Source organism: Amia ocellicauda, chromosome 3 (genome assembly GCF_036373705.1).
Source record: "Amia ocellicauda isolate fAmiCal2 chromosome 3, fAmiCal2.hap1, whole genome shotgun sequence".
NCBI lineage: Eukaryota > Metazoa > Chordata > Actinopteri > Amiiformes > Amiidae > Amia > Amia ocellicauda.
Window position 1 is genome coordinate 1,459,240 of NC_089852.1, and position 110,860 is coordinate 1,570,099.

At 50.7% G+C, this 110,860-nt stretch overlaps 1 protein-coding gene and 1 long non-coding RNA gene across 2 annotated transcripts in view; one reads left to right on the forward strand and one right to left on the reverse strand.

The window, feature by feature from the left end:
* The first annotated feature begins 27,557 nt into the window (after positions 1-27,557).
* LOC136747252 (uncharacterized) lies at positions 27,558-76,994 on the forward strand. Its single transcript, XR_010816453.1, has 3 exons — positions 27,558-27,637; positions 31,886-31,998; positions 76,623-76,994. It is a non-coding gene; the product is annotated as an uncharacterized LOC136747252 (long non-coding RNA).
* Positions 76,995-106,853: 29,859 nt separating this feature from the next.
* gata2b (GATA binding protein 2b) overlaps positions 106,854-110,860 on the reverse strand; it is a gene marked incomplete in the record, with an annotated part of 9,207 nt that continues 5,200 nt past the window's right edge. The window contains 2 exon segments of the mRNA XM_066697633.1: positions 106,854-108,516; positions 109,406-109,531. Coding sequence (XP_066553730.1) covers positions 108,229-108,516; positions 109,406-109,531 — 414 coding nt within the window.

Below are 110,860 nucleotides of genomic sequence, written 5' to 3' on the forward strand. Positions count from 1 at the left end.
ACACACAGCCCTGCTCTCACTGTCAACACACACGACACACAACACACACAGCCCTGCTCTCACTGTCACAACACACACGACACACAACACACACAGCCCTGCTCTCAATGTCACAACACACAACACACAGCCCTGCTCTCACTGTCACAGCACACACAACACACAACACACACAGCCCTGCTCTCACTGTCACAGCACACACAACACACAACACACACAGCCCTGCTCTCTGTCACAGCACACACAACACACAACACACACAGCCTGCTCTCACTGTCACAACACACAACACACACAGCCCTGCTCTCACTGTCACAGCACACACAACACACACAGCCCTGCTCTCACTGTCACAGCACACACAACACACACAGCCCTGCTCTCACTGTCACAGCACACAACACACAACACACACAGCCTGCTCTCACTGTCACAGCACACAACACACAACACACACAGCCCTGCTCTCACTGTCACAACACACAACACACACAGCCCTGCTCTCACTGTCACAACACACACAACACACAACACACACAGCCCTGCTCTCACTGTCACAACACACACGACACACAACACACACAGCCCTGCTCTCACTGTCACAACACACACAACACACACAACACACACAGCCCTGCTCTCACTGTCACGACACACAACACACACAGCCCTGCTCTCACTGTCACAACACACACAACACACACAGCCCTGCTCTCACTGTCACGACACACAACACACACAGCCCTGCTCTCACTGTCACAGCACACAACACACAACACACACAGCCCTGCTCTCACTGTCACAGCACACACAACACACAACACACACAGCCCTGCTCTCACTGTCAACACACACGACACACAACACACACAGCCCTGCTCTCACTGTCACAGCACACAACACACAACACACACAGCCAGCTCTCACTGTCACAGCACACACAACACACAACACACAACACACAGCCCTGCTCTCACTGTCACAACACACAACACACACAGCCCTGCTCTCACTGTCACAACACACACAACACACTACACACACAGCCCTGCTCTCACTGTCACAGCACACACAGCCCTGCTCTCACTGTCACAACACACAACACACACAGCCCTGCTCTCACTGTCACAACACACAACACACACAGCCCTGCTCTCACTGTCACAGCACACACAACACACAACACACTACACACACAGCCCTGCTCTCACTGTCACAACACACACGACACACAACACACACAGCCCTGCTCTCACTGTCACAACACACACGACACACAACACACACAGCCCTGCTCTCACTGTCACAGCACACACAACACACACAGCCCTGCTCTCACTGTCACAGCACACAACACACAACACACAGCCCTGCTCTCACTGACACAGCACACACAACACACAACACACACAGCCCTGCTCTCACTGTCACAACACACAACACACAGCTCTGCTCTCACTGTCACAGCACACACAACACACAACACACACAGCCCTGCTCTCACTGTCACAACACACAACACACAGCCCTGCTTTCACTGTCACAACACACACAACACACAGCCCTGCTCTCACTGTCACAACACACACGACACACAACACACACAGCCCTGCTCTCACTGTCACAACACACAACACACAACACACACAGCCCTGCTCTCACTGTCACAACACACAACACACACAGCCCTGCTCTCACTGTCACAGCACACAACACACAACACACACAGCCCTGCTCTCACTGTCACAACACACAACACACACAGCCCTGCTCTCACTGTCACAGCACACACAACACACAACACACAGCCCTGCTCTCACTGTCACAACACACACAACACACAAAATACACAGCCCTGCTCTCACTGTCACAACACACACAACACACACAGCCCTGCTCTCACTGTCACAACACACACGACACACAACACACACAGCCCTGCTCTCACTGTCACAACACACACAGCCCTGCTCTCACTGTCACAACACACAACACACACAGCCCTGCTCTCACTGTCACAACACACAACACACACAGCCCTGCTCTCACTGTCACAGCACACAACACACAACACACACAGCCTGCTCTCACTGTCACAGCACACAACACACAACACACACAGCCCTGCTCTCACTGTCACAACACACAACACACACAGCCCTGCTCTCACTGTCACAACACACACAACACACAACACACACAGCCCTGCTCTCACTGTCACAACACACACGACACACAACACACACAGCCCTGCTCTCACTGTCACAACACACACAGCCCTGCTCTCACTGTCACAACACACAACACACACAGCCCTGCTCTCACTGTCACAACACACACGACACACAACACACACAGCCCTGCTCTCACTGTCACAACACACACAACACACACAACACACACAGCCCTGCTCTCACTGTCACGACACACAACACACACAGCCCTGCTCTCACTGTCACAACACACACAACACACACAACACACACAGCCCTGCTCTCACTGTCACGACACACAACACACACAGCCCTGCTCTCACTGTCACAGCACACAACACACAACACACACAGCCCTGCTCTCACTGTCACAGCACACACAACACACAACACACACAGCCCTGCTCTCACTGTCAACACACACGACACACAACACACACAGCCCTGCTCTCACTGTCACAGCACACAACACACAACACACACAGCCAGCTCTCACTGTCACAGCACACACAACACACAACACACAACACACAGCCCTGCTCTCACTGTCACAACACACAACACACACAGCCCTGCTCTCACTGTCACAACACACACAACACACTACACACACAGCCCTGCTCTCACTGTCACAGCACACACAGCCCTGCTCTCACTGTCACAACACACAACACACACAGCCCTGCTCTCACTGTCACAACACACAACACACACAGCCCTGCTCTCACTGTCACAGCACACACAACACACAACACACTACACACACAGCCCTGCTCTCACTGTCACAACACACACGACACACAACACACACAGCCCTGCTCTCACTGTCACAACACACACGACACACACAGCCCTGCTCTCACTGTCACAGCACACAACACACAACACACACAGCCCTGCTCTCACTGTCAACACACACGACACACAACACACACAGCCCTGCTCTCACTGTCACAGCACACAACACACAACACACACAGCCAGCTCTCACTGTCACAGCACACACAACACACAACACACAGCCCTGCTCTCACTGTCACAACACACACGACACACACAGCCCTGCTCTCACTGTCACAGCACACAACACACAACACACACAGCCCTGCTCTCACTGTCAACACACACAACACACAACACACACAGCCCTGCTCTCACTGTCACAGCACACACAACACACACAGCCCTGCTCTCACTGTCACAGCACACAACACACAACACACACAGCCCTGCTCTCACTGTCACAGCACACACAACACACAACACACACAGCCCTGCTCTCACTGTCAACACACACGACACACAACACACACAGCCCTGCTCTCACTGTCACAGCACACAACACACAACACACACAGCCAGCTCTCACTGTCACAGCACACACAACACACAACACACAACACACAGCCCTGCTCTCACTGTCACAACACACAACACACACAGCCCTGCTCTCACTGTCACAACACACACAACACACTACACACACAGCCCTGCTCTCACTGTCACAGCACACACAGCCCTGCTCTCACTGTCACAACACACAACACACACAGCCCTGCTCTCACTGTCACAACACACAACACACACAGCCCTGCTCTCACTGTCACAGCACACACAACACACAACACACTACACACACAGCCCTGCTCTCACTGTCACAGCACACACAACACACAACACACTACACACACAGCCCTGCTCTCACTGTCACAACACACACGACACACACAGCCCTGCTCTCACTGTCACAGCACACACAACACACACAGCCCTGCTCTCACTGTCACAACACACACAACACACAACACACACAGCCCTGCTCTCACTGTCACAGCACACAACACACACAGCCCTGCTCTCACTGTCACAGCACACAACACACAACACACAGCCCTGCTCTCACTGACACAGCACACACAACACACAACACACACAGCCCTGCTCTCACTGTCACAACACACAACACACAGCTCTGCTCTCACTGTCACAGCACACACAACACACAACACACACAGCCCTGCTCTCACTGTCACAACACACAACACACAGCCCTGCTTTCACTGTCACAACACACACAACACACAGCCCTGCTCTCACTGTCACAACACACACGACACACAACACACACGACACACAACACACACAGCCCTGCTCTCACTGTCACAACACACAACACACACAGCCCTGCTCTCACTGTCACAGCACACACAACACACACAGCCCTGCTCTCACTGTCACAGCACACACAACACACAACACACACAGCCCTGCTCTCACTGTCACAACACACACGACACACAACACACACAGCCCTGCTCTCACTGTCACAGCACACAACACACAACACACACAGCCCTGCTCTCACTGTCACAACACACAACACACAGCTCTGCTCTCACTGTCACAGCACACACAACACACAACACACACAGCCCTGCTCTCACTGTCACAACACACAACACACAGCCCTGCTTTCACTGTCACAACACACACAACACACAGCCCTGCTCTCACTGTCACAACACACACGACACACAACACACACAGCCCTGCTCTCACTGTCACAACACACAACACACAACACACACAGCCCTGCTCTCACTGTCACAACACACAACACACACAGCCCTGCTCTCACTGTCACAGCACACAACACACAACACACACAGCCCTGCTCTCACTGTCACAACACACAACACACACAGCCCTGCTCTCACTGTCACAGCACACACAACACACAACACACACAGCCCTGCTCTCACTGTCACAGCACACAACACACAACACACACAGCCCTGCTCTCACTGTCACAACACACAACACACAGCCCTGCTTTCACTGTCACAACACACACAACACACAGCCCTGCTCTCACTGTCACAACACACACAACACACACAGCCCTGCTCTCACTGTCACAACACACAACACACAACACACACAGCCCTGCTCTCACTGTCACAACACACAACACACACAGCCCTGCTCTCACTGTCACAGCACACAACACACAACACACACAGCCCTGCTCTCACTGTCACAACACACAACACACACAGCCCTGCTCTCACTGTCACAGCACACACAACACACAACACACAGCCCTGCTCTCACTGTCACAACACACACAACACACAAAATACACAGCCCTGCTCTCACTGTCACAACACACACAACACACACAGCCCTGCTCTCACTGTCACAACACACAACACACACAGCCCTGCTCTCACTGTCACAACACACAACACACACAGCCCTGCTCTCACTGTCACAACACACACGACACACAACACACACAGCCCTGCTCTCACTGTCACAACACACACAACACACACAACACACACAGCCCTGCTCTCACTGTCACGACACACAACACACACAGCCCTGCTCTCACTGTCACAACACACACAACACACACAACACACACAGCCCTGCTCTCACTGTCACGACACACAACACACACAGCCCTGCTCTCACTGTCACAGCACACAACACACAACACACACAGCCCTGCTCTCACTGTCACAGCACACACAACACACAACACACACAGCCCTGCTCTCACTGTCAACACACACGACACACAACACACACAGCCCTGCTCTCACTGTCACAGCACACACAACACACAACACACAACACACAGCCCTGCTCTCACTGTCACAACACACAACACACACAGCCCTGCTCTCACTGTCACAACACACACAACACACTACACACACAGCCCTGCTCTCACTGTCACAGCACACACAGCCCTGCTCTCACTGTCACAACACACAACACACACAGCCCTGCTCTCACTGTCACAACACACAACACACACAGCCCTGCTCTCACTGTCACAGCACACACAACACACAACACACTACACACACAGCCCTGCTCTCACTGTCACAACACACACGACACACAACACACACAGCCCTGCTCTCACTGTCACAACACACACGACACACAACACACACAGCCCTGCTCTCACTGTCACAGCACACACAACACACACAGCCCTGCTCTCACTGTCACAGCACACAACACACAACACACAGCCCTGCTCTCACTGACACAGCACACACAACACACAACACACACAGCCCTGCTCTCACTGTCACAACACACAACACACAGCTCTGCTCTCACTGTCACAGCACACACAACACACAACACACACAGCCCTGCTCTCACTGTCACAACACACAACACACAGCCCTGCTTTCACTGTCACAACACACACAACACACAGCCCTGCTCTCACTGTCACAACACACACGACACACAACACACACGACACACAACACACACAGCCCTGCTCTCACTGTCACAACACACAACACACACAGCCCTGCTCTCACTGTCACAGCACACACAACACACACAGCCCTGCTCTCACTGTCACAGCACACACAACACACAACACACACAGCCCTGCTCTCACTGTCACAACACACACGACACACAACACACACAGCCCTGCTCTCACTGTCACAGCACACAACACACAACACACACAGCCCTGCTCTCACTGTCACAACACACAACACACAGCTCTGCTCTCACTGTCACAGCACACACAACACACAACACACACAGCCCTGCTCTCACTGTCACAACACACAACACACAGCCCTGCTTTCACTGTCACAACACACACAACACACAGCCCTGCTCTCACTGTCACAACACACACGACACACAACACACACAGCCCTGCTCTCACTGTCACAACACACAACACACAACACACACAGCCCTGCTCTCACTGTCACAACACACAACACACACAGCCCTGCTCTCACTGTCACAGCACACAACACACAACACACACAGCCCTGCTCTCACTGTCACAACACACAACACACACAGCCCTGCTCTCACTGTCACAGCACACACAACACACAACACACACAGCCCTGCTCTCACTGTCACAGCACACAACACACAACACACACAGCCCTGCTCTCACTGTCACAACACACAACACACAGCCCTGCTTTCACTGTCACAACACACACAACACACAGCCCTGCTCTCACTGTCACAACACACACGACACACAACACACAGCCCTGCTCTCACTGTCACAACACACACAACACACAAAATACACAGCCCTGCTCTCACTGTCACAACACACACAACACACAACACACACAGCCCTGCTCTCACTGTCACAACACACACGACACACAACACACACAGCCCTGCTCTCACTGTCACAACACACACAGCCCTGCTCTCACTGTCACAACACACAACACACACAGCCCTGCTCTCACTGTCACAGCACACACAACACACAACACACACAGCCCTGCTCTAACTGTCACAACACACAACACACAGCCCTGCTTTCACTGTCACAACACACACAACACACAGCCCTGCTCTCACTGTCACAACACACACGACACACAACACACACAGCCCTGCTCTCACTGTCACAACACACAACACACAACACACACAGCCCTGCTCTCACTGTCACAACACACAACACACACAGCCCTGCTCTCACTGTCACAGCACACAACACACAACACACACAGCCCTGCTCTCACTGTCACAACACACAACACACACAGCCCTGCTCTCACTGTCACAGCACACACAACACACAACACACAGCCCTGCTCTCACTGTCACAACACACACAACACACAAAATACACAGCCCTGCTCTCACTGTCACAACACACACAACACACAACACACACGACACACAACACACACAGCCCTGCTCTCACTATCACAACACACAACACACACAGCCCTGCTCTCACTGTCACAGCACACACAACACACACAGCCCTGCTCTCACTGTCACAGCACACACAACACACAACACACACAGCCCTGCTCTCACTGTCACAACACACACGACACACAACACACACAGCCCTGCTCTCACTGTCACTACACACACGACACACAACACACACAGCCCTGCTCTCACTGTCACGACACACAACACACACAGCCCTGCTCTCACTGTCACAACACACACGACACACAACACACACAGCCCTGCTCTCACTGTCACAACACACAACACACACAGCCCTGCTCTCACTGTCACAGCACACAACACACAACACACACAGCCCTGCTCTCACTGTCACAACACACAACACACAGCTCTGCTCTCACTGTCACAGCACACACAACACACAACACACACAGCCCTGCTCTCACTGTCACAACACACAACACACAGCCCTGCTTTCACTGTCACAACACACACACACACACAGCCCTGCTCTCACTGTCACAACACACACGACACACAACACACACAGCCCTGCTCTCACTGTCACAACACACAACACACAACACACACAGCCCTGCTCTCACTGTCACAACACACAACACACACAGCCCTGCTCTCACTGTCACAGCACACAACACACAACACACACAGCCCTGCTCTCACTGTCACAACACACAACACACACAGCCCTGCTCTCACTGTCACAGCACACACAACACACAACACACAGCCCTGCTCTCACTGTCACAACACACACAACACACAAAATACACAGCCCTGCTCTCACTGTCACAACACACACAACACACAACACACACAGCCCTGCTCTCACTGTCACAACACACACGACACACAACACACACAGCCCTGCTCTCACTGTCACAACACACACAGCCCTGCTCTCACTGTCACAACACACAACACACACAGCCCTGCTCTCACTGTCACAACACACAACACACACAGCCCTGCTCTCACTGTCACAGCACACAACACACAACACACACAGCCTGCTCTCACTGTCACAGCACACAACACACAACACACACAGCCCTGCTCTCACTGTCACAACACACAACACACACAGCCCTGCTCTCACTGTCACAACACACACAACACACAACACACACAGCCCTGCTCTCACTGTCACAACACACACGACACACAACACACACAGCCCTGCTCTCACTGTCACAACACACACAGCCCTGCTCTCACTGTCACAACACACAACACACACAGCCCTGCTCTCACTGTCACAACACACACGACACACAACACACACAGCCCTGCTCTCACTGTCACAACACACACGACACACAACACACACAGCCCTGCTCTCACTGTCACGACACACAACACACACAGCCCTGCTCTCACTGTCACAACACACACAACACACACAACACACACAGCCCTGCTCTCACTGTCACGACACACAACACACACAGCCCTGCTCTCACTGTCACAGCACACAACACACAACACACACAGCCCTGCTCTCACTGTCACAGCACACACAACACACAACACACACAGCCCTGCTCTCACTGTCAACACACACGACACACAACACACACAGCCCTGCTCTCACTGTCACAGCACACAACACACAACACACACAGCCAGCTCTCACTGTCACAGCACACACAACACACAACACACAACACACAGCCCTTGCCTCACTGTCACAACACACAACACACACAGCCCTGCTCTCACTGTCACAACACACACAACACACTACACACACAGCCCTGCTCTCACTGTCACAGCACACACAGCCCTGCTCTCACTGTCACAACACACAACACACACAGCCCTGCTCTCACTGTCACAGCACACACAACACACAACACACTACACACACAGCCCTGCTCTCACTGTCACAACACACACGACACACAACACACACAGCCCTGCTCTCACTGTCACAACACACACGACACACAACACACACAGCCCTGCTCTCACTGTCACAACACACACAGCCCTGCTCTCACTGTCACAACACACAACACACACAGCCCTGCTCTCACTGTCACAGCACACAACACACAACACACAGCCCTGCTCTCACTGACACAGCACACACAACACACAACACACACAGCCCTGCTCTCACTGTCACAACACACAACACACAGCTCTGCTCTCACTGTCACAGCACACACAACACACAACACACACAGCCCTGCTCTCACTGTCACAACACACAACACACAGCCCTGCTTTCACTGTCACAACACACACAACACACAGCCCTGCTCTCACTGTCACAACACACACGACACACAACACACACAGCCCTGCTCTCACTGTCACAACACACAACACACAACACACACAGCCCTGCTCTCACTGTCACAACACACAACACACACAGCCCTGCTCTCACTGTCACAGCACACAACACACAACACACACAGCCCTGCTCTCACTGTCACAACACACAACACACACAGCCCTGCTCTCACTGTCACAACACACAACACACAACACACACAGCCCTGCTCTCACTGTCACAACACACAACACACACAGCCCTGCTCTCACTGTCACAACACACAACACACACAGCCCTGCTCTCACTGTCACAGCACACAACACACAACACACACAGCCCTGCTCTCACTGTCACAGCACACACAACACACAACACACAGCCCTGCTCTCACTGTCACAACACACACAACACACAAAATACACAGCCCTGCTCTCACTGTCACAACACACACAACACACAACACACACAGCCCTGCTCTCACTGTCACAACACACACGACACACAACACACACAGCCCTGCTCTCACTGTCACAACACACACAGCCCTGCTCTCACTGTCACAACACACAACACACACAGCCCTGCTCTCACTGTCACAACACACAACACACACAGCCCTGCTCTCACTGTCACAGCACACACAACACACAACACACACAGCCCTGCTCTCACTGTCACAACACACAACACACAGCCCTGCTTTCACTGTCACAACACACACAACACACAGCCCTGCTCTCACTGTCACAACACACACGACACACAACACACACAGCCCTGCTCTCACTGTCACAACACACAACACACAACACACACAGCCCTGCTCTCACTGTCACAACACACAACACACACAGCCCTGCTCTCACTGTCACAGCACACAACACACAACACACACAACCCTGCTCTCACTGTCACAACACACAACACACACAGCCCTGCTCTCACTGTCACAGCACACACAACACACAACACACAGCCCTGCTCTCACTGTCACAACACACACAACACACAAAATACACAGCCCTGCTCTCACTGTCACAACACACACAACACACAACACACACGACACACAACACACACAGCCCTGCTCTCACTGTCACAACACACAACACACACAGCCCTGCTCTCACTGTCACAGCACACACAACACACACAGCCCTGCTCTCACTGTCACAGCACACACAACACACAACACACACAGCCCTGCTCTCACTGTCACAACACACACGACACACAACACACACAGCCCTGCTCTCACTGTCACTACACACACGACACACAACACACACAGCCCTGCTCTCACTGTCACGACACACAACACACACAGCCCTGCTCTCACTGTCACAACACACACGACACACAACACACACAGCCCTGCTCTCACTGTCACAACACACAACACACACAGCCCTGCTCTCACTGTCACAGCACACAACACACAACACACACAGCCCTGCTCTCACTGTCACGACACACAACACACACAGCCCTGCTCTCACTGTCACAACACACACGACACACAACACACACAGCCCTGCTCTCACTGTCACAACACACAACACACACAGCCCTGCTCTCACTGTCACAGCACACAACACACAACACACACAGCCCTGCTCTCACTGTCACAACACACACGACACACAACACACACAGCCCTGCTCTCACTGTCACAACACACACGACACACAACACACACAGCCCTGCTCTCACTGTCACAACACACAACACACACAGCCCTGCTCTCACTGTCACAGCACACACAACACACAACACACACAGCCCTGCTCTCACTGTCACAACACACAACACACACAGCCCTGCTCTCACTGTCACAGCACACACAACACACAACACACACAGCCCTGCTCTCACTGTCACAGCACACACAACACACAACACACACAGCCCTGCTCTCACTGTCAACACACACGACACACAACACACACAGCCAGCTCTCACTGTCACAGCACACACAACACACAACACACAACACACAGCCCTGCTCTCACTGTCACAACACACACAGCCCTGCTCTCACTGTCACAACACACACAACACACAACACACACAGCCCTGCTCTCACTGTCACAGCACACACAGCCCTGCTCTCACTGTCACAACACACAACACACACAGCCCTGCTCTCACTGTCACAGCACACACAACACACAACACACTACACACACAGCCCTGCTCTCACTGTCACAACACACACGACACACAACACACACAGCCCTGCTCTCACTGTCACAACACACACGACACACAACACACACAGCCCTGCTCTCACTGTCACGACACACAACACACACAGCCCTGCTCTCACTGTCACAACACACAACACACACAGCCCTGCTCTCACTGTCACAACACACAACACACACAGCCCTGCTCTCACTGTCACAGCACACACAACACACAACACACTACACACACAGCCCTGCTCTCACTGTCACAACACACACGACACACAACACACACAGCCCTGCTCTCACTGTCACAACACACACGACACACAACACACACAGCCCTGCTCTCACTGTCACAGCACACACAACACACACAGCCCTGCTCTCACTGTCACAGCACACAACACACAACACACAGCCCTGCTCTCACTGACACAGCACACACAACACACAACACACACAGCCCTGCTCTCACTGTCACAACACACAACACACAGCTCTGCTCTCACTGTCACAGCACACACAACACACAACACACACAGCCCTGCTCTCACTGTCACAACACACAACACACAGCCCTGCTCTCACTGTCACAACACACACAACACACAGCCCTGCTCTCACTGTCACAACACACACGACACACAACACACACAGCCCTGCTCTCACTGTCACAACACACAACACACAACACACACAGCCCTGCTCTCACTGTCACAACACACACAGCCCTGCTCTCACTGTCACAACACACAACACACAACACACAGCCCTGCTCTCACTGTCACAACACACACAACACACAAAATACACAGCCCTGCTCTCACTGTCACAACACACACAACACACAACACACACAGCCCTGCTCTCACTGTCACAACACACACGACACACAACACACACAGCCCTGCTCTCACTGTCACAACACACACAGCCCTGCTCTCACTGTCACAGCACACACAACACACACAGCCCTGCTCTCACTGTCACAACACACAACACACACAGCCCTGCTCTCACTGTCACAGCACACACAACACACACAGCCCTGCTCTCACTGTCACAGCACACACAACACACAACACACACAGCCCTGCTCTCACTGTCACAACACACACGACACACAACACACACAGCCCTGCTCTCACTGTCACTACACACACGACACACAACACACACAGCCCTGCTCTCACTGTCACGACACACAACACACACAGCCCTGCTCTCACTGTCACAACACACGACACACAACACACACAGCCCTGCTCTCACTGTCACAACACACACAACACACACAGCCCTGCTCTCACTGTCACAACACACACAACACACACAGCCCTGCTCTCACTGTCACAGCACACACAATACACATAGCCCTGCTCTCACTGTCACAGCACACACAACACACAACACACACAGCCCTGCTCTCACTGTCACAACACACAACACACACAGCCCTGCTCTCACTGTCACAGCACACACAACACACATAGCCCTGCTCTCACTGTCACAACACACACAACACACACAGCCCTGCTCTCACTGTCACAGCACACAACACACAACACACACAGCCCTGCTCTCACTGTCACACCACACACGACACACAACACACACAGCCCTGCTCTCACTGTCACAGCACACACAACACACACAGCCCTGCTCTCACTGTCACAGCACACAACACACAACACACACAGCCCTGCTCTCACTGTCACAACACACACAACACACAACACACACAGCCCTGCTCTCACTGTCACAGCACACACAACACACAACACACACAGCCCTGCTCTCACTGTCACAACACACACAACACACACAGCCCTGCTCTCACTGTCACAGCACACACTACACACAACACACACAGCCCTGCTCTCACTGTCACAACACACAACACACACAGCCCTGCTCTCACTGTCACAGCACACACAACACACACAGCCCTGCTCTCACTGTCACAACACACACGACACACAACACACACAGCCCTGCTCTCACTGTCACAGCACACACAACACACACAGCCCTGCTCTCACTGTCACAGCACACAACACACAACACACACAGCCAGCTCTCACTGTCACAGCACACACAACACACACAGCCCTGCTCTCACTGTCACAACACACACAACACACAACACACACAGCCCTGCTCTCACTGTCACAGCACACACAACACACACAGCCCTGCTCTCACTGTCACAACACACAACACACACAGCCCTGCTCTCACTGTCACAACACACACAGCCCTGCTCTCACTGTCACAACACACAACACACAACACACAACACACAGCTCTGCTCTCACTGTCACAGCACACACAACACACAACACACACAGCCCTGCTCTCACTGTCACAACACACACAACACACACAGCCCTGCTCTCACTGTCACAACACACAACACACAACACACAGCCCTGCTCTCACTGTCACAGCACACACAACACACAACACACAGCCCTGCTCTCACTGTCATAACACACACAACACACAAAATACACAGCCCTGCTCTCACTGTCACAACACACACAACACACAACACACACAGCCCTGCTCTCACTGTCACAGCACACACAACACACAACACACACAGCCCTGCTCTCACTGTCACAACACACACGACACACAACACACACAGCCCTGCTCTCACTGTCACAACACACACGACACACAACACACACAGCCCTGCTCTCACTGTCACAACACACACAGCCCTGCTCTCACTGTCACAACACACAACACACACAGCCCTGCTCTCACTGTCACAGCACACACAACACACAACACACACAGCCCTGCTCTCACTGTCACAACACACACGACACACAACACACACAGCCCTGCTCTCACTGTCACTACACACACGACACACAACACACACAGCCCTGCTCTCACTGTCACGACACACAACACACACAGCCCTGCTCTCACTGTCACAACACACACGACACACACAGCCCTGCTCTCACTTTAACAACACACAACACACACAGCCCTGCTCTCACTGTCACAGCACACAACACACAACACACACAGCCCTGCTCTCACTGTCACAGCACACACAACACACACAGCCCTGCTCTCACTGTCACAGCACACAACACACAACACACAACACACACAGCCCTGCTCTCACTGTCACAGCACACAACACACAACACACACAGCCCTGCTCTCACTGTCACAACACACACAGCCCTGCTCTCACTGTCACAACACACACAGCCCTGCTCTCACTGTCACAGCACACACAACACACAACACACACAGCCCTGCTCTCACTGTCACAACACACACAACACACAAAATACACAGCCCTGCTCTCACTGTCACAACACACACAACACACAACACACACAGCCCTGCTCTCACTTGTACAGCACACACAACACACACAGCCCTGCTCTCACTGTCACAGCACACACAACACACACAGCCCTGCTCTCACTGTCACAACACACACGACACACAACACACACAGCCCTGCTCTCACTTGTACAGCACACACAACACACACAGCCCTGCTCTCACTGTCACAGCACACACAACACACACAGCCCTGCTCTCACTGTCACAGCACACACAACACACACAGCCCTGCTCTCACTGTCACAACACACACGACACACAGCACACACAGCCCTGCTCTCACTGTCACAACACACACAGCCCTGCTCTCACTGTCACAACACACAACACACAACACACACAGCCCTGCTCTCACTGTCACAACACACAACACACAACACACACAGCCCTGCTCTCACTGTCACAACACACACGACACACAACACACACAGCCCTGCTCTCACTGTCACTACGCACACGACACACAACACACACAGCCCTGCTCTCACTGTCACGACACACAACACACACAGCCCTGCTCTCACTGTCACAGCACACAACACACAACACACACAGCCCTGCTCTCACTGTCACAGCACACACAACACACACAGCCCTGCTCTCACTGTCACAGCACACAACACACAACACACAACACACACAGCCCTGCTCTCACTGTCACAGCACACAACACACAACACACACAGCCCTGCTCTCACTGTCACAACACACACAGCCCTGCTCTCACTGTCACAACACACAACACACACAGCCCTGCTCTCACTGTCACAGCACACACAACACACAACACACACAGCCCTGCTCTCACTGTCACAACACACACGACACACAACACACACAGCCCTGCTCTCACTGTCACAGCACACACAACACACAACACACACAACACACAACACACACAGCCCTGCTCTCACTGTCACAACACACACGACACACAACACACACAGCCCTGCTCTCACTGTCACAACACACACGACACACAACACACACAGCCCTGCTCTCACTGTCACAGCACACACAACACACACAGCCCTGCTCTCACTGTCACAACACACACGACACACAACACACACAGCCCTGCTCTCACTGTCACAACACACAACACACACAGCCCTGCTCTCATTGTCACAGCACACACAACACACAACACACACAGCCCTGCTCTCACTGTCAACACACACGACACACGACACACACAGCCCTGCTCTCACTGTCACAACACACACGACACACAACACACACAGCCCTGCTCTCACTGTCACAGCACACAACACACAACACACACAGCCTGCTCTCACTGTCACAGCACACAACACACAACACACACAGCCCTGCTCTCACTGTCACAGCACACACAACACACAACACACACAACACACTACACACACAGCCCTGCTCTCACTGTCACAACACACAACACACACAGCCCTGCTCTCACTGTCACAACACACACGACACACAACACACACAGCCCTGCTCTCACTGTCACAACACACACGACACACAACACACACAGCCCTGCTCTCACTGTCACAGCACACACAACACACACAGCCCTGCTCTCACTGTCACAGCACACACAACACACACAGCCCTGCTCTCACTGTCACAGCACACACAACACACAACACACAGCCCTGCTCTCACTGACACAGCACACACAACACACACAGCTCTGCTCTCACTGTCACAGCACACACAACACACAACACACACAGCCCTGCTCTCACTGTCACAACACACAACACACAGCCCTGCTCTCACTGTCACAACACACACAACACACAACACACACAGCCCTGCTCTCACTGTCACAGCACACACAACACACACAGCCCTGCTCTCACTGTCACAGCACACAACACACAACACACAACACACACAGCCCTGCTCTCACTGTCACAGCACACAACACACAACACACACAGCCCTGCTCTCACTGTCACAACACACACAGCCCTGCTCTCACTGTCACAACACACAACACACACAGCCCTGCTCTCACTGTCACAGCACACACAACACACAACACACACAACACACAACACACACAGCCCTGCTCTCACTGTCACAACACACACGACACACAACACACACAGCCCTGCTCTCACTGTCACAACACACACGACACACAACACACACAGCCCTGCTCTCACTGTCACAGCACACACAACACACACAGCCCTGCTCTCACTGTCACAACACACACGACACACAACACACACAGCCCTGCTCTCACTGTCACAACACACAACACACACAGCCCTGCTCTCATTGTCACAGCACACACAACACACAACACACACAGCCCTGCTCTCACTGTCAACACACACGACACACGACACACACAGCCCTGCTCTCACTGTCACAACACACACGACACACAACACACACAGCCCTGCTCTCACTGTCACAGCACACAACACACAACACACACAGCCTGCTCTCACTGTCACAGCACACAACACACAACACACACAGCCCTGCTCTCACTGTCACAGCACACACAACACACAACACACACAACACACTACACACACAGCCCTGCTCTCACTGTCACAACACACAACACACACAGCCCTGCTCTCACTGTCACAACACACACGACACACAACACACACAGCCCTGCTCTCACTGTCACAACACACACGACACACAACACACACAGCCCTGCTCTCACTGTCACAGCACACACAACACACACAGCCCTGCTCTCACTGTCACAGCACACACAACACACACAGCCCTGCTCTCACTGTCACAGCACACACAACACACAACACACAGCCCTGCTCTCACTGACACAGCACACACAACACACACAGCTCTGCTCTCACTGTCACAGCACACACAACACACAACACACACAGCCCTGCTCTCACTGTCACAACACACAACACACAGCCCTGCTCTCACTGTCACAACACACACAACACACAACACACACAGCCCTGCTCTCACTGTCACAACACACACAACACACAACACACAGCCCTGCTCTCACTGTCACAACACACACGACACACAACACACACAGCCCTGCTCTCACTGTCACAGCACACACAACACACAGCCCTGCTCTCACTGTCACAACACACAACACACAACACACACAGCCCTGCTCTCACTGTCACAACACACACAGCCCTGCTCTCACTGTCACAACACACACAGCCCTGCTCTCACTGTCACAACACACAACACACACAGCCCTGCTCTCACTGTCACAACACACAACACACACAGCCCTGCTCTCACTGTCACAGCACACACGACACACAACACACACAGCCCTGCTCTCACTGTCACGACACACAACACACACAGCCCTGCTCTCACTGTCACAACACACACGACACACAACACACACAGCCCTGCTCTCACTGTCACAGCACACAACACACAACACACACAGCCTGCTCTCACTGTCACGACACACAACACACAACACACACAGCCCTGCTCTCACTGTCACAACACACAACACACACAGCCCTGCTCTCACTGTCACAGCACACACAACACACAACACACACAACACACTACACACACAGCCCTGCTCTCACTGTCACAACACACAACACACACAGCCCTGCTCTCACTGTCACAACACACACGACACACAACACACACAGCCCTGCTCTCACTGTCACAACACACACGACACACAACACACACAGCCCTGCTCTCACTGTCACAACACACACGACACACAACACACAGCCCTGCTCTCACTGTCACAACACACACGACACACAACACACACAGCCCTGCTCTCACTGTCACAGCACACACAACACACACAGCCCTGCTCTCACTGTCACAACACACACGACACACAACACACACAGCCCTGCTCTCACTGTCACAACACACACGACACACAACACACACAGCCCTGCTCTCACTGTCACAACACACAACACACACATCACTAAAACAGCACCGTGTGTCTAAGATGCTTCACACTCCTGTTCTTATCACCCTGACCACAACTGCTGTCACTGTTGCCGCCCCCCAGTGCAGGACAGTGCGGTCTCAGTTACAGGGCTTGGGGGGGGAGTTCATGAGAAGACACACAACTCAGCGACAGAGCAGAGGGAGACAGACAGGTCTGCGAGTACTGGGACAGCCCCCCCTTCCCTGTTTCGAGCCGCCTCTATCTGCCCCGCTCACATTTCACTAATGGCTGGTGTGTAGCGTGTGTGTGCCGGTGGGGGGGTCTGTCTGAGACGCGGGGGTCAGTGCCGTCTCCTCCTCTCCTGATGGTGATCTGTACCTGGGCAGCAGGTGTCTCTGTGCTGGTGTTACCTGTGTGCCAGGTGTGTGTCGACACTGCTGCCGTGATGTGCCTCACAAGCACCAGACCATGCAGAGGGTGTGTAGCGATCCTGTATGTAATAGGAGCGTGAGTGTGTATGTACATGTGTGTTTGTGAGGGTCTGTGAGTGTGTGTTTGCATGTTCAGAGGGGGGGTGCACATCAGCCCATTAGAGACCCGTATCAGGCCCCCGATCACAGGAAATCCGAGTGAGCCATTAGGCAGAGCCGCGGTGACACACAGGAGCGAGGAAGCGAGGGACGGAGAGAGGCAGGTGGCGGGGGACAGTGCTGGAATTGTTCACAGACTGACAGCCCTTTTAGCCTTATCTCCCACAGTTACTCTCATTTGGTTTCTTTCTCCAGTTTCCTCTCTCCCTCTTCTCCCTTCCATCTCTTTTCTGTCTCTCCTTTGCTTTCTGCAGCTTGCCCCCCCCTTTATTCAATTCTCTCTCTCTCATGACACCTGGAGTCTGTCCCTTTTTCATGGTCTTTTCTTACATCCATTTACCCCCCTGCTTTGTCTGTCTCTCTGATCTCCTCCTCTTTTTCTCATCCTTTTTCTGCTTCTGCCTCTTGTACCTACACCCACCCCCCCCACTCTAAAACAAAAGAAGATTTGATTTTATGTATGAGCTAATAATAATAATAATAATAATAATAATAATAATAATAATAATATTGCTAATAGCGTACACCCACAGTGCTCGGATCAGAGACGGGCTGGAGGAGAGAGGAGAGGAGCGAGGGATGATACAGAGTAGTTGTGCATCTGGGCCCAGATTTCTTGTTTTGTTTTTCGGCAGACTGTCTTGGGTGACGGGTTCGAGGCACTGCTTCTGCATCCGGCTGCTTTCGTCTGAGTGACGTCCAGGGCGACGCGTCGATACTATTTGAAAACACTTTCGTATACGATGAGAATATATATGTGTGTGTGTGTCTGTATATACTTTGTATATGATGTACATATATATATGAAAAAAGCTCCTAGAATTGAGTGACATGGGCCCTTTAGATTGTAGAGGCCTATTAATGAGATAAGGCTTATCTCCCCGTGTCGGTGGAATACGGACTTTGATGGGCGCCAACATTGCAGTTCATATAATTTTGATTGATAAGCTAAAATGAGAGTGGGAGAGGGGGTGGGGGAGAGAGAGACAGAGACAGTGAGAAGGGGAAAGAAGAGAAGGGAGGAAGAGGGGAGGGAGAGCAGTAAGGGGAGACTGAAAAAGTGCATTTGCAGACAAAAATTGAAAAAATCTGTAAATCCTCCCCATGTAATAAAATAACTTCAAGATTTAATCCATCCGCTCCACTGACTGCCCCCCAAATACACACAATCTCTGCACACCAGCGATATAATCCTGTGCCAGCAAACACTCGCACACACCCATGCACAAACACACATCTGCAGCACATAAATACACGCAAATACACACACAGACACACGTGGTACACGCACGCACACAGGTACACACATATATACATATGCAAAGACACACATTCTCCCTCTCGATCCTCTCCCTCTCCCACTCTCTGCCTCTCTGTCCTCATCTTCTCTCCCTCTCCCTCTCTCTCTCTCTCGCTCGCTCCCTCTCTCTGCCTGCACTCCAGTGTCGATATGGATCTGTGCCTCGGCCTGCCTTCGTTCCTGCCTCGAGTGCTGAGGTGTTCTCAGAGTGTTAATCCTGCGTGTCTTTGCTCCGAGCTCCGCCACGCCGTCCTTATAATTACATCTGTGTGCAATAGGAGGGGAGAGGGTCTGGGGGGTTGTGTGTGTCTGTGTCTGTGGGGTGGGGGGGCGATGGGGGCGACGGTGTAATCCCATCTTAGAGGGGAGAGTTAATTAAGAGATAGGCCAGGAGGAACAGAGGCTGGTGCCCCCCCAGACTGATGGTGTCTCTCGGACTGGGGCAGCATGGGAACGTAGTAAGCGGGCGGGATCTCCAGTCACCACAGGAAGCCCCTGGCATGCAGGCCTTTCATCTCTTTTTTCACCCTCGCTCTCCCCGTGTCAGGGCTGGGGGACCGGCTGACCCAGCGTTCGTAGTGCTGCCATATATTTCTACACACACCCTGACAGCCGACCCGCACCTCCGAGCAACAGCACTGTCGCCGAGCCAGGGAGAGATGGAGAGAGACGTTGTGAACGAGAGCAGAGCGGACAGAAAGAGGCAGAGCAGCGAGAAGAGCCAGAAGGAAGGACGGAGGAGGGAGGCTGATAATTGACAAGCCGACGGAATAATAATTATAGAATAATAAATAAATAAAATAAGAACAGAACAGAAAAGTGATTAAAAAGAGTAATTAGTGCCCAGGCTACAGATAACCGACCGAATTGTTAATTACAGTGATTTAAACTCCAGGGGATGGAGTTCGTCTACTAAGAGGCCGCATTCTCTCTCTCTCTCTCTTTCTCTCTTCCCCCCCTCTGTCTTTCACATCTCCTCATCTCCACACACCTTGCTGTGATCCCTCTCTGCCGGGGTGGGGGGGTCCACTCCACTCTGTGCTGCGTGTTGCTGTGGTCCCTGGTACCTGGAGCTTTATTACAGGACAGGTATGATAATGATTACAGCCGCAGCTGCCACCCCAACAACACTGCTCTCGCCTCGGATTGCTCTTTTTGGTGGCATACGATATTTTATTCACATGGTATGTTTTGCTCTTGTATGACACTTTTTTGTCGTTTGGGATATTTCTTGATCCCATTTGACACTTTGTGGCTGTCCCTAACCCCACCCTGTCTGTCTTTTCCTTATTGGGCTGATATTTGCATATTATAAAGGGGTTATGATGTAACAATTAGTGTGGCCCATGCCCCATTTCCACGGCATGACCAGGTCAGCTGCAGGAGCAATACTCTCGATCAGTGCGTTCTACCTCTCTCTCTCTCTCTCTCTCTCTCTCTCTCTCTCTCTCTCTCTATCTATCTCTCTCTATCTCTCTCTCTCTCTCTCTCTCTCTCTCTCTCTCTCTCTCTCTCTCTCTCTCTCTCTCTTGCACTCCCTCCTGCCTGTGAATGTAATTAACTGTGATGAAAGTGAGGATTTTTAATTAACGCAAGACAGGGCAAGACACTTTCTTCCTTTCTCTCTCTCTCTCTCTCTCTCTCTCTCTCTCTCTTTTATCATTTCCTCATTCTTATCATCTGTTCTATTAATGCAATATTATATACATATATTTAATACCAACACAGGCGATGGTTCAATACATAAATAAATTACATTGTTACACAGAATGGAGAGTGAAAGTGAACATGTGGCGATGATTTCTGTATAATAATAATAATAAAGACCAAGAAATAGGAGAAGAATGTGCGTGAGATACAGGAGAGAGAAAATAAGTGAAAGAAGCAGAGAGACACGGAGAGATAAATTGAGAGAGAAGTGGTAGAGGAGGTAAAAGTGACTGATAGAGAAAGAGAGCGAGAAAGAGAACGGGGGGTGCTGTTATCAGTAGTAGGTCTGCACTCTGTAGCGCAACAAAACACGGGGCTTAATAATGTTAATAACAATATTGCTGCTCTCTGCTGTGCTGTGCTGTAGTGTTGTGTTGTGTTGTGTTGTGTTGTGCTATAGTGTGTTGTGTTGTGCTGTGCTGTAGTGTTGTGTTGTGTTGTGCTATAGTGTGTTGTGTTGTGCTGTGCTGTAGTGTGTTGTGCTGTGTTGTGTTGTGCTGTAGTGTGTTGTGTTGTGCTGTGCTGTAGTGTGTTGTGTTGTGCTGTGCTGTAGTGTGTTGTGTTGTGTTGTGCTATAGTGTGTTGTGTTGTGTTGTGCTGTAGTGTGTTGTGTTGTGCTGTAGTGTGTTGTGTTGTGCTGTAGTGTGTTGTGCTGTGCTATAGTGTGTTGTGTTGTGTTGTGTTGTGCTGTAGTGTGTTGTGTTCTGTTGTGCTGTAGTGTGTTGTGTTGTGTTGTGCTGTGCTGTAGTGTGTTGTGTTGTGTTGTGTTGTGCTGTAGTGTGTTGTGTTGTGCTGTAGTGTGTTGTGTTGTGTTGTGTTGTGTTGTGTTGTGCTATACTGTGTTGTGCTGTAGTGTGTTGTGTTGTGTTGTGCTGTAGTGTATTCTGTTGTGTTGTGTTGTGTTGTGCTGTAGTGTGTTCTGTTGTGTTGTGTTGTGTTGTGCTGTAGTGTGTTCTGTTGTGTTGTGCTGTAGTGTGTTCTGTTGTGTTGTGTTGTGTTGTGCTGTAGTGTGTTCTGTTGTGTTGTGTTGTGCTGTAGTGTGTTGTGTTGTGCTGTAGTGTGTTGTGTTGTGCTATACTGTAGTGTGTTGTGCTGTGCTGTAGTGTGTTGTGTTGTGTTGTGCTGTGCTGTAGTGTGTTGTGTTGTGCTATACTGTGTTGTGCTGTAGTGTGTTGTGTTGTGTTGTGCTGTAGTGTGTTCTGTTGTGTTGTGTTGTGTTGTGTTGTGCTGTGTTGTGTTGTGCTGTAGTGTGTTGTGTTGTACTGTAGTGTGTTGTGTTGTGCTGTAGTGTGTTCTGTTGTGTTGTGTTGTGCTGTGCTGTGTTGTGTTGTGCTGTAGTGTGTTGTGTTGTGCTGTAGTGTGTTGTGTTGTGTTGTGCTGTAGTGTGCTGTGTTGTGTTGTGCTGTGCTGTGCTGTAGTGTGTTCTGTTGTGTTGTGTTGTGCTGTAGTGTGTTGTGTTGTGTTGTGTTGTGCTTGTTGTGCTGTAGTGTGTTGTGTTGTGTTGTGCTGTAGTGTGTTGTGCTGTGCTGTAGTGTGTTGGGTTGTGTTGTGCTGTAGTGTGTTGTGCTGTGCTGTAGTGTGTTGTGTTGTGTTGTGCTGTGCTGTAGTGTGTTGGGTTGTGTTGTGCTGTAGTGTGTTGTGTTGTGTTGTGCTGTGCTGTAGTGTGTTGTGTTGTGCTATACTGTGTTGTGCTGTAGTGTGTTGTGTTGTGTTGTGCTGTAGTGTGTTCTGTTGTGTTGTGTTGTGTTGTGCTGTAGTGTGTTCTGTTGTGTTGTGTTGTGTTGTGTTGTGCTGTAGTGTGTTGTGTTGTGCTGTGTTGTGCTGTAGTGTGTTGTGTTGTGTTGTGCTGTAGTGTGTTGTGCTGTGCTGTAGTGTGTTGTGTTGTGTTGTGCTGTGCTGTAGTGTGTTGTGTTGTGTTGTGCTGTAGTGTGTTCTGTTGTGTTGTGCTGTAGTGTGTTCTGTTGTGTTGTGTTGTGTTGTGTTGTAGTGTGTTCTGTTGTGTTGTGTTGTGCTGTAGTGTGTTGTGTTGTGCTGTAGTGTGTTGTGTTGTGCTATACTGTAGTGTGTTGTGCTGTGCTGTAGTGTGTTGTGTTGTGTTGTGCTGTGCTGTAGTGTGTTGTGTTGTGCTATACTGTGTTGTGCTGTAGTGTGTTGTGTTGTGTTGTGCTGTAGTGTGTTCTGTTGTGTTGTGTTGTGTTGTGTTGTGCTGTGTTGTGTTGTGCTGTAGTGTGTTGTGTTGTACTGTAGTGTGTTGTGTTGTGCTGTAGTGTGTTCTGTTGTGTTGTGTTGTGCTGTGCTGTGTTGTGTTGTGCTGTAGTGTGTTGTGTTGTGCTGTAGTGTGTTGTGTTGTGTTGTGCTGTAGTGTGCTGTGTTGTGTTGTGCTGTGCTGTGCTGTAGTGTGTTCTGTTGTGTTGTGTTGTGCTGTAGTGTGTTGTGTTGTGTTGTGTTGTGCTTGTTGTGCTGTAGTGTGTTGTGTTGTGTTGTGCTGTAGTGTGTTGTGCTGTGCTGTAGTGTGTTGGGTTGTGTTGTGCTGTAGTGTGTTGTGCTGTGCTGTAGTGTGTTGTGTTGTGTTGTGCTGTGCTGTAGTGTGTTGGGTTGTGTTGTGCTGTAGTGTGTTGTGTTGTGTTGTGCTGTGCTGTAGTGTGTTGTGTTGTGCTATACTGTGTTGTGCTGTAGTGTGTTGTGTTGTGTTGTGCTGTAGTGTGTTCTGTTGTGTTGTGTTGTGTTGTGCTGTAGTGTGTTCTGTTGTGTTGTGTTGTGTTGTGTTGTGCTGTAGTGTGTTGTGTTGTGCTGTGTTGTGCTGTAGTGTGTTGTGTTGTGTTGTGCTGTAGTGTGTTGTGCTGTGCTGTAGTGTGTTGTGTTGTGTTGTGCTGTGCTGTAGTGTGTTGTGTTGTGCTATACTGTGTTGTGCTGTAGTGTGTTGTGTTGTGTTGTGCTGTAGTGTGTTCTGTTGTGTTGTGCTGTAGTGTGTTCTGTTGTGTTGTGTTGTGTTGTGCTGTAGTGTGTTCTGTTGTGTTGTGTTGTGTTGTGTTGTGTTGTGCTGTAGTGTGTTGTGTTGTGCTGTGTTGTGCTGTAGTGTGTTGTGTTGTGTTGTGCTGTGTTGTGTTGTGTTGTGCTGTGCTGTAGTGTGTTGTGTTGTGCTGTGCTGTGCTGTGCTGTGCTGTGCTGTCCTCGGTCCCTCTGACTAAACACGTGTCTGGATATGGAAACGTCCGTCCGGAGCAGCAGCGTCCGTTGTGCGGGGAACCCAAGAGGCTGCGGCGCGGCTTCCATAGAACAGGAGATTCTTGCAAGGTCGATGGGGAGGACGCTCTGCTGGTTCTGCTCCCTCTCTGTCAAGCATTGCCTATGAAGAACTTTACAAAAAAATCTATTTTGAATTGTCTCAGGTTTCGTTCCTGAGGGGAGAGCAGAGCGGAAGGATAGGGAAGGGGGAGGAAAAATAGAGAGATGGGAGACAGGAGAGGAGGAGAGGAGATGTGAGAGAATGGGACAAGGGAGAAAGAGAGAAGAGCAGGACAGGGGAGAGAAGAGAGATGAAAGGGGGATCAGGGAGAGAAGAGGGGATAAGGAGAGGGTGGCAGCAGGGAAGTGTGAAGGAGAGGTGAAAGGGTGTGGGAGGTGGAGGTGGGGGGTCAGGGCAGTGTAAATCATGTGTACAGCGGGGGCTCTGGGTTCGGTGCTGGGGGGTGAGATGATCACTGCGATAGAGACTGGTCTGAGCGCCGTAAACAACCCCCTGACACCTCACCCATCACCGGGCGATGGGCCTGCTGCGCTCCTGATAAACACACCTTCTGGGGGGTGCTAGGTGTGTGTGTGGGGGGGGAGGCGGCGAGGCACAGCCTTGCATCATCGGGACACATCTACCCTGAGCTTTAGCACAGTGTTATTTATCACTGCTGCTCACAACTGCACTGCTGGTCTGTGCGAGAGTGTGAGGGAGTGAGTGTTTGGGTGTGAGAGTCTGGGTGTAAGAGTCCTGTGTATGTTCCTGAGTGAATGTGTGAAAGAGTGCACTAGAGTGAGTGTACTAAGAGTGTGTCAGTCATTGTGAGTTGTGTATGTGACAGTATGCACATGTCTATAATATGCGCCCCAATAAACAACGAAATAAGAACGGTGATCAAATGAACTGGAATAACTATATTGTGTTGCACTGCGCATGTGTATGACTTCAACACGTGTTGTGACATAAACGCACGAACGCACGTGACTCCGACCTTCCGCGTAACTGGCGCAGAGACTGCTGGGAGAGTGACGTCACGGCACGTACGACAGTTGCTCGCAGGTAAGATGTCGATAATACTTTTTAAATAAACATTGAGAACGGAATATATATATATATATATATATATATATATATATATATAACTTAAACACAAGTAAATCACATGAGTAAAACTACAGCCTGTTGCACTGTGTGACGGTGACGTTTTCACACACGATGTGTCAGATGTGTTGGCATCGTATCTCTCAGGCGCCATTTTAACACAAAGTTGCACAATAAATCCGTTAATGAAACCGTGTTGTTTTCTGTTGGGAAAAGTGTGCTGTGTGTTAATAATAATAATAATAATAATAATAATAATAATAATAATATTACAGCCCTATTCGTGTAATAACGGCTTTCCACACAGACACTGGCGCTAAGGTTTGTATTGAAGACGGAAGAATTACAATATCGTATTAATAGCCCTGGGGTAGAAAAAACATGTATTATTATTATTATTATTATTATTATTATTATTATTATTATTAGCTTCCTCCCGTCCAATAATCAATTAGCCTCTGAGGCAGGTACTAATTAAAGGGTATAATTATATTCTCCATTAATTGGGAACCGTCGCCGCATTGCATTTCTGTGAGTATTAAACACGTGTTACGAGTGACGTACACGCAAGCATGCCCGCATTACACTGACGCAATATTCATCTTGCATTACTACTATTATTATTGTTACATATTTTTACATACATATACAAACATATACATATATTTGTATAGTGCGCTTCGATGTGTAGTGATAAACACAACACAAATAAATCAAACATAAAAATACAATAAAATAATCCAACATAAAATAATCCATCAATACATAAATAGTAATCAGCTAATAAATCAACATAAATTGCAGTTCAAGCCTGTTTGCACTGCTTGAGAGAGAGATCACAGGTAATTAAACTTTTTTAAACTATGGTCTGATGTCATAGTTAATCGTAATAATAATTCTCACAACACAAAACCCAAAACAGACCTTTGCTAACAAATAAGCCGCAGAGGTTTTGAAAGAAAAACAACGAAAAAGTTGGAAAGGGAAAAAAAAAAGAGAAAAAGCAACCCCCCAAAAAAAGCGAATGACCCTTCAGGCGGCCCATTGTTCCCTCATCACTCAGTCGTTTGCATATCTCTCCTGGCTTATTATACAAAATAAGAGCACATTAATGCTAATGCTCCCGGCAGCCAATAAAGCCATATTGATATCCTGTTACTCTCACCCCCCCTCCGGCTCGGGCTTTGTTTAACCTGCCTGTCTTTTGGCATCTTCTAGCCCTGTCATCGTTTTCCTGCCCCCCCCCACACACACACACCAGCCCCCTGAACACTAACATACTTTTCTTCTAGGACTGCAGCAAAGAAAAAATGTACATATATATAATAAATAAATGTGTGCCTATAGAGGCGGGGTAATGGATGGGCAGAAGGAAACGCCACTCAGCCTGAGAGCTGTCTTGGCAGCGGCGGGGGAGAGAGGTCAAAGGTCAGGGATTGTGCCACCTTGAGAAAGTGTGACCTCCCTCCCACACGCTGACACACAAGCGCCCTCCCCCTCCCTGCTTTCTCCGCGCCTCTTTCTGGGCAGCGGAGTCCTTGACAGCTTGAGATAGGGGCTTTTTATGATGATTATTAGTTTCTTGTGTTTTATTTTTGAGTGTGCTGATGGCTGGGGTTGGGGGTAGGAGGAGAGGTGGAGGTAGAGGGGGAGGGGGCCGGGGCTGGGGGGTGGGATTGCACAGACTTGAGATACTGCATTCTCTGTGTGTCACCCGAGTATCTCCGCGTCTGTTACCTCTGCAGCTGCGAGGCAGAGATTTCGCCAGGTTTTGACAACCCGCTCCGCCGGGGTGTCACAGCGCTGGGAGACGCGGTATTTCTTCTTTTTCTCCTCTGCCGCTCTCTCTCCAGGAGAGCGCTCTGTCAGGCTCTCTCTATTCATCCTGTCGGCCTCCTGTCTTTTCTCTTTCTTTCTGTCTCCTCCCTGCTTTGCCTTGTAATCTTTTTCGCTTGTTCTATTAATTCTTTTTTTTTTTTCTTTCTGTCTTCCTCTCTGTCTTTGATGGCTGCGACAGCTCGATGGGCCGTTCTGAAAAGTTTGCTGCGGCTCCGTGGACGAGCGCGGTGGGAACTTGAGTCTCAACTTGTGTGGTCGAGCGGGAGCCCGCTGCCGCTGTGCTGCCTGGCTCGCAGATCTGGTGGCTGAATGGGGGGGGGGGGGTTCAGGTGTAATTTCAGAATTAGGGACTGGATATGCTTTGGTGTCACAGTGTCACGGTCCAGGGTGCGGTATAGGCCTCAGCACAGCAGTGTCACTAGCAAGGACCCGCTTCAGTTAAGATTAGTGCTGTGATGTCACTGTGAGCTCAGTGGGAGGCAAACGCAGGACACACTGTGGCCCCAGAGGGCCGGTGGGGGCCTCTACCACACGCAGACTGCGGGGCAGAACGTGGACGGGCCTTTTGCTGCAGATCGCTAACGGGATTTTTACAAAGATGATTCTCGTAAAACCTCGCCCAGTGACGGCGACCTCCCTCCCATGCGCACACACATGCAGACACACAAACACACACTCACTCACGCATACTCACCCTCTCCCCTCTGGCCTCTCCGCTCAAGTTAAAAATTAGTTACACGGTTATGATCCCAAAAAGTGTGTCTTTATGTGTGTGTGTGTGTGTGTATGAGAGAGAGTGTGCTGATTTTCTGCATTGCAGCAACTGAGCTTTGTGAGAGAAAAATTGACATTAGTGCCAGTGTCTTAAAAGCTGCCCCTGCCTGTTTGGCTCTAGGCGCGGTGCAGTTGCAGGCGCTGGCAGTGAGGAGCTGGGCTGTGTTGAGTCCAGTGTGTGTCAGCAAGAAAACCTGCCAGGTGATCGTAGCCTGGGGAGACCGTTGTCTGGGCAGGAAGGGGCAGTGTGTGTGTGTGTGTCTCTCTGTGTGTCTCTGTGTGTGAGTGTGTGTGTGTGTGAGCGTGTGTGCGTGTGTGTGAGTGCGTGAGTGTGTGTGTGTGTCTCTTGTGTCTCTGTATGTGTGTGAGTACGTGTGTGTGTGAGTGTGTGTCTGGGTGTGTCTCTGTGTGTCTCTATGTGTGTGTGTGTGTGTGTCTGTGCGTGTGTGTGGTATTAAAGAGTACCACCCAGGCACAAACTCAGCCCTCCCCCAGTCTCACCTCCCCCCCAAAATCCAAATCCAGGTCACATTTCTGTCCTGTTTGTTTGTGTATTATTTATTTATTTTTTATTTTACATTATTTTAATTACAATGGTAATCCCGTTTAGTTGTTTGTGTCTTTATTTATTTTGAAATCATGCTGTCTGACGTCTTGCCTCCACAATGGAGATCTGGACAATGCTGTCAAGATACGCCAAATTAATTCTGACAGCTACGGCACAGGCTAAAGGGATTACATTTTATTACACCGTGCACCCCTCTCTTCTTTTCTCTCTCTCGCTCTCGCTCGTCTCCTCTCTTCTCTTCTTTCCCTTCTCCTCGGGCGGTAGAAAACAGACTTACCTTACCGTCTGCTGTTCCTCTTCCTGTTCCATGACCCGTCTCTCTAGGGCTCAGGAGATAATTGTACACAAAACGCGATTAGTAACACGATACCTTTTATTGGCCGTGTAAAAAAATAAAATAAAAAGAGATGTTGCTAATTTGTCATAGACATGTTTCCCCCCTTGGGCGGCCTGCTGAATAAACTGCTTATACTGTTGACGCACACACGGCCCTGCACTGCCTGCCTCGGGGGGGCTCTGGGAAACAGGCACGACACACTGGAGCTCCCCCTGTACCTGAGAGAGAGAGGAACAGAATAAAAAATAAATCGGGGAGAATTATGCATCTTGCAGACAGAGAGGGGGAGGGAGCGGGGGGGAAGAAGAGAGAAACACGGAAAGGAAGGATGAAAGAGGGAGGGAAATAAACCCAGGCGAACTTACGCCACACAATGAGTCATTATTAATGTCACGCAAGACACATTATTAACAAGCTCTATTCTAGTGATACATGGCCTAGAAACAGTGGAAATATCGATCCTGGCAGAGCAGACACAGCTGTCTGTCCGTCTGTCCTCTGTCTCTCTGTCTGTCTGTCCTCTGTCTGTCCTCTGTGTCTCTGACTGTCTCTGTGTCTGTCCTCTGTGTCTCTGTCTGTCTGTCTTTGAGACCCAGTCAGTGTCATAATCCACGATTAACTTGGTATAATCTGTAAACCAGACAAGTAATGGCAGCTCTAATTATGATAATGATGTTGTGTTGCGCAGGTGACCTGGAGGTCAGTGTTGTACTGAGCCCCGGAGGGAGAGCGAGCGATGGACGGACAGATAGACACATGGGGCCTTTGGGACAGGTGGACAGACTGGGAGCAGGAGATCAGGTACTGATCCAGCGAGCCAGGCCTTTACTACTCTCTCTCTCTCTCTCTCTCTGAATATGTATGTGTGTATATATATGAATACAAACACACGCATGGTATACATAACAAGAGATACAAACAATTCCCAGTATATTTCGGTGTTAAAATGGATGAATCTGTCACAGTTGGCCTTGTTCAGTGTGACATCGGCCTCAAGGGCAGAGGGGTGTGTGTGAGGGAGTGGTGGGGGTGACAGAGGGCCGCTCCGTGGGGGTCCCTCTGGCCTGGCAGGGAGGGGGCCAGGGAGGAGACCACTCTCACTGAGCAATTAATATGTCGTCATTAAAACACTTAGCCTCGGTGCTGCCGATCGGCTCCCCGGCCGATGTTCAAAGGCAGCGGCTCTGCGGAGGGCAGCGTCGCTTAGTTGTGGTTTGGCTGCCGTGACTCTGGGGGGTGCACTGGAGACTGTTGTGGCGTTTGAGTGTAAAGATGATGGGGCGGGGGGTGCTTGTGGCTTTGCTGGGGCTGTGAGTGGGTCATGTGAAAAAAATAAATAACCGACCGGTCCCGGAAGCAGGGGCTGTGGCCGTCTGACCTCCTGACCTCTGTGGGGACGGTGTCGGGCTACGGGGCAGCAATTAGGGTCGGTCTCTTCAGAGATGCCACTAATTGGGTCGTTTACTAATGTCCTCTATTTCTTTAATTCTCAGTGAGGGGGAAAAGGAGGGGTGCGGGGACAATAAAAGTTTGTTTTCCTGTCAGGTTTAGTTCTTTCAGTTTTGTTCCCAGGCACTGGATATATATATATATGTGTGTGTGTGTGTGAGAAAGAGAGAGTGAGTCAGTCAGCCAGTTCCCATGGCCTTCAAAGTGTAGCTCTTTTAGGAGCAGTGCGTTTTGCTGCCTTCACCCCGTTATATTTATCTCGGAGATGGAGACGGGTGGTTCCTCGACAGCGAGGTACAAAAATACACAAATACATAATAATCACACAGAGGGACAACGAGATGTCGATGCAACACGTGAGACATCGCCGTGGGTTTCCTCGTCCTGTGCTGTGCCTCATGCTCGCGTTACATCTTAGATAAACAGTTGACGTTTGAATGCGAAAGCAACCGGGTTCATCCAGTTAAGTCGATTAGTGCAAATTTGCACAAGTAACCTAATTTTTAGAGAAAACAAATGCAGGAATGTTAATGCAGCACAATGGCGGCGGAGTTCCGGGCCGGGTTCGTCAAATGGAGTGTGACTAATGGGAACACTAATGGCCTCTTAGAGACGTCCCCCCCATCTCTCTCCCTCACCCTCTCTCTGTCTTACCCTCTCTCTCTCTCTCTCTCTCTCTCTCTCTCTCTCCCTCCCTTTTACTCTCTCTCTTTCTTCTTCGGGGTGTGGAGGCAGGGCTGTGCACTGAGATCTGAGCTCTTGTTGCGATGTGGTGGTGGTGTGTGTGTTCGGTGCACCACAGGGCCTGGCTCATGCCGTCACTGGTCAGGTCACTCCTCGCTGCTCTGTCCCCTCGCTCCTCTGTCCCATCGCTGCTCTGTCCCCTCGCTGCTCTATCCCCTCCTAATTTCAGCTTGTTTACTGACTAGTGTGGCCCCTGACACAGAGACTGTTGTGGTCCCAACTGGCCATCCCTTGCATTCAACTAGCAGGGCGATTTGACAATGACTGACTTTCAATGTGCGTCTCCGTCTGTGTGTGTGTGCGTGTGCGTGTGCGTGTATATATATACATGTATAAACAATAACTGTCAGATCTATTTAAAAGCCCCTACAGTCCTGACTTGGCCAGGCTTTTAAAAGGCGGCCTGATTGACAGTGGCTCAGGCAGCTGTGACACTTGGGTTTGATGTGCCGGTGTTTATGAATGTGCAACCCCTAAAAACTTTGCTCATGAAAACAGTGGCTCCGCTCCCATCAGATAGGAGCCCCTAGCTGGAGACACGCTCCCTCTGTGGCTGACATGGAGGGGGGAGAGAGAGAGAGAGAGAGAGAGAGAGAGAGAGAGAGAGAGAGAGAGAGACACACACACACACACACACAGTGTCCTGCAGCAGCACACAGTGCTCAAGTGCAGTGCATTATGGGACACTATAATCGGGGGGGGGGGCATGGGGCAGTAGGAGGTGGAGACGATGAGCTCTTGGTTCAGACACGGTCATGGTGGTTTCTGACGTTAAACCTATAACCTCAAACCCATCAACACACACAGGGGCTGCCCAGGGCCAGGCTGGGGCTCTTGAGTACGCTGATCCCGACCGGTGTCTCTGGGGCCGAGGCAGCGAGTGTTTCAGCAGATTAAATATATTCAGATATGGTTGATAAATGAATCTGGTCTCCATTAAACCCGTCACCTGGTGTCCGGAGGGCACTGTTTTTGACGAAGGACTCAGAGAAGCTGTGCATGTGTATGTGTGTGTCACAGTGGAAGTGTGTGTTGAGGCCGTGGAGCAGTGTCCCTCAGACCTGCCCTCTGACCCTCAGTGTCCCCCAACCCTGCTACTGCCAGTGTGTCCCAGCTCCCAGGGGCCTTGCTGGGACAAGAGGAGGAGATCTGTCCTGCGTTTATGCTCTCAGGCTATTGTGTTGTGTCTGTCTCCTGGCCTGTCTTCTCCCCCGTTGGCTCTCTTGCGTTGTTTCCTGCGCCGTAACGAAGATGTCTGTCTTCCCAGCAGCCCGGTCTTGCCTCCGACATCCTGCGCTGTTTAAACCGCTAACTCGCTGGCTGGGGGGGTGCGGAGCCTGCACTGATGCTGGCACATCTGATGTGTCTGAGAGTATATGTCTCTTCGATATGTGTTTTTATGATGTGGCTGTTAGAGTGTGTATATGTGCATGTGTTTGTGCGTGTACTTGTACATGATGGTGTGTGTGTGTGAATAAAGCTATATTGGTGTGTGTGTGTCTGTGCCTGAAAGATCCCTCTTCTCAGCGGCCCTTTCTGAGCACCTGTGTTAAACATCAGTCTCCTCTTTCGTTTTGCTGAACAGTGTCATATTAACACAGGCCTGGAAACCCATTAGAGCCGGGTCCCTCCGCACCGAGCCACATTCCTGCACTCTCTTGTGTCCCGCTGGGCCACGACCCACGGTTTGTCTTCTAAAAACAGTCACTTTGACGCATGGCGCTCTGGATCGTGGGACTCTGTAAGTAAATCAGTCAATAAGTTGCACAGGTCCGTCAATATTAAGTAAACCGGCACACAATTAAATGAATACATAAATCTGTTCTCTGTTTGCCCTCCTGCCTCTCATTGATTCCTCCGGCTTCACTCTGACTCAGGCCTGGATACGCAGTCAACGCACAGTCAACCGGCACAGAAATGCATCACTACAGGAACGCACAGCGCAACGTGCTGCTCCACACCGCGCTCGGGAACAGAGAATCTCTGTTTAATTAATCCGGTGGATAAGCAAACGGCTGCATTAATCAATAGAGCAAACGGACACCATGAAAGAGCTCTGTTTGTCAGCAGCAGAGAGAGGGAGAGGGAGGGAGTGATTGAGGGAGAGGGAGGACTCTCGGTACTCCCATCTCGACTGCCCAGACCACTCCTGAATTCACTGTATGTGTGAAGCCTGAGAGATTTGTTGCACAGGTGGTGTTTGGGGTGGATGGAGGGATGAAACGTAATGAATGCTGGAAGTTAGAGGATTAAGGCCCATATCTGAGTGTGTGGTGGCCGGGATTAGGGTCAGCCCTTCAGAGCGGGGCTCTGCTGTGACACTGATGTTGTGTAGAAGAGCTTCTGTTGGGGGGCAGGGGGGCACCTATGAGTGTGTGTGTGTGTGTGGATGGAGGGGGATGACTATTCTGCATGAGGTCACCCAAAATTGATTTTCCTTTATCTTGTCTGTCTTTCCCTGTTTACATTTTTCAAGATCACACATCTGTCCTCCAATGCGACAGGCCCTGACCTCCAACTGGAGGGAGGACACACACAGACAGACAGACACACACACACACACACACACACACACACACACACACACACACACTTGTGCACACACTTAAACACACTTGCGTTGCGTGCGCACACACTTGTACTTGTACAAAAATCCCCACTTGCATCCTTACCACTGAAGAATTATAAGAAGAAAGTTTTTCATTTTTTTGTTCCTCCTCCCATCCAACTTCTCTTTCAATTTGTTTTTGTACATTTATTTATTTATTCCCAATTAGCGCAATGCGTTGTGTTTTTGAAGATTGTCTGAGCCTCGGCGAGGCAGAGCTCCCAGATCAACTCCCTCTATCTTTCAACACCCCCCCTTCCGTTCCCCTTCTCCCGTTCTGCGTTGTGTCAAGAGAAAAGCGCCCGGTACGAAACTGATTTCCCAGCGCCTCAGACGTGTTCTCCCCTCCCCCTCTGTTCTTCCACTGTGCAGAGGGAAGGCGCTCGGTGCAAAACTGATTTCTCAGTGCCTCAGCCCCGCTGCCTGCCTTAAACCACAGTCCCGGCCCTTTGAAGTGCTGCATGGAAGATGGAGATTCCTTGCATGTTAAATTCTTGCTCGCCTGCAGCGTATCCATTACACAAGTTTAAAGAATGCCGAGGAGTTGGGAAGTCTCTCTTCACAACCCGTTTCTCTGTGTTTTGAACTCGGGCAGTCACGAGCCGTATAATCTCTAAATTGCCCCTCTTTCTTCTGGATGTTTCACTCGCAACTGCAGCGTTTGATGTACAATTATTTTGTTCATTACAAGTTAATTTTATTGTTATAGTTTGCAAATGTTTCCCGAGGTCATAATGTTAAAAGTTTAGGGAGGAAAAAAAAAAGGAAAAAAGATTTGAATTTCTTTTTCTTTTCTTTTTTTTTCTGGCACAGTTAAGATGTTTCATTACATTTTTTATTATTATAGCTTGTGTTTGCGCAATCATTTGTAAAGAGAGAGGAGCGAGAGAGATAGGTGTGGAGCTGTGGGGCCCCTGTGTGTGTGTGTGTGTGTTCAGATTTGCCCCCTGTGTGTGTGTGTGTTCAGACTGGGCCCCTGTGTGTGTGTGTGTGTGTGTCCAGGCTGGGCCCCTGTGTGTGTGTGTGTGTGTGTTCAGACTGGCTCCCTGTGTGTGTGTGTGTGTGTGTGTTCAGATTTGCCCCCTGTGTGTGTGTGTGTGTTCAGACTGGCCCCCTGTCTGTGTTTGTATGTGTGTGTGTCCAGACTGGGCCCCTGTGTGTGTGTGTGTTCAGACTGGCTCCCTGTGTGTGTTCAGATTTGCCCCCTGTGTGTGTGTGTGTGTTCAGACTGGCCCCCTGTCTGTTTGTGTGTGTGTGTGTCCAGACTGGGCCCCTGTGTGTGTGTGTGTGTGTGTCCAGGCTGGGCCCCTGTGTGTGTGTGTGTGTGTGTGTGTGTGTGTTCAGATTTGCCCCCTGTGTGTGTGTGTGTGTGTTCAGACTGGCCCCCTGTCTGTGTTTGTATGTGTGTGTGTCCAGACTGGGCCCCTGTGTGTGTGTGTGTTCAGACTGGCTCCCTGTGTGTGTTCAGATTTGCCCCCTGTGTGTGTGTGTGTGTTCAGACTGGCCCCCTGTCTGTGTTTGTGTGTGTGTGTGTCCAGACTGGGCCCCTGTGTGTGTGTGTGTGTCCAGGCTGGGCCCCTGTGTGTGTGTGTGTGTGTGTGTCCAGGCTGGGCCCCTGTGTGTGTGTGTGTTCAGACTGGGCCCCTGTGTGTGTGTGTGTGTGTGTGTCCAGGCTGGGCCCCTGTGTGTGTGTGTGTGTGTGTTCAGACTGGCTCCCTGTGTGTGTGTGTGTGTGTGTGTGTGTGTGTTCAGATTTGCCCCCTGTGTGTGTGTGTGTGTTCAGACTGGCCCCCTGTCTGTGTTTGTATGTGTGTGTGTCCAGACTGGGCCCCTGTGTGTGTGTGTGTTCAGACTGGCTCCCTGTGTGTGTTCAGTTTTGCCCCCTGTGTGTGTGTGTGTGTGTGTTCAGACTGGCCCCCTGTCTGTTTGTGTGTGTGTGTGTCCAGACTGGGCCCCTGTGTGTGTGTGTGTGTGTGTCCAGGCTGGGCCCCTGTGTGTGTGTGTGTGTGTGTGTGTTCAGACTGGCTCCCTGTGTGTGTGTGTGTGTTCAGACTGGCCCCCTGTCTGTGTTTGTATGTGTGTGTGTCCAGACTGGGCCCCTGTGTGTGTGTGTGTTCAGACTGGCTCCCTGTGTGTGTTCAGATTTGCCCCCTGTGTGTGTGTGTGTGTTCAGACTGGCCCCCTGTCTGTGTTTGTGTGTGTGTGTGTCCAGACTGGGCCCCTGTGTGTGTGTGTGTGTCCAGGCTGGGCCCATGTGTGTGTGTGTGTGTGTGTGTGTGTCCAGGCTGGGCCCCTGTGTGTGTGTGTGTGTGTGTGTGTGTCCAGGCTGGGCCCCTGTGTGTGTGTGTGTGTGTGTGTGTCCAGGCTGGGCCCCTGTGTGTGTGTGTGTGTGTGTGCAGACTGGCCCCCTGTGTGTGTGTTCAGACTGGGCCCCTCTGTGTGTGTGTGTACAGACTGTGTGTGTGTCTGTGTGTGTAACAATAAATCCTCACAGTCAGCCGGCCAGGTGTGGCTGCTTTGGTTTGAGTAAAATTAGTCTGTTTAAGGACGACAAGCCAGCAGTCTATGCTTGCTACACAACTACTGCAATGCTCAGCAGCGCAGTTACGCATTTCTAATACTGACACACTGACTGACTGACACACTGACTCACTCTGACAGTTGGACTGTGAGAGTGACTGGCTGCACAGCCTGCTTTAGTCATCTCCAGTGGGTTGTACTGTTGTCCTACAGTTACAGAGCGCAACACAATACATAACCGCCACACTGCTGCATTTTAATACCTTAACCTGCAATCTCAATCGAAAAATCACCATCTTCAACACCTTTTGGGGGGGCTGACTTATTATATTCGATTCATTATATTTTGATTTAGTTGAAAAAATGGATCTGAGAAAACAATGAATGAATACTGTGGAGTCTTGTGCCAAAAGAAACCACAGGGGAATTAAAATGCAGATAAATAAAATGTGTTAAATACAGGAAATAAAGAAATAAAGATAACTGATTCAATCCACAATGTTTGAGTGCCTGTCAGTTTGCATTAGTTTTTGTAGTTTTGAGACGATTCTGACTAAGAGGTTTCTCATACCTTAGGTTTACTCACTGTAGTGTGTTGATATATATATTTATTTATATATTTTATTGCGCTTACCTTTGTATTGCTGTGTGTGTGTAGTACATGGTAATGTTTGCAACACCATGTTAATCACATCGGATAAAGTCTGCTGGACTGTCTGTTATGCAGAGCAAGTCCCCGTCAACCAGGAACGGTGAAAGGGGATACGCAGCGTTACAGTTTCTCCGAGCAGCACGACCCTCCCCCCCAACAGCAACACAAACACAACAGCGCCGCATGTCATCCAACATGAAACCAAGGCCGTGACACTAAGTGAACGCCATGTTCCCACACGGAGATTCGCATGGAGCTCCTCTGCAGCCACGCTCGTGGGCGCCGGGAGCAAAGCCGCTCAAGGCCCGCTGTGTGTCCAGAGTGTGCCGTCCAGGCAGCGCCGGGTCGGGTTGCGCTAACAGCTGGCCGCTCACACACCCCAGCCATCGGCCTGGTTTGTTTCAGTGGTGTTCAGCTCCAAGAAGGTGTTTTGACAAATCTACCCCGATGATGTGAATATCAAAGGGTTCATGGGTTCAGGACAAAGACATTTATTTAGGCCTATTTATTTAATTACTGACTTATTTATTTATCTATCTGTGTGTGTATGTGGATGTGATTTGTGGGCGGCTGTCTTTTTCTCCCAATTAAAGGAAAGGAGAGAAAAAATGAGAGTTCGTAAAGGTAGAGAAGAAAAGACTGACATAAAATGCAACAAAGCTGGAATCTGAAGTGACTTTATTTATTTATTTATTTATTTATTTATTTATTTATTTATTTATGTAGTTAGTTAGTAAGTTGAGCATATTTGCTTTGAGCTCCAGGACAGAAAACGCTTTGGAGTTTAAAGTAAAGCAAGACAAAAGGAATAAAACCTGGTGTGGGCTTTTGATTTATTTAGTCTTTAATTTTCTGCCTTTGTACAATTACTATTAATTATATTTCAATTGAGGAACAAAACTTTTAAAAAAATGAGGAGAAGAAACCAATAAAAGCAAAGCAGTGAGGCAGGATGTGTGCGGCGCGGCGTTTGATCTGGGGAGATTAGGTCCGCCTGCCGCCGCGGCTGCGTCTTGTTCTGTCGTCGTCGTCGAACTTTCTCAGAAGTGAATCCCTCGTCGTCTTTGTTTTACGGCTGGTTTAATACCATCAACGCTGGTGCATCGTGCCATCGTGCCCGCGCTTCTGTCAACCTCCCCAAACAAAACCCACACAGGCAGGTTCAAAGGCACTGGTATCTCCTTTACAATTAATCCCCCTGTGTCTTTAACTCCCTCTCTCTCGTTCTCTCTCACCGTACCTCGTATGTGTGTGTTTTTTTGCCAGCCTCTTTGTCTGGTAAAATGTTACATCGTTGTGATACAGGCACTCATTAGCTGTCCAATTTAATTAAAGAAGGCCATTCATATGAAAATGCTCCACTGATAGCGATTTTTTTTTTTCCTGGCAACAATTGCCTGCCTCTCGCAGCAACTTTTAATTAGAACCCCGCTTGATTGACGTGGCGCCCGCGCTGCCCGCCACACGTGACACGCACGGACACACAAGCCCACACACAGTCACACACTGGCACAAGCCCACACACACACACTGACACAAACCCATTCACACATGCATATACTATTCCTGACTGACACACGCATATACACTTGCACACACACACACACACAAGTATATACACTGTCAAACATGCATATATATGCATCTACACACATGCATACACACAGAAGCGCATACACACAGATGCATGCCTACAGACTTGGACACATACATTCATATACTTCCCTCACACACATACACACGCACACATGTATGCACTCTAATCTGAGCACATACATGAGCATCGCGGCTGAATTTCATTGACCAACATCTCTCTCACACACACACACCCACACACTAGTGCATTTGCAAACTTTTTTAATTGTTTCATCTTGAGGCGTTTCCGAAAAAAAAAAAAAAAGCAAAACGATTCCAACAATTAATGCAAAAGAGCAGAAAAATATTTAAAACAATATTAATGCAAGTCCTAATCAACCCTGGTGCCCTTCCTGTCGAGCCCAATCCCTCTCCCCGTGCCGTGAGCACTGATTACCTGTAATTATTCCAGGGTTTCAGGGCTCTGGACTCTGTACCGCCCTGCCATAATGAGTTCTGCGGGGCCGCCTGTGTTAGTGTTTTATGTTGATGATTATAATGATTATTAGTATTATTATTAGTAGTAGTGTATTTTGCACTGTATCTAAATTCTCAGATCCAGAGCTGCTGTTTCTATGAGTACATGTGGGAGTCTTGGGATGGCGAGATGGGAAGCGGGGGTTGTGACTGGTCCAGATACAGAGAGAGAGAGAGAGGGGAGGAGGAAGAGATGGAGAGAGGGAAGTGGTGAAGTGAAGGAAAGAGAGTAGGAGAGAGGGAGGAGGCAGAGCAGACTTCTGGGCCGGACTGCGCCTCCCAACCCCGTTTTCTCCGTTTCTCTCTCTCTATCCTCACCCTCTCCCCCTGCCCATCTTCTCCTTCCTCTCTCAATTTCTTCCTACCCAGCACCCCCACACACACACACACACACATTCTCTCTAAATATTAATACACAAGTGTAAACAAGTCAGCGGTGGAGAGGAGGAGCAAGGCTGGGCCGGGGGGCTGAGGGCTCCAGGTGGAAACAATTTGGTCCCTTTTCTGACCCACCGACTGATTGACTGACTGCTCCTTTCTGCGTGCCTGGAGAGATGTGTGTTAAAACTGTGTGTGTGTCTGTGTGTGTTAGGAGTGTGTGTGTGTGAGTGGGGGGGTGTTCTATGAGCAGAAATTCCTGTGAACTCTGGAATTTGCATCAACATTCTGCTTGAAGAATTTGACACTGTTTTGGGGCTCTGTCAGGCAAACCTTCCCTGAATTGGGAGGGGATTGTTGAAAGGAAGCGCCATCTTATTCTCCTCTCTCAGTGGAGTCACTGCAGACTGAAGCCCAGCCAAGGCCAGGTGAAGGCCTTTATTTATATTATATATATATATATATATATATATATATATATATATATATATATGAGAGAGAGGGAGGGAGGGACGGAGGGAGAGAGAGAGAGGAGAGAGACCGGGAGAGGATGAGTTGTTGGCTTGGGTCATGTTTTTTTTCTTCCGCATTTTGTGTGTGTATGCTTTTGCTGTTGTCGTTATCTTCCTATTCTTTTTGCACTCTCTCTCCCCCTTCCCCCCCCCACTCTATATGTGTTGTGCAGGTCTACTCTCAGGTCTCTCTCTCACGGTTTTGGTCTTTAGTGGTGGTTTTCCCTCGGACAAGGACAGACGCAGTGATGCCTCTCTGGTCTGTGTCAACTGTAGGCCGATGATTCTTGCCCTCCAGTTTTCCTATAACCCCCCCCAAACCAAACACACACACACACACACACACACACACGTTTGTTTCTCTTGTTGCCGAGTCTTCCGTCTCTGTCTTCATCTGTGCCGGGGGCAGGGGGATAGTGGGTGAGTAGATGGAAGGTGACAATCTATTAGAGTCCAACACACCGCCTTACAGCACCACACAACACACTGCCACAACACACTGCACTGTGCAGCCCCACACAATGACACGCAACACACAGTGCTACATCACAGTGCACTACCCCACAGTGTCCAGCCCTGAACCCCCTCTCATTGCCCTGGTAGCGAGCTGCAGGTCCCATTGCGGACACATGTTTACCACACCGGTGTCGTGTAGCCACTTGCCCCTTCTTATACATACATATCTCTGTACATGGATTTGTGTTTCACCCCCCCACCCCTCCACGCTCCAGCCACATAATGCGGCACAAATCAGCGTCTTCTCGTGACAGAGTGCCGCCCGGCTCCACAAAGCAGGGATTGTGCTGCTGAGGGACAGCAGTGAGGAGCAGGAAAAGGAGTTGTAGGAGTAGTACAATAATAAAAAAGGAGAAGTAGTGAGTGAGAGTGAGTGTGTGTATCCGTGAGTGTGTGTCAGTGAGTGTGAGAGTGTGTGTATGTGTGACAGTGAGTGTATGTGAGAGTGTGAGTGTGAGAGAGTGCGGCACAGTGACGGAGAGCAGCGTCAACACTTCAGCTCAGGGACAATGCCCCCCCTTCACTGTATTGATGTCTGGCTGTGTGTGTTTATTTTCCAGCCCGAGGATTGCACAGTGTCTAGTGTAATGCCTGAGTTATTCTTACTTTGCCACAATAATAACAATAGTGGTTTGTCTGTACATCTGCATTTGTGTATCGTACGCGGGTCAATGACAAATAATGTTTTCAAAATGAAAAAAAAAAATGCACAGCAAAATGAATGTAAAATACATTTTTATGTTCACAAGAATTTTGTGTATTCTTGTTTGTTTTATAGCTTTTAAGATGGCATTTATTATTTATTTTTTTGTAATATTTCAGTTTTTACCAGCCAAGAAATGTCAGGTGGCAAACTGTATATTAATTAAAATTAATATACTTTTAATGTATTTCCCACAACTGGATACAAGTACATATGAATCATTGTACTGTCTAAAATACATAAGACATACTAAATGGCCCTTTAAATTCTTTATTTATGGGGCTTTTATTACATATCTTAGAAACGGACACTTACTTATGTTTTTAAGCATCCAATTTCCCTTAGGGAGAAAGGAAAAACTTTTTTTAAACTGTACAAATTATTTGTATACATTGTATAATGTGTTAAAGCTATATGTATGACTTAACTTTGCAGTTGCAATGCAAATTTATGTTTCAAAATGTATTTTTTTATATTACATTTTAAATATGGACATTATAAGGAATACAGGTATGTGACACCTATCAAATGAAAATAGACAAACTGTACTATAATTTTCTGCATCGCTGATCATGATCAGACAAACTATATTACACTACTACCAAGTATTTTTCACAAAAACAGAAATGCATTTTTTGACATTGAATTGTTTGACCTTTTCCTCCATTAAAGTGTAAGGAACATTTTGAGAAGAAAATGTTATGTTGAAATACCACTCAAACTGAAATTTGTAGACGTTGTTGCGTGAAAGTAGCATAAGAAATGAAAGAATAATGTGCAATTGAAATAACCTATGTGGTAAAAGTTAGAGAAAATTTGTTCCACAAAATGCAAAAATATAAATCAAAATCAGTTTTCATGAAATACAAAATACATTATTTTCTGAACACATATAAAATAGTGAAAACATCTTTGAAAATATTTTAAAAATAAGTTTTCTATATGAAATGTATACATTTAAAAGCCTGACCATAAATTCAGTGTATTTCATACATTAACTATCAAACATTCTTTCATGTATGACTCTGTGTCACTGTGGACTGGAGGCTCACAATGAGATGCTGGGTTCATGTATTTATTTCAGGTGATTCTTTTGAAACAAAAATAAATTAAAACAGATGCACTTAAATAACTTAATATCATACACTGTAATTCTGGTTGCACCATTTGACTTAATGTTTGCGCCACCTGACTTTACAAACTCAATTCAAATCTAACAAGCATTAACTTTGACACCTATATTAACTTTTGGCCTTGAAGTAAAGTGAATACATACATTTTTTAAATAAAACATAAATTGCTACAAAACCATTTTTATTTTGTAGTTTTCCAGGGGTCATTCCACCTGACATGGTAACTTGACCCACCCTCAACATGGCTCAAAAATGTAAAATTATCAAATATTTGTGAGAGAATTGCTAATCTTGTTACTGCAGCATAGGGGTCATTTGGAGTCTTCTTTTGTGATGCCACTTCCTTTTCATAGTTTTCTTAAAGTGATATTACAATACAATGTTTTTTTTTATGGGTTTCCCCATTTGACATTTGGAGAAATGCATTTTTCGTACAAAAGTGTTTTTTTTTAATAGAATACATTTAACATAGCACTGTTTCACAACTTATAATAATTTATAAGCAATTTAACAAAGTTATGCCAAACTATTTGATTAAGAATTGTATTGAGTAAAATAACCTTTTTACTACAAGGTTGCACCACCTGAGACTTTGGGGCTTTGGAACTCAAAAAATGTATTATATTTAAATAAAATGAAATTGATTCCATATAAATTAGATATCAAGAATAATTTTATATATTACATGTATTTATTTAAAAATGTTTAGGAAAATAATGGATTCGGACACACACACGGACTCAATTGACACATGTCATTGACCCACGCGCGTCTGTTGTCTGAGCCAATCACACGCCTCCGTTTGAACCTGTGGATCTATATACATCTAGTATTAATTTATTTGATTTTTGCAGTTGATCTTTGTATGATGCTCTGGCACCTTTCGCAAAATCCAATCTTATTTATTTGTATTTAACTGTATAAACTTGCTTTGTATACCCCCCACCCCCCCATAAAAAGGATTCCCGTGATGCTAGAGACAGCCTTCGGATCCGTGAGAGAAGGCATAGGTTATTGATTGGTGATCAGCACACACTAGAATGGTAATCACTTCAGGTTTTTCTTGGGGGAACCGCCCCTTCTCACCAGAAAGGCCTCTCTGAGCCCCCCAGGTCTGTTTCTTTGCCTTGTTTATTTATTTATTGTTGTGTTTAATTGGGCTGTCCATTTCCCTGCCTCTCACCTTGTGGGAAGCGAGGCAGCGGGGGGGACGAACAGTGCAGGAAATTAAATTGGACACAGTCAGGTTCATTTAGAGAAATAATAATAAGTAAATTACTTAAACAAATAGAAAGAAATGCATTTCAGCTGCTCTGTGTGCAGCCCTGAGTCCAGTGTCCCTCAGAGACGCGCCATCACAGCGGCTTGTTTACTAATTTATTTATTTTTATTCAAATATAAATATATAGTGTGGTTCTGCATTTTTAAAGCAAAATTTGGGAATGATTTGAGAGCAGCCTGCACCCCCCCCCCCCCCCCCGGGGCTGTTGGATGTCGGAGCGGGATACTGTGGGGCAGGAATATTTTTCCTGTTACCGTGACATTATTTAATTACCGTTCCCCATCGAGGTTTCCGTCCACGCTGCTCAGGGTTCATCGCAATGCAAACACCGTCCGGGGCCGGAGTCGGCGCAGCACGCCTGGCCCCGCTCGGCCCCCGCCCGGCCCCCGCTTGGCGCCCCGCTCTTCTCCCCCTCTCCCTCACTCCGCACACTTTTTCACTCTCTCTACTCTGCTTCTCCCTCCCTCACATTATTATTACTATTATTATTATTATTATTATTATCATCATCATCTTTCCTGTCTGTTTATCGTGATAGAGAGCACACTTGTCCAACGGACCCCCGTCTCTTCTATTCTTTGCCTCTGTGGTGGCAGGGGGGGGGGGAGAGCAGCAGGTTTCGTAACATTGGGGGCCGTGCAGTGGACTGTGCTGTAATCAGGCCTGTCGATGGAGCAGGTTGGTGGGGGGGGGCACAAAGAGCTGATTCACTGTGAACAGTGCAGTGATGTTGGCCAATATCCGCCCAGGTCATCCGCTGCCTCCCAAGTTTGTCTCCTCGTGATAAGAGCTGTTTTAGAAACGCACACACACACGCACACACACACAAACCACACGGCACACACAAACACACACATACACACACACAAACCACACACACACAAACACACTCTCACAAACCACACACATACTCACACACACACACACACATACTTGCACACACATACTCTCACACACGCACACAAACCCTCACACACATGCACACGGATACACGGGAAGCGGAAGTCTCATTAGCAGCTGTCAGAAGCAGTTAAGTCGCACAGAGCACGTTGTTCTCGCAGGCAGGTGTGTGCTCCCAGCTTACCATATTTAGCATGAACTATCAATCTTTACATAGCAGTGTCCCTGAGACGGTTACAGCACGGTTCACACTCCCATCGCCCCCCCCACCCTTCCTTCTCCTCCTTTCTCAGTCGCTCTTCCCTGGACGCTCTGTGCTGTTCTTGCTCAGGCACAGCCCCCCTGTCATACTTTAATAACAGTGCCCTCATGCCGGGACTACGAGACCCACCGACAGACTTCGGTACAACCTCGAAAACCAAACTGATAAGCTTACTGTTACTGTCCCTCTGGGGGGAAGATGGGCGAACGCCTCCATGTGGTATTAACATGGACAACGCTAAGGGAACGCGTGTTTCGCACCGAGCCTGTGGAAGTGTGTGCTGGTCATTGTTGTTGTTGATGATGTTATTATTAGTTTATTTAGCAGATTTTATTTGCTTTGAAGTGTGTATGTATGTATGTATTCTGTGTGCGCGTACGTGCATGTGTGTGCGTGTTTTGTGTGTCTCTATGTGACCGTGTGCGTGTGCTTGTCTGTGTAGAGCAGATTTTGTGTTTTGAGGATGCGGCTGAGATTCCTTCTGCCCGTCCCCGATTCGATGAGGAGAGCGCAGACATTAACGGGCCAGGCTTGTGGCCTGGTGTTGTGGCCCGGTCGGCTGCCATTGATGCCTATCCCACATTCACTTATGGTTCCGCCACAGACCCGATCGAGAGACGAGTCTGCAGCGGCCGGGAGCTCCCTTTCCTCTCCTCTCCTCTCCTCTCCAGCATTGGGTTCTCTGAATTAAGGCACATACAGTTCCTGTGGTCTTTTCCGGTTTAAAAAAAGTGTTTTCTTATACAGTATGTAAAGTTTATTTAAGGAATCCATGAAATGAGAATGAAAGAAAGGGTAAAAAAAAAGGCATAAAATGTTAAAACTGTGTTCATCTGGAAGTCATTACCGGCTCTCGGGCTCATCTGGCTGTAGTTTGGTGTTATAGAATACACATTTTCATTCAGGATTCTTTTTTTTTTTTTTTCGTTCTTAAATGAAGCAAAAATGTTCGCTGTAAAAATAATGTTTTTAAACACTGACGCGTTGTTGGGTTTTGACCCCAGATCCACATGTTGACAGCTGGGTTGGTCTTCCGCCGTGATGTCTTCACTCCCCTCTGTCTCTCTCCGCTCCTCCTTTTCTATTTGTTTTTATTGTTTTGTTATTTTTAAACTTTTTTTTATTTTTTATATTTGTATTTCTCCAAAAAACAGAACCTGTCAAACCCTGCCTGTCGGACAGTCATCTTGACTCACTCCTGGAGAGCCAGACTGGAGTAGCGCTGTGGAGAGGATAGTATAGTGTAGTATAGTATAGTATTGTATAGTACAGTATAGTAGAGGAGCCTTTCTATCCATTTCAGTGCATTGATATTGATTCTCCCACCACTGTGTTACCAGTCACAGCACCTGACAGTGCAGGTCTAGAGCACAGCGGTGGCTTAAGGAGTGCTGTGTTTCATGTGTTCACCCCCGTCTCATCCCTCACTCCTCTCCTCTTGTGCTCCTCTCTCCTCCAGCCCATGTCTGCCCCCCTGCTACTTGCACCCCTGTGCTCTCTGTGTAACGTCACGCACCCCGCAGTGTGTCACTCTGGTGTTGGGTGTGTGGTGCCCTTGGGACCGGAGCAATGTGCAGGAATAAACCCAGCCTGGCCAAATATCGGCTAGCAGTGGGTGGGGGGGCCTGAGGCTGAAGTGTGTTCAAAGGTAACATCGTGTTCTTCTTTATTGGAGCACAGGGCGTCGTGCCGGGCGGGAGGCTGTGGCCCCGGAGCCTTTCTTGTGGCTTTGCGGTAATTTAATTTTTTTTTGGTGTTGTTGTTGTTTGTTTTTATCAGTTAGAATTCCCCCTCAGAGGTCCGGCAGTGAAACGGGCCCTCAGGCCCCCGGCAATTTGCATTCGGGCGGCTTTAACTGCCGCTGCAGCGAGCGAGGCGTGGCGCGAGACATGGCACCACTGTGACCCCGATACCCGGCTGAACTCCCGCAGTCATGAGTTAAACAAACTCAAGAGACGCACTAAAAATGAAAAAGCCACAGCAACAAGAAACTTTTTGTCTTTCTTTCTTTCTTTGAAATGCCAAGAAAAATAAAGTTATTCGCATGCCTTAATGTGCAGCACTCCTGTATGGGGGGTTACGGAGTGCGTGGTGGGTCACGGGGGGTGCTGTTCCCTCCTGGGAGGGGGTTCAGGGTGCAGGGCAGGGTGTGAGCCCCAGATGTACCCTCCCCTCCCCTCCCCTCTCCTCTCCTCTCCTGTGCATTATGTGCACGCGGTGCTCTGTCCCCGGTGCCCTTGGGTGAAGACAACAGGCAAACAAATCGATGTGAATAGGGCATATCGGTGTGAGAGGCCGGGTGTGGCCTTGTGGTCCAGGATGGAGTGAGACAGGGTGGCAGGCAGGGCAATGGACTGTGCACCCCTGAGCACAGTACACAGTACAGTGTCAGTCCAGTACAGTGTCAGTACAGTACAGTACAAAGTAAGTGCAGTACAGTGTCAGGGCAGTGCAGTGCAGTACAGTACAGTGTCAGGGCAGTGCAGTGCAGTACAGTACAGTGTCAGTGCAGTACAGTGTCAGGGTAGTACAGTGTCAGTGCTGTACAGTACAATAGTGTCAGTACAGTGTCAGTGCAGTACAGTATAATAGTGTCAGTGCAGTACAGTGCAGTGCAGTACAGTACAGTAGTGTCAGTACAGTACAGTGCTCAGACGATTGGGACTATGAACAGAGCAGCATCACGGGGCTCAGTGGGGGTGAGTTCCCTGTCCTGCAGCACGGTCCACTTGCCAAGAGCCGAGACCAGAACCATGTGGCCCTCTTCTCCCCTGCGGTGGCACTGGTGGGTGTTGAGCTGATGGTACCCGATCAGTGTGACCATAGTTCAGGTGCACTGAGGGCCAGCTGAGACGTGGACCCCCCCTTTGGTCAGCTGTGCTCTTAGGCAGCACCTCGGCAGCCCCGGTGACAGACTTGTGTGTATATAGACTCAAGAAAGCTTTAGTGCACAAGACCGTTTCCCACACTGAGCCGCAGAGACTGGCGTCTCAGTACAGTACCATTGTAATGGGATCCCCAGTGCTTTCACCTCTGCTGACCTGTTCCTCACTGAGAGGCGTCTGACGGCAAGCTGCCCCCCCTCTCTGTGGATCTCACCACGCCAGCTGGAGACAGGTTTAAACAGATAGGTATTTATTTTTAATATCTGTTCATGATACATCAGTGTATGTCTGTGACACACCGCACAGCTCTGCTCCAGTTTGCTGCTCTGAGGTCCACAGAGAGAATGTGTTCCATCTTTAATGTTCCTTTTAATTGAATTTTAATACACATAGATGAGAGAGGAGTGATGTTCGTGTCCAGGGGGGGGTTGCCTGTAATGAGACGGGCACACTGTCACTGGGGGTGGGGTGGGACAGTAGGCCCCTGTGTGCCAGGGAGGCACAGGCGCCCGCCACAGCCCCGGCCCGGCTGGCCCAGGCGCTCGCAACCTGGCGGCCTCGACAGGCGCTGGACGGTTAGGTGTAATTGCGCTGTGAATTGCCTGCACCTGGAGCGCTGGGCTTTGAACGTGGCCGCTGATTGAGGGGGGGGGAGATAAGCGTGCCATTAGCGCTGCCGATAATTTCATGGCTACTGCTGAAACCTTTCCCTCTCTTTCTGCCTTTCTTTTGAAATGAGCTCAGCAGCACCCGTGTGCGTGAGAGGGGCCCTGCAGCCCTGTCTGGCCTGCGCTGAGTGAGTGTGTGTTTGTGTGAGTGTGTAAGCGTGTTTTTGTGTGTGTTAGCATGTTGTTAAGTCATCAGGGTGTTCAAAATTAGTGTCCTTATTGTATATGAATAGTCTGACAGTTTTGTCTGCGCTGGTAAAAATACCGGCAGTAAATTGAGCGATTGAGTCAGTGTGTTTGTACTGTACATGTGAATGATGCTGAGCTGTCAGGCTGTGTGTGTGTGTGTGTGTGTGTGTGGTGCATGCAACTGAGTGTATTGGCTCTAGGTTTGGTGGGCTAGTCCATCTGCCTCCCCAGGTTGGACCCCCGCTGGCCTCCTGCCGCTCCGAGGTGATTGTGTTGCGCAGGTACGGCACGGCTTGCTACCCCCCCCAAGAATCACTTCACACGGATTAACCTGCACTGCTCTCTGCTCTGCGGTCTCGTGCCGGAGCGGCTCCATCTGCTCACCATTACAGCCGCGCTCTTATCTGCGGCCCATCTGCGGGGGGGGGCGCTCTCTGGTAATACCCCATTACCTGCAGCCCTTTGTTAGGATGTGTGTCACATTACACGGACAGTCGTTTTCTTTCCCTTCTTTTTCCTCTCCAGTAAGCTACCTGTGCTGGTTTCTATTGTTTGTTGGGGGGGGGGTGGGGCGGTGGCAACGATGATGTCACTTGTTTTAACCTCAACCCATTAAGTTAATGTAAGATCCTGAGTGAGTGAGTGAGTGAGAGTGTGTGTGTGTGTGTGTGTGTGTGTGTGTGTGAGAAGGTGTGTTAAACTTGCCCCTCTTTCCCGTGAGACCCTGTGAGGTCGCTGCAATACGACAGGAGAGTAAAAATAAATAAAATGTCTATATATTAAGATGGCTTTTGTGTGTCTGCGGCCAAGTTGGGGGGTCCCGAGCGCAGACCCCAGCAGAGGAAGAGACGGGACTGAGAGCAGCAGATTAACTGCAGCTATAAAACACAGCAAATCATTTTGGGACCGCCTGCACCGGATTCATCGGAGACCTAGTCTGACAAGTCTGGGAGGCTGGTCTCCAGTGCCATGGCCCAGACAGGTAGACTTCCTGTAGGCCTGAGACGGGGCAGTCTGAGACAGGGCAGGGAGGCCACAGCTGCCCACAGAGTCAAGATGTTTGCACACTGGGAGTGACCCGTCCTCCTGTGGCTGTTCGAAGCTCATCCAGTACAATAACTGCACACCTCTCCCTCTGAGCCACCAGCATCGCGCACTTGCCCCCGCTGCGCCCTGCCCCGTGTGTTGTCCGCTTGGCCGATCTGTTTGTTCGCCGTCGGTTCCTAAACAAATTAGGAAGCTGTCTAGTCTGGCATGGAGCCCCTTGTCTGCTGGCCTGGCTGTGTGGTCCGGGCCAGCCAACAGGCCACATGCAAATCATACCCAAATCGCAGCCTTCCAGAGAACTGCTTCCTGCTCTGCCCTGGAACTGGAGCTCACCTGGCGCAGGTAGACTTGTTTGTGGCTGTCTGAAGGGGCTTCATGAACACCCTAAGAATGTCACAGAGCTGCAGTCCCGGAAACTGTGCTGCGGATTGCTGTTCCCACCGAGCTCCCCAGCACCAAACTGCACCCTCACTGGACTGGGGACTTGATTGTTTAAAGGATCTGTCTTACCAAGAGAAGGTGTGAGAATTCAAGTGTCCGATATTATTTGATTTCCCCTTGACTGTTTAAAATAACCTGAGTAGCTCCAATGTACAGAGCAGAGCAGTGCAGGGTAAGTCACCAAGAGCTGAGCCAGAGCCGAGACCGGCAGGGCCCTGGGGTTAACGGGCGGAGGCCACTGGCCCCGCTGCCTGGCTCCGGGTCCCTGGCCTTTCGCAGGGTCTGATGTCTGCGTCTGTGTCTCTGCAGTGCGTATGTTCGTTATTGTGCCGACGGTCTGGATCTCTTGCCCGGTCCCAGGCCCCCGTGACTGCAGGAACAGTTTCCCTCTGTCGCTCAGAACAGCGTAATTACATTAGCTCCGTGTCCAGGCCAAGAGCTGCGCCAATTCTGGCATGAACAGGCACAATGATAGCCGTGTGCATGTGTGTGCCTGTGAAAATGATGCCACACGCACAATCATTCCGCAGCCGTTCCCATTCTTTCTCATCAGGCTAAAAGAAAAGAAATGAAAAGAGAGATTCACACAGCAGTAACTGCTTGAATCCAGTTTTCATAGGTCAGGGACCCTGTGTAAATACAGAAACGCAAAGACACACCTGTGTGTGTGTGTGTGTGTGTGTGTGTGTGTGTGTGTGTGTGTGTGTGTGTGTGAGGGAGTGTGTGTCTCATGTTGTGTGTGTGTGGGAGACACAACAACTCACCATTAATGTGTCTGTATGTGGGGGTGTGTGTCTTTAATGTGTGTTTTTTCTCTCCATAATGAAAAATAATAGCTCTGAGGTCCAAAAATAATTGAGTTCTAAATTTATTCATCTCGTTCCGAAGGGGCTGTGTGTTGAGGGTCGTGTGTTTAGTGTCTCTTGCGCTAGAAGAAGAAGAAGAAAAAACACAATGGATTAATTACAATAATTAATTCAGCTCCGAGAGTCGATTACTTTATCTGCTTCCACATTTGTTTATTATTTTAGTTCTTTTGTGGCGGGGGGATTGCTGGAATTTACTGTCAATCAGGCCTTCGGGAGACAGTGAAACAACGGAGGACAGCTCAGAGTCATGGGCGTCTGCTGTGTAGCTGAGTCTCTGCGTTCCTGCGTTCCTCCTTGAGTTTGCATGTGTTTTTTTATTCGTTTTTTCTCTTTTTCTCCCCCTGGCCAAACTGTGCCGCACTTCCTCCCAGTGAGGTGGTTTAGTCGAGCCATTCGAACAGCTGTGTTTGTAAAAATAAACATACATATGCATATAAAAATGCATAAATACAAAATGAATGTAAAAACGTGTGTCCTGGAGCTGCAGAGTTTGGCCCATGTGTCAAACGTGATCCTGCCAGGCAGAGTGAGTTCCCTGTGGCCCCGTTATACATGTGTACCAAATGGCATCACACCGCTGTGCCAGGCCCCGCTGTTTGAACAGGCCCGCTGCAGTGTCTGCTGTTTGTAAACGCCTGTGTATGCACACGGGCCCGGGCAAACACACAGACACACGTACATGGGCACACACACACACACAACACACACACACACACACACACACACACTCTCACATATGCACACACAGATACTCGCTCACACACACACACAGACACACTCGCTCACACACACATACACACGCACACACACTCCTCTCCTCATCTCCTGGCCAAGTTGCGGGACCGAGGGACGCTGGGCTGCAGTCTGTATAGGCTGATACAGACCGAGGCCCAGTGAAGGGATCCCAGCCAGACCGCTGTTAGTCCCCTTGTTCTCCTCCCGCCCCCCCAGCCTGTCACTCGCCCCTAATCCAATTAAACGATGACTGAGACGCAGGATCCTGGGGTCAGAGTGACCCCCTCCCACTTCTCTCTCTCCTCCATGTGCCTTCACTTTGAAGACGTGGAGTTGGAGACAGTCTGTATTAGCCCTGTCTGCGGCCCTGCGCTCCTGCCTCCTGCCCCCCCATTCCTAATGCGCTGTCTTGGGCTTGCGTTGAGAGAGGAAGAGAGGAAGAAAGGAATAAAAAGAACAGAGAGAAGGAAAGGAGTCATCCCCTCTAACCCTTCATGGCATTGAGGAAGTACTTTTTTATTTTTTCTCCTCTTCAGCGTTTACTCTCTTTAGTTGATTGTCCAACAAAGATGAAAGTGTGTTTATTTGAGTAATTGTTTATCTGGGTTCATCTCGTGTTGTTGATTTATTAGTTCTGTTTCTTGAGCCTCGTGTTCGCAGAGGCCGGAGAGCGGGAGGACGGCACACGGAAAGAACCCAGAAACAAACACACAGACGAACAGAAACGACCGAGATGTCCAGGGTGACGGCGGCATTCTGCGCCACAGTGTGCTCCCCTCAGGAAGACAGTGTGAGAGAGAGCGGCGTGCCTGCGTGTGTGTGTTGGTGTGCGCGTCTGTCTGAAAGTGGGAAGCTTTTCCCTGCTGCGCTCATTGTCCTGTAGACACCAGCTGTATTCGAGACCGCATACTGCCCTACTGCCCTACTACATACTGCACGCTGCACAAGCACACACGCAGCTACATACTGATTTGAATGGTGTGCTTTCCTCACACAGCCCGGTCCCCCCACACAGCCCGGTCCCCTCACACAGCCCCATCCCCTCACACAGCCCCATCCCCTCACACAGCCCTGTCTCCTCACACAGCCCTGTCCCCTCACACAGCCCCGTCCCCTCACACAACCCCATCCCCTCACACAGCCCTGTCCCCTCACACAGCCCTGTCCCCTCACAGCCCCGCCCACATGTACAGCCCCGTCCCCTCACACAGCCTCGTCCCCATGTACAGCCCCATCTCCTCACACAGCCCCGTCCCCTCATACAGCCCTGTCTCCTCACACAGCCCCGTCCCCATCTACAGCCCTGTCCCCACGCCAGCCCGGGGACCGTAGGCTGCTCATGCAGTAGGACACCCTTGTGGCCCTGCCGATTCATACAAATCCTGACCCGACATAATATGGTAGCTATTGAGATTGGAATATTTTACCACAAAAGAAAAGCATCTACTTTATTAAAAACTGGCAATTTCTCTCTCTCTCTCTCTTTCTCTCTCTCGACTCCCAGGTCACATTTCCTCTTTCGCTTTTGATTTAATTTTTCTTGTCTTTGTGTTCCGAGGGGAAGGAGAGAGAAGGGTCTCCTGTAGAGAGGCCAGGCACCCTGGGAATATTGCAGGCCAGGCTGGGAAACAATTACAGCCTTCTCTCTCTCTCTCTCTCTCTCTCACTCTCTCTCTCTCTGCCTGCCTGTCGCTCAGCTGTGATTCCCACCCAGACCAGGTCCTCAGGCAGAAAGATCTCAATTTATTTATGTATCAGGAGGAAATGGGGGGGGGGGGTTCCTCAGAGAGGTGGGGTGAGCGTGAGGTAAGGGGCTCCCATGTCCTGCCACGTGCATCTGTGTCTGTCTGTCTGTCTGTGTGTGTGTGTAGGCTTGTGTAAGTTTGTCTCATGCATTGCCTGTTGAGCGTGGAGCGGCTGTGTGATAGGTGTGTGTGTGTGTTATGGGTGTTGTATCTATTTATGGGTCATGGACACTTTCTGGAGAATGACAGGCTGCCTCTCTGTGAAACCGGCCCGTTTCCTGCCCTCCTGATCCCCCAGATCGCAGGCCTGGAGTCCGGGCTGCAGCCGTGCACGATGGAGCAACACAAACCTGTAGCACAGACACACACTCTTGCCCTCTTAGGGACCGCAGTGCGCGATGGCCAGTCCATGCCATGTCGCCAGGCCGGGTTGGGCCGAGCCACGCAGCCCTGACCGACACGTCCACCCGCCCTGTCCTGTAACAGATACGGATTCGACCTGCAGAGAGAGCCTCCCGATGGGGACTCAGTCAATAAGTACAGCGAGAGACGGGCAGTGTATCGGAGTCTGTGTATCTCGGCAGGCATCTGTGTCTTTGTCTGTGTGTGTGCGTGTGTTTGCACTTGTCTGTGTGCATTTGTGTGTGTATATATGGGTCAGTAAGGTGTGTGGGTGTGACGGTGTGTGTCTGTGTTTCAGTGTGTGTGTCAGTGTCAGTGAGTGTGTCACTGTGTATGTGTGCGTGTGTGTCAGTCTGTGTGTGAGTCAGTGTGTATCAGTTTGTGTGTGAGTCTGTGTGTGTGTGTGTGTGTGTGTGTGTGTATCAGTGTGGGTGTGAGTCAGTGTGTGCGTCTCTTCCTCAGCGCAGTGCCCTGAGTGAAGCCCGGTCCTTTGAAGTCTTGATGTGATTATCTTTGTCTTGTTCTTTATTGCAAATTGAAGCCGCCCGGCGCGCCGATCCCTTTTATGGGCAGCCCGGCTCTGGGGATCCTCTAACCGGCCCGGCTCAGAGCCTCCCCCGTCTCTGCGCGTGTTTATCTGCCCCGGCGCACTGGCGTAAGTTATGATGCGGCCCTTAGAAGCCTGACCCCGAGCTGCGCTGTGTGCAACTGATGGCTGGGTGCTGTAAGTCAGGAGGGAATGTATTTACGGCCACAGGTAATAAAAACGAAATACAAAGGAGCAGAAGATGGAGAAAAAATAAAGAAAAGGCAGCTGTGTTTGTGGAAGGAGAAATACGCCCGACCCTCCGCAGCACACGAGGGTGAATGTGTGCGTGTTTGTGTTTGTACTTTTGACCTTGCACTTAACCACCCCTCCACAGAAATCGGGGACCTAGCCCTACTCCCCACATCGGCACGTTTTACTGCGCCCGAGTCTCCGGTGCATCACATGCAGAGCTCTCCTCATGACACGTGCTCATCTGTGCGGGTTTAATTGATACTGCACTGTGCTGTGCTGTAGTGTAGTGTGCTGTAGTTTGATGTAGTGTAGTCTGCTGTGCTGTGTTGTGTTGTGTGCTGTGCTGTGCTGTGCTGTGCTGTGCTGTAGTGTGCTTTGCTGTATTGTGTACAACAGGAAAACGGTTAAGTTGTTATTGACACCAGTTAATGCACAAAGACCACGGAAACTCGACTCCTATGCCTCCTGTGTGTTATCTTTGGCTCTATCTGCTCACATGGTTTTGCGTATGCATGTCTGCTCCCGTGTTGACGCTGTCGGTCGCAGTGAAAGTGGTCCAGCTGTAACGGGAGCCGGGCTGATCCGTGGATTTGTTTATTGGCCGAACTGCAGCACTTCCACTGGTTAATTAATTGAATCAATCTTATCGTCGGTTGCTGCCTTGATGGCACCGCTCACATGGCGCTGCGGGGAGGGCGCTATATCGCAAACGAGGGCTGATTAGATTGGGGCTGCCATCAGCGGGGGGCCCGGTGCTGGGCTGGAGCAGCTGCCCACGCGTTGATGTAAGGGCATCTTCTTGGAAGATGGAGTTCCTGTGTCTGCTTGACCCCCCTGCCTCGTGCTGCGACTCTATTTAAACACACTGCATTGATGTGTGTGGCCCGGGCCGGGACCCCCTGTGCATGAGCCCATAGGGATAACCTCTGTCCTCCACCACGGGGGCTGGAGACTCGTCTCGCCTCACCTTTTTTATTTTTATTTTATATCCCTTCTTCCTCAACACACACCCCCACACACAGACAGATACACACTCACACCCACACAGACAAATACACACTCACACACACACATGCAGACACACACACAAATACAGACAGATACACACTCACACACCCACACACACCCACACACACAGACACATAGACACATACACAGACAGATACACACACACACACACACACAGACACACACACAAATACAGACAGATACACACTCACACACACCCACACAGACAGATACACACTTACACACACAATCACACCCACACACACAGACACATAGACACATACACAGACAGATACACACACACACACACACAGACACACACACAAATACAGACAGATACACACTCACACACACACCCACACAGACAGATACACACTTACACACACAATCACACACACAACACACTCACACACACAGATACACTCTCATACGCTCAGTGAGACACACACTGGACACACACGTGCAGGTGCTGGTAACACAGGTATGTGCAGAAACACAGGCAAGTGTGCCGAGACCCCAAGGACACCCTGCAGGTACGTTCCGACACGCACAGCCGGGCAGCGACACACAGGTGTGGACAGACGCACACACAGGGCAGCGCAGGTGCGGAGGCCGGAGCTTGGGAGGGCAGCACAGCGAAATGAACAGGTGTGAGAGTACACAACTGTCAGTGTGGGACACTGCTCCCCCACCCCAGAGCCCCTCACAGCGCCGCTCAGCACGCACCCTCCGCGCCCCCTGCAGAAACAGCGTTCGCTCGCCTGGGACCTCAGATCTGGCACAGCGGGGCCTTGTCTCAGAATGGGGGGTCTTCATGTCTGGGGCAACAAATTGACTGCACGATTTATGTATTTTTATATTATATTATATATGTATGAGCCCCTTCTGATGGCAGCTTTGAACAGTCCCAGAATGAGCTCTCAGACATTCATCTCCCTTCTTGGTTGTGGTCCTTGTGTGTGTGTTGGGTGTGCATGCGTCTCTTTGTCCCCCCCGCCCTGCCCCTGCTGGGATGAGTCTCGGTGTCGCGCCCAGCGATCTCTACAACACCGACGCATCATTGTTTTTATCTATACAAAAACAAATAACAAATATAAGAAAATAACAAATATAACCCTTTATTTATGTTTTTAACGAAAATTACTATATACATGTCAACCAGCCCCCCCAAACATAGCACCCCGGCAGCGGGCCGCTGGGCTCTGGCCCGTCTCAGGCAGCTGGGTGTGTAACCTGGCGGCGCCGCTCCATGAACAGAGACCTGCCGTCTGAACATGGCCTCACCGCGTGGCGCAGCCTCCCTCTGGCCCGAGCCGCGCTGATAGGCATCTCTGCCTGGAGTCGGCCCGTCTTCCCAGACACAGCACCTTCTGGAGAGACGCTCCACTACCCTGGGAATGTTACACAAGTGCCAGCTCACGTACAGTTACCATGCCATGTGTGTGTGTGTTTGTCAGAGTTGCACTAAAAGAAAATACCCTTATGTTACATTTTTTTTAAACTCGCTGTTCTGACCTTTACACGGAAATGTCAACCCCCCCATCAGTACAGCAGCCCTGCTAATCAACAAGTTAAAAATCAACAACTGCAACAACAACAACAACATCTGTAACTATTACGACGGTAACGACAATCCAAAACATGACAACAGCTGTCCCGACCGCTGGCGTCTGAGGCACCGGGACATTTAGTATCTTTTAATATTGTGTTGTTTGTTTTTTGTGTTGGTGTCCAGGGGCTCCTCCCTGCAGGCGGGGATCCAACAGGTCCTGAGGTTTGTGTAGCACACAAACGCCAGCGATAGTGACAAATCTGAAAATCCTCCACCGGACCCCCTTCTCCGGAGAACAGCAAGTTTGTTTCTTGTGGGGTGTTGTAGGGGATCATCAATCGTACTTCTAATTATCATTATTATAATAAACAAACCACAACAATCCACATTTGTGTAGTAGCTGCTTACTGTGCAGGATGTGTGTGCAGGCATGTACATGTGTGTGCGTGTGTGCGCTCCAGGCAGTGAGGCAGGGTACATTGTTGACGTCTTTATCATGGTTTCCCTCGCTCCCTGCCGGGGGCCGTGCCCATGTCGGTTTCTCTGTCTTTTTCCTTTTCTGGTCCTGGCGATGGATCTGAGGAGAGAGGGAGAGAAGGAGAGAGAGAGGCAGCCCCCCCAACTCCCCTTTTTAAAACATGAATTTTTATGGCCTAAAAACAAATCATAACGAGAAACCAAGCGAAAGAGAAATGGTACTCGGGGTGAGTGAAGCCGTGGCACTGGAGGTCGTGTCCGGCTCTCGCTGCAGCCCTTCCTCTACCTGACCCCTGGCTAACCTCTGCAGCGTTACTGCGCGGAGGGAGTGAAGGAGCCCTTTCTCTCGGGCCGCGGCACACATTCCTCCCGCTATCGGCACCATCACTTGACAAGAATTATATAATTGCAGCCTGGGAGCCCTTTAAGGCTAAAACGCACTTATTTTCCTCAAAGAGCATTTGAAGTCTCCCCCTCCCCTTTTCCCTCTCTTTCCTTTCTTTTCTTCCTTTTTAATGTTAAAAATATACACATGAACCCCCCCCTTTCCTCCTCTCCTACACAGCACCACAGCCCCCCCTCTCCTCTCTCCCGCTCTCCCTCTCTCCTATCCTCTCCTGTCTTTGATCTGTTATTCACCGAAATCGCGTCCGGCAGCATTGGTACGGTCCGTTGTGGCCCTTGCCGGTGGTGTGGTGGTCTGTGTGGTGCTGGTTTTGTGTTGGGAGCCACTGTGGTGATAACGCAGCAATCGAGATCCAGCAAGTGTGGCTCTCACCCCCTCTCTCTCTTTCTCACGTGTAGGATTTTAACCAAATCACACTAGATGTTATAATGTTTCTGTTTTTTTTATTTTGTTCATTAGATTTTTTCCTATTACTGAATCTGTGAGAAATGTTTGGATACGGACTCTTATCCAGTTCAGGAATTTGATCTCTGTGTCCATCTGCTGCTGCTGCCGTTGTTGCTGTTAATTACTTAATTAAATTAAAGATGAATTAAGTAAATTTCAATTCAAGATAATGAGCCAGGCAAACTAATTAATCATGAAAGAAATAAATAAACTTGCTCTGCGGTCCATGCAGGAGGACAGTCTCGGACTGAGCGTGTTGCCTGTCGGTCCTTATCGCCTCGTACAGGACTGCGCACCGGACTGAGGAGACGGGCCGGGCCAGCACTGAGGGGTTACAGCCATCAGCCCCGCTGTTGTCTCAGCCCGGCTCACAGGGCACCCTGGGGTGCTCTGAGCTCGTGTCTCTGTGAGGCCGAGGTGTGTGTTTCAGTCGCTGCAGTGACATGCCACCCACCCACACAACCGTTCTTGCACAGGTGTCATGTACGCTGTTATTGCTCGGTGCACATTAGGTGGCTGGGGGGGGTCAGGACAAATCTGTGGCATGTTGGAAGTCGTTAGCGTGACAGTGGCTTAGTTGGAGTGTAATTGGGCTGTAATTGAACTGTATTTGCCTGAATTTCAATTTTACTCAAACTGTAACAGCCCCCAGGTCTGGTGCACAGCGGGGGTGCGGGGCTGAGGTCACTGGGTTTCCTTGAGGGGGGAGAATCAGCGTCACACAGGACTGCAGCGGCAGTTTGGGTTTCAGAGACTCATGTTGATTGAGGAGTTACTGCCTTCCAGGTGATGGAAGTGAGCGAAGCATGCTGGGCTCGGCAGGAGGGAAGGTACACAGTCCTGTCAGTCAGACGTCTCCCTAACACACAGGACACACACACATGCTTGCACACACACACACGTTCACACATGCACGCATGCACGCACACACACGCGCACACACATACGTGCACGCACACACACACGTGTATGCACAGCAGGAGCATCATGGGGCGCCGTCTGTCTTCTACTTCTCCGAGTGCAAACCCAGCAGGTGAGGAGGGGCCGTTGGCAGGACAGTGACCCATGTATCTCAGTGCACTGCAGATAGCTATCGCCGAGGTGCAGCGCTTTGCATGGCGTGGGCGTTGGCGTGGGCACGCGGCCCCCAGCGACGTGGCTCGTTTGCAAGAAACCGAGATATTTAACTCTTCTGGGGAACAAACAACAAGCCCTTATCTGAAGCGGTGCAATGATTCAGCAATATAAGCCCAGATGCAGATAGCGCAGGAGCCTGATAGTGTCGCTGCGTGTGTGGAACTGTTTGAGATACGGAGCATTTCCCTGCACCCTCAAAACTGACCCCGGTCAGGTCACTTGATATCGCTCTCCGATGTGAACTGTTTGAAGATTAAGGGCCAAATGCAAAATGTGCGATTATTGCACCAGAAATGCACACACACTATAGTGTCAATTCATATTTTAAGTGTTGATGATTTTAAAAGATTTTTTCCTGAGGCTGAAGTGTTTCAGTGCAACGTTCATGAGCTGCAGTGACAGCGCAGCACAGTGCGTCCTCAGTGTGTGCTCAGTGCATCCGCAGTGTGGATGTCGTGTGCTCTCTGTGTTTTGGTAAGGGACGTGTCTCTGTGCTTGGCTCAAGGTCTCCGCTGAGCACCGTGTGTGCAGAATAGCAGTGAGGGGCTGGGAAGGTGAAGGGAAACTCTCCTCTCTCCTTTCCTCTCTCTTCTCTCTCACCTCCTCTCTCTCTTTCCCCTCTCCTTCTAGGTGAGCAGTAGGTCAATGTTATTGGTGTCCTTGCAAACCCCATCAGAAACCTGCTGCGTTAAGGCACTGTCATTGTCCCCCTGGGAGTTGAGCTGGGTTTAAATCGCACAGACAGTTTTGGGGGTGAGGATCATGGTGGCCTCCTGAGGAACACTATGGGATGGGCGTGCAGGAGCCGCAAACCTCCCTCATCCTCACGAATGGGACGAGCTGGTCAGCCTTCATTGGAACCGCACTGCAGTCATTCATATACACATAGAAAGGTGACAAACCCAGGCTGTAAGAGCAGTGCGTCGGCTCCGGCTGCTGCCTGTCCTGCTGCGCGGCTGTGAGAGACGCGATCTTCCTCAGTAACCCCCCTCGTGTGCTGGCACAGCTCCCTGTCCTGCAGCTCGGACTCGAGACCAGGGGGCCGAGTTCACTCCCCCATCAGCTCATTCTCGTCTGTGCGTTGATATACATTTCCTAACTCTTGTGTATGTAGTTGACATGTTTTTGCTGGATGTTAAAATTCCGTCTTTGAAACTCTGCGCTGTGCTCAGTGTGTGGGGTGGCTGCTTTTCTCTCTATCGGTCATTGTAGTGTTGGTGAGGAGCTCCCCTCATCGCTGTGGCTGCACTATACAGCCGGCCAACAGAGGGCAGCGGCGTCCTGCAGCTCAGCGCCCAGTCTGTGTGAGAGAGAGAGAGAGAGAGAGAGGCGCGGACCACAGCAGGGCTCTCACAGCCATCCAGCGCCATGGGAGAAGTTTTGAATGTGTGTTTTTTAGTGCTGGACGGCCTTCGTGGGAATCATGGCCGCTGCCCCTCTGGCCAGTGTGTCGACGGTGTCAGTGGATCTGTCTGGCTGTTGGTTTAGGATGTGAACCTGCAGGCCCTCCTCTCCCAAGAGCACAGCCATGTCCCCCACTCCCACACTGTCAAAAGTGCTCAGAACAGGAGTTCAATTGTTAAACCTTAGAAGAGTAGAGTAGAGCAGCGGATTATTGAAGAAGCCAAACGTTGTGTCTGCCTTGGACAACAAATCAGTGCAGATGGAGATATTATGGAAAAAACACAAAGAACAGTGACAGTATGATTCAGGGCATGTGGAAGAATCAGCTGCTGAAAGGAAATCACATTTCCCTGAAGAGAAAAGTATGTGATCAGTGCACTCAGGGCTGTAAAACCTGGTCACTGAACACAGAAATGTTAGAGAAACGCAGATGACACAAAGGAGCCTGGAGAGATGTGCGCTGGAATAGCATGAAGAGACGTAAAAAAAAACCATGAATGGATCTGAGAACAAACCAAAATATGTGACAGCATTGAAAGAGTGAAAATGTTACAATGGGCCGGACACATCGCAAGAACAGATCACAGATGGACAAAGGAAGCTGTATATACATCTAAAGAGATGGGCAGGTGACATCAGACACTTCGCAGGCTTGACATGGGAAAGGGAAGCTGTAGATCGAAGTTGAAGTGGAAACATCTTGGGGAGCCTTCACCCAGCATGGCATCGATTTGGGCTGGTGGTGATGATATATGTGTTGTGAATAGAGCTGGAGCAGTGTCGGACATGACAGGCCTCGTGGCGTAGCCGTGTCCACAGGACAGACAAGAGGAGGTGCACGAGGCTGTGCCCGTCTATCTGGTTGTTTATCTACTGACTTACGCTGTAGAAGAAGCGTCAGCTATTGGACAGAGACACTGCCGTTCCCTCCGCAGCCCCCGGGACTTCGCCTGCCCCCCCCACAGTGGTCAATCTGTAATCTTAGACTAGAATGAGAAAAATAATATTTCTTTTTTTATCTCGCTGCAGCCTGTAGCGTAATATGTTAATGCTCTAACCCAGTCAGAGCTGTCGCTGCTCATTACTGCGATTATTATTCTTGCATTTAATTGGGAAGCATTTCATCATCCTTAATGAGTTTCTCCCGTAACTCGTGTTACGCTGGCGCTCTGATCCTGCCACTAAATTATATTTTATCTCGAGAAGCAGCTCCTCTGCGATTGGGACTAATATCGGCCACAGGATCTGCAGCACAGCACGTGCTGCGGAGCCGCTCTGGCTTGGGTTGCAAAACATGCATGCATGCACACACACACAACACACATGCATGCATGCATGCACGCACACACACACACATGCATGATACACCCAGGTACGCACATGCACACAACCCGCACATACTAAACATGCTGAGAATAGTGGAGATGCATACACACAGTCCCTCACACAAAATAGCAGAGAGAGAGATGTTGTCAGGACACAATTTCACACAAGCACTAGGAAATTAGTTAATAAAAACAAATGCGTACACACATGCAAACACATGTACAACACCAATCCCCCCCCAAAAAAAAAAAAAAACGTGGGCATTTAAATACAAATACCCAGCAAAACACACACACAGGAATACGCACACACATACTCATACAGGGGAAAACAACACATGGTCACATAGCAGTGTGCAGTTGAGCAACGCCAACGCACACAGACGCAGTCAAAGTACAGCACACGCACAATCTTAACGCACGGCCTGGGGGACACACACGCACAAAAACCCACGTACTCGCACACACCCACCCACACGGAGACTGCAGAGACAGGCCGGGAAGGAGGGAGGAAGAGAAGGGGAGAAAATGCATGAAATATAGCTGTAAGCTTGGAAAGATCTTATTACATAGGAGCGATAGGGATCTCTGTTAGCATAATATTTAGCACATGCTGCACTTTTAATTAACTATTAATATCTGAGGCAAAATTAAAAACAGGTTGTTCTCAGTGCAGGTTTTCATCTTCTGTCATCCCTGTCACCCCCCCTTCCCCTCACTAATAGTGTGCTTTAATAAAGGCACGGACAGGGCGGGGGGGTCCTGGCTGCTCGTGTGTCTGGGGCGAGTGTCTTCCTCAGAGCCTTGCATGTGTTTCTGCTCTTCACTGCCACTGTTGGGAAACTGACACCACTGTGCCGCGAGGGCCAGCGCTCTGCTGGTGGGGGGCTTTGTGTGGGTGTGTGGGTGCGTGTCTGTGCTAGTGGGAGTGGGAGTGGGAGTGTTGCTGTGTTGAAATTGTGTGTGTGTGTGTCTGGCTGTAGTACGGAGATCACTCAGCTGATTGACTGCAACCAAATAACAATAATAACAATAGTAATAGTGAGAGCTCTCTCCTGTGTCAGACCGAGGCTCAGGGGGGGGGGTCTCACTATTACTAGGCCCTGGTAACCTGACAGACACAGACAGACGGACGGACAGACAGACATCCCTGCCCTGAATGCCCGGCGCTCGGGCTAAGTAAACAGGCCCTGTCTCGGCCGTCTCTTGAAGCTGTGCAGTGCGATTGAAGCCGGTGTGAGGTTCTCTGATCGGAAACACTTGTTCAAACAGCCCGGGGGGGCGGGGGGGGCAGCACTGTTTTTGTTCTTCACTCTCATTAGGACTCAGTTTTACTTTGTAGTTTCTTTCTTTTTATTTTACTGGAAATGTTTTGCAGTGAGAGTGAGTTGGCCTGAGAGAGAAGGTCTCTGATAGACAGGCAGATAAACAGCATCAGTAGAGAGATGTGCTGTGCTAAGTGGAGGAGAACACACTTATTTACTGGGAAAGCTGTGTTTGAGCAGCAGTGCGTTGTGACGCCTGTGACACTGCTCTCCATCGACCTGCTGAGCACCACCTGCAACACAACCACACACACAACCACGCAAACACAATCATACACACACTCATACAACTACACAAACACACACACAGACATACACACAATCACACACACACATTTAAACGGATGCACTCACTCACAAGTTACGGCACTCCCTCCCTGATGCGAGACACACCTAGACTCGGCGCTCGTCCGCTGGCCGGCTCAGTGTGACGCGATGTGGCGGGTCGGTGGCTGTTGTGTCGTTTGTTTGGTGGGGGATTGTGCGAGGTGAGGCCCTTCTCCCCGGGGTATCGTACTAAGCCGGCCACTAAGCTGGGATTTACCCCCAGTGCCGGCCCCCCAGCCCTGCACCCCTGCTCAGAGTCTCTCAGTTCCCTGCATTTCACACCCTCTGTTTAAATGTGTGTGTGTGTGTGAACGTGTAGCCCAGCACACTTTGCTAATTGTTTAGTTATTTGTTTATTATTTTATTTACTTATTTTTATTTAGTTATTTTTTATTCACATAATTGTATATTATTATTATGATCATTATTGTTTTACTCTGATTAAGACCACTCTTATGTGATGATGATGAGAGTGAATCCTTCATCCAAGCGGTGGACATTTGAGAAGCACACTGAGCTGCACTGTGCCCTGTGGCCCCGGGGCCCCGCTTCTCTGTGCACTCCCTGTTTCCTTTCCCCACAGCAGTGAAAAGCCATTATTATTTCTGCAGTGTCAGCTTCACTCTTAAAATACATGCATGGGTTCAAACAAAGAAACTTTGGTCAAGGTGAACCTCTCGTTACTGTTGATTGGGCCGCGGAGCCGATCTGTGGGGGCGTCAGTGTCAGAGCGAGGGGTGCGCCAGTGAGGGACTCATAAATAATTGTGTGCTTGACTAATGCCTGCCAGGGTAGAGCTCCTCTCTGGGCCATTAGCAAGCATCTCTCTGGGTCCGTCTCTCCTCTCAGGGTTCGTCTCTCCCCTCTTTGGGTCTCTCCTCTCTGGGTCTCTCCTCTCCTCTCCTCTCCTCTCCTCTCCTCTGTGAATTCGGTGTAAGACAGTGAAACGTCTGCTGCTGTCTGTATCTGTGTGCGTCTTGATATTTCTATAGACAGATATTTGTATGTTCCCATGTATGTGAACTTTTGTTTCTCCTCTGCGGCAAGAAGAGAAACTAAGTAACTATATTTGCGAGAGACGCAGAGAGCAGAGCAGAGCGGAGAGATGCTGCTGTAATCCCCCCCCGCCCCCGCGTTGGCCAGACTGCAGGCCTGTTAGAGGCCACATGCAAATAGGGTTAAAGTTAAACATGCAAAAGATCCCGGCTCCATTAATTTGGTTAATTCTATTAACAAAACCTGCAAAGCCATGCTCGGCTCATGCACAACACACACACACACACACACACGCAAACAGTTAAACAGACACCTGCAAAAGATCATTGTTTCATTTTCATTTAAAACACCCCCCTCCTTTTCTCTCCCAATCCCTCCCTCCCTCTCCGTCTCTGTGCTCCAGCCCTGGAGAGCAGCTTTGCGTTTGCTTTTCTCTGCTCAACCTTTTCTTCTGCCTCCTTTTCTTCTCTCCCTCTCCCCGTGTCTTTTCTTCTCTCCCTCACTCACCCCGTCTTTTCTTCTCTCTCTCTCTCCCCGTGTCTTTTCTTCTCTCGCTCCCGCTCCCCGTGTCTTTTCTTGTGTGTGTCCCTCGTCTGACAGCGCAAACACAGCTGATGTGGGTCTGTGGCCCCGACTCACGTGCGGAGGGCGATGTGCGGCTCTGGGCCCGCGTGCGACGCAGCCTCCCAGTGTTTGCACAGCGTGGAGGCCAGCTGCAGCTGCACACACTCACACACACACACACACACACACACACTGCATGCACACACACTGCATACACACACATACACGCAGCCACACTCACACACACACACTCTGCATACACACACACATACACACACACTGCATACACACACACACACACACACTCACACTCTGCATATAGACACACACACTGGACATTATACATATACACACACTGCACACACACACATACACGCACCCCCACACACACACTCACACTCTGCATACACACACACATACACACACACACTGCATACACACACACACACTCACACTCTGCATACACACACACATACACACACACACTGGACATTATACATATACACACACTGCACACACACACATACACGCACCCACACACACACACTCACACTCTGCATACACACACACATACACACACACTGCATACACACACACATACACACACACTCACACACTGCATACACACACACATACACACACTCTGCATACACACACACATACACGCACCCACACACACACACTCACACTCTGCATACACACACACATACACACACACTGCATACACACACACATACACACACACTCACACACTGCATACACACACACATACACACACACATACACACACTCTGCATACACACACACATACACACACACTGCATACACACACACTGCATACACACACACTGGACATCATACACATACACATACTGCACACACACACTGGACATACACACACACTGCGTGCACACACTGCATACGCACACACACACTCACACACTGCGCACACACACACACACATACACACACACACACACACTGCCCACACACACACACTGCCCACACACACACAGTTACACACATAGTAAAGCACAGAGCATGCATGCTACACAAACACAGTGGCATACAATTACATACACACACCCAGCTAGATCTACACATTCCCACACACTCACACGTAGTGCAGCGCAGCTTTTTACTGCTATTGTGGTGCATCGTAATGATAAACAGTTTACAGTGCTGAGAGAGAGGCAGATAACACAGAGATGGATTTAAATCTGCCAGTGTGTGTAGTTGCAGTGCTTGGAGGAGGAAGCTTTTAAAAAGCACAGACGCTCCTGGATCCCACTTGTAATAGCGGTGATGGCCGTGTTGGCGATGCTGCTGATGAAGTGATAACTGAGACGATTGTGGAGACACCACGAGACGCGGCAGTGTGTGTGTGCACACTAATCGTGTTACAGTCTCACCAGCGGCCCAGTGCGAGCTGAAGGGGCGTCTCTGACAAGGAGATTAGCTGTGATGTTAGTACACATAGTCCAGAGTAACACACATATCTGCCTCTATCTACTGTATCTCTGTGGATCTATCTTTTTATTGTAATGTACTTATTTGTTTATCTGTCTATCTATCTGTATCTATTTCTTAATGATCGCTTTATTTCTGTATCTGTCCGTTTATCTGTCTTATGATGTGCGCTGTATTGTAGGAGAGTTTCTTGTGTCCGTGTACTCGGGGACAGTGACCGGGCCGGCTCCCTCCTTCCCCGTCTCCCAGCGCGTTGGCCTACACTGCCGCACCGCGAACACAAACTGATGCCTGCAGACCATTGAGCTCATGGGCGCCGGGTTCCCAGAGAGCGCAGGAGCCACAAAGAGCCCCAAGGCTAGCCTGCAATTATCGGCTCAACGAGAGAGATGAAGCCAATTAGTGTGAGCATTGATACATACATAGGTCAGGCATATATATTTATATTGATAGGCGGAGGAGGAAAGCGGGTGCGGGGAGAGAGATCAATGGCAGTAACAGAATGAAAGCCTGTGATGATTTGTGTTTGTTGTTGTAACAGGGTGGGGTTTTCATATGCAAAGTGCTGCTGCGCCATCGCAGTGCATCTGAATACAACCGTGGAGCACTTAGGGGCCTGTCTGTCTGTCTGTTTGCGTTTGTGGGTTTGTTTGTAGAAGTGTGTGTGTCTTCAGATGTGTGTGTGTGTGTGTGTGTGTGTGTAGGTGTCAGTTTGCTGACAGCTGATCTCCTGATGCGGTGTTTAAGAAAGAAGTTTACCTTTTGTTATCGTTGGGAGGTAATTAAAACCAGAATTTGTATATCCTGTGTTTCTTCGACATCTCCTCTTTACACCCCTGTCTGTGGTTTAACTGGCATTCTCCTAAAACAAAGGAGGGTTGAAACTTTTATTTAATTTGCCTTGTGTCAGATTTCTCGCTCTTTACCTCATTATCGCCTCTCGGCTCTCTTCCCATTGCTGGCCCAGATTGCCTGTCCTTCAGTCAGAGCAGGGGGATGTCCTGCAGCGGTCTGACTCTTACTGTTAGTAGTAGTCAAATGTGGAGTAATGGATTGAGTTGTGTAGTGTGTGGAGTGCAGTGTGAAGTGTGTGGAGTGTGTTCAGTGTCCAGTGTTCAGTGTGTAGTGTGTGCAGTGTCTGGCCATGCTGGTCCATGCGATGCTGGCACTGCGGCCTTCTCTCTCCGGCTCCTCGGCCCTGCCGTGCCCTGGGGTGGCCCTGACAAAGGGCTGGGCTGGGTAGCTGTCTGCCTGTCTGCCTGGCTCCCTGGCTGGCGGTTGCAGCTGCCTCCCAGGGCTCCCCACCCCAGGATAAAATAAACACAAACACCACACCGCCCCCCCCGGCTCCAGAGGGCAATAAACTCGTTATCTCCCCCTCTCAGATCCTAATCTGGGCTGATTTGCATGTTGCCAGGTGACCCAAGGGGCAAAGCCTGGGACTAAATCTCTGTTTAAATCCACCCACCATTACACCCCCTTCCCTTCACCCCATACACTCTCTCTCACACTGACACGCACTGACACACACTGACACACAATAATACACACAATAACACACACAGTAATACACACAATAACACACACTGACTCACACTAACACACATTAATACATACACTGACGCACAATACCATACACATACTAACACACACACAATAACACTCTCACACACTAACATACAATAACACACACACTAACACACACTGACACACACTAACACACGCATACAAACACACTAAAACACACAATTACACACTCACACAATGACACACACACACACACACTAGTATACACACACTTGCACACAATAACACACACACTCACTCTCGAGGACAGCCCCTCATTCACTCTCTCTTCGTCATCCCTTCATTACAGTCTGAAGGTTGAGGCTTTATCGATCAATCAATTGATTTATTGATCAGGCAGTGTTTTAACTGAGGCTTTTGAGATTGATGAGTCTCGTCCTTTTGACTCTATCTCTCCTGTAGTTGTCGTCGTTGGCACAGTGCTGTTTTGTTTTGTTTGTTGAGTGTGTGCGAGAGCGTCTCTTTGACCCAAGATTCCCAATCAAGGTCTTTGCTGCACAGGAGTAGTGGGGGGATCTCAGTCCTGCCTGTGCTTCATTTACCCAGAACCGTACAGCCTCCTTACATTTTGTTAATTCATATCACACGATTGATCAGCCAAAATGTAAAGGAAAATGAAATTTCTTTAAAAAAAGAATTGCACTCTCTCTCTCTCCCACCATCTCCCTTACTAACATTCCCCATCCCTCCCTCCCACTCTCTCTTTCCTTTCCCTCTCTTTCTCTCTCTCCTTCTCTCTCCCTGTCTCCTGATGTGATGTGAATACCCCTCATTATGAGCACCCAGGCCTGAATGGCACATTATACACTTCACTGCTGAGATTTCCTGGGCCATGACCCCCACAACCTCCCCCCCACCGCTCCACTCCTGCCCTCAGAGGACGAGACGCAGCCGCTTTAATTGCCCGCAAACAAACATAACAAAACACTCTTTTATTTTACCCAAACCCAGGGAAACCATTTGTTTGTCCTCCCGGGGGGATCAGGGGGACAGTGGGCGTCTCAGGAAGAGAGCGGGGGGCTTATCGTGATGGCTGCTGCCCCCGGTGTTGGAGCGCCGCTATGGGATGCTGTGGGAGGCCTGGGAAGGGCTCCGCTCCCCTTTCTATTATTGAGAGACTGGACTCAACGAGTCGTCCAGACCAAACTGAACATAGTAGGATCAGAGTGGGCCAGGAGGCAGCCGGGGCGGGGCTGTGCACCAGGGGAGAGGGCTGCCCCCGGCCTGAGGTTATCTGATGGGGCAGTGCCAGGCGTACGTGGGCAAGGGGCGGCAGTCGGCTGGACGGGGGGCCGGGAGGACTGGGGGCCAGAGTATCGGCGTCCGTTCCCACACTCCCAGACGAGGGGAGTGGGTGGAGGAATAGAGAGAGAGAGAGAGAGAGAGGGTGGGGAAAAGAGAGAGAGACAGACGGAAGGGAGAGGGAGAGAGGGAAGAAGGAGAGCCTCCCGTCAGGGTTCTAGCTGCGTATAGCGCCAGCCTGGTTATCTCGGAGTGGAGGAAGCCAATTGAATTATGGCCCGGCTCTGTGAGGGGGACTCATTTATAAAGAAAGCAAGAAACAGAGCAATCGATAAACAGACGAAGCAGATAAAGCAGCGCCTGACTGCGGCCCCCAGCGCCCGCCGAGCTGTGGGGGGGTTTGTCTGCTTTTGCAAATGTCTGTGTTGCCCCCCTAGCCTAATCAGATATAAAGCTCAGGCAGCCCTGAATGTACACAATACCTGTATACCATCTAGGCTGTGATGCACTCAAGCACCGTGGGCGGACAGGGGACACAGTGCGTGAGTGTGTCCCATTCAACAGTTATGTGCGTTATCGTACGGAGTGAAGCATCATAAGAACATAAGATCATAAGAAAGTGTCCAGTCGAGAGGAGGCCATTGGCCCCGTCGTGCTCGTTTGGTGTCCATTAATAACTAAGTGATTCAAGGATCCTATCCAGTCTGTTTTTGAATGTTCCCAAATTGTCTCTTCAGCCACATCGCTGGGGAGTTTGTTCAGATTGTGATGCCTCTCTGTGTGAAGAAGTGTCTCCTGTTTTCTGTCTCGAATGCCTAGAAGCCCAATTTCCATTTGTGTCCCCGGGTGCGTGTGTCCCTGCTGATCTGGAAAAGCTCCTCTGGTTTGATGTGGTCGATGCCTTTCATGATTTTGAAGACTTGGATCAAGTCCCCACGTAGTTTCCTCTGTTCCAGGGTGAAAAGGTTCAGTTCCTCGGTCTCTCAGTAGGACATTCACTTCATTCATGGGTACAAAGTGTCCAGAGTGCCTGAGCTCCTCTGCTTCAGCGGGGGTGCGGGGGGCGGCGCGGGAGGTATGTCGCTGAGTTACCTGCAGGCTGCCATCCATCACACAGTGAACAAGCCGATGACAGGAATTTTCTGGGGGGGCGGTGATATAAATCTGCTCAGACTGGCAGGCTGACCTCGCCGCAACCCCTGCCCTGCCTGGCGAGGTGACGGGGAGGGTGCGGCCACGTGCGGGTTGGAGGGATGTGCTACCCTGGGGGCTCCCTGCTCTGGTTTTACTGTGGCATGCCTGAGCGCGGCAGTGTGAGTGTGTGTGTGTGTGTATGTGTGTGTGTGTGTGTATGTGTGTGTAACTGAATGTGTGTGTGCATTTGTGAGTGGTTTGGCTTAGGCTTGTGACACATTGTGTTGCTGTTTTTCTGATCTGTGCTGGTTTGTTGGTGGATCCTCCCTCTACCTGAATGGCCATCATCCTCAGACCGGTTCTGCAATCATGACACGCATGCCTCCCGCTCTTCCACGGGCCTTTCCGCTTCACTGGGCCGCAGGGGTACAGCCTGTTCCCAAGTGTGGAGAACACATGAGGGCCTGTACTGACAGACAGGCAGGGGGACAGGTGCCCAAACAGGTGGGACAAGCTTGTGTGGTTGCGGTGTCTTGTTCTGCCTGTGAAACTGGTCTCCAGGTGTCCAGGAGGACCGGCATGTCGGCGCGGCGCTGTCCTCTCTCCCATACTGTACTGCACAGGATGGACGGCTACAGGAAATAAAACAAAATGGAACCGAACAAACCAAGAAGAAAAGTGCAAAAGCCTTAAAAAAGATTCCAATAGAATTAAACAACTCCCCCTTCTTTTCCAGAAAAAGTTAAAAGCGCGGCCAGCGGCTGGTCAGGGGTCGGTATTTCGCAGGTTGATTTACAGGTTGCTCTCGCTCCCTCCCTGTCTCCCAGGGTGATTCATGTGGGGGTGCGGGACGCAGCTGCGGGGCCACCCAGGGCCGAGGCGTGTGGGCAGGCGGCCCTGCTACGGCCTGGAGAAATCCCGGCCCGGCCACAACGTAAATCACATCAAAGGCACGGCCTCATCTGCGGCCTCGTCCTCTCCCTCTCCTTTCTCCCTCTCTCCCTCTCCTTTCTCCCGCTCCCTCTCCCTCTCTGTCTCTGTTATTATCTAGTATTACTAGTTAGGTGTGTGGCTAATTAATTGCTATTCTTGTATGAACTGACGAATTATATGTTTAAGGAAAAAGTCTTGATAATAATATTTGAACATTTCTATGACATCATCCTTTGATCTCTCAGTTGATTGTATCTGTGAATCCAGACTGAAGGTGTTCTGTTGATCATGGGGGGGGGGCACTGTTTACACCTTCCCCACCCGGGACGTTACACCTGCAGCTAATACCCCTCGTGTCTCAGTACAACATGGGACTCGATTGGGAAGCAGTGTTTTAAGTGGGATAAACCCCGTGTTGAATCCACAGAAGATCCTCAGAGAATTGTGCCTGATGGCAAACACTGCCCAGCCAGTGCTCAGAGGCCGAGCGTTCTGTTGCCGATTCGACACTCGCTGTGGTTTATCCCTGAGACCCGGCCTCGTGCAGCAGTGGTGATGGTCAGCTGTCATTGGGAGGCCAAGGACAGTTGAAATGGTCTTGCAGTGATGCTGGGTTGCTTTTTTGATTCCTTTAGGAAAACTGGCTGGCGTTCAGGTAAGAGGCCCTGGTGAACTCAGGCTCTCTGCACAGTTGTGTTCTGAGTGGATTGCGTGTGGACGGGCCTGGGCCTGGTTTCACAGCAATGGTGGTCAGTCTGGGGCAGAGATGGTCAGTCTGGGGCAGTGATGGTCAGTCTGGGGCAGTGATGGTCAGTCAGAGGCAAAGTGGTGGTCTCTGTGCACAGTCTCCCTGCAGCTGGACAGTGGCGGCACAGCGCAGCTAGAAAAGCTACAAAAGAGCAGAAAAAACGTAATAAACTCCCCCAGTTTAATGTAATGTTTGGTTGTTCTGGAGCTCGCAGATTTACAGCCGCCAGTGCTTTGGAGTGCCTCCCTCCTCGCATTGCAGGCCGTAAAACTCACTTCAAAAAAACACGACGATATGGAATAAAACGGCCAAAGACAAACAAAAACAGGAAAACAAAACTTGTAACTTTTAATAGGGGCTTGTCTGCCAGCTGTGCGCCGGCATCTTCAAACACACGGGGAGACGGGAGACTCCTCTTTTCATTCCACCCCATCCCTCTCTCCCTCTCTGAAATGAACAGGGGTCGGTCCTCCCCTGGCCCTGCCATCCCACAGGTACAGGAGGGCAGCTGACGGGGGGGGGGGGGTTCTCCACAGAGCAGATTTCGTCCCAGGACACACACATGCCCCCGCCTTCACTCTCTCTCTTTTTCTATTTCTTGCTGTTTCTGTCTCTCTCTGTGCTCACACTGGCAGACCCCACTGCATTCCCCATTCACAGTAAATCTGAGGTGCTCAACCCCCCCCCCACATGGACACACACACACACTCACACACACACATCCCCCTGTGTGTGTGTGAGTCAGTGTGTGTGTCTGTGCGTGTGTGAGAGTGTGTGTGCGTGAGTGTGTGTGTGTGTGTGAGTGTCTGTGAGTGTGTGTCTGTGCGTGAGTGTGTGTGTGTGTCTGTGCGTGTGTGTGCGTTTGTCTGCGTGAGTGTGTGTGTGTCTGTGTGTGTGTGTGTGCGTGTGTGTGTTTGCTGGCTGCGTCTCCTCTCTGTCTGCAGAGCAGCGTTTGAACTCGCTCAGGAGAATGGAGTCCATTGAGTCTGTCTGCAGCGTCACCTCTGCTCATCAGCGCCAATTGCCACAGAAACACAACCCTGACAGCAGCCCCGGGGGGGTCCGTCCGTCTGTCAGTCAGTCTGTGAGGGACGGGGAGCAGAGGAATAGAGGGACTTGTGTGGGGAGTGAGAGAGCGATGCTGCTTGAAACACAGATTAATGGAGAGAGTTGGGGAGGAAGAGAGGAAAGAGAGAGAGAGAAACTGGCTGCCCAAGGATGTGAGGGTATTTTGAGTGTTGAAGGGACTGGGGAAGAGAGAGAGCGAGGGAGAGGGAGGACTGAGGCGGGTGGGTCAGTCTGTCTGCGCTCAGCCAACTCACCTGTCAGACTCCTTTACTCTAATCCGCTGACAAAGACCGTTGACTGAGACAGGAAGTGAGGGTCAGCGTCCTGTCAGCCCAGATCGGCCCGGCTGATACCGTCACCTGGACACTGACCCGCCCCAGGCACACGCTCCCCTGTGCGTGTGTGAGTGTGTGTGCGTGCGTGCGTGCGTGTGTGTGTGCGTGCGTGGGTGTGAGTGAGTGAGAGCATGTTTTTTCGTGTGTTGTTTGTAATCCACCCTCTCCTGGGATTTTTGTTTTGGTTGTCTGTTTTGAACTCTTGTCTGTGTTTCCTGTCCGGCTGCCTGGAGGTGAAAACACGGATCATAAAAATACAGTCACAGGGAAATCCCTATTACTATTGTTACTGTTATTGTTATTTGTTGTTGTTATTATTTGTCATAATTATCTCCCTCTCTCTCTCTCTCTCTCTCTCTCTCTCTCTCTCTCTCTCTCTCTGTTCTCCTTTCTTGGTCTGACTGCAGAGTGGGGGGGGTGATTTGAGTGCAGAGATGATGTTGATTTATGGCCCTGGACATGTGAGCGGGACATGAAATGAACCGCAGGCCTGTGAGCGGAGCCTCTGGCCCGCATAAAGACCCCCTTGTGCTGCGCGGTGCGCAAGCCCCCCCATTTTGCACGACTGGACCCCTCCACCCCCCCCCGGGCTCTGCGCTACGTTATATCAGCAGTCAGTTTATTCAAGGCCATGCAGAGAAAAGGAACAGAACCGACAGAGGGAACTGACCCACTGGGCCCACAGACCCCAGACCCACAGACCAGCGAGGTCATAGAGGCTTCTTCAACCCTCAGTTTACAAGCTTACAGTCATCTTCCCTTTTATTTATTGCACATAAACCAACTGTCATTTTAATTAATTTTGGCTCTGTTAAAAAAAATAAGAATCAGTTACAGTAATCTCTGTAATAACTCTGTCAGCTCTGCTTGTATCGGTCATAAAACACGGGGAGCGCCGGCCGCGCAGCGGTGGGGGGCCCGGGGGGACGCGTGGTCTCGGGGGGCCGGGCTCTGTCCGTGCTCGTCTCTCAGAGGGCTGAGTGTCTCTTCTCACTGTCTCTCTCTCACTCGCTGCTCTCTGGCTCTGTCTCTCTTTCACTCGCTGCTCCCTGTCTCTGTCTCTCAGTCTCTGTAGCTCTGTGTGTCTTTGCTGTTGGATGTTTCCATTCCCAGTCCACTCTCTCCCTCCCTGTCCCTCCCTGTCGCTACACTCCCTCCCCCTCTCGGCTTCTCCGTGTCCCTCTCTGAACATCATAGGTCTCTGTCCCCCCTTCTCTCACTTTCCCTGTCTTACTGTCTTCTCTCTCTGCTTTTATCTTTGAATTTCCCATAAGTCTCTCCTCCACACCCTCTTCCTGTCTCTCTTTACCCCTCGCTTTTTCCCTCCCTCTCTCTCTCTCTCTGCGCCCCCCTGTCTGACCTGTGAATGGCAGGAAGCAGGCCGTGCTGGTGTCTGTTCTGGCCTCATGGCTACACTGGGAGCAGAGGGGGACGTCTGATTTAATATGGGAACCAAAACGAGGAATTTCCTTTCATTCTTTGCTAAAGGACAACATCTCAGACTCTTTCACTTCTTTTCTTTTTTCTTTTTTTCCTTTTCTTCTTGGCTCTCGCTCTGCTGACTGACTTCCTCCTTAAAATCTCGACCATCACTATGGCCGGCGCTGCACACATGTGCTTCAGCAGGAACAACACGGGAAAGAATAACATACATATAAATATAGAAAGAGAGAGACTGAGTGAGAGGGAGGGAAAGAGAGTGTACTACACTATACTGAACAACACTCAAGCCTTCTGTAGTACACTACACCACACTGTGCTGCAGTACACTGCACTACACTGCTCTACGCCCCCCAGGCCTGCTCCCCTCAGGGTGTGGAGTAGAGGCCGTGTGGAGGGGGGGTACTCTGAGTGCTGTGTTCTGGAACATGGGATCTGTGACCTGTGACCCCCCAGCCAGCAGACTCTTTGATCTCTGCACTAACACCACAAACAACAACCACACAAACATCAGCAACAGCAGCATCCAGAGAGACACAACCATCTGCGTTCAGTTTTCTCCTCCTCCTGGGCTTTATTCATTCTTTTTCATTCTTTTTTTCTTTCCTTTCCTGACTCCGTCCTCTCTGCTCGGCGTGCACTCAGGGCTGTGTGGACTAGTACACATAAAAGACACACACAGACACACACTCACACAAGTCCAATTCAGGGCGTTCGAAAAGATCAATTAAGTAGTTGGGTCACTGAGAGCTGTGCCAGTCAGAGATGCACCGCTGGGCCGGTCCCTCGTTCGGGGGCTGCAGAATGGAGCTGCAGAGACAGATGGACCCCCCCGCAGGCTGATGGAGTGACTAATTCTCTACCGAATAATGATGAGAGACGGAAACGTCACTTCTCACTGTGACTCTGCTCTTCAGTCTGGAGGCTTTGTTTCCTCTGTTTGGCCCTGGCTCTACCTGTGGCCCCTGTGGTCTTGGCCCTGGATCTGCAGGTGACCGCCCTTCTGTGCCCCTCCATGCTTTGTATTCTTTATTTTTTAACCACGATTCCCAGTTTGTGCTGCTGCAAGTCACTCTATAGTTGGTGTTGGTCTTCTCCTGCAGGCCGCATCGCTGCTGCTGCCACTCCCGGGCCATTTCACCTCTGTGTCTGCTCCTTGTGTGTATTTTTTTTTTTTTGTGTGTATGTTTTTTGTAAGCATCATGCATTTTATAAGTGTGTGTGTCAGTATGTTAGTATGTGTCTTAGTGTGTGTGTGTATGTCAGTGTGTTGGTATGTGTCTCAGTGTGTGTACATGTGTCTGTGTATGTGTGTGTGTGTCTCAGTGTGTGTACGTGTGTCAGTGTGTGTGTCTCAGTGTCTGTAAGTGTGTCAGTGTGTGTGTGTCAGTGTGTTAGTATGTGTCTTAGTGTGTGTACATGTGTCAGTGTGTGTGTGAGAACAGAGCGGCAAAAGGCGCACAGTCACCAGCAGTGAGAGAAATGAGGAAGTGTCCAATGATTTGGCATGAGACTCAAAAGATAGAACGTTTAAAAAAGTAAAAACTAGAAACTCTTCTGCCCCCCCTCAGATGGCTATCTCTGGTACAGCCTGTTCTTCCTCATTGATCATTATTATTTATGTATGCATTTTCACAGAAGAACTCTATGCGCGTAGCTGTCCACGGCTTCATGGCAGTTTTATTCAAGGAAGAACATGCTTTAATACCCCCTCCCCGCACACACACACATACACACACACACTCACGTGTATTAATAGCGTAGCCCTGCGCAATAAAGTGACGATGTTAAGTGTGTCATCTGTCCCTCTCCTATATTGGACTCCACAGGTCTTCCCCGGGGAGAGAGAGCGATGGGGGGCACAGCGGGCAGAAGAGTCGGGGGACGCAGGATGGGCAGCAGGCAAGTGTGCAGGTAGGTGGGGACGGTCGGGACGCACAGGTATGTGGAACTGTTGCCGTGCCCTGGGGGGGTGGCTTGGGAGACTCCTGGTCCTCACTGGCAGAGCGATGGTGTCAAGTGTCCGCACTGGAGTTGCTCAGGGCCTACGGGAGGGACGGGGGTCTCATACAGCGACCGAGCGCCTCACGCCTTCCAGCACCAGAAACAGAAGCGTAGCTCCTCTCCTCCCTCACTCCCTTCCCCCCCGAGCTTGTCTTCATTCCCGGAAAGCTGCCCCTTGCTGGGAACTGTGGGAAGCGGCGATTGGATGCGTCTCCCGGCGCCTGAGGGCATGGAGGAGTAGCAGGGCTGCACAGATGGAGCAGCAGGACACAGACACGACTTACACGCACTCAACACACAGACACGACTTACACGCACTCAACACACAGACACGACTTGCATGCACTCAACACACAGACACGACTTACACACGCACCCAACACACAGACACGACTTACACACGCACTGAAGACACTGAGAAGTGTGTGTGTGTGAGTGTGTCTTGGGCAGTGGGAGGCGTCGCCTACAGGACCCCCGGTGGCCCGACCGTCTCGGTGTGCGTGAGTCACTGGGGAACAATGTGAGCTGCTTACACTGGACTGGACTGTGCTGACGGGACACACAGCCAGACCTTTTTAGGAAAAGAGAGAGATAGAGCAGGAGGCTGGGGGGTGGGTGTGGTGGAAGTGGGTGTGATTCATATTTGTATATTTATCCTGTGCTATTTATTGCCCACCCACCCATGGAATGCTGCAGCGGTGTTGCCGATGAGTGAATAAAGCATCTTGTTCATCTGAACTTCTTAGTTTGTTGTTTTTTAAATAGGCATTATTTTCCATACTGTCCCAGTCTCTGTGTTATTATTATTATCAATATCAGTGTTATTATTCCAGCTTCTAAGTCAGTCAGGGGGACCGAGTGCGTCTGCGTTGTGTGAGAGAGGAGAGTGCAGTTATTGATCAGTGTCGGCTCTAGGAGCTCTGGGGGGGCAGCTCAAAGAGTCAGGATCCGTTCGGAGGGGTGAACCGGGGACCCCAGGAAGGGCGGGCGGGGGGGAGAAGGGTGCAACGAAGCAAACATTAGGCAGGCTCTGGGACAGGTGCCGAGACGGGTTGGAATGAGAGAGAGAGAGAGAGGCACAGAGAGAGGGTGCGCTCTCTCTCTAATAAGATGTCAATCCCAGGGCCAGCTGTGCCATCAGTGATCGGCCCCCAGTGTCACAGGCCCCCCCAGCAGTCTAGTTTCTGTAAGATCAGATCAGGTGATAAATAAATGGCTGTTATTATTATTATTATTATTATTATTGTTTTAATTATTGTTATCATTTTGATCATAAGTACATATGTGTGTGTGTGTGAATATGTGTGTGTATATGTGTGTGAGTGAGTGAATGTGTGTGTTATTTCAGTGCCACTCCCGAAACCTGATTCCAGTGAGAAGTGCTTTATGGCGAGTCCAGTGCCAACATAGGAAGCATAAATTGTTCAATTATGCGGCAGATAGAGCACGACTGGGTTTAATGGCCGCCACTGTAATGTGTGACCCTGGCGCGGGGGGAAGCACATGATACGAGTTTCCTCTCTGACGGCTCAGTGATCGGGCCGGTGTGATAGGGGCTCAGTGATCGGGCCGGTGTGATAGGGGCTCAGTGATCGGGCCGGTGTGATCGGGGCTCGGTGATCATGGCTCAGTGATTAGGCCGGTGTGATCGTGGCTCAGTGATCGGGCCGGTGTGATCGGGGCTCAGTGATCGGGCTCAGTGATCGGGCCGGTGTGATCGGGGCTCAGTGATCGGGCTCAGTGATCGGGCCGGTGTGATCGGGGCTCAGTGATTGGGCCGGTGTGATCGGGGCTCAGTGATCGGGGCTCAGTGATTGGGCCGATGTGATCGGGGCTCAGTGATCGTGGCTCAGCAGGCCGGGCACGATGCACTTTTTGAGCACTTAAGCTGAAAGGCGATACGGATGCAGACAATGCCGGTCGGCTCGACTGCTGCTTTATTGCGTTACGGCCCACCGTCGCTTCCTAATACACTTCCCATTAGATGCTCTGTGCAACCTGTAATCCCCTGCGAGAGGGAGTGTGTGTGTGTGTGTGAGAGAGAGAGAGTGTGTGTGTGTAAGAGAGAGTGAGAGAGAGAGTGTGTATGTATGTGCACACATGGACGGAGAAGGAGAGAGAGAGAAGGTCTTTTAAGTCTGTTTCACTTTTCATATTGATATAGTGTAGTTGTGTTGTGCATTCGTTGGGGGGGCGACTTGTGGTCTGTGTGGGTTAATCCTGGAGGGAGGGGTTCAGAAGGAGATCAGACCATCAGTCTTTACATTGTCAGTTCTGAGAGAGAGAGGACAGGACAGAGAGAGAGCGTGGAGGGGTAGTAATTAGAAACAAGAAGGAGATATGCAGATTCTGAATGATTGAAGAAAAGAGAGGGAGAAATTAAAGAAAGAGAACAGGAGAGAGGGAGAGAGTGAATGCCCCTCTCCAGCAGTGACAAAGCCAGGTGTCTGAGGTTAGAGAGAGGAAGAGAGTTAGATGGGTACAGAGGGAGACAAAGTGGGAGAGAGAGGGACAGAGAGGGAGAGGGAGTGAGAGTCTTTCTGAAGTCTCTGCTCTGACTCACCCCGGCCTGTTCTCCCACTTTATTCTCTGTCCCTTTGTTAACATGATAAATTGTCTAAAGGGAATCCTGTGTTTCTGAGCTCCCAGTTTGTGTAATGAGATATTAATATAAAATAACTCACTTGATTATACACTGACTGACTGATTAAAACTATGCGCACACACACTGACACACGCTCACTCACACACAGACACACACTCACACACTCACTCACACACAGACACACACACACTGACACTCACTCTCACTCACACACAGACACACACTCACACACTCACTCACACACAGACACACACACACACTGACACTCACTCTCACACACACACAGACACTCACTCACACACGCTCACTCACACACAGACACACACACACACTGACACTCACTCTCACACACACACAGACACTCACTCACACACGCTCACTCACACACAGACACACACTCACTCACACACAGACACACACTCACACACACTCACTCTCACACACACACAGACACACTCACACACAGACACACGCGCACGCACACACACACTGACACTCACTCACACACACACACACACTCACTCACACAGACACACACACTGACACACACACAGACACACTCACTCTCACACACTGACACACACTCACTCACACACAGACACACACACACACTCACTCTCACACACACACAGACACACTCACTCACACACAGACACACGCGCACGCACACACACACTGACACTCACTCACACACACTCACACTCACTCTCACACACACACAGACACACTCACACACAGACACGCACACACTCACACAGACACACACACTCACTCACACGCACAGACACACACTCACACACAGACACACACACAGACACACACACTCACTCACACGCACAGACACACACTCACACACAGACACACACACAGACACACACACTCACTCACACACAGACACACTCACTCACACACACACACACACACACTCACTAACACACTCACACGCTCCTCCCATGGCGTCTCTGTTTCCGCAGTGACCTTTGCTCCCGAGGAGAGCTGCTAATATCTACAAATTACTGCAAACAACTTGGCAGTATCAAGTGCCTGCCTGCTTAGCCATCGTGACATCTGCCGTCCCAATCTGATTAGGCCCCAGCGGTGGCCGGGCCCGTGGCCGTGGGCCTACCTGCCTCCCGCGCTGGCAACTGTCACTGTCTCCCTAATGGGATTTAGAGTCCGGGAGGCTAATGCAGCGCGGCGCACCAGGCCATTTAACTGGAAACGATCTGATCGCGACTCAATTAGCAAATGGCTGCGTCGCTGGGCTTCCTCTCCGGCTCTTTCTGTTTTTTATAGGGGAGCCGCGCTTGTGTGGCCGGTCTGGGTTTGGGCCGAAGAGCCGCCAGGAGGAAGCGACCGGATCTGTGCTGGCGATGACTTATCTGGGGCTGGGATGGGGGGGGCCGGCAGCGTAACTTTGCAGGCACAGAAATTCAGACTGGGGGTTTGTGTTGTGTTTTGTTGTGGTGTGCGCGTGTGTTAGTGTGCTTTTGCTTTAAATGTCGTCCCGTGCCGAATCTCAGGGTGTAAATATATCTCAGTAGCCAGCGACGCTGCAGAGTTGCAGGAAGTGGGTCAGGTTTTAACATCGAGTCTCGTTGCCTTTAACCAGCGTGGAAACACAGTGAGATCGGCTACTGCAGGCCAGTTACAGCACATCCTGGACCAGACCATTTATACACAGGGGTCGGGGGGTTCATTATTATATTTAATGAAAATAAATGTTTATTTTCCCTGTAAAGATATCTGTGGGTCTAATCCTGACGGGTCTGAGTTGACGCATCATCTGAGGAGTGTCTCTCACTGTATTAGTGTCATTTTGCACAGTTTGTGTACTTTTCACTCAAACTGCTTGAGCTGACATCTCTAACACAGTAAGAGACACCCTTCACACGACCTGTTAACATATTATTATTATTATTATTATGATCATAATCATAATCTGTCAAGGAAAGCTGGCGCTCACTCACTCCCCAGGGCTTTTGTTTGGCCCCTGAAACCAGAGATTCACAGACTGGCCCCAGTGACGGGTATGAGCTGAAAATTGCCGAGGAGGATGATGGGGGGTGCGTGCTCCTGCCCCGTGTTGACCCTTAATCCAGGTGTCCTCTGATCCCCGGCTGTGTCTCCCCCCCGTTCGGCCCGCAGGTGTCCTGGTCAGGGCAGGTGAGCAGGGCAGGTGTGCCGCCCTCACGTGAGCCGCAGGTGCCGGCATCAAAACCGCCCCAATGAGACGATCCCCCCCCCCCCGTTACGCCAGGCTTGGGCCGCTGCCAACGATTCGATTTTTCTTATCCTCCTCAGAATGACCCCCCAACGCCCCACCCAAACACACATACACACACGCACTTCCCTCACTCCCTCACTCCCTCTCTCCATCTCTCTCTCTCTCTCTCTCTCTCTCTCTCTCTCTCCCTCTCCCTGAGCCTCTCCAAGAGGGATGGGCGTCAGGAAGCTGACTGGAGTCAGTGGGGCGAGATAAACACAAACAAACAAGAAAAATATAGACATAGATGTTATAAACTGGCAATGCGGGAAGGGTGACCATGAAAGAGTGGGGAATATTTTTATAAGGAATGTGTCCCTGACCCCTGTACCCCTTACCCCTCCATCTCAGCCTCCTTCCCTGTCCTGCCCTGTTGCATGCCCCCCCCACAGCCTCCTCCCCCCAGCTCCAGAGTGGTCGATCTTATCACCCTGTGATTTCATTTCAAAGACAGGCTGCGATTTGGGCCGTCAAAAGAAAACGAGCGCCCTAATCAAAAGTCACCATCTGTTCGGTTTCCATGGCAATATTACTCCCCAAATACACGCTATGTCTGCCAGAGCTGACGGAGGAGAAGATAACGACCGGGGGAGCTGGAGGAAAACAACAGGGGGGGGTAGAGCCACATTGTATGTACGTAAAATAGGATAAGAACACAGAGAGAGAGTAAGACAGAGAGGTGTACCCCACTAGGACAGCACCCTCCCTGTCTCTCAGCTCAGTCCACTGCCCCTTCATCCCTCCCTCCCTCTCAGACCCCCAGGCTGTCACCCCAACGATGGCAAGACACGGCATCCTGTGATTGGCCGAGGTGGCACCTGCGTCTGTTCAGAGAGGCGGGAGGGCCCGTGAGTTTGTAGTTTGTATTTATTTGTTTAAACCTGTTTGTTTATTTATTTGTGTATTTATTCATTTATTTATAGTGAGCAAGAAAGTAAGAGGCTCCTAGCTATAGCTCTAGCCCAGGGCCCTGTCGATGGAGCTGGTGCGTGATCCCTTTCCAGCCCTGCCCTCGCCTGGCCGGCCGCCATGTTGGTAGGGGGAGGAGGCGCACACAACAGGAAGGGAGTACCTGCTCAGCCAGGCAGGACCCAACGGCTACAGGCGGCCACCACTTCCTGGAGCCAGGATCAGACGGGGGTGGGGTGGGGGTGCTTTGACGGAATTGGGATTGTATAATGTAATCGGGTGCTGTTCTTTACCCCCCCGTCTTTCTCAGTCCAGAGTCACCAAATGTTTCCACATCCCTGAGCAGATGACTGTTCCTCGTCCTGGACACGCCTCGTCATGGACACGCCTCATCATGGACACGCCTCGTAATGGACAACCTCGACATGGACACGCCTCATCATGGACACGCCTCGACATGGACACGCCTCGTCATGGACATGCCTCGGCCGGCCTCCCTCTCCTCCACATCAGGTCAACCTTATTCTGTGCGATGGAGATGTCTCCAGCAGGGCGGTAGGGGATGTGTGTCTTTGAGTCCTTCTCTCTGCCTTTCCCTCCATCCTCCATCCTTCTGTCCCTCCCTCCCCCCCGTATCCCTCCCTGTCCTCTCAGTGAATAGCTCCCCTCTCTTTCGCTCTCTGTCTCTCTGCCTCTTCTTCAACAGGTGAGACTCTTGTCAGGTAGTGCTCTCACTGCAGATTACCCCCCCCTCTCCTCCCTAAAGCTCTGACCCCCGGCCCCGGCACTCGTGCCCCCCCCTCTGGCTGTCAGACCTCATTCACACTGGGCTGTTTAGCCAACGCAGGCAGCAGCCAGAGCCCCCATAACGCGATTACAGACCGGGCCGTACCAGCTGTGCCACTCGGGGGGGGGGGGGGGGGTGTTGAGTGGTATCTGGCAATCACAGGATTGCCGGTCGGACTGTACCAACCGCCCAAGATCGGGGGGGGTGGGTGTCTCATAATGTAGTGGTGTCCCCAGAAGCTGTTTTGGCACTTACTGATGGACTGCCTTTCTCTCCATCCTCCATCCTTCTATCCTCCTCCCTCCCACTCTCTCTTGCTCTCTCTCTTTCTCTCTATCCCTCCCTGTCCTCTCTGTATATTGACTTTTTACACGTTTGTGTCTCCGGGCTTTAGGGCGACACAATGGCATTGATAGATTGTTTTACCATCCCTCTCTCTCTCACTCTCTCCCCTCTCCCCCATCTCTGTCTTTCTCAGTCCTTATCAGCCCTCCTTTGAAACAGTCAAGCTCTCAGTCTTTCTGCTGGCACTGATTCTTGAATTGTAATGTGCTTCTCCGCTTAATCACTCTGTTCTCTCCTCCATCCCCTCATCTGTTCCTCCAGCATCCTCCTTTTCTCTCTCTCCTGCTCTCTCATAATAATTGACCCTGTGCAAATCTTCTAAAGGGACTTTCAGAAAGCTTTTCAGCCCAGCCGTTAATGAGCTGTTATCCCAATCTGAGAGACACAGGGCGGCTTCTGCTGATTACAGCTGACCTATAACTGTGTGTGTCGTTGTGGGTGTGCGGGTGTGTTCATGTGTCATTGTGGGTGTGTGTGTGAGACACAGAGGTTTTTGTTGGAATGAGGTGATCATTCCAGGATCAATCTTTTACTTTAGAGTTGGAGAAAAATCTAATTAGTTCTCTTTCTTTCTCTCTCTCTTTCTTGTTCTTTTCATTTTTATTGTAACCTTGTAACTGCCGACGCAGGACACAAAGGGAGAATATGTTTCAGGTCGTTTGCTCAGGGAATCTCAGTGCTAGACTGAGGCCACGCCCCCCCGGCTCAGCGCTAGACTGCACGTGTCACTGAGGCCACGCCCTGTGGACCCCTGGTTGTGAGCCGGTTGCAGGTGATTTACTGATTAGCAATGTATTGATTATTAACTGTAGTTTTGACATATTCTCTAGTGGAACCCAGGTGTGTTGGAATGTGGCAGTCACCCCAGTCACCCAATCAGGATTGTCCCACGAGACAGTGGCCCCACTCACCCCCCCGGTCTTCATTCTCCCCAGTGGCTTAAATTCTCTGAATATAATTTATGATTTATGAACTGTACTGAACTGTGTGTGTGTGTGTCTGTCTGTGTGTGTATGTGTGTCACATGACAGTGCAACCCACTCCCCCCCCGCCTCAACCCCCCACGGCGAGGCGCACTCCATTCGTCATGCCTCTATATCTCTCTCTCTCTCTCTCTTTCTTTCTTATTTTCTGTCTTTCTCTCCGTCTATTTTTACAGCGAAAGCAATAAATCTCTGCTATCGCTCGCTGGCGCCAGGCTGATAAACAAGCTCCGTGAAGCGCCCCCCCCACGGCACAAGCCATGAATTACACAACGCCGCTCTGTGCCGCTTGTGCTTCGTGGCTCTGAAGATATTAACGGTTCTGTCTTTCAGTGGAGTGACGTCACCCCCCCCCCACGGCAACAGAACCGAACCGATAGAACCCGTGGAACAGGCCGCACGTGAGTTCCTGTCGTGTGTCTGGTGTGTGTATTGGGTGTCTGGAGTGTGTCTGGTGTGTGTATGGTGTGTGTTGTGTTTGCGTATGTGTCCTGCTGTACCGTGCTGTTAGTGCAGTGAGTTTGAGTAAAGGAATCTCAGAGCAAGAGACCTCTGTGCTGGAGGTCAGAGCCCACAGGTATGGTGTGAACAGGTGTGCGATGAGCCGATGGAATACAGTCTCCCTCCTCCTCCTCCTCCTCCTCCTCCTCCTCCTCCTCCTCCTCCCTTTCTCTCCCACCCCTCCCTCCATCCATCCATTTTTCTCTCTCTTTCTTTCTGTACCCCCCCTCTCTCCTCTCATTTATTTCCCACCTGCCCCCTCCTCTGACCTCCTCCCTCTCCCTCTCCGTCTCTCTCTTGCTTATTGGGGTCGAGTTTACACGGGCGATGCCGAAGGATGGACAGACACAGAGGAAGAGAAGAAATGAACTAAAATCAAAAAGTTGAAAGGAAAGTCAAAAATGTTAATTAAATACACAGACATTCTTGTCTCTCCCTATCCCTCCCTCTCTCCCTCTCTCTCCAGCAGTGATCAGCGTCTCAGCCAGGTGCATTTCCTCCATCAATAATTCACACCTGCTCTTCAATTAATTCACTTATTAATTGTCCTGTACTTGCCGCCTCCTCCCCGTCCTCCTAGCAGCAGACACACACACACACGCTACTTCCCTCCCTCCCTCTCACACAGGAAACTAAGAGCAGTCCTTTAGCTCTGTAATTGCAGCGTGACCCGTGACCAGGCTGCCATCAGATTGATATTTAATTGCAGTTAATTAATAATTAAGTTTATCATCTGGAGATCAGATGTTCGGAGGGAAAGAGCTCGTTAATTTAATTATCGCGGTGCAACTGATAGAGGGTGCTTTTAGTCGGCAAGGTTATCTCTCCCTCTCTCTTTCGGTTTTTCTGTTTTGTTTTCTGTCATTCAGATCGGTGCAGATTTATAACCCCTGACCACATTCTGTGTATGTGTGTGTGCGCATGTGCGTGTGTGTGTGTAATGGAGGAGAGCAGGATTTACACAGATCCATTGCGCTCTCCACACAGCGCTCTCCACCGCCCTGGTGAATAGTCCTGTGACGAGGGGCCCGGACTGGCTCTGCGGGGACCAGGGGCCATAAGAGACACACGTGCTGTAGGAGCTGCAAACGCACTCCCCTCCTCTCCTCCCACACACTGTTTGTGTTTGTTAGTGCTGTTGATTTATTGATCGCTGACTAACCAATTGGCTGAAACGCTAACTGCACGCTAATTCAATTCCATATTCCCCACAGCTTCGGAACCTAATCTTCTCTCTCTCTCGCTCTCTCTCTCTCTCTCTCTTTCTCTGTCCGTCCGCCTGTCTGTCTGTGCCTCCGTCTGCATAATCATATTATAATAATCTCCCAGGGAATGTGCAAGTCTCTGGGGACAGGTCAATTGTGTGTAGCTGTTGGAGCACTTAATCCTGCCTCTCTCTCTCATTCCCCACTTCTCTCCCTCTCGCTCGCGCTCTCTTTTCTCCAAGACGGAAGATTGAGTGGCTTTGCATTAACATTTCATACACTTGAAGCACACACTCACTCTCTCTCTCACACACACACACACTAACAAGCTTACAGAATCAATCAATCAATCAATCAATCAATCAATCAATCTCTCACCCCTAATGCAGAAAATTTAATTAGCACTTGTAATGGAGCTCTCTCTCTCTCACACTCTCTCTCTCCATCTCCCTCTCCCTCTCTCTCCGTCTCTCCCTCTTTCAGTCCCTCTTCCCCTCTCTCTCCGCTCCTCTCCCAGCCTGCCCTGCGCTGCGCTGGGATTGTGTCAGTTCAAACTGGCCAATGACAGGCCAGGGTTCCCAACTGTCGCTTGGGCAAGGGCGGCTCTCAGGCCTGCGGTGAATAATGGCTTCTCTCTCAGCGCAGTTCAGAGGAGCTCTATCGGCCTGTTGTTCTTCTGTGTGGCCAACACACTTACAATACAGAAAGTATACCAATAACAATGCATTATAAATCCATCACTCAATCAATTAATTAAGTAAATATGAAATCTCTCTCTCTTCCTCTAACTGTCTCCTGTTAAAATGGTGGCTGTGGTTTTGTGCAAAATAGGTACAATTACACTCACACACACATACACACACACATATGTATTTATATTATTTATTTATTTTGCTAAACAGTGTTGAGACTCACACCTGTCTGATCTGTGCCCCCCCCTCGCTGCTTAGAGTTGTGCAGAGATGTTGTCTCCCCTGTGAGTGTGTGTGTCAGTGCTGCAATGGAGACGCACACTGAAGGACGCAGCGCTTGAGAGCCTTGCTCTTGCACTAGTGAGTTTATACGCTGATGGTCTGTTTATCACCCAAGGCTGCGGTGATTGGAGACACCCATATCGCTTTGCTGGTGCCATCCTGGCACGATATGCAGCCCCCTGGCCTCCCAGCCAGGCCAGGTCCCCCTGCAGCGCTGCCCAGACAGGGACAATGCCGGCACTTCCAGATTCTCTCTCTACATTGAAACAGCCCAGTCGAACCAAATTCCGCTTTCGTCTTTCTCTCAGTCCATCTTCTATCTATACATTTATTTGTATCCGTTTGTTGAGTTGTGCGTCTTTTCCTTATGTGTGTTGGATTCATTATTCGATGCTGCTTGTGTCTGCGTGCCTCAGGTGGGTGGAGGGCGGGGATCTGTGATGGATTTCTCCTCCTGGTGTCTGAGTGGGGGAATGCTGGGGGTGGGGCTGTGAAGGCATCAGCGCTTGGCTTGGCTTGGCTGGGGGGGTCCCCGGGGGAGTTGTGTTAATGGGGCTGGTGGATGTCGGGGGTCCCCAGGCGCCGCTGTGTGATCTGATAAAGCCGGGTTCCCAGAGACGTGGCTGCGCTGCACACAATTACTGTCCTGAGGGATGCGGTGCCGGGAGGGGCCGGGGGGCGGCTATTGGTATTGGTGGTGGGGGTGGAGAAGCAGAGGGGACGGGTGTGAAAATTCACGGTCCTCCAATAAAACATAGGCTACAGTGTGTGTCCCCTGGGGGGCTCCGAGACGCACAGCACAGCTCTCACCAGCCCGTTAATAAAGCCAACAGCCCCCCAACAGGGGCTCATCTGCCCTGCGTTGCCGGGTGGCTCGGCTGCGGGACGGTCGTAGGTACAGGCGGCCGGGCTGGGGGTCTCAGCCATGAGAAAGGGGTCAGCCTGGGGTGCAGTGTCTCTCCTGGGAGGGTGCTGGGAAAAGCCCCAACACCACCTTCCCACGCGTGTGCTCGGCCCCACGGCGCCACAGGTGTCACATGAGAGAGAAGCAGTGGGGTGGATGGGCAGGGCGTGTTGAAACCGTGTGTGTGGTTTTCTGTCACGAGCACCTCTCTGGTTTTGTGGTTTCTGTGTGTTTGTGTGTTAATTTCTTGTTTTGTTTTTATTTTAAAAAGGTAAATGAAGTTGGGGGGGTTGCTGGCACTGTTAGTATCTGCGCAACTGCGGAGTAGGGACTGAACACCGCACACACACACACAGAGACAGAGACACACACACTCCACCTCCCCCACACAGACACACAAAACACTCACCAACACACACACACACACACACAGACACTTACACACACTCACCCTCCCACACAGATGCAGAAACACTTACACACACACAGACACACACACACACTCACCCTCCCACACAGTAACACAGAGACACACATACACACACCAACTCACAGCCACACACAGAGACCCTCGCAGACAGAGACGCTCGGGCAGACGGACGGCCAGCCAGCCCGGCTCCCTGTCTGCCAATCGGCGAGGCGGAGTCCCACTCGGGGTAATTGGGCGCAGTGAGTGGCCGGGCCGTGACCCTGGGGGCAGAGAGAGGCAAGTTAGCCGGGGCTTTGATATATTTGATACGGTTTCAGTATGGAATAAGACCTAATCCTGTTTACATTTGAACTGGATTAGTGTGAAGTTGACAGTGGCGTCATGTGAAGGGAGAGAGAGGCCGAGTGTTGGGAGAGAGAAGGAGGATGAGAAGGAGTCCCTCCCTCTCTCTCTTCCTCCCTCTCTTCCTCCTCTCTCCCTAGCTCGCTCTCTCTCAGCTCGTCCTCTGCTTCCTACTGCAAGAATGTGAGCAGCGAGGTCGGCCCCCCCAGGGACGCGGTGTCCGAGGCCCCCTCTCGCTCGGTCCTAATTCACTGTGTAATGCTGTTTATTATGGGTATCAGTGTTCTCTGCATTAGTTAAATGGTGCTGGCACTTTACAGTAATAGAGTGGCTGTACGACAACAAGAGGGAACCTAATCTCTCTCTCTCTCTCTCTCTCCTTCTCTTGCTCTATCTCATACTCCCCCCCAACCCGTGTGTAATGTATTTGCTGTATTTCCTCCTAATGGCTTCGGAAATGTTCTGCGCCGGTCGTGGCCGCGTAGGGACTCCGGTTACACTGCGGTAATTGCCCCCCTGCTGACAGCAGAGTGGGGGCTGGGCCCAAGCATGGGGGTGGCAGAGGGGGTAGGAAAGGCGGAGGAGAGGGCATGAAGAAGGGGTCCCTGCTGCTCCGACTATACACACCCCAACTCTCATAGTGCTTGTCACACACCAGGTGCATCGTGGGTGTAGTGTGTGTGCAGTCTGTGTGTAGTGAGTGTGTAGTGTTGTTGCAGTGTGGGTGTAGTGTTGGTGCAGTGTGGGTCAGGCGTGCTGCCAGAGCTCGTCCATAATTAACAGCCTTGTTTAAAACACATCAAGCTGCTTTCACGGATCTGTTCAGACACTCCAGGGATGAATGAGGCTGCACTTTATTGTTTGTTTGTTTATTTTTATTTGTGTGTTTGTTTATTCATCGGTCACACTGTGCAATAACGGGCTCCCCTTGTTAATGGAGTTGTGTGTGGCGTCCTCAGGAATCGCAGCGCAATCGGTTCAGCTGTTGAGCTCCTGTGTGGCGGGGTTGGGGTCCGGGCCGGGGTTTAGGGGTCTGGGGCGCAGTCCACTCCGACTCCCAGAGCAACTCCCCTCGCTGGGGCTGAAATATATTTTAGGGGGTATCTGTCCCATCCCCACTGGGCCACCGGGCTCTGCCGGCTCAGTCTCCTGTCCTGGTGCAGAGGCCTGTGTTGCTGTGTTTGGCACGGGCCGGTGTAGTCACATGCTGCCCCCCCAGGCCAGCCTGCTGGGCACAGTGGGCGCCAGACCTCAGACGGCATCCGCATGATCACTGCCCTGCCAGCCCCGCCCTCCCTCCCTCCCTCCCTCCCTCCATCTCTCTCTCTCTCTCTCTCTCACTTTCTCTTTCTTTTTTTTGTCCGTCTCTTTCTCTCCATCTCTCTCTCTAATCTAGGGAGACAGGAAACTCAGTAACTTTACCTGGGAAAGTGAAGCGCTGTGTGTGTACTGTGTAATATGAGTGTAGTAGTGTGCAGTTGTGTGTAGTAAATGTACATTAGTGTGTAGTAGTGTGGAGCGTTGGGGGAGATGAGTGGACTGGATTTTTACAGTGTGTTGAATGAGTTCCCATCAGTGCCAGCAGCCCTGCCCTGCCATCAGGAGTGTGAGTGTGGGTGTTGGTGTGGGTGTGTTCAGGTGCTCAGGTGTGGAACAGAGTCGTGATGTCGTGGGGGGTGCCGTGGAGCTTGTTGTGTCCCGGTCTGTCCAGTGACACCCCCCACGTCTGGCCCACACAAGCTGCGCTGAAGTGCAGCGGCGTAACGAAGTCAATCTGTCCAATTACAGCCGGGCTCTGGCGGTGGCAGCGGGGGCCGGCATTGATTCAATTACAGCCACACAGATTGCCTTTCGCCCCGCCGCCGCCCCGGGCCCCCGCTCCGTGCCGGGGAAGCTCTGTGGATTTACTCCTCTGTGTGCTTGTGTGTTGGTCTGTGTCATTGTTTGTTAATTGTGTTTATTGATGTGTTTCACTCGCGGTGTTGTCTGCGCTCCCCCCCAGCCCCGGTGCTCGCGGTGCCTGTCTGCGCTGAAACGGCACAAAGTCAATGTACTAATTCAATGACAATGTTTGCTGCTGTTGCTTTGAATGAGACCACATCCAGTTAGTCCCTGGCCCCTGCGCTGTCGTCTGCTTTGGGTTCTCAGAGCGGCGGGGCGGGGGGGCTGGAGTGCCGTGTTGTTGATGGTGGTCTCTCTCTTTCTCAGTCCCCCCAGTCAAACACCAGAGAGAAGACCAGGCCTAAAACACCTTGAGCTTCATTACCCTGCCTCACTCGCTTTAATACACACTGTCCATCAACAGGGGTTGGCGTTGTGTGCGTGTGTGAGTGAGTGTTTGTGTGTGTGTGTGTGTGTGAGTGAGTGTGCGTGTGTGAGTGAGTGTGCGTGCATGTGTGTGAGTGCATGTATGAGTGTGTGTGTTCGCGTGAGTGCGTGCATGTATGTATGTGTGTGTGTGTGTGAGTGCGTGTGAGTGTGTGTGTGTGTGTGTGTATAGGAATGCTGGTGTGCAGTGACGGTGTGTCCAGCCTCTCGGTGCTCCCTCTCTCCCACGGTCCCAGTGCTGTCCAGTATCCTTGGTGTTCTCAGTGCCGTGTGCGGCTCCAGCCCCCTTCCTGTTATAGAATCGGTGAACAATGTTCCCCCCAGCCCTCAGACGCCCTCAGCCAGGAGCGTCTCTGTCCGTCTGGGTCCAACACAATGGGCCACAATGAACACTAACGACCAGAGTCAGGCCTGACCTGCCCACCAGAGCCCGCACTGCCCAGCCACAATGAACCAGTACATACATATGACACAGTCACACGGGGGCACAGAGACGCACACACAGATACACACACACACACACATAAACACAGACATACACGCAGACATACTTACACACACACACTCTCACACACAGACACACACACACACACACTCACACACACACAGTGGAACGCTATACGTGTGAGATGACGGGTGCGCTGCCTGTCTCTCTCTCTCACGCTCTCTAGCAGAATCTCCAGATCTGGCAGGCGTGGGGCGGGGGTTCGGCTGGCTGGAGTGATTGTTGTGAGAGGGAAAGGGGTGGGCTCTCCCTCTCTCCATCTCTCCATCTCTCTTTCCTTCCATCTTCATCTCCATGCTTTCTCATTCTTCCTCCCTGTTCTCTCACCTTCTCCTTTTCTCCCTCTCTCCATCCCTGTATCTCTCTAACCCCCCCCTCTTGCCCCTCTCCCTCTCCCCAGTTTCAGTACAGTGCAGTAAAGTGCAGTATACTGCAGTACAGTGTCAGTAGTGTCGGTGCAGCTCTGGGACGCTGCAGCCCAGAGAAACAGAGGCGCCATTGGGAAGCGCGTTGCTGTTTATCCCCAGTAATCAGTGAGGACGATTATCTTGTCATGGCTGCTGCTGTGTCCCATTAATCAGCCCCTCGGACGGGGGGTCGCGTCCCTGTCACTGCGTTTACACAGCGCAGGAGTGATGGTGTGCCCGGGGCTTCGGGCCTGCTCTCGCCGGGGCGTGAGGGCGGGGCAGGCGTGTGCGTGGGGGGCGGTGATGGGGCGGTGTGGAAATCATCCTGGCAGTGGCAAGTGCAGCGCCAGGGGCCCGGCACAAAGAGCTCAGTGTGTCCTGCCCTCGCTCTGCTCCTCCTCCCCCCTCGCTCCCTCACTCCTCCTCTCTCTGCCCTCGCTCTCCTCCTCCTCCCTCGCTCCCTCATTCCTCCTCTCTCTGCCCTCGCTCTCCTCCTCCTCCCTCGCTCCCTCACTCCTCCTCTCTCTGCCCTCGCTCTCCTCCTCCTCCCTCGCTCCCTCACTCCTCCTCTCTCTGCCCTCGCTCTCCTCCTCCTCCCTCGCTCCCTCACTCCTCCTCTCTCTGCCCTCGCTATCCTCCTCCTCCCTCGCTCCTCCTCCTCCCTCGCTCCCTCGCTCCTCCTCTCTCTGTCCTCGCTCTCCTTCACTGGTGTGTCCTCCACCCCCCACTGTAGAAACCAATCAATAGTAATCAGTTGATCAATAATGGCTGAAAAAGCCCAGGTGGAGGTGGAGCCGCAGTGGTGATGGTGCTACTGGTAGTAGTAGTTGTAGTGGTGGTAGTAGTAGTAGTTGTAGTGGTTGTAGTACTGTAGTGGTGATAGTAGTAGTGTAGTGGTGGTAGTAGGCCCTAATGCTAGTAGTTTATTGGTATTGTTAAAATAATCTGTTATTATTGAACAACGATAATAACTATGACAATAATAATATTCTTTGTTTGATGTTGTTTGATTTTCCTTTCTGCACTTAAGAGCATTGGACTGAGAAACTCAAGATACTTCACAGATCGACCCAAAGTCAAACGACGCACATGTCTTTTACTCCTGGGCTGTTTTGTTTTCCGTGCGGTTGTAGTTTTCGCCATCAGGGGAATTTCTGCTCTAGTTTTGAGAAAGGAGATACTGATCACCCCCCCCCCCCCCAAGCGCTACATCCTTCCGCTCCGCATCAGCGCAGCGTCATGGCTCTCTGCTCATCCTGTCCTCTCGCGGTGCTTCACACAGCCTGGCATCGACACTCGCTCAGACGCAGTTTTTGGTGTGTATCTTGATTCTGCACAAAGATTAGTTTAAGAGGAACAGGTCTGGCTGTCGTCAGGATCAGTGCAGTGTCGGCCGGGAGATCCTGGTGATACGAACACAGGAATGAGCACCACGCTGTCACCCACACGTCTGCACAGCCCGACGCGCGGACACAGACGCACGCACGCAGATGCACGGGGACGGGAGCAGGGGTGCAGGCCCTTATGCAAGCTTGTCGCACACGGGAGGCCGATAGCAGTCGCGGTTGACATGCGCAGATGGGGGGGATAGAGGCCTGAGTTACACAAATACAATAAAACAAACAGACAACCCAATACAGACGGACGACACGCATGCAGTGCCGGGGCCCGCAGCGGGACTGTGTGATTGACGGGACCTCCACAGAATGCAAATTGTCCTGAGGGGGGGCAGGGGCGGGGCGACCAGTTTGTGTGTGTGTGGGGGGGGGGGGGGGCGCGGCCAGCCAGACGGCCCCAGTGTGCGGGGGACTGACACTGAGGAGCGTTTGTGTTCGCCATGGAACCGGTTGGCAGGCACCCGGCCTGGGCTTCGGCCGGCCGGGACACCACCGAGGGTTGGCTGACACAGGGTTCAACACAGGGAGCAGAGGAAGAGGAGAGAGAGAGAGAGAGAGAGAGAGAGAGAGAGAGAGAGAGAGAGAGAGAGAGAGAGAGAGAGAGGGGGCCGGGAGAGAGGGGTCAGATCAAACGCACGGGAAGAATAGAATGGGTTTTCTTGTCGTTGCGATTTTCCTGGTGATTGGCAGTGGTGGGTTGTGCAGTGTGCGCCTGACACTGAGTTCAACACAGAGAGAGAGAGGGGGAGGGCGACGACAGGGAGAAGGGTCCTAAAGCAGCACAAAGACATGAATAGCACTTTTTCTTGTGTGTTTGCCGCGCCGCGCCGCAGCCTTACTCAGCAGCTCCACTTCTTTCCTCCTTTTCGTTTTCCACTCCCTGCATTCCGTGCGTTTTTGTTCGCCTGCCAAGGAAACTCATCACATTTTCTCCTGTTCTTTTCCTGCTTTGCCCCCTAAACCCTGCTCTGTGTAAAACCCTGCTATGCGCTCCTGTAGGAAACAACAGTGTGCAATGTTGTTTTGAGGTTACACACACACACACACACGCTGCAGTCAGATCCCTACCTAGTTTAAGAACAAATCAATCAAATCGAATTTCTGATGCAACTGTTTGTTTATCTGTTTATTTATTTCCTTCTTTATTTTAATCCTAAAATGCTGCCCTTCTTTCCTGGCACAGGTTTCCGTGCCATTGTAGCCCCTCACTGTGGCACATGAACACAAAGTCCAGGGCAGAGACCCCCAGCCCCAGGGCTAGCATGGGCCACTATGGAAATCAAATACTGTTTTTAGTACAGGAAGGGTGATCATGAATCAATATGACTCAGGCAGGTACATGCAGGGTGAGTCTCTGAGATTCTGTGTGTGTGGGGGGGAGTAGGCACAGCTCTTGTAACTTGTATCTGTGTCAGCCGTGCCATGGCAGCATCGTGCTCATCCGGCGGCCCAGTCTCTGTGCTGAACCTTCCCCAGAAAGATCCAGTTTCCTGCGGCCTCATTTTCTCCTGTGCGCCTTACAGAGCGAGAGAGAGAGAGAGAGAGAGAGAGAGAGGGAGGGAAGGAGGGAAGTGGGGAGCGAGTGTGGGGCTGCAGTGATACAGCGCGAGGCCCCAGTGTCAGCGCCTCTCCGTGGGTGTGCTGCCCCAAGGTGTGACGCAGCACATGTGTTATTGTTGTCCTGCTGTGATTTGACGAGCACCTGTGAGGGACCGGCGCTGGGGTTATAGTCCTGCAGTCTGCACAGCCATGTGTGTTACAGACACGCACATGGGGGCGGGGGGGCCTGACTGACAGACTGCTGGCCTTCTTTCTGTCTTATTTCTCTCTCCCTCCCTTGCCTGCCTCTGCCTGCAGTGTGTGTGCAGTGTGTGTGTGTATGTGTGTGTGTGCAGTGTGTCTGTGTGTGTGTGTATGTGTGTGTGTGCAGTGTGTGCCGTGACTCAGTGTGTGTCAGTGTTCCGTGTGAATGGAGTTGTGGAACCCGATCCCCTGCCGATTATCTCGGGGGTGGGGGGCTGGAATGCCGGGTGCAGAATGGGGCTGCGATACTGATACCCTATCGCTGTCAGCCCTGCGGCTCGGCTGTACCAGAGCCGGGCTGCCACTCGCACAACACGGACTCACTCTGAGGGTTTCCCCCCCGACGCTGTTATTATGATTATAATGACAATTGTTGTTATTTGTGTTGTTGTTGAAATGTTGTATTAGGGCTCCCAAGTCTGGGGTATTTTCCTTCGGCTCAAACTCATTCCTGTCATCAGATGCGGAGTAAAGCGACTCAGTCTCATCTCCCGCTGTGCGGAGTCGGTGCCGGCTCTGGGATCAGGACTGATGGGCAGAACCGGATCCCTGTCCCCCAGAGACACTGTCCTTAGGTCCTTTAGGGTGAATAGTTGGTTTTGACCATGACCTGTTAATCAGTCTGCGGTGTCGGTGTCGGTCCAGAGTCTGTTGAGATCATTGATTCAGCCCCGGAGAGGAGGCCTGAACTGGGCCGAGACAGGCGGTGTGTGTGTGTGTTCGGTCTGTGTGAACTTGCATCTTCATGGTTTCAGGTGTGGCCACGTGTCCGTGCACATGTGTGTGCATTTGTTTTTAATTTGTGTATTTGTTACTAAGTGCAACAGCAGTTCATATTTAATTGTATTTATTTATTTTAATTACAGCTCTCTCAGTCCGACAGAGAAACTCACACACACTCCCGCAGAGCAACATCATATCAGGGTCTGTGTGTGTGTGTGTCAGTGTGTGTTTGTGTGTGTGTGTTTGTGTGTGTGTTAGTGTGAGGAATGCGTGTTGTGCTGACAGCGGCTGCTCTTATCGCGCACGGTGTTGTTCGTGCTGAAGCAGATTACACTCAGTCTGGCGATACCTGCTCCTAATCTGCTCAATCTGCTCATGCAAACTGGCTGCTGCAGCTCCGTGTGCAGATAACAGGACGACTCCAGTGCAGCGACTCCAGCACTAACGATGGCACAGAGACGGGGGGGCTTGAGTACCCTGCTCTCTGGGGGGGCTGCGGCAGGGTGTGTTTATAAGAGATCCCCTGTCCTGTAAGAAATGAGACCGTGGACGAGGACAGCGTCACCCGTCTGAGGAATCGGTGGCAATAAAGCGCCGCAGCACCGGAGGAAATTAAACCACAGGAACGACGGGCCGAGAGCCGCAACAGAGCTGACCTGCACTACACTATACTGCACAACACTACTGCACAACACTACGCTACACTGCACAACACTACACTTGGCTTTTGCATCTGAATGAGGTTGTCAGTATTACAGTGCCGTCGCACATTGGCCGTGGCTCTGGTTCGGGTTCGAGCCCCAGTGGTGTGTCATTGAGGCAGGGGGGGTCTGTAGGGCCTGGCGAGACACAGAGTTGTGGCCTGGGGTCGGGTTCAGGCTGTCCCCTCCTGACCCCAAAGGCCTGCCAGCGCTGCCCAGAAGAGAGGGGGCACTGGGGCCATCGAGCCATCAGCCGTGCCAGCCCAGGCAATAACTGTGTGACCGAGTCGTACCAGAGCGGCGTTGTGCGACCACAGTGTGAAGTGAGTGGTGCCTCTTCTCTCTGCTGTGGAGCGTCTCTGGGTCAACACACATGCTGTCACACATTTTTTGTGTTGGTGTGTCGGGTTGTTTTTGCTGACAAGTCGCCTGCATGTTGGGAAATGAACACGGCTGGTTCCCACTATCAGGAGGCTGATCTGCTCTGAAGAGACAAGTGCGAGTCACGCACCCAGCTGAGGCAGCAGGCCCTGTGTGGTGAGATGGAGGAGGGTGATAGGGCCCCACATGGGCCCCACACGGGCACCCTGCGCTTGGCACATGGGCCGGGAGTGTGTCATGTTCAGGGCCTCCTGACGGAACGGTTCTTGTACATGGGGGGGCAACAATGTGTGTAACTCAGGATGCACAAAACCCTTTTTTAATTTGTAAGTGGGAGTGAGTATGTTACTGTATGTGTGCGTGTGTCACTGTGTGTGAGTGCGTGTGTTACTGTGTATGTGTGTGTGTGCGCATGCTATCTGGAAGTTACCTGCTGATGGTGATCAGTTGACTGTGCGTTGGCGCCTCTCTGCCTTCAGAGCCAGAGCCCCCCCAGCAGAAATAAACCTGTGACAAGATGGCGAGAGAGAGGAGGAGGGAGAGAGAGACGGGGCGGGACTTCAAGGGTCTTCAGTCAAGGGCTGTGGGGCCGGTGTGGACAGAGGGAGCAAGGGAATTCCTGTCCTCCTTTTTATGTTTTCTTCTTTTGTCATTATCCTTCCCTTTCTCCTGTCGCTCACACCCTCTAGTCACTGGGTGTTTGTTTGATTGAGTGTTGTTATTTCCCAGCAGGCCCTGTGGGGCTCGACGCTCAGAGCACCCAGGATGCTTATAACACCAGGGTGCTTTATGGTTCACAAATAAACTCCCATCACCCCCTCCCTCTCATGCTCTCCCTCTCTCTCTCAGTCTGTTTATCTGTCTCTCAGTCTCTCAGTCCGTTTCCCTGTCTCTTTCTTTCTCTGTTCTTATTTAAGGAAGGTGTTATTAAACCAATTATAGGACACCTTTTCCTTCCAACACCTCTCTCTCTCTCAGCAGGGCAGGTCTGGGGTGTTTGACCCCCCAATTCCCCTCGTGTGTGTGTGGGGGGGGCGCACTGTGTGAAGCGTCAGGATGGATCCGGTTCAGTGACTCAGAGGCTCTGTGGGGCCGGTCTCTGATCACCACTGACCCCCTCCTTGTGTGTCTCATGTCCTTATCTGTTTCCCTGCGGTGCCTGGTGCCAGGGGCTGGTGGGGGACAGAGGGGAGGGGCCGGGGAGGTGTTTACTCACACTCGCACAAGCCGAGCGGAGAAACCCGGGACGACTGCGAAAGGAGCAGTGCTGCCTCTCCCGACCCCCCCAACCTCTGCACCACCCCAACACCCGCGCTGCCGCAGCCCGTGTGACACTTCCCGTGTGTGACGCTGCCCGTCTGTGATGCTGCCCGTCTGTGAGGCAGCCCATGTGTGACGCTGGACACTGCCTGCATGGCGTGAGGGAGAGCTATGAATGTGACCCACGAGCCCCTTCACCCAGCGTCAGAGCTGTATCAGCTCCAAAACAGCCTCAACCAGCTGATTCCTTCATTCATTGGAAGTGATCTCATTACTGTCTGTCCTCTCAGTGCCAGTTGCTGTGGCTCCGGAGCCGAATGCGGCCCTTTATGGCGATTCTGGGTAAACCTGTTGATAATCTAGTTTTTGTGGTTATGCAGCTCAAACGCAGTCAGGATATGGAATACTCATATTCAGGAAAAGTCATGAACGGACACAAAATGCATTCAGAACCAACGCCCCCCAATTACAATTCAGTACAATCTGCCTTTTTATTATTATTATAATTCTGTCATTCAGATGGGCTTTGTGGCTCCTTAGAGCCGGTATTGTTGACCAGATCTGAATAATTGTCTTTTTGACTCATTTGGGTTGTACCTGTAGCAACGACCCAGTGACATGCGTGTGTTGATGTGTTGTCACTCGTGTGTGTTGACACATGTTGATGTGTTAACATGCATGTGTGTTGATGTGTTATCACTCGTGTGTGTTGACGCGTGTTGATGTGTTGACATGCATGTGTTTTGATGTGTTGACGTGTCTGCAATGACGCATTTGTCTTGATTGTTGACGTGTTGCTGTTGATGTGTTTACATGCATGTGTTGATGTGCTGACATGCATGTGTGTTGATGTGATGACGTGTTGATGTGTTGACATGCATGTGTGTTGACATGCATGTGTGTTGATGTGTTGACATGCATTTACTGATATGTTGATGTGCGTGTGTTGATGTGTTAGACACTCGTATGTTTTGATGTGTTGAAATGTGTGTGCTCAGGGCTGCTGTCATCCTAAGCCCCCTGTGCTCCCCAGGGCGAACTCAGCGAATTCACCAGCTCCTCGGCAAACCACAAACAGAAGCAAAAATTGTGATCTTCTAACCACGGATTATAATATGAAACCACCCAAGCGCTCTCTCTGTCTGTGTCTCCCTCGCTCTCTGTCTCTGTCTCTCACTCCCTCACTCTCTCTCTTTCTGTCTCTGTCTCTCTGAGTCTCTCTCTCTGTGTCTTTGTCTCCCTCTGTCAAACTCTGTCACGTTCCTACTCTTTCTGTCTCTCCTTCTGTATCTTTCAATTTCTGTCTCTGTGCAGTCTCCCTCTGCCTCTCTCTCTATCTCTCTCTTGCACTCTTTCTTTTGATCAGTCTCCATCGTTCATACACTCTCTTGATCTCTCTCACATCGCCTCGTTCCCTCTGTATCAGACACTTACTAGATTTTCTTTTTTTTTGGTCTTTATAATACTTCATAAGTATTTCCTGTTTAAGTTTCTCACTTCCTGTTTTTCGTAGTTGGAAAAAAATCTGGGTTCAGCGAAGCTAAAATGCAGCTGGAGGGGCTGGGTTTGGTGTTTGTGAGTAGGGAGTGGATGGCAGGAGGATTGAGCATGGCAGGCATGGTGGGGGGGTGTAATGTTATCGATCTGTTCTGTTTGTCCTTTGCTGTAGTCCAGGCCTGCGCCACTGTCACGAGAGCGAAGGAACAAGAATGTTTAAATATTAGTAACAATAATACCGGCTCTTTAGATGCCTGTCTTCTGATTCAAAACACGGTTTGATCTTCTAGTTACATCCTCACAGGTGGGGGGTCAAGGGGACATCATTTCATACTAGACAAAGAAAGAGACACAGTGTGTGTGTGTCTGTGTCTGTGCGTGTGTTAGTGTGTGTGTGTGTCTGTGTCTGTGTCTGTGCGTGTGTTAGTGTGTGGGTGTGTGTTAGAGAGGCAGTTTCAGTCCAGCTCGGGTGGGAGGGCAGTTCTTAGAAGGCGATTCCTGGGTAGATTAGGGCCGCCCAGGATTCTGAGAACACATCCGGGAGCAGCAAGTCATAAAGGGAGTGGGGGGCCGCAGGGGGCCCTGCGCTCGGGGACTCACCACCCCAGAGTACTTTCTCCCCACTGTGTTTCGGTGTGAGTGGCGGTGCTCTGGGGCAGCCGGCTGTGACCAGCCAGGGCAGCTGCTCCTACACAGACTCACACGTTGAGTTTGTGTGTTTGTGTGTTTGTGTGCTCGGTGCTGAGAGCCCTGGAACTGCACACCTGGACAGAAGGCAGCCTCCGTGCAGTTTACTGTACTCCACTGTGTTATTTACTATCATATTTCTATGCAGACGCCTGTAACCTACATTGGTACAATATAGCACATTATTGTTACATACAATCACCCATTTATATATGCTAGTGTAGTATAGTGTTGTAAAATGTATAATATCATTGCGCAGTGTAGTGTAGTGCAGTATAGTGTAGTGTATTGTAATGTAGTGCAGTATTGTGTAGTGGTATGCTTTATTGTGCAGTGTTGGGCAGTATGGTGCAGTATAGTGTAGTGTAGTAAAATAAAGTGTAGTATAGTGTTGTAAAGTGTAGAATAGCATTGCACGGTGTAGTGTGTAGTGCAGTATAGTGTAGTGTTATGCTTTGTTGTGCAGTGTACTGTACTGTATTGTAGTATTGCCCCACTCTTGGCCCTGCACAGGTCATTCCCAGTGACGAGCCCATCTCTGGGCAGGCTCACAGTCAGGAAGCGCTGCCTATGATGCCCTTCTCTCTTCTCTCCTCTCTCCCTGGTTGAGTGGCTCTTCAGCGTGGGGGGGGCGTTGTCTCTGCCCCTCCCTGCTCTCTCAGCACTCATCAGTTTGCATTGCACGCATGCTGGCTGCGTCAGGGGACTTTGTTTCTATGAATTTTTTAAGCTTTGAGCAGAAAAGGGAAACTGATGAACCGTCCCTGACCCCGGGGCCGGGGCTGCTGTCAGCACAGCGCACTTTTGATGAGCCCCCAGATCTCAGCCCCCCAAAAACAACCTGAACACAGAAATGCAAAACACTGCAGAGATAATCCACTGGAGTTTTCCTTTTCCACTCCTCATCTCTGTGTGTCTCTGTCTCTTTCTGTGTCTCTGTGTGTCTCTTTTTCTCTCTGTGTCTCTCTGTCTCATTGTGTCTGTCTCTGTATGTCTCTCTGTGTCTTTCGGTGTGTCTCTGTGTATCTCTGTGTTTGTGTGTCTCTTTGTCTCTTGGTGTGTCTCTATTTGTCTCTGTATTTCTCTGTGTCTTTCTGTGTGTCTCGGTGTGACTGGGGGGTCACAGCTGCAGGGCGCAGTCACTGGGAACCCCCCCGCCACAGCCAGGGAGTCACAGGACTAATGGAAACTGTTGCCCTCCAGCTGTAACAGACACAACACTGACACTGCCCTGGGTCCACAGCCGGCCCCCCCCTCTCCCTCCACAGTCTGAACATCAGTGCTCCCTCCCTTCACCCCAGCGTGCCACGGCTTCCATTCACACAGTCCAGTCCAGCAGGGTCTCAGCCCTGGTCCTGAGAGACACAGTGCAGTCCAGTAATATAGTAAGATATAATAAAAATATAATGTAACAACCTGTCAATAATAACCAAATAATAATATTATAATATAATTGAAGGACCTGTGTGTCAGTCAATAATAACCCTAACGAGATCCGGAGAGCCGGTGGGCCTGTGGGGGCGGGCCGGGCCGGCTGTCATGGCAGACTGGCGCTGTTTCACTTCCCCCTCAGCCAGTGAGCGTGTTTTCACACTTTCCCCTCCTGTGTTGCTCTTCTCCTCCTCCTCTCTCTCTTCCTCATCTTCTGATCTTTCTCATTGTCATGGTTAATATTTGGTCTTTCAACACGATTTTTAGTGTGACAGTGGGCGGGGGTTCTGTAAATCAGCAGGGGTTCAGCGACCACATCAATTAGTGCCCTTAATGAAGACCTGTTTCCCACCATAACCCACTCCCGACGGCCCCCCGAGTCCCCACCCCACCCGACCCACTTCATGTCATTGTGTGTGTATAACTCAGTAACTACACGAATCTCCTTCTACTGACGGAGAAATTAGGCCATCAAATAAAATCGAATCAGTGAATTGACTGTATTTTTATTTTTTCTAACTACAGAAATAACTCATCAGAACATGAGAAAGTGTCCAGTCGAGAGGAGGCCATTGGCCCCGTCGTGCTCGTTTGGTGTCCATTAATAACTAAGTGATTCAAGGATCCTATCCAGTCTGTTTTTGAATGTTCCCAAACTGTCTCTTCAGCCACATCGCTGGGGAGTTTGTTCAGATTGTGACGCCTCTCTGTGTGAAGAAGTGTCTCCTGTTTTCTGTCTTGAATGCCTTGAAGCCCAATTTCCATTTGTGTCCCCGGGTGCGAGTGTCCCTGCTGATCTGGAAAAGCTCCTCTGGTTTGATGTGGTCGATGCCCTTCATGATTTTGAAGACTTGGATCAAGTCCCCACGTAGTCTCCTCTGTTCCAGGGTGAAAAGGTTCAGTTCCTCAGTCTCTCAGTAGGACTTTCCCTTCAGACCTGGAATAAGTCTGGTTGCTCTCCTCTGAACTGCCTCTAGAGCAGCGATATCTTTCTTGAAGTGTGGAGCCCAGAACTGTCCACAGTATCCAGATGAGCTCTAACTAGTGCATTGTACAGTCTGAACATCACTGCCCTTGTTCTCAATTCTACACTTTTGACAATATACCCTAGCATTGTGTTTGCCTTTTTTATTGCTTCCCCACATTGTTTGGATGGGGAGAGTGAGAAACTGCGTGTGTGTGTGTGTCAGGGCTGCTCTCTGTCCCGTCTGATTGGCCGTATCTGTTCTCCTCATCAGCTGTTCAGTCCTGCAATGATTTCCTCAGTTGTGGTGGGGGTGTTCTTAAATGGTTAAAAAAATAAAAAGTTCAAATGATTGTTCTCTGTCAGTATTTCCTGCCCTCTCTCTCTCTCCATTTCTCCCTCTCTTCTCTTTACCCCCCCTCCCCGCGCTCCCGTGTGTTGTTAACTCAGGGGGTCGGCTGATTGTCTTTCCTTCCTCTATCCAGCTAAAGACCCTGGTGTCCTTCCTCTCACTCCCTGTACTGCCTGAGAGAGAGAGAGAGGTGTGGGGGGGGGGACAGAGGGAGATTCAGAGAGAAGACAGAAAGCGTGAGATACAGAGAGAAGAGAGTGAGGCCTGGGAAATCTGAGAGACTGAGAAACAAGGAAGGAGAGATGGAGAAAGCTGGAGAGGGAGGGATAGAGGGTGACAGGTCAACAGACAGGGAGTAAGACACAGCGGGAGAGATGGACTGGGACGAAGAAAGAGTGTGATCGAGAGAGAGAGGGCAGGGAGAGAAAGACACTAGTCCAGTCCAGTCCTTGTGTGGGTGTGTTTGTGTGTCTCTATCACTCATTAAACAGACCAGGGCGCAGGGGCTTCATTCGGAGGGATGTCTTTATTATCAGAGTACAATCGTTTCTAGATTGTCAGGTTATATTAATTTCAACATGAAGCAGGCTCTCAGAAAGAAAGAAAAAGAAACGAAACGAAACAAAAACGACAGAAAATTAAACCCAAGGTGTGTAAATACTGCGGCCCGGTGAGTGGAGGGCCGGCAGGGTGGGCAGGTACGGATATGAGCGCGGTGCGGCGGCCTGTACGGGGACTCGGGTTCCCCAGGTGACTCTTCCCAGACGGGGGCAGTGAAGCAGATACTGTGATTGACAGCGGACTTGTTTTTTTTTCTTTAATAGATTTTATTGTTCTTCAACCAAAAGTAGAAAATGACAGGAGGTTTAATAACCCATGTAGGGAAAGAAACAAATCGATCATGATAACAATATTCAGTCAGTGTTGGTTGGTTGTGTGTGTGTTAAAAAAAGGACACGAATAATAATATTAATAATCATAAGGTTTGAACATTCTCTGAAACCAGCAAAAAGAAAGGAATCAATACAAATAAATTATCATAATAATTATAATAATAACAATTATAACAATTTCAATCATAACAATAATAATTATAATGAACTGTTCTAAAATTAAGCTTTATAAACCTTTTTTTGTTGTTTCTATTTAAAGTTCTTTAAAAATAAGAAAAGTCCTTGATTGGTAATCCAGCATGTGTATAATTCATCGTTTCTCTCTCTCTCCGTGGGTGTCTCCTCTCTCTCTCCATCTCTGTCCTGTTTCACACATTTACAATATTCACAGTTACTGTATGGAGTCTCTCGTCTCCTCCACCGTTTATTTTTACTGGGTTGGGTTTCTTTCCCTGGTTTTAGTGAGAGGAGAGACAAACGGTATGTTGTTGAGATATATATATATAAAAGGAGGTGAGTTCAGCAAACGGAGGCGAGGGGAGAGCAGTGGCCGTCTGTCCATCACTCTGCCTCTGGGGGGGGCAGACAAGTAGAGGAGGGGAGCGCAGGAGTCACTGTTACTGTCCACGGACTTCTCTCTCTCTCTGTCTCCTCAGCCACCCATCTGTTCATCCTCAGCTCTTCTTTAGCCGCTCCTGCGTCTCCAGAGAAGAAAAAAGGCTCTTCCTCTCCCATTGCTGTCCGTCCCTGTGCTCCTTCCACTCAGGTCACAGAAGTAGATGTCCCCTGTCCTCTGTCCGCCGTCCGCACACAGCCCCCTGTGCGACGCACCTCCCAGCATCAACACACAGCAGGCCTGGATGTGAGGCTGACTGGGGCAGCTGCCCAGGAGAAGCACAGAGAGAGAGAGGCAGCGAGAGGACGGGGCAGGAGCGGTGGCAGGGAGGGGGCCAGGCGCCGGGTGGGGGACGCAGCGGGGGTCTTGGAGCTCAGCCCATGGCCGTGACCATGCTGGAGTGGTGTGGGTGTGCGAAGGACGGGTGGATGGGGGTGGGGGTGGGCAGGATGTGTCCGGAGTGGCTGAATGGGGGCAGGTGGCCCATGTGGCTCATGTGTCCGGCCAGGGCGGCCGCGCTGAAGGGGGACTGCTTGTCCTGCATGCACTTGGACAGCTCCTCAAACCCGTCCCCGCCCTTCTTGCCCTTCTTGGACTTGTTGGACATCTTGCGGTTCCGCGTCTGGATGCCCTCCTTCTTCATGGTCAGCGGGCGGTTCACCTGGAGGACACAGAGGGGGGGGGGGGTGAGGATCGATGTGCCTTCAGTCTTACTGGGACTGTCATCGTTACTAAATCACAGGAGTGAGACGGGCTGTCACACAGGAATGTCTGTGTTTGACACAAGAATCACAAAGCCAAGGGCTTGAACAGGGAAGTACATTTGAAAAATGACATCCTGCCCTTCAGGGAGCGTGGCAGTGAAGGGTCAGAGGGCAGAGTGCTCTGCAGGTGCTGGGCAAACCGAGGGGTGAAGCCCCCTGAAGCACTGACTTACATACATCACACACTCACACACACTCACACTGGAGAGGCTGAGCTGCTGAATAAAGGCGCCCGGCAGTGATTATTACAGAGCTGAGAGATTCAAGAAGAAAAAAGTGAGAAGAAGGAGAGAAAAGTCAGAGGAAGGAACAGATAATAATATTAAAAAGATAAGTGCGGAAGGGAACAATCTGAACTCTGGCCATAACTGAACGTGGTTAGAGGAGACTGAGGATGGGCCTGCAGTGAAACCATGTCCGTCACTCGGGCTGGACGGGTTCGTCATGGTGAGCTTTTCACTTTCTACTTGTTTGTTTGTTCTTAAACCCTATTATTTAGTAAAAGGCTCTGTCCAGCCAGTGCACACAGGGAGACTCGCACGCCGAAGAAATAAACAGCAATAGAAGCCACGCTGGTTTCAATGGGTTTCCTTTAGCGACGCCGGCGCTGAATGACAGAACCACCCTTATTGGTCTCTGGGGGATCCCGCCCCAAATTGAAAAACCAAACAAAACAATCCAAAAGAAAGAAAGAAAAAGAAACGGCCGTCAGGTTTCTCTCTTGCCCCCCCACACACACTCGGCCCCGCACAGCTGCCCCGCGTCCCGCCGCTGGCCGACACTCACGTTGTGCAGTTTGTAGTAGAGCCCGCAGGCGTTGCACACCGGGTCACCGTTGGCGTTGCGTCGCCACAGCGTGGTGGTGGTGGTCTGGCAGTTAGCGCAGCAGGTGCCTGCTCTCCTGGCGGCAGACTGGGGGGAGGAGAGACAGCAGATTATTACATTGATTCATTACATAACGGGTGTACACGAAACTTTTTTGTAGGCTATTAACAGGTTTTTGCGTTATTTTTTTTGTTTGAATACGGTTTCATTATTTGGTCAGATATTTCCGAGAGAAATAGAAAGAGCCCTGTCCTCGCCGTGCTTTGTGTCCGGCGACTCCGACCAGCGGACACCGTGCTGCGCACAGTTATGTCGTGTTATAAAAGTAACCTCTGGGCTGTCTCCTATATATGCAGAGATGTAATGATCGGTTGATTGCTTGACTGATTGACAGAATGTGAAACCAAGCGTGAAAACAAAGTCAACATCACTCTCCCTCCACAGCCTGGCCGCGGTGCCTGTCCCGGGACAGTGTGTGTGAGAGGCGGCCGCGCTGCACCGCACAATCAGAGCCCAGTAAATGACATCACACCGGCCTGGACAAACAAACTCCATTCATTTCCCAGACTCTCCCAGCCTGCAATTTACTGTGCGTGTGTGTGTGAGATTGTGTGTGTGCGTGTGTGTGACTGTGAGTGTGAGATTGTGTGTGTGTGTGTGTGTGTGTGTGTGTGTGTGTGAGTGTGTGATCAACTCTAACTGACCGGGCTGGCTGCTCTGCTCTACTCGAGCCCTGCGCCGTGCACAGCACCGCGGCTCTTCTCGGAGGAAACACATTTCACAGTTTCCTTATCAGACCCAGGCCAGATATCCGGATAGGAAACAACTGCGTGGCCCCCGAGCGGGCCTGGAAAACACTCGAGCCCGAGGCACAAAGACAGGCGACTGACTCCATGGAAAATAATGGGCTTAAAAAAGAGCGAGAGAGAAAAGAAAAGGGGCACAGAGCGCATTCTTCAGGCTGCTGTCGCTCCACTGCCTATTATAACCGTTACACATATGTGTGCTGTTGGTGTTGGAGGCTGCTCTCAGTTGTGCCGTGTTGTGTGCTGCTGTGCAGTGCTTTGTACAGACTGGCTCCCGTAAACACGGCGGCACCGCACCGGCCGCTCCGCACGACTTCCAACGCAGCGGAAATCAGCACAGAAACACAGTCGAGTCAGACCGGAGCGAAGCTGGACGCGGCAGCTCCACAGCCCCCACAGTGCGGGTCCGCGGGCGGGGTGCCTGCACCTGGGGAAGCACACCTGGCGCCCCCCACCGCACAGACACGCACACCTGGTTCCCCCACACAACCGCACTTTCAGAACGAGCTGTTATTATTATTATTATTATTATTATTATTATTATTATTATTATTATTATTATTAATGGTGTTATTCATACACCAAGAATGGCGGTTTTGTTTTCCGAGGC